Source organism: Zosterops lateralis (assembly GCF_965231275.1).
Source record: "Zosterops lateralis genome assembly, chromosome: 18".
NCBI classification, from domain to species: Eukaryota; Metazoa; Chordata; class Aves; order Passeriformes; family Zosteropidae; genus Zosterops; species Zosterops lateralis.
Window position 1 is genome coordinate 1,489,847 of NC_139778.1, and position 112,420 is coordinate 1,602,266.

At 46.6% G+C, this 112,420-nt stretch overlaps 1 protein-coding gene across 1 annotated transcript; it reads right to left on the bottom strand.

The window, feature by feature from the left end:
* Positions 1 to 8,161: 8,161 nt before the first annotated feature.
* On the bottom strand, positions 8,162 to 105,120 carry CACNA1G (calcium voltage-gated channel subunit alpha1 G). The gene is made up of 37 exons (XM_083874557.1): positions 105,013 to 105,120; positions 104,393 to 104,526; positions 94,956 to 95,053; positions 92,825 to 92,984; positions 90,798 to 91,089; positions 90,207 to 90,299; positions 87,790 to 88,600; positions 85,973 to 86,337; positions 71,705 to 71,856; positions 70,986 to 71,171; positions 69,768 to 69,882; positions 68,931 to 69,086; positions 64,693 to 64,761; positions 61,876 to 61,969; positions 61,171 to 61,343; positions 60,637 to 61,083; positions 54,361 to 54,461; positions 53,099 to 53,222; positions 50,174 to 50,242; positions 49,107 to 49,291; positions 42,723 to 42,849; positions 39,962 to 40,087; positions 39,258 to 39,347; positions 38,488 to 38,680; positions 35,950 to 36,000; positions 30,033 to 30,184; positions 27,602 to 27,711; positions 26,425 to 26,558; positions 25,194 to 25,264; positions 24,842 to 24,920; positions 24,643 to 24,764; positions 24,059 to 24,403; positions 21,674 to 21,814; positions 18,938 to 19,072; positions 15,762 to 15,945; positions 13,097 to 13,266; positions 8,162 to 9,268 (listed from the first exon to the last, which is right to left on the bottom strand). The coding sequence occupies exons 1-37, from the start codon at positions 105,103 to 105,105 to the stop codon at positions 8,414 to 8,416; spliced, it is 7,002 nt and encodes a 2,333-aa protein (XP_083730683.1). The 5' UTR covers positions 105,106 to 105,120; the 3' UTR covers positions 8,162 to 8,413.
* Positions 105,121 to 112,420: the final 7,300 nt, after the last annotated feature.

Sequence of the window (112,420 nt, forward strand, 5' to 3'; positions counted from 1 at the left end):
CCCATGATAAAAAAAGGTGAGGGAGTGGGCTGGGAATTTGCAGCCTCAATTTTTACTCACTGCACTGCTTTTGGGCACGTATCAGCTACGTGGCTTTGTAGGAGTGGAAGGTAAGATTCCCTGACAGGAAGTACAGAGGTGACAGCTCCCTGGGAAACCAGCACAGGAACCTTGGGTCCACACTCCATTTAGCCTGGAGCTGCACTGTAAGGCCATTCATGCTGCAGGGTAAGGTGGGGCCCACATAGTTCATCAAGTCTCTGTGAAAGGAGAAAATGGTGTTTGTATGACTCCTCCAGGACACTGTGTGTAATACCAACCTGCCCCATTCCATGAGTGCTCCTGCACTTCATACTGAGAGCAATGAGCAGGAGAAGAATTTAGACATGTTGAGAACTGCCAAGATCACACCAAAGTGATCCTGGAGCTGCTCCAGCTGCGAGCAGCTGAACTTTAAATGCATTGGGTGTCTCTCTCACCTGCTAGATAATCCCACAGACAGGTGCCTGTAGAGGTTGGCAGAGGCCATGGCAGGTGTAACACACTCCAGCTTGTGGGTGGCTGGGCTGCAGGTGGAGCTCACAGTGATGTACAGACACAAACAGCACATGGCACTGGGGCCTTCTGGAGCTTAGGCCCAAACTGTCCTACTGCAGCCCCTGACACAACTGTCACAGCTTATCCTCGCCCCTGCCAACTCAGCCATCCCACAAACTCCTACTTTTAATGGGCTGAAGCTGTTTGGGATGTCACCACAAAATGGGCACACAGTGTTTGCATAAATAGAAATAAATAGAAACACCTGGTCCTGCTTTGTTTGAATAAACATGGAGTTGTCACCAGCCCTTGGCTACACTGAGCTGGTGGCGTGTGGCAGAGCAGTTCTGTACTGCCTTTGCAGATGTCAGCATGGCATATGCTGTCCACTTCAGTGTATATTCTTTGCAGAATGACTCCTATGCTCACTTCTTCCTGGTTCCCCCCAAAATAGCTGGATTCTGCTTTCTGTTTCCACAAAATAACTGTTAGCAGTAAGCAATTAGGTGGTTTAACCATCCTTTCCAGTTCCCAGCTGGAGCTGCTGGGGTCTTTGGCAAATTACTTAAAGTATATTTCATGGATATGGAAATATAATCTATTCAGGACCTCTGAAAACTTGCCAATTATGGCATCCAGGGACTCAAGCAATAACAGAAAATGCCAGAAGATGCTGCAGGATTATAATAGTGTGCTTTAAACATAACTAAAGCATTGAATACAACATGTAAAAACCAACTTAAGGTCCAATCACCCTCAACTGTGAAAATGCCAGCGAGGCTTTTGCTGATGACCACACCAAAGCAAATAGGAACAGCAGGTTTCAGGGGCCTCAGGTGCAGCTTGAGCTTGTGCTCACAAATCTGCCAGGAGAACTTCCCACTTCTTGTGGTTGCCATCTAGTGAAGGGCACTCAGCAAAACCCCCAAACTCTGTGTGATGGCACTGGGTCGGATTGATCCTCCTCCTCCTCCCACATTGGGCTGAGCAGAGGTAAAACAACCCTCCAGAGCTGCTATGAGTGCACAGCCCCCAGGGCACCCTCTGCTGTTTAAAAGGATGTGAAGGGACAAGCACATTTAAAAGGATGTGAAAGGACAATCACACCTCTCGGGTGCTGCCACAGCCAGACACCCCCAGGATGGGTTGTTGACTCCCTGGGTCTTGCACAAGCAGCCGGGGAGCAGCAGTGCCAGTGGGTATGAGGGGCATGGTGGCTTTGAGCAGCTTGCACAGCTCCAAGCACACAGGGCTCTGCCACAGTGGGAGAAAGCCTTCCTCTCCTCCTCCCATAATTGGGATTTTTATAAAATTCAGTGGTTGAAAATCCCCTGAGAATTAGAAACCGTTTGGCCAAGAAGGTCAAATGTAGCTTGTGTGAGCAATAGTGTGGCCAGCAGGACCACAGCAGCAACCACACCCCTGCACTGAGTGCTGGTGAGGCCACACCTCGAATTCCAGGGTCAGTTTGGGGCCTCTCACTACATAAAAGACATTGTGGGGATGGAGGGTGTCCAGAAGAAGGGAACAGAGCTGGGAAAATATCTGGAGCACAAGTCTGATGAGCAGCTGAGAGAGCTGGGGTGGCTCAGCCTGGAGAAAAGGAGCTTCAGGAGGAACATTTTCACTCTCTACAATTCCCTGACAGGAGGGTGCAGCCAAGTGGGGGTCAGTCTCTTTTCCTGGTAACAAGCAAAAGAACAAGAGAAAATTGCCTCAACTTGTGCCAGGGAGGTTTAGATTGGATCTAAGGTAAGACATCATCACTGAAAGGTGCCAAGGCACTGGAACAGGAAAAGTGGTGGAGTCTCCATCCCTGGAGGCATCTGAAAGACACACAGATGTGGCACCTGGGGGACACGGTTTGGTGGTGGCATTGGCAGTACTGGGTTAAGCCAGTGATGTTTGAGGGCTTTTCCAACCTGAGCGGTTCTGTGGTGCCAAACACAGACACACCTGTGCTGAGGTGTTTCTGCAGCATCGAGGAGAGAACACAGCAGCTGAGGGGCGGCAGGAGGTCCTGCTGAGCCTTCTCCCCGGTAAGGGGGATGTCAGCCCCGGTAAGGGGGGTGCCAGCCCCGGTAAAGGGGGGCAGCCAGCCCGACCCCTCGCCCCACGCCCACTAGGTGGGAGCAGAACGCCACTCTTGGAGCGCCCAGCAATGTCGCCGTGCCTGTGTGACACCTAACCCTCGCCCACCTCCGGGCACTGGGGCATGATCCCCCCAAAACTTCCCTGGCTTAACCCTTTGATCTGCAGGATCCTCACTTCTGTCAGCTGGTCACCCTTACACGGTGCTGGTGGTGATAAAAGGAGCTATCTCTTTAAATTGTTTTTTTCCTGCCTTATTTAGGGGAGATTCTAGTGTAAGGTCACACTAGAATCCAGTTTGTTTCTCTGGAACCCTTTCCCATTTCTCATCTGTAAAGCTTAGCAGAGCTCTGGCTGAGGGATGTGGTGTGCACACTCTGGGGACACTGCTCTGCTGAAGCAGGACATGGTCACCTGGCTGAACCAAGAAATAAATGAAGTCCAAAGTGCTGCTTCCCTAGGTATGGTTACCATTGCACAGAAAGCATGGTTCCATTGGCATCCCAGTTACTCAAGAAATGGAATAATGAAGTTATTCCATGCCCAAGCTCAAGAAATTGAGAGCACACCCACAAGCAGCCAGCCTGGGTTGAAGCTTTTGAAAAACCACAGCAAAACTCAGCAGGAGAGCTTCATACAGGAACACTCACAGAACAGAGAAGAGAATCAAGCCCTCTCACAAGGTCCTCTGAATGCCAGTGTTGGAAAGGCAGTGATTTGTCGTTGCCCATAAGGACTGAACTCACCTGAGAGCAGAGAGGTGTGAAGTGCTTGAGCCTGTGAGAAGCTCTGCTTCCTTGGCTCAGCCCAGCTTGACTTAAAGCCCTGTGGGTCCTCCAGGCTTGGAGGGCTGGGAAGGCTTTCAGTGGTTCCAGGCTGGACAACACAGACACATCACAGAGCTCACCTGGAGTGGATTTGCACGGGATTTTGAACAGATCCACATTTTCCCTCTGTTTAAGGACTAGTATCCTTCCTGCTGTTTTCTAATGAGGGATCACTTTATCAAAACATCCTCTAGACAAGAAAACTGCTCTGGGTGTCAATTCAGGGTCCCTCCTGCTGCAGAGCAATCAAATCATTCCAGGCAGTGAACAGCAGGGCTGTGGAGTGCCCAGTGTCTGGTTCCTTCCTCCAGTGGCTGCTCCCCAGGGGAGAGGAGATTTCATGTTAGGAGCTACACAGGTCATTCACTAAAAACCCCTGAAGAGCCTTTTAACAAGGTCCTGTAGGACAGGACAAAAGGGAGAATGGCTTCAAACAGAAGGAGGGCAGGTTTAGGTTAGACAGGAGGGAGAAATTCTGGCACAGGTTGCCCAGGGAAGCTGCAGCTGCCCCATCCCTGCAGGTGTCCAAGGCCAGGTTGGGCAGGGCTTGGAATAGCCAAGGATAGTGGAAGGTGTCCCTGCCCATGGCAGGATGAGCTTTAAGGTCCCTTCCACCTCAAACTGTTCTATGAAATGTTTCTGGCAGTACCTGATCAGTACCTGAGCTCTGAGCCCCTGCTGCCCTTCAGCCCCCATGCCCTCCAGCTCCTGCTTTGCAAGGAGTTAAATGACAACAGGAAACACTGCTGGATTTCAGGCTGGAAATCCCAAAGATGTGAATGAGTGGAAAAGTCCAGCATCTTCCTCTTCACAGGCAGATCAGATCTGCCCCTTCTCCTCAGTCCTTTATCCCTGTTGGCTGCAGCTCTGTCTGTTGCAGTCCTGACACCCTGAAGCCTCACACAGGGCAGAGGGGTCCACAAGGGCACAGCCCATGATCTCACTGCTCACTCTGCACACCCTGGGCAGTGTCCAGGCTCAGAATTGCTTGTGGCCACATCATATTGCTCCACAAAGGGCTGTCATTTCCCAATCTTCCTTCTGCCTCCTGGCCACTGCTGCTGTTACCTTCTCCAACTGCTGACAATTAAAACATGACCAAAGGCTTGATTGCCTGGAGTGATATAGATTTTCATCAGCAACAATAACAAAAAAAAGGGAAACGCACTGTTGTTTTTCTTTTCAAAAGCTTTTAATAGGACACATTTGTTTTTGTCAGTTGTAAAGATTTACACTTTTTTTTTTTTGTCTTCTTTTTTTTCTTTTTTTTTTCTTTTTTTTTTTGAAAAAAAAAAGGAACATTTAAATCCAATTTTCCCCATGAGTACCACCTTTTGTTGCCCCGACCAAAAAACCTCATTTTGGCCTATATACCTGATACAGTATAACAATATATTAACTATTAAATACAAAGTTCTATCATATATACTAGGTTGTTACGGACATTGCAATGGTACTGTGCCTACTCTAGTCACCTCGTGTAATAGTGTACATGGGTTATTACAGCCAAAGGGGCAGAAAAGGGGAGACTGGGGTATAGCCTAATTTACAGTGGTAATGCTTTTCTTTTCTTAGTTTTTTTTCTTTTTTTTTTTTCTTGTTTAATATTTTCTTCTTGAACACACCTAGTGCTGAGTGCAATCCATAGAAGTCAAAAACAGTGTTTACTTTGCCCTCCTCCAAAATATCTACAGTACAATCCTCTAACCAAGTTCAGAAAAATCACTTCTATGTGCGAGGGGCTGCAAGAATGGAATTTACATTTTTCCAGACATGTCTGCAATCTCTTTTCCCCCATTGTGTCAGACTGGCAATAACAAAATATCCTCCTCCCACCTGCATACAGTAAATCCACAGTAGTAAAGTGCTGGTGTGCTTGAATGAGCTGGAGAGCCATGCAAGTACTTCACCATGGACAGGGCTGAGCTTTGGGGGAGGCGTTTTATTTGGGTACAGTTCTTGAACAGTAATAGCACTGCAATATTGTGGAACTCGAGCTTAGCTGCTGACTCCTGAACACAACCTGGATGCAGGCTATGAAACTATGTGTTGTAATAGAGCAAGCCTGGCTCCAGGTTTATGAAAAGAAACTTTTAGATAAGAGCTGCTTCTGTTGCCAAGATGCTACGCAGACTTTTAACAATTTCTCTATAGATTTCTACAAAAATATAAAAAATTCTATCAACATAACCATTCTACAGAATTCCTGTGGATTTTGTACATTTTGTTTAAAAAAGTCAAATTCTATAAAACCCCACCCCGAAGGTATTTAAAATGATTTGAGTATTATTGCATGCGCTGCAGTACATTTGTATTTGTCTTTCAAAAGGGCATCTAGAAAAAACTCATCTGGTTTAGAAAACAATCTATTTTACATGGATTTCTTTTCCTGAAAGCATCATCGTAGAGTATATTTTATTGGGTACTCTTTACTGACTATTCATGTATGATGTAAACTTTTTGTTACTCCCACAAACCTTGTCAGTAGGCAAAAACTCAAGTATTAAAATAGAAAAGCCTTTACACTTTCTGTTACATTTGGAGTTGAGCATTTAGATTAACATCACATCACTATTTTGAGCCATGATTTCAAGCTAAAATGTTCAGTGGGTTTTCTGTAAGGAAGGATCTGAAGAGTAGTATCATTCCAGCTATGTGAACACAATCCTAATCATTAAGGAACCAGGGATGGCAATTTTAGTGGCCTAGCTAGTTTCCCAAACTATTTAGCACATGTAAAAGGAAAAGCTAGGCCTCATTATGGGTGTAAAACCAAAAAGGGATTAAGAATATTTCTCAGGCTTAATGCACTGTAATTTTATTATTTCCTTAAATATGATCTGGGGGAAGAACTGATGAAAGGTTTGTTTGAAATCGTTGATTTAGACAGGCTTAACTCTGGATTTGGGCTGGCATATCAAAGGGAGCAGGCTCTGTATGGGCCTGTGATGAAGAGGGGAAAAATGTCCCAGCCAAGAATTAATTTAACTGCAGTAAATAGTACAGAGTGTTAATCCTCCTACTTCAAATACACTGATTGCCTGACTTCCTGCTGAAAGCCCTTACATTTCTTCTGGACATGTAGGGATTGTTTATGGCATAAACATCCTCCATATAAAGGAATATAAAGGAGCTTAGGACCTCACATTGGCTGTGGGGTACAAACAGCATCTTCTCCTTGTGTGTACACTCCAAGCTAATGCAGATCCACGTGGTGGAGACAGCCTAATCTCTGAATGGATAAAAGGCTCTACATCAGCATGTTGTAGTGATTTGAAAAGATCAGTAGTTCTGAAAAAGTTACAAACTCCCGGCAGACAGAATTAGCACAAATCTTCCTTCCTGTGCTGGTTCAGAGGCACGATCCATGGACTTGGTTTCAAACCTGTGAGTATTGGCACACTTCAAAGCATGCCTGCAGTCTAATTTAGCCTACATCTTAATGTGATTTGGTGGAAGTGGAGTGGAGTGAATGTCTGGTTCCCATCAGTCATGGGAGGAGAGGGAGGTGTCGAATGGGACCAGCCTCGAGTGGTTTCCAGGCTGTGCTGTCCCATTTCACAGATTGCTTTTGGCAGAGGGTGTTAGCACAGGAGAAAACAGGTAATTTTTGAGATGAGTGATGGTATAAAGTAAGGACGTGAATTCTGGGTTTATCCACTTTGTATCATCATGCTGCTGCTTAAGGCTATTGATAGATTGGAAATAAATTGCAGTCAGGATCATGTAAATTAACTCTAGCAGCGATAGCAAAATACCTGGCTATTTTACTGAAAATCAGCAGTCATTTCAGTACCTGCAGACTTTCTTCTATGTAATCTGTAAAATAACTTGCAGAAGTGCCTTGATTCAGTAGAACATAAGCATATGATTTTAATTTTCTGGAATTACTGTAATATGGTCAACCTCCAGGCATTCTAGGCGAGAGCTTAACTTTAGGCATGTGCTTAAGCCCATTGCTGTGCCATGTCTGCCCTGATTTCACCCACTGCAAGTCCTAAACTTGACCTCACTCTCCTTTCTACAGCATTCAGAGAGGAGGAGCTCCACTGAAAACAGAGGGATGAGGGAGGTGTAAAACTCAGCAAAATAAAAACTCCATCCTGAAGACACTGCGAAATCATCTCAGAAGTGACCACAGGCCTTTGTTGCCTGTTTCCTAGGAACGTATGAAAATCAACCATTGACATGATTTGGTGAGTTGTCAGTGAATGATCTATAACACCCTTGCATAATTCAGTATCTTGTACTGTTGAATGGCTCTGCCTTCACCATCCTCAGACATCAGCATGTTGGACCTTCCTGAGTCTGAGCACTTGCTTTCATACTCTTGAATATCAATTTTATGCAAGATTGGAATATTTTGTTTAAAAAATTGCCACTGCATTTCTGTACTATGCAAACAATCGTTTTCCCAAAATATCATTGAAGTCCAAGGGGGAAAATAAATTACATTAAATAAACCTTATTTACTGCTGACTGTGGGATACATTTCCTCTGTAATGCACTAATTGGCTACATTTTGTGCTTTGCAAAACAAAATGAAACCCAAACAAAACAAAAAAAAGAGAAGGGATTAAATATATATTTTTTTTAGGTTAAAATATTTGTAAAAACCAACTTTATCTCAGAAATATTCCGAGAGACATAAAATAGAAGAAAATTAAATGAGTCTTTAGTCACAAAATGTACTACATCCCGCAATACTAGATTCAATTAATTTAATAAAATATAATATACATATAGATTCTGCACATTGTATTGCTTTTACCTAAGCAGCACATATGCTTAAGTAAGCGTGATATAGGTTAACCACTCTTTTAACCAGCTGGTTCTTTAATCTTTCTTTGGAAATTTTTTACCCAGTGCCATTTTGGAGTACAGAGTTCTTTTTAATTTTTTTTTTTTTTTCTATTACATGAAAGGAAGAAGACATTTGGCACCAACAGAAAAGTAGCTCAGGGGTCCATTTCCGTTTGATCAAAGGAAAAGCTAGGAAGTGTCAACAAGTCTTTCTTTGGGGTAGGAGATGTTGACATACTGTCTGGAAGCAGTGAATCCCCTATATCCATCGAATCCTTGGACTCACAGGATGGAGCACGCCTCCTCAAGCAAACGTCTCCACTGGCAGGTGAGATGCTGTGGGGTCCCCTGGGTACCAAACTCTGCCCATCAGGTGGATCTATAGATATACAAGGAGGGCTCAGTTTCTTCTTCTGCCGCGGACCTTGCAAGCATTCCATCTCACTGACTACCTGACTTATAAAGCCAGAGGAGCTGGACGTGGAATGGTGCTGAGGGCTGTTTTCTATGGAACAAATCTCTATCGAATGTCTCCTTTGATCATCTAACCAAGAGGGTGGTTTTTTTAGCAGACCCTGGGTGTCCACACTGTGGTATTTCTTCAGGTCCTTCAGTATCACGTTGCCGGTATTGCCCGTGTTCCTCTTAGGTGTGAGAGGCTGACCCTCTGAACAGGCACTCGAGGCTGTGCAAGTTTCTGAAGTGAAAGGCTCTGTGGAGCTGTTTATTTCAGACACTTCTTGGTCCATTGAATCTTCAGGGGTCTCCTGATACGAGTCTGCACAAGCACACGATGCTGGTGCCTGCTTTGAAATATTATACTGATTGTGGGAATGCTGCTGCGTATGGACGCTCGCCCGACTCCAGGCAGCCAATTCATTTGCTTCTGAGGGCGTCAGAGCCACTGGTGACTCCTCCTTGGGCACAGTGGGAACATTTGGGTCAGAGAGTTCACTCACCTCAGTGTGGAGATTCTCCTTGCTGTCCAGAGAGTCGTTCCTTATAGCCATCTGTAGCAGAGTGCAGAGGGGTTGGGGAGGAAAGGAGTTGCCAGGTAAGAGAGACAGACCAAACAAAGATTAGTACAGCCAAGGCTCAGCATTTACAGGGCACTCAGCTCTGCTGAGATCCCTCAGCACAGACCCACTGAACTCCTATAACAATCTGTGTTGTGGCTTCTACCACTTCCCATTGTCAGGGATCTGTGGGTTTGTCCCTGTGTGACAGCCCTTCACTCTTCCTAAGTGATTGACCTTTAGCTTTCTCCTCTAAGGATGGAGGGCTGCAAAACCAGAATGCCCCCACCCAAACGTACTCATGTTCTTGTTATGCAAAGAATGAAAGTCTACAGCAAAGCCCTCAATAATTTCAGCAGCCCAGGTGTGAGCAGGAGAGAAGGATGTGCAAGTGAGGCCGTGTATTCCCTCCTCTAGCTCAGGTGATGCTGAGGGCCTGGAACAGGATCCCCAGAGCCAGCAATACCAGAGCAACCTCACTGTGTGCCAGCATCAAGCCAACAGCCTGTCCCTGGCTTTGGTCCCCAGGCTGGAGCCACGACTCTGCACCATCTTGTGGCAGGAGCTGGAAACACTGGAGTCCAAAGCTGGACTAATAACAATCTGTAATTATTTCAATTCATTCCGATGCTTAAGTTCAGGCTTCCTAAGGCACATTTTGCCTTGGCTGCCTGGAGCCTTACGCAGCATCAATGCCCACTGGCAGAGGGAACCTTGGGCATGTTTTGGAGGCTTTGCCTTTTTAATGCACTGCATTCCTTGTCAAAAGGCTTTCTAAATCAGCCATGTTAACTCGCCCTATAAGGCAGAATATCCATTTGAGAAGACTTTTAAATGATCTTAAAGATAAAAATCTTCACAGGGAAATTTGGAGGAAATGCACACAGCTGGTTCCAGTCCTTTAGAAAAGTGTAAGGAGATGAAATGATGAAATTCCTCATGCTAAGGAATATTTTTGTGACAAATCACCCCAAAATCATCATACACTTTATATAAATATTGTCCCACAAGGATCATTTGAGCCAAATGATCTCTATTCAGCAACGCTCTCATCTGCTGCAATGTGTCCATGTATGCACAGAAACACCAGAGTCTATTGCAGCAGCTGCACATTGCACTCCCTTTGTCAATGGGGACAGCTCAGAGAATATTTAATATGGCAAACAATTTCATCCGGTGCTAGTGAATCCTTTCTAGTTAAAATTTCACAGCATAACACTGGCAACTAATCAGTCAGGAGTGAAGTTATTCTGTCTCCTCAGCACCAGTAGTTTTAATGAGTATTTGGGAGAAGAAATCATGTTCATATCCTGAAAAGAGACACAGACCACACAGAAGTCGAATACAGAAGCAAAAAGTAATTGTTGCCATTACTTTTGCTTGCACACCAACCTGTGTTGCACACCACGACAGTATTAGTCACCACCAGCTCTTTCTCTGCCTATGATACAGGCATCTGTGGTTGTTGTTAGTAGTAACAGTACAAATGTTTTACTGGTTTGTTTGAAAATAAAAGGACCCTCTGCCATCCCAGAGGGGTGTGCACCTGCAGCAGCCACAGCTTGGTGTGGGCTACACCTTGGATACACAGTCCTGGAACTACAAAATCAATATAGGTTTAATTTCAGGTAGAATTCCTCTGGAGAAAAGCCTTTGTGCCATGCACTGCCGAGGAGCGCAATCCTCAGCAGGAATGTTCTCCCAAAGCATCCGATCCACTCATCTTCCTCTGCAAGTGCATCGCTAATTGTCAAACATTCCGGAGTCTAAACTGGACGTTACTGTGGGGGCTGGGCTCGCTCTCCAGCACTCTGGAGGGAAAGGGAGGTTAAACACACAGGTTTTAATGCTCAGGGAAAGTGCAAGGACCAGGTATGTGATGGACAAGGTTTATCTGTTATGGATTCAGGAGAGGGGAGGGCATGAGCAGGAAGGAAACAAAGAAAAGATAAAAAGGAAAAGGAAGGAGAAAAGGAAAAGGAAAAAAGGAAAAGAGGAAAAGGAAGAGAAAAAGAAAAATAAAAAGAAAAAGGAAGAGAAAAAGAAAAAGAAAAATAAAAAGAAAAAGGAAGAGAAAAAGAAAAAGAAAAAGAAAAAAAGAAAAAAGAGAAAAATAACCAGATCAGAATTGCATGCAGTATATGTATAATGATACGGAGAAATAGGTACTGAAAACCAAACTGCTTTGCCAGTTTGGGCTACTTGATGTGCTACTGAGAAATTAGTGGTAGCAATAAAAAGGAGTCAAGCAGAGAGCACCTGAGCAAGCAGAAGTGCTGGGTCTGTAAAGGGAATTTTGCCTCTTAAAGGACCAAGTTTCCTAGTGTTTGGCCATCTAGACTGCAATTAACAGTAACAGCAATATCACCAGAAGAACCTCTCTGCTCCCATTAGGCAGCCTGGGAGCTCCTTGCTGCTCCGGAGCCTGCCCAAGGCAACCTCTCATGGGTTTGCCCATGGACTGTATCTGCTCACTGCCACAAAGCTCTTGGCTCTCTGAACTGTCACTCCTAGAGCATGTTCATTTCACTCCATGAGCAGGGAGAGGGAGGGCAATAAATTGACTTAAATGTATGAAAAGGTCTAGAAGAAGAAGCCGTCAAAGATGCAAACAGAATTAGACTGGAGAAGATGGCTAACATGGTAATTTATTCCGGTTAGATCACTTCAAAAGGATGGGTCTGTTATTCATTAGAAAGGAAGAGAGAGTGGTTATGAACTGGAATCATGACATCAATTAGTTTCCCCATTAGAGGTGATTGGGATAGCTGGCTAACCCCATGCAAATAAATACATGCAGAGAATTTCTTATGTCAATTTAGTATTACAGACTAATGTAATTGTTAACCTTGGTACTTCTCATCCATTTTTAGAGCTTAATGAATCAACTGTCTAATTTGTCAATGTTGATTAAAAGATGAAAGAAATGGGATTATTTTCATACGGGAAAGAAATTGCTTTTGAAAAAATAGAACTGATCCCCTTTGTGTATGTAAAATCAGGCATGGAAATACTGAATAAAGCAGAATCAGATGTGCTTCTGGTCCCGGTCCAGCTGCACAATCATTGAAATATGCTTAAAAATGTGAGAGTGAGGCACAAGTTTAAGTATTTTACTAAAAAAAGATGAGTCTAAACTTATGCTTCCAATCAGCCAGACTGGAATCTTTGATTAGATCCCTGAGATCTTTGATTGAATCAGGATTTAAACCAATGCCAGGCAAAAACCAGAGATAAAACTGGTTGCAAAATAAAACATGTTCTGCTTTGCATATACTCAAAGTTCTAAAAAGCTCACAGCTGATGGAAAACTATTTTAATTTTCAATTCTCACTGTAAAACCAGTATGCTTCCCATGATGGTTTTGCATATGAGATAACCAATTTCCATGAAACACTGCTCCTCTTTTGAGAAACCAGAGGAGTCAGAGGAGGGGTGGCCTGGGATGGAGCCTGCAATCCTTGTGTCCTTTCAAGCACTGAAAAAATCACAGCATTTAAGAATTAGTTCCTCAACCCCAGCTAGCCTCTGGGGAGCATTTGGCTGCATTTATGAAGAGGATTAAAAAAAAATAAAGTGCTAACAATGTGGAGAGCATTTAGGCATGTTGCCAAAGGACATGATACTCATCACGCACATTCTTTGGAGACTCCTGGACGGCTTTCAGATCAAAAAACCACCAACCTTTTTGTTATTTCTGTAGGAGAATTACAGTTCTCTGGAGGTTTCTCTGTGAATCCCTCCTTGAATTTAAAGCAGGGTTAACCAGGAAATGCATCAATATAAAAAGCTCAGCAGGTTTACGATCATAACTCTGCTTACCTGTCTGCGGAGCAGCCTTTCAGCAGAAGGGGAATGTGCCTGCTGGGAGACCCGGGGCTTGCTCTCCCCCACCAAATGGTCGTGAGCTCTTACAGGGTGGAAATGGTCCTTTGGGATTTGCAGGAGGGAGCTGGTGTCTGCCGGCTGTGACTGCACTGACGCCTTTGAACCTTGCGAGGGGGAGAAGAGGCAGAAACGGGACATGTTCATCCAAGGATTGTGTCCCAACCTCAGTGACCTCCCAGAGAAAACTCTCTGCTGCACCTTGGATCAGACAGGCACAGCAAAACCACTGAATTCAGCAACTGGCTCTGCAGAACTGGGAAAAAGAACTCCCATCTACTAATAAATTACTTCAGCATTGTCTATTATTTCATTTTTCTTGGCATTTTCCCCTGATACAACTGGGACTAGCTCCTGTTGAGAACAGAAGACAAGGAACTACGAGTTCATCTGAACTGGCAATTCCTGCATCCCTGCTTTTGGGCCAATAACTTTGCAGGCAGCCTCACTTCTGAGCACTGCTAATATCTGACTTTGAAAGGCTCTAGAAGGTGTCTCCATGCCTGAGCCTGCTGGGATCTCCAAAGCAGAATGCACACACTGGAAATGAAGTGAAAGGGAACAGCACCTGGCAGCTCTCAAGGCTGGTTTTACAAAGCTTCCCAGAAGAAGGAAACACATACTCTCCAGCCTCTTCCTGACCCTTCGTGGTTGCTGGCTACTTCTTCTAAAAGGTTTGAAACTCTGTGTGCTCCCCTCACACACACAGGCTCAACGTTTTTCAAAACAATTCATTTAACCTGGACCGCATCCCAGAGAATTTCATTTGTCCTGGAATCTTTCCCAGAGCAACAGCCCCATTATGAAGGAGTATTCAAACAAATGCCTCCTGCAAGTGCCAGTGTTTCTGACAACAAAACCTTCTCAGCTTGAAATATTATGGCTTGGTTGTGGTGATTTATTAGAGGCGCCTGGCACCTCTTGCTGTCTTCACTGCACTCAATAATATTACAAACTGTAAACAGGTGGGGGTGGCTTCCCCCACCCTGAAAAGCACTGACATTGGAGGTGGAAGAGGACAGTGATACATCAGAATTTGAGGACCTTACCCACCTCCCAGCACTCTGGCCTGCTTAAGACGATTGGAATTTCACCAGCAGGAGAAAAACACAAAAGGTTTAATTGCTTAATGTGGTTATAAGATATCAGCTTTACCTCTCCAAAGTACTTCTGCTACACCACAATGGAACAGTTGTTCCTGTGGATTTACAAGGTGCAATGCCTGTCCCCAGAAAGCCAGGGCTGTCAGATATGGCTAACCAGGTTCTCCAAACTGAAATTGGGAAGTGGAATCTTGAAAAAGAAGGGACTCAGAAATTACCCAGTCCCTTGCTGACATAGTTTTTGTTCAGGACAGTGCAAATACATCCCAATAAAGGGTTAACAATGAAGCACTGGAAATTCCCTCTGCAGCAGACATGATTCTTTTGTGTGGTCAGGAATTTCTTTACTGTTACAGAGACCCATAAATTCTGACTCAACAGAAGGTAATGGGAGATTTGCTATTGCTTTCAATGGGATTTTAGCTGCACCATTAGCAAGCATTATGTGCAAACAGGTTCTTCAAAACACCAGTCTTGACCTTGAAAATTGTCTATTGTGGCAGAGATTTCTCACACCACCAGATTCATCTTCCTCCCTTGTGCCCACACTTTTTTTTTTTTTTATTTCTGCTCAACAGTCACTATTCATCCAAATTCATATTACTATGCAAATTTCAACATCTTATTCCTAATCTGTTCAAATCTCCTACCATTCTGAACATTGCTGAAATTATGTTCTGCTTAGAGGCTTTCAAATGGCAATGCTTGTAAAAAAACTCCCCTGTCTTATCAGTGCCAAATGTCTAAAATGATGGGATGTACAGACGAATTAAAGGTGGCTCCATTCACTTCCCAGCCTCAGGTAACCCCGGGCAGGCAGAGGAACTGGGGGCACAGGGAGAAGCTCTGGGAGGCAGCTGCAAGGACAGGGACAGAGGTGCAGGCAGGGAGAGCCCTCCTTGTAGCTAAGAATATCTCTGAATTTAGCTCCAAGATGTATATCCCAACCATGCACTCTGGGAGGAACAATTCCACACTCTCATTTTCCCATTCATCTCACACAGACATGTCTCTCAATTCAGCACATTTATGTTCATTTTACAGGCATTTAGAGACACCATCTTCCCATCTTTCATAGATGTTCCCAGACAGAGCTTCTGAGCAGGTACTGCTGCAAAAAACAGACAGGAGGAAATATTTCTGTACTGGGATTTCTCCTCTGGGGCCTGGTGGGACAGATGGAGCCCAGGCTGTAGGGATCGTAACCTTTGGGAATTAGGTAGGGGGACAAATCAGTGTTGAGCTAGGCCACTGTCACACTGCTAAAAAATTCTGAGGAAAGGAGTTATCTTAAACAGGGCTTTGTAAATTGTGGAGGGGCTTTGCAAATTGTGGAGGGGCTTTGCAAGTGGTGGAGGGTTTTTCACAGCCGTTACACAAGTCTGGACACACGACTGGAAACCAGTGGCAGTTTTCTCCCTCCTACCGAAGAGCTTGGAAAACCACAACTCCTTTTCTATTGGAAAATCCCACTCTTGTCCCAGCTGAGGGACGTGTACCTGATTGGAACTTGTGATGTGCCGGCTTCCTGTCGCCCAGGGAAGGAGGGCAGGGGCTGGAGTAGGGCGGCTGGAACATGTAGCTGTCGTTTGGCAAGGAGTGGGTGCGTCCCACCGAGGGCTTCCTCACACTCAGCAGGTCCTTGCCGGGGGACAGGGTGTCATCCTTGGAGCGGAGCTCAGCCTGAGGGGAAGGAAAACATCAGGAAGGAGGGTGTGGAAGGGTGGGAGAGAGGAGAAGTGCCCAGAAAGGCGAGCGACAGCCATTGCAACCAGGATGGCACGATGGGCATGCACAGGGTGCACGAATGGAGCTACCAGGAGTCACCCCCTCCGGCGGGGTTGGCAATAAACTCTCACACGATGGACCACAGAAACAGAGGAAGCCACACTGTAGGGATAAACCATGACTATTTCAGGGATATGCAAAGAAGGCATCATGCCTCAAGGCCAGCAAAGGTGACATGCTTGGCAGAACTTTGACCCTCTGCTCCCCAGGTGCCCTCATCAGCAAGGCAGGCTTTGGCAAAGGTGAGTAGTTTCCTCTTCTGACAGTAAAAGAAAGAAAAAACAAACAAAAGAAACCCCAACCCAAATGCAAAAAGCTGGTCTATCAAAAATATTTTCTGTTCTGGCTCACAGCACAATTTTATTGGATTTTCTTCTCACGTAATGAATAACTAAACCTATTTTATTGAAAAGGATATCTAAACCTACTGCTTCAGGGTGAAAGCCATTCTCTAATTAGAAGGGATCTAATGCAAGCAAGGGTTATTGTATATATGTTGACAGTGGAATTTTTATAGCCAAAGAGACTTTTGGAATGGGCAGCCCCAGAGGCAATATTGAGTGGATTCAGGTCTGATTTCATAAAAAAATATCTCCATCCCAGAAATGTTCTTGGGTGTTATTGTCTTGGAGAGTATTAGCAAAAATGGAAGCAATGTCATGTTCCCAGTGTATTTCTAATGAAACAATTATATAATTGTTAAAATGTCTCAAGTGAAAAACACAGGAATAGGTTTGTGCCACTGTAGTCTAATTTGGCTGATCATTTTTTGGAAAACTTTAGGTCTTATTTTCTAAAAAAAATTTCCCTTCACTCAGTGCATTACAGGCTTTCTGGAATCAACACAGATATTTTTGATCCAAATTTTATCCTTCAGTCACAAAAAACAAAATTTCACTATGGCATTTTTTTTTTGCACAAGAAACATGATGAGATTAAAAGGAATTTTCAAAAAGGAAAAAAAATGAGGAAAAAAAGAAGAAGAGACAGGGAAGAGAAAAAAAAAAAAAAAAAGAAGATTATTAAAATTTAATGAACAAAACAGGTCTGCACTGCCACGCAGCATTTGTTTCAGTCCTTGGGAAACTGATTTGGATAGAGCTTGGAGAGACTGCAATATCCTGATACAGCTCGGGGAAGGAGAGCAAAACCTGTGCTTGTAAAGCTGAGAGTTTGGATTTGGGAACCTCCCTGCCTTCCCCTTGTACCCAGTTTGTGTTTCACAGTCCCACCACTGAGCTTGAAGCAGAAAAGGTGCCCTGAAACCTGAGATCTCAAACTCAGACCCATTTGAGTCTGAACATGAGAACTTGGATTCGACACTCCCATCCAAATCCAACCTTCAGTGAACCTTTAGGTTCATTGACAGGATCCAATATGGGTCATTTCTGCTTTTGGATCATCTTGGGGGAAATCACTCAAAATGGCTGCAAAATTATCCTCCCAGGCCAGCCCACAAAGCAGGGGGAGTACATGACTTTTTGGTTCAGTGGTACTTTTGAAAAACATGTTTTGGCTTGATTGAAAATAAAATCCAAGTTTTCCTTGAACCAAAAAAGATTAATAAAAAAATAAAATCCCAATCCAAATATTTTTCAACTAAAGCCACATCTAAATGAAGTGTAAAAATATTGCATTTAGAGGAGATTGCAATGAAAGCTTGCAGTTTTTCAGGAGTTTGGGCAACTGTTGTGACCAAAGACTTTTAAAATTCACAAAATCCTTTGCTCAACACAGTTTTGCTTTTTTTTTTTTTTTTTTTTTTTTTTTTTTTTTTTTTTTGGAAAGGGGAGAAAAAACATCTTTCCTGGCTGTACCCTTAAGACTGTGCAATGCTGTCAAACAAGATTGTCTAATCTGATCCAAAACTAGGAGGGTTTCTCCTCTGTCCAACTCTCCATACTAATTTTGAAACAAAAAGCCTCGTACAGGAAGTTAAACAGAGTTTACAAAATCTTTTGCACAGAATGCCATGAAGCATGATGAGAAATATTGTCACGGTTTAAGAGAAGTTTGTCAAATTAAGTGCTAATTAGGATGACAGTCAACTAATATGGCAGAAAATTTATGAACAACACAAACATCCAAAGGCAGGTACATGAACAACAACAAAGAAAACGAGAATGATCTAAAAATGTTGGGAAAGGAATTATGTCTGTTGTGCAGCAGAAAAAAAGCACTTGACCGCTACACAGCTAAAAATGTCTAATGTTTCAAAGAGGAGATGGTTAAGGCAGGGTTCAAAATACTGGTTATGTCAGTCAAAAAGACACTGAATAGTCAATTTTTAATTTTTTTTTTCCAGCATGGTGACTGCTAGAAAGAATTTGCAAAACAAGTATCATCTTGGAGAGATCTCCATTTGATATTTGTAAAAGAAACTGTCTGGCACCAATCATGCAAAAAAAACCTTGTAGTGCCTTGTGTTCATAATGACAAAAATCCACTCCAAACCAAAGTGTTGGGGCTGACCCTCCAGCAGAGGACACGGGTCATTAGCTCACGGGTGTTCCTTCATGCATGTTTCTTCATGCATCAAATACACTGATTTGTTTCAGATGGGGAAGAAATTTCGACCTTCATGCTTTCCAAAACTTTTTTTTAATTTTTTTTTTTTACTACTTATTTTACTTGTAGAAAACACATTGTTTATACATAAGACAGCAAAAGAAAAATTGAAATAACCACTCATTCCTCACAAGGAGCCAAGATTGTAGACAAGAGTGACAAAATCCAGGATCTAATGGCATTAAGGACAGCAGAAGAAGAGGTTGGTGCTCTTTGGGAAGGGGCTGGAACTGGAAATGCCATTAGGCAGGTGCAGAGAGATGGGAGCAGTATTTCGAACCCTGTAAACATCAGACTACACAGCAACCAGTGTATGTACATTGCTTTCCAGAGCATTAAGTAAGTGTGTTTTAATGTCATCAGGAAAAGAGTCATCCATCAGAGCTAAGGACCAGGACTTTTCAGAGAGAATATCTGACGTCAGAGACAGAGCCTCCATCTCAGCTAGAGGGATCTAAAGGGAGAGATGATTAAACATAAGAAACCAGGACACAAATTTTTTTGAAAGAAAAGAAAATTTAAAAAAAGGAGAAAAAAAAAAGTATCATAATCTAAATACTTCTAGACAGTAAAGCAATATCTCTGCAGTGGGAGAAGCTACATCATACACATTGTTACCAGGGACAGAACATTAAAGAAATGAAATATAACAAAGAAATTAAAAAAGGAGTGGGACATTCATACTTTAGTGCTTACCAAGGATCTGGGAGGGAGTTTAAAACCACACACTAATGTTAGCATTATATTTTGCTGTTCTCCTGTCTACATGAAGAAGCAAATGCAACATTGCTTTCATAATAGAGATTCATACTCTTTGCTGTGATCAAATACAAGAGGTTTCAAGATCTGGTTTCTCTGAAGTTGTTCCCCCCCCAATAACCATGCTGGTTTCTAAGTCTGCAAAGATTCCCCAGGAACAAAACCATATTTTTAGGAGAGTGTAGAAGGTGCCTTTTCCTGTGCCCCAGGAAGGCTGCAGGGACCACACCACCCTCCTCTCCACCCCCAGAGGTAGATGAGACCATAATTCACTTCCTCACAGTTAAAAGGGCGCAGGGAGAAACTTAAAGCTTGATTTTGGTTAGCAAACACCTCACACCTGCTCTGGGCAAGTCCCAGGTGCTTCCTTTTCATTTCTCACTGTGCGTTTATTTTTTTTTTTTTTGCCATCCTCTGTGCTTGAAAAGTCTTTCTGCAGCAATAAATCTTCCAAGAGAAAACAGAGAGAGGCCCAGATCTCTTGCATTGAAGTTGTCAAAGGTCTGGGTTTTCTCACTCTTAGAAATGGCAGCCGAGGGATGGAACAAACCCAGCGATGAGTGAGCCTGGAGAGGCTCAAAATTCAGCTGAGATAAGTGAGAGGGTCGGGCTCCTCTCATCTAACCTCAGCTTTGATATCTCCTCTAGCCCACTCATCTGCTGGCAATGGATGAGAGATGATTTGGAGCGCCTGATTTCGTTATGAGGCTCCCCAAAAAGGCATCAGATCAAAAATGCCAGCCTGAGGACAGGAATTCCTAAGAGGGACCCAGCAACCAGAGCCAGGAAAAAGCTGTGCAGGGACATGGTGGACACCAGCAGCTCCTGCCTCCTGGAGCTGCCCTGCTGGGAGCTGCTATTAATCAAGCTGCTTTCAGCAAGTCCCAGCACTGCTCTAAATTCCTGGGTTGCCTGAGAACATGACAAACGGGTGTGAACAGAAAAGCCAAAATATAAACATAACATCACCCCACTTCAGCCTTCCCAAACCCAAAATTGAGTTTGAAGCCGTCAAAACATTTTGTTGGAAACATCCAACTGATTTAGACCAGTTTTAATTTGGGGGTGGGGGGGGGGAGGGGAAGCTGAAATTTAAAAAGAAAAAGCCATTGCAGACTGGAATGCTATATTTTTTCATTACAGAAATGTCAAAACAAAGCCCTTTTTTTGCTGCAGCAGCACTTCCTGGTGAAAAATGTTGTGACAAAAAATTTTCAGCCAGCTCTCACTGAGCTTCCTACTGACCCTCTGCCTTCCCTGCCAAAGCTACTGTTTCTATTTCTCTGGCAATTATTAAAAACAACCACTTCCTATAGCTTAATACACTCTGGGATGCAATATGGAGCAATCAGAGGAAGACATGTTATCCTGCTATATAAAGACCTGCAGTAGAATTTCATTTTACCTAAGCTTGTTCCTTTCCTCTAATGAATCATCAAAAGTTGGGTAATTTAGAGTGTCAGTGAGCTCATAAACAAGCGCACTGACTTAACAAAAAACCTGTTATTTTTAGCAAGAAATGGTGGGAAAAATAGATCAAGAAATATGGAATTTGCTCAAATCCAACTGCAGCAAATAATAGGTGTGCTTGAATTATTATTATTATGGTCATGGCTGTGTTTTAGCAAAAATATTTGCTCTAAAGAATAATGCACTTTAAAAAGTAGGTATTTTATTCTAGGAAGTAAATGAACTAATTTTAAACAAGCACTGTCTGCTTGAGAAAGCACTGGAGCACACAGTTACTTCTGTGCATCATTAAGGCCTCCCCTCTTAAATTCACTAGATCAGAGTTGAGGATCTAGTTTACAGTGACCCATTTGCAAGAAGCCTCTTTGGGAAAAACCCTTCAAAACTGGATTTTCACGCAGTACAAGTAGGCACAGAACACAGAGATCATTTGATCACCCTCAGCAGCTCTGGGAAAACCTCCTGGGGGCTGCAGGCTCTGCAGATCTGCCCTGACATTGCTGTGGAGCCCAGCTTAGGAGCAGGAAGCCAAATGTAAGAAACACGCTGAAGGATGGAGATGGAATTTTGTGCATTTCCCCTCTAACAACCATGAACTGTAAATCCCAATGAAAAACTTCTTGCTGTGTTGACAAGGCAAAGTCCAAGCGTGTTGTCTTCCTCTTGCATTGATATATAACATCATCTACTCCCACAGAAAAAGCCAAAGTGACTTATGCTTCCAAATCCCTGTGACTGCATTACATAAGGAACTTTAACTTGCTATTAAAGGTCTCAGTCAAATTGAGTTTGGATGGAGACTTTGCAGGAAATTAGGAATATTAACCTGGTTCTCAGAGTTGTAATATTCGGGAGCTGGGAGGGCATAATGATGGCACACAGAGCCTGACAGGTTGTCCATCAGCTTCAGCTCTCCTTCCAGAGATTCCTGGATCAGCAGTGATATGGTATCAAACAAGTGCCTTTCCTAGGAAGGGTGGTGTATAGCATGCAGAGAGAGAGAGATCAAGCCAGAAAGAGAGGAGGAAAAAGGAGAGGGACAGACACAGAGAGAAAAAAAAGGACAGCGTATCAAACCCAACGAACAAAATGAAGGAAAAAAAAAATATAGAAGGGAGGAAAAAAGGTGGAAACATTCAAGGAGAACAGCAGTAACAGGAACAATGGGACAGGAGAAAAGGAGAGAGAACAGTGCAGTAATATCATGGTGAGCAGAGACAGCTTTCCCAGACATTATGAGAGATGCCCTGAGACCATGGCTGCTCCCACCCGGGGCCCTCCTTGGGGACAAATCTCCCTCTCAGCGAACAGGTCATTCCTGGTGGCTGAGCAGCATCTTCCCACTGGGGCTGTCAACTTCAACAGACACCACCTGCTGCAAGGCTCCTACACACATGGCCCACGCTTTTGAGCTGCAGGACCTAATACTTGACACCTAAATCCATATCCAGAGGGCAGAGAAATTAAAATAACCTGAGTGGAGAGAAGCTGAGTCCTGTCCATGGAAGCTGCAGCTGAGCAGGATGGACACGCCTCAGGTCACTATGCCAGACATGGGCTTAGGTGCCCCCAGTGCTCTGGCCAGTGCCAAACCAGCTGGCCACAGCACTGGGGCTGTACAGAGCAGGGTCTGGCTCTTGCAGGCAGCAGGGGAGGGATTTCAGGGTGCACCTTCCATGTAGGGAATGCCCAGTGCATACAATGGGATGAGGACCAGCGCTACAGTCAAACAGCACGCAGTGCAAAAATCCCAGGAAAGAGGCAAGCAAAAGAACATGCTGTCCTTGCCAGGGTTGTGTCCTGGGAATTGTATTCCTCTGCTATCAAGCTCAAGCATCAGATTTTTTTCCTGAAGATTTTGGCTGGGAAAAGAAATAGTCAGAATAAGATCTCCTGGAGGTTTTTGAGGCTTCTGTTTGAGGAAAAGAGGAAGAAACACACTCTGAAGGTTTTAACTGGAATAAACCCTTTCCCAGGCCACCTTCAGAGAGGGCAGGTTTAACAAACTGCAGAGTGAGGGTATCATCCTGACTGATTTGTCTCACAGTTTTGCAATTTCTTTTTTTTTTTGCCAGTGTCAGTCCTGGTGCTGAGTCCAGCAGGGCTGAGGACAGTTTGCCAATACTCTGCTCAACACACCCAGCACCAGTTGGGATGTGTTGTTTCTTCCTAGAGGACGTAGTAAATCTGGATTTCCCCACAGTGCCCTGAACTCCTTTTTCCTGAGCCAAAGAGCAGCTTTGGACTCCATCTCAGACATCAGAGATTCTAATGGCACCAGAAATTTCCAGTAGTTTAGGAACTGAAACAAAGCTTAAGCAAGGATTTACTGCCTTTCACCCTTGGACTAAAGATCATAAATGAGTTTTTCATGCATTAGAATATGCATTAGTCCACCCCAGGCTGAGGCCAAAATATGCTGTTGTGCAATCATGATGTAATAAAAGTTAATGAGGCCTGTGTAGAGTTTAACCCAATTTGCAATCATCTAAGACTAAAAAAAGGCTGGACTGTATTTCCTCTGTAATTTCAGTTCAGTGACCTCCCAAAGAACTTGTCTGGGGTTTGATCTCACCTCTCATTCCTCAAACTGAATCTTCATCCAAAGATTGTGCTTTAGGGAGACGTTGTGCAGTTTGTAGCAGCTCCCACATTACAGCCATGCTCCTGCTGGTGGGAGTTCTGCCACCAGCTCTGCTGAGCTCAGGTTTGAGTCTCCTCTGGATTATTCTATTGTTAAAAGAATCTTTTTCTTACAAGCCTGACTGTGGGGATGAATTTTAAATTGAGGTTACATAAAACAAATTTATTACTGAAGCAAAGATTAGCCAAGTTTTATTCCTCTTTTATGTTGTGGTTCATGGTCTGTATTAGAAAAGCAAACACATTACGCTCATGATTTTGCTATCACAAAAGGCTCAGTCAAAACTCTGAATTAAACTAAATTTGGAGCCAGCTCTGAACTCTGTGGCTTGAGAGTAAATTGCAAAACTCTCTCCCTCCAAACAGATGCATCAAGGTGGTCTGGAGGCCTGGCTGGGGTCTCTTCCCTGCAGCACGGCTCCCAAACCACACAAAAGTCAGCAGCAGACAGCAGGGAATACAAGCCCAGGACATCTGGTACACGCCTCTTTCATTACCAACTCGTGCAAGTCTTCCCCCAACAAAAATGCAGGTCAGGCCCTCCTCACCCTCCAACAGAGATTCTCACCATATGATAAGCTAGTGAGAGCTGAGAATCCACCTTGATTTGCATGGGGTTGGTAAATCCACAGGGGCTCTCGGGTCTCTCCCCACCAGTGGTGCCTGTCCACGCAAAGATGGCTGAGGGGCTGTGCTGGCCAGGGCTGATGGTCTTCATCTCCATCTCCAGTTCTGCTTCAAGCTCTGCCTCCTCCTTTGCCTCCTTGTTGCTCTCCTCCAAGTGCTTCATGAGCACCGCAATCACCACATTGACCAGAACAAACTGGGCTGTCAGCACGAAGGAGACGAAGTAGATGGGGGAGATGACGGTGTTGTAGCAGGTGGACTCCTGGTCACAGTCACGCAGCGTGTCCTGGGAACAGCAGGGCAATGAGCACAGAATCAACCAGGCTGGGAAAGACCTTGGAGATCATCAAGTCCAACCTATCACCTAACACCAACTTATCAACTAAACCACAGCACTAAGAGATGGAGGGGCATGAAGAGATTGCAGCATGAACCTGTTCTCCTCTCATGAAGAAAAAACTGAGATCTGGCAAATTTCACGTCTAGAGCAGCAATACACTTGCTGACAAAAACCTCAACACTCACCTTCATTATCCCATTCCAGTTGTCTCCTGTGGATACTCGGAAGAGGGTCAGGAAGGCCATCCCAAAGTTCCTGAATGTGGCATGACGTCCCAGCCCCTCGCAGGGGTGTGTGTCATCACACTCTGTGAGACAAGCACAGCTGTGAGACCCCCCATTCCCACACCATTCCCACCCCTCCCACTGGCACAGGAAGACTCACCGAGGTCTCCAAACAGCTCCACTCCAAGAGCTGCAAATATGAAAAACAACAACATGAAGAGAAGGCCCAGATTCCCAACCTGAAAAGAGAAAAAGAAATGGGGGGGAAAAACACAAAAAAAGAACATTCATTGATATATTTTTTTCCAGACCTGTTTCTTGCTGTATTCTTTAATCCAAAACTTTAATTGCTTCAGGGCAAAAATGACCTCAATGTGAGGACTGTATCTCAGAGCTTCGGGAGGGAAATGTGATTCTCTAATGACAGCAAAGATAAAATGATTAGCATTCCTCTGCAATAGGAAATGAGCTGTGGGCCAGAGGAGCTCTGGTTTGACATGGCAGTGGGTTACCTGCGGCAGCGCTTGCATCACGGTGTCCAGGAGGGCCCTCATCCCCACAGCCATCTTCAGCAACTTCAGCACTGTGGAAAACACATTTGCAGGATGGTAACAGCAGCATTAGCAGAGAGTCTCCTCAAACTCAGTCCAAAACTCAGTCCCTCTCCCAGGAGCCACAGATTATAGGAAGAGAAATGTGAAATCTTGTCAAGTGTTCTCCATTAGTTGCTACAGTCCCTGGCCTTTTTGCATCACTCCTTGTTGCCTGGATACTATCAAAATCCCATGAATAGCAGCATCACCTACTCTGAGACTTGGAGAAAGCGTTATCACTCTGCCTGGCTCTTCCTTCCCCACTTTATCTGTGTTGGACTCATCTCCTTCCTCTGGTTATCATGAGCAGTTCCTTTCCCAGCCCTGGGGCTACTTTCCCACTTCCATAGGCTACCCACTTTCATACATGATTCACCGAGAAATGATTTACACATCTCTTCCAGAAGGTTGCATTTCCAGTTGGAAGGGATCCAATGCACAGAAAACCCACTTTTTCCTCCTCTTGAGACACAACAGCATTTAATTTCTCCTTCAGCTCCTTCTCTGCTTAGATGAGGGTTGTAACCGAAACAATTATTCCTCAGAGCACAATACCCTTCAGGAGGGCCTGGCAGTACTTCATTAAGGGCCTGAGCACTCACATTTTACATCTTCATCATTTGGCCCTGACACCTCCCTGTTTTGAAAAATCAAGCCCTGAAGAAGTTGGCTCCCTGACTTGGGAATGCGTCTGAGAGGACAGATGGATGCAGAGTGACGAGGCACGCTTTGTCACCAAGTGGCGTGATGTAAAGCCTCATGGGAATTTAAATGTATTAGATGTTCATCTCTTAACGCCAATGTACTCAAGCTTGTGTTCTCTAATCCCTGTTAGAGATGACTTTGATTTGACTGGAGCAATTTTCGCAGGTACATCTCTGGGAGTTACTGCCACAGCTACTTCTCCTTGATTTCTAAGCTCTCAGCCTTCAAGTCCTCTTAAGGCAGAAACACATGGCCAGTTGGCTCAGCCTTTTGGCTCCTTGCAAGTATTTTCCCCCATTGTTCTTTTATTTGTTTACGGCCTGTTGATGCCAGAACTATGCAAATCATGATAGGGATGTGCTCCAGGATTGTTTCCCAATGCTTAACTCTCCTGGTGCTGATCAGGCACCTCAAACACAAGTCAATTCTGCTTTAACCCTCTCACCTCGAGCGATCCTGAGAACCCTCATGATCCGGATAATCGTGGGGTTAATTGGTAGTGAAGCGTTCACCTCGATCTCCTCCAAAGTGATGCCCATGATAGACAGCAGCACAATTGCCAGATCTAATTGGTTCCATCTGGAGACAACACAAAGTGAAGTTTAACATGTACTAAGAAGCTGGCAATGGGAGGCAGCTTGTTTCACACGAATTCCAGTCATTTCCATGGTTTGAGCACTCAAATGAATCTGCAGTATTTTTCTGGGGTATTGTACAAAAGCAGTGATGTTATGAAATCATTATAACTAATGCATCTCATTAGAAAACCAGCCAATTCCAAAGATATCCTTGACTGAGGGGAAAGAGGAACAAAAGCTGGGCAGTTTTCTACCCAGAGGCTCCAAACCTCAGGAGAGACACTGTGTTGTCTGTCTAGCCACTTCTAGACATGACACTCGTGGACCTCAATGTGAGATCTGCCCCAGAGAGAACAGGACCCCATGTCCAGTCCTTGCAAAAAAGTTGTGTTGGGTGAAGGAAAGACCCCAAGGAATCGTGCCAGCCTGGAGAGAGTGGTAATTCCAGCTTGAACACACAAAATGTGGGGCCAGGGATGGGATCATGCACTGGATGCTGAAGGGCTCATGTGAAGGCTTGCTTAGTGCCCTGTTCTTGATAGGAACATTGAGGAAGGCAAAAATGGGAGAAAGATCCACCAAGGACATAAAATTTGTGTTTGTGAGGTAAGAGAATGAAAATCTAGATAAAGACACAATGTCATCCACTGCTCCTCATCTGCATAAAAGAGAGGTCCTTTCTTTCTTGTTCACTCAGGACTAGATTTTTTTTCTCTTGACATAAATTTTGTCACTTCAGCAGGTTCTCTTGATTACATGAACATGCAACTGGTGTGAGAAGAGAACTGGCTGCTTGGTGGAGATCTGTCCCTGCTCCATCTGCTCCCAAGAGCCAAAATGGTGCAACCCCACTTCTTGTCCTGCACAATCCATCCTCCAGCTTATATCCCAAGTCTCCACCTACCCAGCCTTCAACCAGTCACACCAAAAAGCCTTCATACATATCACACTGACAGCAGAGCATGGGAATTCAGGACATAAAACGTGGGCAGCTCTCTGCAGAGCCTGATGCTGGCCCTGTGGTCTCAACAGATCTTTTGTTACCTGTCTTGGAAGAAGCGGCGAAACCCGAAGGCAATGAGCTTGAAAACAGATTCCAGGACAAAGATAACGGTGAAGATGTAATTGCAGATCTTCAGGGCTTCGTCAAGAATCTGGGATGTAGACACAGGACTGGGTTAGATGTTAGCTCTACAGAGGGGCTTTGCTGCCTCCAAACCTCACTTTTATGTCATCACTCACCAATTACAGTTAAAAGTCTTCAAACATGGGCTCTCTCTGTTGAAAAACATCCCAGGGAAAAGTCCCAGGGATTCACAGAGTGCACTGGCTGCCTGGTGATAAAATCTGAGGAGGGGCTGACACAGACCCAAGTCACAATTCACCCCCTGAGCAGCAGCACAGCCCCAGCTGGGATCGCTGGGGTGTGCAGAAAGAACTGCTGTGTTTGCTGGTCTCAGCAGCACAAGACCTCTTGTGCTTTTGTCAGAGAGCTGAATTTCATCCCACTTGTTAATTTGTGCCAAGTGCTGGCCAAATGGCTCCTTGGTGCCAGCCTGCCATTACTCCTCACCTTGAGCTTTTGGCAAGGAGTGTGACAGAGGGTGACATGCCAGAAGAAGCAAGTGCCTTGCATTTCCCTCTGCCCCCCTTCCCTCTGCAGAAGTCAGTCTGGTCTTTAATCCAAGTCCATCCTGGCTGGGACAACTCTTGCACAGTCAGGCATTAAGCTACATCAGAAGTGATTTCATCCCCAAAAGCCTCTCTTATGAAGGAACACTGTGGTAGTGGCATCCTTCATGGCCTCTTAAGTAACGTGCATTGAATTCCTCCCTGTTGGCAAATATGGTAATAACAATGTCCAGGGCAGTGTTAGGGAACAGGGGAGATGTGACCACAGACCAAACCAAACATTTAGTGATCCCTGAGAAGGGAGAAACCGTAGCAGAAGGAGTTTAAGTCATGCACTCTGCCTTTGTCCTGCAGTTTAGCTTCAAGCATCCGCGGCCAAAATCACCACATTGACCAAGGAGCACAAGCCCAGCTGCCAAAGGAAGCCGTGGCTCTGAGCAAGCCTCCCTGCCACACTAAGGGCACTTGGGCTCTGCAGCAAATGAGCACAATTAGCTGGCAGAAGCATATTTTGCCCAGCAGCTCTTTACTCAAACCACCTCTCTGCTGCACACTGCAGCATTCCTGCCTCTCCAGGAGTTGCAGCATCTCCATCTGGGGTCTCACCCCCAGGGCATCCTGGTATATCCAAAACCAACCCCTTTCAGCACCAAGAAAGTATTGGTGCTGAAACTAGTTTGGATATAAATCTCTTTGGTACATTCAGCCTTCAAATATCTTCAGGATCCCAGCAATCCATCACTGAGACCAGAGGGATCTCCAGGCCCCAGTTCAGCAGGACTCAAGCAGGTGTATGACTCTGACCATGCTGTCAGCCCAGCACAACCCAGGCTTGGACTTACTACTCAGACACTGCATACCAGAGGCCTAGAGAAAAAATGTTATTTTTCTAAAGAAAATGATAAACAAACGCCTTCCCTTTTTTTTTTTTTGTAATACAAGAGAAAATGTAGCTGCAAAGTGACTGCAGTAAGACACATGCTCTAGAGTGACTCCAGCCCAGGCTCCTTCGCCAACAACCTTTTTCATCATCAAATGACTGAACCATGCAATGAGCCTTCCAGGGTATTTAAAGGTGACCTGGACAGAAAATATAAATTGGGCTTGTTCCCTTTCACTTTTGGCTTATGATAGACTTGAGAATATTTCCACCCCTCTGCCCTGTTGTTTTTATGTTTTAGTTGTTTGTGAGGTTTTTTATATTAAGTATTCAAGTTCTGTCTAATTTTAAAGAATGTTTCCTCCTATTGTGTGTTATATTTATTCATTCTGAAAGTCTCTAATAAAAGTAAGTACAAGTTATGTGGCAAAGACAGCTATTTCCATTTCATTCTTATGCACAAAAGACTTGACATGTCAGGACAGGCTGTTTTTATTTTCACAGTATGACAGAGACCCAGGAACTTAAGCACACTAACATATTAAAATGCATTTTAAAGCCCAGCATGGAGTCCAATTCCTATGAAAACTAGGTCCTATGGGACATTGGGGAAACTGCAAAACCCCCCCATTTTTCAAAGTCTTCTCTTTTTTTCCCCCTTTTTTTGCAAGAGGGGGGGCAGGTTGGTTGGGAGGAGAGGATGGGTGTGAAACCCAAGAAAAACGGAAGATACTGATGATGATCTAATCTAATAAAGCAAGCAAACCCATTTCCAGTCTCATTTTCAGAGCAGTCAGTTCGCACTTAACTAGAAGGGAAAGGAGCAATCGGATCCATGTACCAAAAGCCCTGGATTGAACTGGGAGCCTGTTGTAGGCTGGCTACACTCCACTGGCAAAGGGGGTCTTAACTCTGTCCACCAGCATGTCCCCCCTGCCTGTCCCCCCCAGGCTGTCCCAGTACCTTTGGCTGCTGGTAGTGCTCCATGGCCATGGTGATGACGTTGAGGCCGATGACGCCGGTGATGAACAGATCCAGGTAGTGGCTGGTGCACATCTGGTGGATCAGGAGGCGGAATCGGGAGTAATCCGAGTAGTAGGGCTTACACTGAGCTTCTGCAGCGGGGAGGAGAGCGACAGGCAAATCAAGGGATTTCTCTGCGTCTTTCTCAAGCCAAAGCACCCTCACTCTCCAACTCCAGGGATGAGAAATTCTAGACCAATCGCAGCAACATGCTGTCTTTTTTATTTCCCTTTTTTTCTTGCTGGCATGTTACCGTTTTTAATACACAGCAGGGCTCCTGTCATCTTACATCCATTAAATATCTTCAGTGGGACATGCTCTATACTCAGCCTTGTGGCATCAGGGATGAGGTGAGCTGGGACAAGTGTGCTGCTAAAAATAATTTTGTTCTGTAGGAAAATTTAAGTTAAATTTAAATGAAAACAATGGGTTTTGTTTCTGCTGATCTTAAAAGTCCCCAGAGCATCTGAAAACCCAATTAACGGTCAGATGCTGGGGACAGATTTTACTGACAATTGCCTAAAAACACAGGCCGTTGAGTTTGCGGTGGTTGTTGTAAGAGAAAGAGTGCAAGCATATTATGTTCTTTGCAATAAACACTAGAGACAACTGAATTCAACACTTTGGCTGTCAGAAAAATGGTCCATAAAACCACCAAGGAAAACTGATCGATGAGCCTTAGTGATCAGAAGATAACCATCCTCCATTTACACAAGATTATCAACATGCAGATTTCACTGTCCAACTAAGTCCCATGTTCAGGTGCCTTGGGGATGACCCATGGACTTTAGACCCCAAAAGTTCCTAAAGATAAACTCATTTACTCACCTAATCTCTAATGAGGAATTGCCAAGGCTGAGTATATAATTCAGTACAATTTTCAAGAAGGCATTATAATGCAGATTGAAGTGGAAAGGGCCATCTTGAAGATGTCAGAGTATAATATTATCCTCATAATTAAATGATCAACTGGTTATGAAAATTATTGAGCTGTAAGAATTGCACGGTTGATATTTAGTGCTCCGGAGCAAATGTACAGTTTGACACATTAGTCTAAGAAAAAACCTTGGGCAAGAAGGATGCCAGGAAGCACAGGTTTGGATTGCTCTAGGTGAAAACTAATTTTAGAAGATTATATTTTGCCTGGAAATAGAGTTCACTTTGTCAATAGCCAATGACATTGCAATCAAATCCATAGATTTAATGGTTTCATGTGCTCCCTGCTTCATGGCAGGATCCTGAAAAATCAGTTTTGCTTTTTTCCATAGAGACAGACCTTTCCCTTCCAGCCCAGGGACCAAAGGGAAAAAACACTCAGCAGTTTTATTCTGTAGGGGTTTGGAAGGCCCAAAATTCTGTTGCAGTGTCATCAAAAGAAAGGCAGTATTAATACTCACTTTCTGAGCTGCAGTAGGCTTTAGGTGATCTGCACCCAAGTGCTAAAGCACAGTATTGATGAAAAGGTCTATAAAATTAATTTTCATGCTGAATCTATTGAGTGCTTATGAAAAAAGCACTACTAGTTGCTGACTCACTCATAAGACTTTGTCAGATATCTTAGAATCTGCATAAATCTCCATAAAGTCAAGATATCTCGATCACATTATGCTAAATTATGAGTAGCAAATTAACTAAAATGTTTGAATACAATTAGGTTAGGAATAGGCCCTATTTTAATGAACCAACTTATCATCTCAGAAAGAAACACCATCGTAATTGGATCACTTACTTATTCGACATTTATGTATAATTCACATTCAAAAAGAAAAATGTCAACGTTTCTACCTTTTCCTACAATGGATTTACTTATGAATAATTACACTGGAATTCAGTTTTATTGCTCAGCTTTGACTGACAGGTAATTCCAAATCCTACAGAATAGCATCAATGCTGTTAGAACAGAGAGAGGATTTAGAGACAGGTTAAAAATGTTCCCTGTGCAGGGCTCCTGCACCTGGATTAGCCAGTGCATGACCTTATAAGCAGGGTTGCTGATTGTTCAGATATCTGCAAAGGCTTTTCCTCTCTGCACCCCTCTCCCAAATCTCCTGTTCACCTTTCCCAGCATGCAGGTTTCCACAGCCAAACCTCTCTGGATGCTGCTCTCACAGATACCCTTTGAAAATTCCCAATGATAAATGTTCCATCCTTCCCTGTTAACTTTTTTAGGAGGGGAATTGGCAACCCGTGCTTACAAATCATGTCACCACTCAGTTCCCCAGTGTCCCCATGCCAGCCATGCATCTTGGTGCCATACTATGCTCCCATGGGATGACCCCACACACAGGCTAACATGCTGCCTGAGGGCCAGGGATAAATCCCCACTGTGTCTAGGTGGGCAGGGAACTTTCTGAACAGATAAACCAGTTTTTACCGTTGTGAAAATACCATTTCTTTAACTTGACCCTGCAGAGTTCTGCAGAAAATTAGAGGATAGATCCAGTATAATTCTCCCTGTGCAAAGCCCATGCCCCCTATGACACAGTGCCATTTGTAATTATTGCAATAAAGAACTTAACAATACCAACATCTTGGGAAATACAGACATCTGTTAAAGTCCGGGTGGTGAACTTCACAACTAACACAACACCACATTACTGTACTGTTACAATACACTGTGTCAAGAACAACAAGAGCTCTGGGTTAGTCTTGGTTATTGCTGGATAGGTTAATGTGGCTTCCAGGCACACATGGTGTTAAAGAAAGGAGGAGAGCAAACTAATAAAGAGGAATTGGCAGAATGAGAAAAGATGAGGAAATACAGCAAAAGCCCACTATGTGACATCAGGCTGGTAAACAGGGTGTAAATCAAGCTGCTTCACCAGGGCTGGGGGCCAAGACAGAGGGAGAAGTGGGTCAAATACGGAGATCATTACACAGGATAAACTTGGCTCAGACAGTGGATCCTGAGAAATGTCCTCCTAACCCATGTAGGAAGGGGATGTTGCAGCCAGCTGGGAGGTGGTCTGAGCAAATCCCACCCACCCCTTCATCCTGGCTGATGGTGGTCCAAGGGGACCAGCTGTACTGGCAAGGGGAGCAGTGCCTGGACCAGGGTGCACTTGGCTTAGCTCATCATTTCCTATGGGCTCTCAAGTCAGGTTGTATCCCAAGCTTGAGTACTCAACTCTTGGCATCAAACTGTAGGATCATAATTGATCCCCTTGACAAGGGCTGGGAACTCAACACTGTTCTCTTCTGTTTGGCTGGAAGAGAGAGGACCATTGCTGTTGCAGGATAAACATTTCCCATTCCTAATCCCTGTCTAACTTTTCCCAGGCCAGGTGCCCTTGGGGTTCAGTGATCCCAGACTGGGTTTGGGGCACTAAACCCTGTACTGTGTTTGTCTGATGGCTGTGGGATGCCACCTGTGAAGTACCACCAGTGCCCAGCAGAGCAGCACTGGGACACCTCTTTTTGCTGGGCAGTGCCACTCCCAGCTCCCAGAGTCTCCCAGGGCTCTTCTGGTCTCTGCCAGTGCAACAGGGAATGGGACTGGGGCCACTTTCTTCCCTTTAACTGCATTTTTTGGGGGGGGGGGGAATCAAGCTGTGCATGCAGCTCCAAAATATCTCCGAGAAGCATCTGCCTCCAAATATAGCCCTGTCAAGAGAGAAATTGCCACTTTCCCCGAGGTGACTTCGAGCCAGAGGTGCGTGGGCACGGGAAATTGGAATTCACAAGAGTGGGACAATTCCATTACTGTCTCCTTCAGCTTCTTCCTTCTCCTATAATAAGGGAATTAACTCCTTTGCAAGTTTGAGTATCTGGAGGACACCGGCAAACCAGTGAGCAATGAGCCCATGATGCAGCTGGATTTACAAAATGTATCAAGAATATTATTAGGTTAAAAAAATAGTTTGCACTGAAGGAACTTGTTTTATTTAAACACAGAGTTTTTCTTGGCTTTTATTGTACTGAATGGATTTATTTAAAAAAAAAAAAAGTGAAATGGAAAATGATAAATTATTTCCACCGTGAAGATTCCAGTTGTGATAGAATGTAGACTTGAAGAAAAAAAAAAAAAGAAATTATAAAATATCTCACTAAGCACCTGGCAGCAGCACACACACACACACACACACACACACAGAGTTCCATCTTGTCTTCACAGAAAAAGAAAAGAAGCCCTTTGAAAGTGCAGAGATGGGGGCAAGCTTTGGGTCACAACTCCAGATTCCTCACTGAGCCACAGAAGTTCATCTACTGCACCCAGGGACTGATTCCTCAAATTTCCAACGGTCAGGTTCAGAAATAAAACCTTTCTATTTCCTCATCTTGGTGCCTGAAGAGCAGCATGGCACATTCACTACCACTGGATCCAAAGAAAAGACAAGAAAAGGAAACACAAAGCACAGACCTGACAATTGTACACATTTTAAGGGCAAATGCTAAGAGACTTTCTGAGCCTGCATGGGATAACAGAGGAGTTTGGAATGAGTTCAGTGCCTTAAAAATAACATAAAATAAGACAGTCTTGATGCAACTCTGTAGGGCCAGGAGAGAAGTCACAATCAAGCAAAAAGAAGAAAAAATAACCAGATCACCCAACCCAGTGAGAGCCCCTCCCTCGCACTACCCCACTTTCACAGGAGAGGCCAGAAGGCCCAGCAAGAGCAGCAAGAAAGACAGCAAAGAAATATAAATATCAGGAATGGCAGTGGGAAGGAGATTCAGGATTTATTAAAGCATGTTGGGATAACTTCCAACAAGGCCTTAGAAATACACGGTAGAACCTCTGTCTCCTTGAGTTATCTCTGCAGTGAAAGCCAATTTTTATTTAATCAAAGCTCCCTGCAATCTAAGAGAGATGGATGGAGCCCTGCTCCCATCTCAAGCAGTGGGAGCCTGTGCACAGGTTGGAATTTTAATAGTACAATTTTCGTAGTGTATTATTTTTGTTGAAAATTACAGCTATATTTATTTCCGTGTTGGTGCCTCTTTAAATATTCAAGCTAATATTCTTAAGTTATGAATCAAACAAAATGCTTGCCAGATCAAAGCTTCTCCTAAAAATAAAAAGAGCAAGGGATGGATTTGCAGCCCTGAGCATCATCCTGAGAAGGGGGGCTGGGAAAGGGAGATATGAGTTTGCTGTGGGTCAAAAGGGACAGCTCAGACCCCCATTAGTGCCCAGTCCAGCTGGTCCATCTCCACCAGGACCTGGAAAGCCTTTGAGGTGGTATCTTTATTTATTTTCATTTACAAGATGCTTCATGGATTGAGAAACTCTTAATCAACACACAGAATTTACACACTGGGCAGCATAATGACTAAATCCCATGTCCACAGTGGGGTTGAGCTCCCTGTTGAAACACTGAGGCTCTGCCCTATATTGAATTCTACCCCACTGAAAAAATACTCCCTGGAGCACAGTGTTTGTGGAGCAATAAGCAAGGACTGAAGAAATTATGAAATATCCTCCCTAAGCCTTCCAAAGACACACACCTACAAATTATTCAGACTCCTAAGCTGGTGGTTGGAAAGCTAAAGTCAACAGTAGAGGACCCATTTCACAGTCCAATCATTATTCTCTTCAGAAAAAAAAAAAAGCTAAAAGAACCAAAAAAAAGGAGAAAAAAAAAGAGACATGAAAAGTCTGACAGTGTCTTAATGAAAACCAGAGGAAAAAAAAAAAAACCAAACTGAATAACGTAAAGTGATTGAGGAATAAATTAAGAGTTTGCAAGTGTCAGTGCTGAGGCAGGTCTGCAGACCTGCAGCTCAGGATGAGATGCGTGTGCCATGGAGAAGCAAACGAGCTTTGCACCACACACATGGTTTAGTGGGATGCCTCAGGCGCCGTTAGTGACACAGCACTGCCATTCAGGGACGAGACGTGCCGGCTTCCCAGTACCTTGCACTGCACTGGCTGAGCTCTCCATTAATACATCATCCAGCATTAGATCTAAAAGAACAAACGGCATTAATCACCCGGCAGGACACGCGGCAAGACTACCCAGCCCCGTCCGAGGTTCCTGTGGCTCTCGGGCTCTCCGTTGCCTCTACCAGGAGTGTTTTCTTGTGGGATCCTTGTGCCTCGTGGAGGGTGGGCTCAGGCATACGTGAAAAACGAAGGGCTCTTTGTGCTTCTCCCACGGGCACATGTGGAAGCCCAAGACATCCCCAAGAATCCCCTGTCGATGATGAGGAAGACACTGCTGAAGGACAATCTGGGACACTTCCTGCTGGGACAGCAATACCTCGCAGTGACCACTCCTGCACCTGCCCACATCTCAGATCTCACACGCTTCCTTGGTTTTCAGATACCTGATCGGATAAATGCATTGGAAGAGTCTACAACCAAAAATGACCGTGCCACCAGTCAGGTGTCCATGTCTGTCTGTATCCGACACCCCTAAGCTGGTTTGGGCATCTGGGGTCACTCAGGATGCCCAGCTGAAAGAAACCCTCATGCAGTTGCTGGCACAATTCCAGCCCTAGTCTTGGTTTCATCTGCAAGTTCCCACTGTGCAGAACAAAGTTAAACAATGACATCTGTTGCCTCCGAGGGCAAAGCTGGACACGGTCAATTAAAACCAATTCCGCTGAGCACGGATTGGGAAAACTGTTCTGAAACGTTTTGGAGGACTTCATACTTTGCTCTTTAAGGGTTTTTATGGCAATTGAATACTCAGCAATATTTGATCCTCAGTAAAATAGCTGTTTATTGCCTCTTTAATTAGGCATTTCATAGCACTGAATGAATAACTGTATCTCCAAGGATGGTTTGTGATTCCTACCCACTGGGAAATTGCCCAGACTTACATCTTTTCTTCATCTAGTTCCTCTAGCATTATAAATACAGTAATTAATAATAACTAAACATCTATTTTTCTTCTACAGAAATGTCTGCATTCCAAACCTGCAACTTTAAATAGCAATCATTCTATCCAGCCTTTAACATCCTTTTCTAACTCATCAGTCTGAAACCGTGCTTGGGAACTTGGACTAAGCAAAAGAGCTTTCTAGGCATTTTCTTGAGGGGAAAAAGAAAAAAAACCAATCCAACAAAAAACCCCAGCAACAAAAAAAACTCTTCCCATCTGTATCCCACTTAGCTGAGAATAGCCTAATGTGTTCTCCAGTGCTCTTGAGGGAAGCCTCCTACTTTACACTGGCCAGTGAAAGAACCAGGCTCTCGGCAAAAATCCAAGTTTGATGGCCAGAGGTTGGTGTGACACATCCTAGTGGTTACAAAATCTGTGAAGCTCATGGGACTGAAAGATGTGACCAAAGGAAATGGTTGGGTAAATGCTGAACTGAGAGAGGCAGAGGCAGCACTGTGGTAACGTGGCTCCGTGATTAAGCCTGTAACAGCTATTAAACACCTCTTAGGCTATTAAAAAATAAAACAGACTTATTATCACCAGCTTCGGGAGCAAGCACCTGATCAGACAGCCTCCTAAACAGTCCTGAAGTCTGTCAAAGATAGAGAAGTGAAAGAGGACAGGGAGAGAGCAGGAGGAGACCAGGGAGAGAAAGTGCAAGGCCATGGACAGGAAGGGCAGTGGAGAAAGTTCAGTCAGAAGAGAGAGCATGCAAGAAGAAGAGCACCTCCAACTTGTGGCCTCTGGCTAACTTATTTCTGACTTATTCAACTACATTAAAATGAAACGAGACTAAGAGACAAATGTCAGGTTGGAGACTTGGCAAAGTGGGGTCTTTCCTTGTTTCACCTGTGAGCCTCCTCTAGGCAGGGCTGCACACTTGCACATCTAGTTGGGATTTGGGTTCAATTTGCACCAGCACTATTTTGTCTAGTTAGTGACTCTCCTTGTCTGGTTGGGTTTTTTTCTTCTAATCTGTATTTCTCAAGCAAATGCATTTGTATGTTTCTCTATGGAGTTTTAAAGCATTACTAGAATGAGATGGCTCCATTATTTTATTACATTCTTGAATAGCAGTGGTGCTACTGTGCCAATAAATAAACCTGCTTGATAAATGGGACAGGTAACATCACTGTGGCATTACAAGACTGTAATAAACCAAATAGTGAATCCAGTTATCAGCAGCAGCGCTCATGACTGAGATTTATGATGCCATCCAGCGCTACTGATCTTTGCAGTTGTCACTATTTGTGTAACACTGAACTCTGCTATCCAAGAAGCTCCAGGCCTGATTATTATTATTATTATTATTTAATTTAAATAACCCCCAATAGAAAGGTCATTGCAAATCATGCAGCCATTAAAAAAGGCTTTCTTGGCTCCTTGTTCAGCCTAAAATGACACTATTTCCTTCATGCAAATTCTACAGCTGGACATGCTTTTGGGAGAAGAATTATCACCAGACAGGAGGCAGGGAGGGGAGGAAGGAGGGGATTGTGTGGAAGGTCAAGCAGGACTCAGAAAGATGTGGAAAGACTACCGACCAGCCATCTGTTTCTCCTTACTCCTTCTCTTTTTCTCCAGCCGGCGGAGCCTCTTCTCCTCCCGCCTCTTGGCTTCTTCCTCCTCCTGGTGCTGCCGACACTTGTGGAAATTCTCCACCACCACCCCCACAAACATGTTGAGGACGAAGAAGGCCACAATCAGCAAGAAGGAAATGAAGTAGAGGAGCATCCATGGATTGTAGTTCATGACTGGCTGCAAAGTGGAGGAAGGCAAATTTCAACTGAACCTCAAAAAGAAGAATGGGAACAAATTGATACAGCTGTGCCATCCACAGAACTCACGGCGCTTTCAGGCAGCTCAGGCTGCTCTGCTCTTCCTGAAATTTAGAGCTTTCTGAGACATTTTAACTGAATACTCCTAAAATGTGTGTTGAGGACAGAGAAGCACCACCTCTCTTCTGCAAAAAGGACAGTAGCATCCTTTGCAGCTATTGCAAGTCCCTCACTGCAAACCTCTGCCTACACAAAGCACTTCTTTTCTCCTGAAATGACCAAGCTGCTTAAAAAGTCAAACCATCCTTTGATAGGTGCACTTCCAACAAGCGTTACACCAGTCATGTTGCAAAAAAAAAAAATTGTAGGAAAAGTGTTGAGTACAAATACAGACTTTTACTGAACTCATCACATCCTACAACTTGGATTAAGCTCCACCCTGGATCCTAATCCCATAACCCCATTTGACTATGGAGGCCCATAGTATTTGGAAAAACAAGAGCTCAAACGTGTAACCTTTCACAAGTCATTTTTTACAGCTCTGCTGCAGCTTGTACCTGCTGGTCGACTCCCACAGCATCTAGGCCATCGTACATGATATCCACCCACCCGTCCTTGGAGGCCAGGACAAAGAGAGACATCAGCGCCTGGAAGTGCATGGAAAAAAAAGTTAGGCAAAGTTGCACTATAAACCTCTTTTACTTGTAACATCTTACTCCTCTTTGCCCTTTTCAGCCTGAGGAATGTCATTACCGGTCTGATAATGGGACACTTTGATGACCAAGATTTCTCTTGGCACTAAAACCTATCAATGCCAATGCCTGGTTCAGCAATGAGCACTAATTCAGAAACCACAGTGCTGAAGACAAAAGCGGTTTCATTTCCACCCTCCGGGTCTCTACTGCTCCCAACTAATTAGTTCTTACCACACTGCTAAAAAAAGGCTGCGTTGCAGAGATGGCTGAAAATGTCCAGCTCTATTAGACAAGCCCTTCTGCAAGATATATTTGGTTTGTTATGTAGCAGTGAAGCAATTAAGTGCTCCACGAAGCCACATGTGCTTGTTCTGTTCTGAAAAGAGGTGTATGCCTGCTTGGAAACACTGCCCTTGGGATTTACAGAGACAGAATGCTGTGTATGTGAACTGAATATTTACTGTGGCTGGCAGTGCCCTGTAAGAAAATCCCATGGGATAATAAGCCACAGGTTTCAAGTCAAGGAGGTAAAGGAGCAAAGAAGAAGATTACCATTCTAGTAATACCTGGCCGAGATTATCAAAATTATACTTGTGCCGGACCCATTTGTAGCTTGCTTCTGTACAATCCGATTTATTTGTGATGTTTCTGGTGTCCTCCCCCTGGCAGATGAAAAACTTGCCTTTGAAAAGCTGCAAAACACGTAAAGAGAGGAAGTGTCCACAGGATTTCTACGCAGGTGATGGGCATTTCTCTGAGGTTCTCTGCACAGCTCACGCCAACCAGAGCTGTTGAGGGAACTGACCTCATTCAAGCAGTTTATTAAGAGTGAGTAGCCTGTATAATACACACCTAATGAGCAAATGCATGATTTCACATCATTTAGGACACCCACCTCATGCATTAAGCTGTCTGGTTCAGTGATCTGAGACTCGCCCAAAGGCCTTTGCTCCTGAGTTGTCAGCTCAAGAGTAGCCCCAACCAATAGCCCAGACCAGCTAATGGCTTTTTACCACATGTGGAACAACTCTGGTGACTCTCAGACCGGTTAACAACAAATGAAGTTAACGGGGGCCCTCTGTCAGCAGAGAAAAGGTGGCAGTGAAGAGGCCCAGTGATGGACTAATCTCTGCTCATAGAGGTCACAAAGGGACACTTCAGAAGGGAGACAAGCCCCTCCTGTCAGTCCTGCTCTGCTCTCTGATCCTGGGTGCTGTGCCCCAGCTGTCATAAAGCTCTGTAGTCTTCAGGTCACCGAAATACTCCCTGTGCACAGCTTAAGGAGCCAAGCCCAGCCAGTGCTGGGTACCTGATCCTGAGCTTATTTTCTTTAGTTTAAGCCTGGGGAGATGCAATTCCTGGAGAGTCAGCTCTGATTTTTACCTGCATGAGGAACAGGAGCCTCCATGTGCTTAATTCTAGACCTGGTGCTTCCCACGCATGGAACAGAAAGTGGCAGGGGATGATTACTGCTTCAGAGAGGGTGATTGATGCTAGCAGGATGGATGGTTTCAAAGCCCAGGAGACAGCCAACAAATCTACTTTTATTTGCTGACAGAAGCTATTGACATTACTGTTGGGAAGGGGGGAAAATGCCAACCTGCTCTCTAGGCTCCTTAAAACACTACCTGGGTATACCAAGAAGAGACACTGATGGGGTTTGATCTGTTGTTCTAGACAAATAACAGTAGAAATAATAGTGAACAAGATAAACCCACACATTACTCCATGGGTTTCCTTCAGAAACCAACAGCAGGAAGATGGTCTCTAGGCATGCAAAATTAATCACTGCACAACGCAATCATAGAATTTTTGGATGCAAGAAGTATTCCCTGATCTTTCCGTGGAGAAACACTATCTGTGGTAAGGCAGACTGGGGAGATATAGTCTTCACAGAGAAAAGCTTTAATTAAACAGGAAGGTAAATAACTGGTTTTAGTATATTGTGTAAATATAACTTCTCCAGAAGCTGGACTGTAATGCCACTGAGGTGGGAGCAGTAGCAGTGCTCCTGACAGGGTTTGGAAATACAAAACCCAATTTGCAAAAACACCGATCCCTGTCAGTACTTGACAGTTTGGCACTTCTGAAAGGTAAAGATCCAATGTTTCCTACTGGACTTGCTTTATCCACCTTTCTCTCATATCTTATTAATGACAATTCACACATGGGCAGCTCTACAACCAAAACAGTTTCACAAAGAGGACATGCTGTTAGAAACTTCAGCGTCTGGATTTTAACAGCATTAAAAATCTCCAGTTTGATCCCCAGCTTATATTTAAATGGAAAAGCTAACTGTAACTGAGAGATCATCTTTTTATAGAAAATAGCTCTGGCCTCATCTTACACCTAATTAGACATAAATATTAACTGAGAGTTTTGCATCCTGAATACAGGATCAGTCTTGCTTGTATCTACCACTGAATCACATCAATAGTCATGACAATTTAAAGCAAAGCTGCAAGTCACCAGGGAAAGCATTGCAATTAGCAGGGATGAAATTCAAAGAGCATACTGCAAAGTTTTGTTGTCTGGCATAAATATTCTCACGTCTGATTGTTTTACGGGATATACTTAGTTTTATGAATCTGTTTAATATAATGGATGGGTGTTGTTATGCTGTAATGCTAAACCAATCTGGCTGCTGAGGTGGTTATGGATGGCATGATTTTCTTCCTTGTTTATTTCCAATGCTGTATTTATTATTTAGGCAGTATGTTAGTGCAAAGTATTATATAGGACACCCTTCTAAAACGAAGCCAAATAGAGTTGCTTTCCACAAGATCTGTCTGGCTGTGACAGATCAGATAAACTTCAGAAAGAGTAAGTGTTATGTCAGAATATTTATATGAAGCAATCTCTTCTTCCCAGGTAATGAGAAACCAATTGCATTGGAAACTGCCTTTTCCCTTGGGTTCCTGCACTCCTGGGACTGAGGATATTGCCAGCAGAGCTGGCAGGAAACAGGCTCAGAAATCTTTGTTTCTGCAAGCTTTCAGTTACACAAACTGTCAGAATCTGAATGAATCTCCAGTTCAAGGTCTCTCTGGAGTTTACAAGCCAATGATTTCAGCTTCGAGTTTCTATTTCCCCATCAGTTTGTAGCTAGAAAAAAGGTGGAGGGGAGATCATAGAATCACGGAATGGTTGGATTGAAAGGGACCTTTATAGGTCACCTAGTCCAGCTCCCTGCAGTGAGCACAGACACCCCACCCATCCTGACATCAGCTCAAGTTCAGAAAGGCTTACACTGTGCCATGAGTACATGGGGCAATGTGGGGCTTGTTACACTTTCAAGAAAAGTGCTGAGGCTTACAGAGGACTCACCTGGACTCCCAAGATCCCAAAGATTATGAAAAAGGCACAGCAGATGACCACAATGTTCCCAATGGGTTTCAAGGATGACATGAGAGTCTCTACCACCAGCTTCAGTCCTTGGGCTCGACTAATGACTCTGTAGGGGCAAGTAATTACAAAAGCTGTTAGTCCTCTTCCTGCCCAGTTTTGTCTCCTATCAAGATAGAAGACATGAAGAACATAGCATTAGAAAAAATTTTAGAATGACAAGTTACTCAAAATTCATGATGGAAAAAGCACTTCTGGAAGATTAACCTGTAAAGTTATGAAGGTCTTGGAGAGAAGGGTCTCTGCCTAATACAGAGAAGGGTCTCTGCAGCTTTGCATAAATATAGAGCAGGAGGATAAAACATACAAGGAGCCAAGGCAGAAAATTCAGCTGTTTTGCTTGGGCCATCCACAGACACATGCCTGTAGCCTGTCTAGGACTACAAAGAGTCCCTTCCTATAGAGATTTAGGCAAGACACCTGATTTCCCTGTCTCGGTCCATGGAATGGAACTGCCACTCTTATACATCTCCCTGCACATCTGTAGCAATTACAGAATCACAGAATGGTTTGGGTTGAAAGGGACCTTTAAAGGTCATCTATTCCAACCTGCTGCAATGAGCAGAGACACATCCTACTAGATCAGGTTGCTCAGTAGCCCTTGATATTTCCAAGGATGGGGCATCTGTCACCTCTCTGGGCAACCTGTACCAGTGTTTTCACCACTCTCATCTTAAAAAAATAATCCTGTTAGTGATTATAGTGCTGCTGTGTACAGAGAGCTGAGCTACCCCTCAGACCATCACAATTTCTGCTCTATACCCACTGAACAGCCTCAGCTCTAAAACATTGCTTTCCTACAGGTGAAACTTCACTGGCAGGACCAGAAGCATCTAACCTAATTTCTGTAGCTCCTCTCTGTCTGGTATCACACAGAATTTTATAACAGAAGATTACATCATATCAGAAAGTCGAAGAAGAATAATGGGGACTTCATGATTGAAGAAATAAAAAAAAGAAAAGAAAAACTGTACTATACTCTCAAGGTTAATGTTGCAAAGAAAGGACAAGTCTTGTGTGATTTAGAGAAACTATCTCACCATGCTGGGAAAGATGAACGAGCTATTCAGCCTCACTGACCTGAAGGTGGGGACCAAGAAAGGCATTTGAAGAGGTTACATGCCTCCCTCCTCCTGATGCCAGCTGGAATTAAGCATTTCACCAGTTTTGTAAATCAGTTTGTACTGATGCCATAGAAACTGCTTTCACGAGTCAGAAGCAGTTTAATGCTGTGAAAGTCAGAGGAGGGAAGTGCCTGTGTGTTTCTGGGTGCTGCTGGTGACTGCTTTGAACACTTGGCTCTCAAATGTACCCCAAACCTCTCCATGGTCTTTCTTTTGCCATGGGAGTCCTCTCACCACCACTCCCATTTCTCCCCAAGTCTGGCTCCAGCACCTGAAGCACTGTTGGAGTTTTGCTGCCTGGACAGGGTCCAAGTTCTCCTCTACTCCTTCTCCCTGGCATGGTGTTCACAGCAGAGATCCCCATGGACACATTCACACTGGTCATGTGTGGCCTCATCTGGGGCCACAGCCAACCTCCACCATCCCTCTCCTGCCCCAGGGCCTGCAAGTTGAGTAACCTGTAGTGCTCAATGCATGGCCACCAGCTCTTACCAAAACTGTGGGGTTTAAACCATATCCTGAAAAGCTAAAGCTTATTTCCTTTTTTTTCCAGTTAAATATTTACTCAAAATGTCAAGGGTAACTCATCAGTTATCGCTTTCAGAAAGAAACAGATGGTGGTATTTTTATCTGCTCTCTTACCAGTGAAACACAAAGAGCAGATGCTGCTATTCCTCACACTGGGCATCTCTGCCAGGTGGGTGCTGTGATTCCCTATTTCAGACACCTCAGTTTTCATGACACTCAGATCTGGATATTTTAGGGAAGGAGCTGGAGGGTGAGATGGCTGAAGGAGCAGAAGGCTGCACAGCCCATGAGCAGTGTGGGGACTGGTCAGTGTGGGCTGCCAAAGCTGCCCACAGGGATTAACTCAGCCTGGAGACCTTGCTGGGGCTGAGAGCTGAGCCCAGCCCAGCAAACAGGCTGAAGAGCAGCTCAGTGTGCCCAACCCAATGAGCCAGGTAATGATGCAGCCTAACAGGCCACGTCTGAGTGCACAAAGCGAGCCTTGGGCTGGACAGGCTGAGGCTGAACATCTCTTCCAGCCCCTCAGATGCACCAAAGACCTCCATACCCCTCATATTCCTCACACAGTCCTGGGTGAAACACACCTGCCAAACTACAGGTGGGAAACTGAGGCATGGGAGGAGGGCAAGCCACGTTCTCAGAGGTAGGGAGGCAACTCAATTCCAGTTATTTCAATGTAAATTAGGTCCTTTGGTGCCTTTAGAGATCCTGACTTTAGGGATCATGGACTTCTGTCCACTGTCATGCAGGATGGAACCAAAGTCTTCAGTCTTTTAAACTGAAGTTCTATGGTCTGAACTACTGGAGCATCCTTAAGTTTGGGGGAACAAGGAAGGAATTTGGTCTCCAGAGTTTAAAGTTGATAATTTTCTCCAACAGTTATTATGAAATGCTGTTCTAGAAATAATAAAGTGATTTCCCCTGTGAGTGAGGTACTATTTCATATCCAGCTGAGAGGGAAAATAGGAGGTTACTTGTCTGACTTTGCAAAATCATGTGCATGTTGAGGAAAAAAAGGGCTAAAAAACATCAGCATTTGGCTGCTTTAAGCATTTTGATCAACCAGAGAATTCCTCAAATTAGAATGCATTAGGGTAAAAAGCTGCCACCAGTTTAGCTCCATGCCAGTGCTGTTTTCAGCACTACAGGGAGAAAAGAATCCGAAAAGATTTTGAAAAATAATAGTTCTTACTAATGGAAACCTTTAGACCTTGGAGCTGCCTCAGACTAAGGGCATGATCCAGCACTCAGGCGAAGATCCCTGATATTCTCCTAAGAGTCTGACAATTCTTTAAGAGGTGTCAGTGAAATTCTCACCTTTTCCAGATTATTAGTACCACCTCCAACATGTCAACATACAGCACCCCCACATCTCATCAGTATTGCCAAGGCCCTGCTGCTCCCAGGCTTGTAAAATCTTATTATCTGACCCACACCCCGGCAATTTATGGCTGAAGGATGCTGCCAATTTGGAGCTCTGCAGTTATGCTGGAAAAGGAGACCTGACGAGGTTCCATTCAGCACAATTCCAGTCTGAATTACACATAAAGCAAACAGGGAAATTGAAATGAGACATTCTTTCTTCTTTATTTTGATGTGAAGAAATGTTAATCTCTCTAATTCCTCCTGGTTCTTCTGGTCTGAGGATTCCCAGCGCTGTTGAACCCCTGGTGTGAGATGCTCCAAACTCACTGCCAGCATCATCCCAGCTGGATCCATTTCCAACATTAAGCCTTCCTGATGAGAACTCTCAGAAGAAGTAGCAGCACTTAGATGAAGCAAGAGATCAACATTAATGAAGACCTTCCTCCACAGATTAAAAGAAAATTACCAAAGGTGATAATATGATAGATAGGAGAGAGTTATAAAATGACTATTAGACCACGATAGTATAAAATTGAATAATTTATCTGTGTGCTTTAGAAGTCAAATCCCAGGCTCTGTAGAGAGTAAAGCAGCCCAGAAGTCCACCCATATTAAATCTGAATACATTTTCAATTTTGATTTCTCTTGTATCTTAAGCTATAACACTTGATCCCAACAACAGCAGGTTGAATGCGTTAGGAAGGAATGTTATTGTATAAGCAATGCCTTTACAGGCTGAAACACCACAGGGTCATGGAAACATCTTTAAATGTCATTCCACCGTGAATTTATTTTTGGAATTCTGGTCATAAAGCTGGGCATGAATCTTCATGGATTCAGTGGGAGGCTGATAATCAAAAATGCAATCAAAACCCTGTGATTTGCATACAGGTTTTTTTAATGCCTAGGCAGAAGGCAGAAGTGTGTGGGGTTTTGTGTGCTGCATAAAGCAATGGGGTGAGAAAATCAGAGACAGAATGAGGGAGATCTTTTGCAAGAATCCCCCTTCCAGGCCATCCAGTGGGAAAACCAACACAGAGATGATGAGAACTGTCTCTGCCCCTGAGCTGAGTGTAACACACACATCTGTGGCTTGGCTTCTCACTGAGGGTGTCCTCCTACACCCCTGTCCTGGAGTGTCCCCAGAAAGGGAGGACAGAAGGAGCCAAGTTTGCTCTTCTGTGGTGAATGGAGCATTTGCTTTGGTCTCTGCCTTACACCTTCCTGAAGAAGAAAAACTGGCTCAGCCTCCAAGAGAGACTTGGTGACTGAAGCCACTGTGTGCAAAGACCTCGGGTCACCTGTCCCAGCTGTCACCCCCTGTTGATGCAGCTGCACATGCCAGGCTGTGCAGTGAGGATGTGATCCCTGAGCCACAGGCTGAGCCTGCAGCAAGGGCAGCTGTGGGCAGCTGTGGGCAGCTGTGGCAGAGGCTGCTCAGGGCAGCCCAGATGTGCGGCACCGAGGCAGATGGGCTTCCACAGGCAGAGATTTATGACTTACTGAAAAGCCCTCAGTCTGACGGCTGCTTTTTCATTTCCTACAAATCTAATAATGGGAGAACAGAAGTGATTCTGAACATATTTAGGGGATGGGCTTGTTGCTGTCTTTTTTTTACATTTCCTTTGTAGTAGAAAACAGCATGTTGGCTGAAAAAATGCTCTTACTCTCTTGAGAAAACAAATCAAATACCAACAGAAATGCAATAGCAGTGGAAGAGCCTAATCCCACACATGGTTCAGATTGCAGGTCTTCCTTCAGCCTGCAGTTACTGAGTGGATTATTCCCCATAACTGCAGATTATTCACGCACATAGGTGAGGAAGGCTCCAGTTAAAAAAGACCCAAGTCCTGGCCAGACAGCTCTATAGACCTACAAAGAAGAATTTGTAGGGCTTTGACCAGGTCAGACTGGTGACTCCATCAGAGATCAGCACAACCCAAATGTCTCTCTTTAAATGTGATTTAACCATGGAACATCAAAAGAGAAACTTCCATTCCACAGTTCAGAGAAGAGAAATTAATCCTTCTTTTACCCTGAGCCATCTAGATTATTTTATAGGTTTTCTTAACATAGGTCAAAAATCAGCAGAAACAGAGGAGCAGAGCAAATCTACCCAACCAACAACTGGGCAGAAACTACCCCAAAAACTGCAGGAGATACCAGGGGACACACAAAGAGAGAAGAGCCTGAATTGGAGTCACATAGAAATACAGTCTACTTACATGGTGAGGGAGCTGAACTACCCCAATGGTACCAGCTGTCCAGATAAAAATGATTAAAAGCAGTTTACATCCTAAAACTCACCAGGCACAACACACATGTATGAACCAATTGAACAGAATGTCCCTAATAGCTGTTGAGAATATTTGAAAGATATGTATAGGCATAGCCATTGTTATTTAGACTTATTATTCACACAGGGGTAGTAAAACAACATCTTCTATCAGAAGTAGGGTCCTGTTTTTCTGTTCTGAAAGAAAAAAATCCTGACTCAAAGCGAACCTTTTTATGGAGGAAGCAGCAGTGAGATTTGACAGGCACACAAAGATGCTTTGAGGAGGAAGGTTTATTAGCTGCTGCATAACAGGAGCAGCAACAATGGTATTAAAGAGGAACTGCATTTAGCATGAAGAGAAACCTTCATGCCTTGGGGTAGAGGTCACAAACGGATGCCTGTTTAGAAGAAGTTGGTCCTTGGGCAGGTTCTTTTCAGAGTGGAGCCTGTCCCTGGAGCATGGGATACTGCCTGCTAGCAGAGTTGGGGGGCCAAATTAGTGGAACAATTGCTTTCATCTTGTCTGGGTCATTTTCAAAGTAAATGTTTCTCTAAAATTAATGGGGAGCTGGGGAAAAAATCTTCTTTGCATTCTATGTTAAGCAACAGTTGAGTCTCTGCTTCCTTAAAATGATCTACCACCTGCTACTAATTTCCTTCTTTGTTATGAAAGCCATTGACTGCCTGAAGGAAAGGGGGTGAAGAAGCTGTTAAGCTGCACTTTATACAGAGCAAATGAGAACACAAATAGCAGGGGATGTGTGTTTTAATGAGCAAAAGAGGCATTGATCAGTTTCCTATTGCACTTGGGGCCGGTCCCAAAACACAGCAAGGGCCCAGAGCTCTTGCAGTTCAGCAGGACCTGCAGACTGTCATTGTCTGTGGAGCTGCAGGAGGCTGGGATGACACCGGTGCCCTTGTCTCATCTGCCCCTTCCCCTGCATGAACGCTCAGCCCTAATTTTGACACACACATCCTACATCCCTCAGATCTTCCCCTGCCTCTACTCACCTCAAGGGCCGCAGTGTCCTCAGCAGCCTCAGAACACGCAGCATCCCCAGGATTTTCGTGCCGCTGTCCGACACCATCGAGACCAGGATGTCGATGACAGAGATGAGCACCAGAACCCCATCCAGCACATTCCAGCTGCTCTTCAAGTAGGCTTTCTCCCCAAAACACAAGCCTAGTGCCACCACCTGCCCAGACACCAAGTTACAACAAATCATGACTGTAGCATCCAACGTGTTTGCTGCAGTTAGCAACCTGCTGAGAAGGTGTTATTTACAGACACCAGTCTGTGAGTCTACTTGCTTCCCAGTACAGAACACTAATTAGACAAACCAGCAAAGTGTTCTATTGAAAGAATTATGAAAATACTGCTGCAGAAACATCCCAGGTTGTCCCTTACAGCTGACGTACTTTTAATGCAGATAAACCTACCTCACAAAACTGTTCCTAACATTTTTAGCTCTGCCATTAAAAAAAGAAATAAAAATTGACCATATTTTATTCCTATAAAGTGCAGGAGAGAAGATGAAGAGCGGCTGACCCAAGCAATCATGTAAAAGCTTTGCAAATAAATAAACTAGAAAAACTTTCCAAAGAAAGAGCAACTATTCAGTGAGATGATTATGAATTACACAAGAGAGATTTACAGCCATGGGTTTCTGAGCCTCCTGCCTCAAATCCAGCAAAGTGTTTCAATGTGCTTAAGTCTCTCTGTCCTCAGGAAAGCACACAGCAGCTTAGGTTGTTGAGGACAACTGGTTGTTGAAGACAATGGGACTTACATGCATGGTCGAAGTTAAGCATGTGCTCAAGAGCTTTGCTGAATAGGGCAGGATTGCTGAATTCAAGGATCCCATTGCTCCTATAATGGTGTAAATCAAGAGCAACTTCAGTGAAATTGTTCTGATGTAAAACATGCTCAGAATAAGGCATGTGGTGGGCATCTCAGTATGATTCAGAAGAGGAAAATATTCACCGCACTCGCAGCTGGTAGACCTAAGGGTTTTGTGAGTCCACCATAATAAAAAAAACAACAAATACAGGCAAGCTTATCCTCCACCTGCATTTACCTTAACTGTCATCTCGGTCAGGAAGATGACTGTAAAGATGTAGTTGGAGAGTGTCAGGAAAATCCGTTCCTACGAGAAAGAAAATGAGAGACAATGTTTTATCGCCTGCTCTGTGCAGCTGTGCATCCCCCTGTGCATATTTGGGTGGTTGAAAAAACTGTTCTCCCGATTCTGTGCTGAAACAAGCCTTGGACTGTTTGCTTGCAAAGAGGACAAAAATCCAAATATTTACATAACAACACTCTGTGGTTCAGCCCTGCCAGCACCCGGCTCTGTGTCAGCACCATGGACAGGGACAGCCGCCAGCACCTCCCTCCAAACCCTCCAGTTTGTCTCCAAATCCTCCCTAATTTCCCCCAAATCACCCTCCCCCCACAGCGGAAACAGGGATCTGTGCCTCCTTGAGACGTGCTTGACAAATCTCTACCTGCCTCTCACCTGCAGACATCACTGCATCGTGTAAATATCACTGAGCTCCCAATTCTCCTAGAAATTCAATATTAGAGTGACAGAGCTGGGAGGCAGCGGGACCCGTGGGATGCTGAAGTGCAGCTGGCGTGAGTTGTCACAGCTCCAGCAAAGCCAGAAAAGCTCTGGGGCTTTATGCCAGATGAGAGCTGCCCCCAAAAGGTCGATTCTGTTCCCCAAAGCCACGGGCTACACCTGGCGTGAAGCCCAACAGCCTCATTTCCCAGTCCCCTGCACTACCCACCAGACCGTGTCCTCCTCAGTGCCACCACTCAGCAAGAGCAGCTAGTGATTACAGATGAGCCCATGGACTGGTTCCCTATCTACAGTCAGCAGAAACCTTGCTTTTTAATGATGATTATTAAATAAATTACACTTTTCCCTAATCCCTAGACAGCTTCTGATTCCCTGCACTGAGAAATGGACAACAGAAGGCAGAGGCTGGAGGAACAGTGATGCGTGTGCACGTATGTATGAGCACATATAATTGGCCCCAGTCCTGCTTTTAACAATTTTGGATTTATTTCTGCCTCTCCCTACAGAGAAGTCCCATAAGAGATGCAGATCTCTCACTCAAAATGAGATGCAATTTAAACAAGACAAAACACCTTGGCAACTCTCTCGCTTGCCAGATCATGATTTACTGGAAGTGACTCAGGAACTACAAAGTAGCTTGTTTCCATACAGGGTCCATAATTAATTAGGTCCTAGACCTGTACTGTGATTGCATGAGCTGTGATAGGAAACATCTCCATTGTTAGCTGACTGCCACACAAAAGGCTGCTGTAGGGGGGCAGGGAGTGGGCAGGAGGGAGAGGAAAGGGACCTGCTTGTGCAGCTGGAGATAAAGCACCAATAGCACGGAGGTGAGACTGAGGATATTGCATTCCTGCCTGGCAAGCATGTGGCTGTTTTGAAGGATAATCTCCCTGGTCCGTGTCGTGCACTCTGCAGTGGGGAGTGCATTCTGGCTCACAACAGTGGGCCCTGTTCTGATAAGCCAGCTGAAACTGGGACAGGGACAGAGAACTCACTTGAAAATCCACAGCTCAGGGAAGCAAAGAAGAATTATTTTAAACAACTCAACCTAAGCTAACTCTCTTGGTTTCCAGATGAGAGCTCCACCTGCACAGGCAGGGCCCATGTACTCCTCCTGGACCCCCTGCCCCACTGCTCAGCATTCCCCTTCTCTGCACTCCCAGTTCATGGTCCAGCTCCCTTGTTATAACCTAATGGTGATGAACCTCACACCAGTCCCTGTCTCATTTCTTCTTAGCACTCTACCAATGCCAGGGGACACCACAGCTCCTCCTCTCCTGTATGAAATACTGGGTTTGTGTGCTACAGCTCTTTGCTGTGGGCTCCTCCAGCTTACACATGTCACCCATTTCCCTTCTCTGTGTACCTGCAGCTCCTTTTGGAGCCAGTTTTGGGGAATGGTAACTCTCTGAGGACAGAGCAAGGGGCTCAAAGGAAGCAGTTAGGATTCTAAGGGAGGTTCTCAGAGTGCCCCATTTAGGGATAAGCAGGGTGATCTCCTGCTACATCAGCTGGCAGGGAGCCCTGCTCACTTCTTGTAGCTGTGAGTTGGTGCATGACTGCATGGGAGCTGAAAAAAAAAAGGATTTAGGGAAAGGACTGCTGGGCAAACTGTTACAGTAAGAAGGACTACTAGGAAATGCTTAAAATAGGCAGAGAGCAGTCTAGACTCCAGTTTTAAGGTCTTACATTGAAAATCCACAAAAATGAACAGCCTGACACGCCTACATCAACAAAACAGGATTCTATATGATTGTGATATGAGCAGTCTTGGGCGATAAATCAGCAAGAGCCCAGCACATCTCAGCCCCAGTCTATGCTAAAATAAAGAGCAATAAAATGATTCCACCCCTCTGATTGCTGGATGCTGATGGTGTGAGGGTCTGGTTTGAGGAATCCTTATATTGAGTATTAGAACAAAGAAGTTCCAAGAACTGGCATTGCAGTGCCTGCATCAATTCAGTTTTTCTGGTGTCACAACAAAGCTGATACACAAAGGGGAGAGAAGAGTATGAAATGAACAGTTTCCCCATTCCATTCGCACCACACATACTTGCCTGTGGGGAACAGATGGAAGAAGTGAACATTGTGTTGAGAGAGGAAAAGTGTTTGAAGGTTTCTCAGGGAAGGAAACTGAGACAGATGTCATGCTATGTCATGTGTTAAAACCTTGATCGTGCTTCCAAAAATGAGATATTGGATATATATTGCAAGCCACGATCTGTGCTCTTGTGGTTTGAAAGAAGACTGGGTAGGGGCCAGGAGAGTTGCTGCACCTAATTCAAAGGATACTCAGGGGGTGTTGATACCTTCCCATTTTAAAAAGAGAAAGAAAAAACAAGACTGAGTGCACAGCAGTGGGGTCCAAGCCACAGGTGCTCGCTCCACAAGGAGCACAAGAAAAGCTCAGAAACTCACAGCGCTGTGAGGCTCAATTTTGGGTCGTTCCATGGCAATGGTAATGCAGTTCAGGAAAATGATCACCAAGACGACGTGATCAAACATCTTGTGAGTGATGATTTTATTGCACATCAGACGGAATCTGTCGAGAGAGGAAAAAAATAAAAAAGAGAGTAGGCACAGACTAGCTATTAATGCTCATCTGGCTGGGGAGACACACAGCAGCTCAAGGCATAGCAGGGGAATTGAACACTGCTTGCAAAGCAGATGAGCTCCAATCTCCCAATCCCCTCCCTGGCAGAGCTGCACACTGAGGGCAGATTGGGTTATGAACAGAAAGGGATCTGAGCTACAGACCTGAGCCACAAATTTCATGCCCTGGGAATGTTCATAGGGGGCTTTGGTCATTTGGAACGGGGCAGCTGCTTCCATGACTCGGATGCACAGCCAGGTTTGGATCTGCCCCCCTACCTGGTTCCTGGTGCTCAGGTTTAGTTTAAATAAAGGAAGAAATACTCCCAGTGAGCCCGTAAGGGTTGGGCACACACAAAACAAAGGGACAGAAGCTATTTATTGTGACAGATGGCTGTACACTGACTCAGGATTTATAATACCGTATTACATTTCCCAAAGTCTGTTTCTGAAAATCTCTCTAATCTTGGTATGAATGAACCTGAACGCTGTCCAGGGCCCTCAGCTCCAAGAGGGAAACCCTCGGGTGCATGTCCAGAGGAACACACTGAGCACCACAGAGCTCAGCTGGCCCCACATGGCCAGGCTTTGGGAAGGGCAGAACCCTTTGAGAAAGCAGAGGGTGTTCTCTGAGAGAAAGGGAAGGGGGAGGACAGAGAAGTTCAGTTGAGAGGCAGGCTGAGGAGGTCAGGGAGTCCTTTGCTGTGCCCTAAGAGTGCAGTGGGGCAAATTCAGATTTTTCTGCTTGAAGCTGCACCTCTCCCCCGTGCTCCAAGCTCATCACACTCCACCAAGTGAAAAACTTGCAGAGCACTGGCATCCCTGCCAAAGGAAATGAGGAACCTGATGAAGCTGCAGCCATGCCCTGGGCTATGGGTCTTGACTGGACACTCCTGTGCTCTCTGCAGCCAGCAACTGTTTGCTATTCAACCCTGATGTCGTGCTGGGCAGGGGAAGGGCTGGGAGTTTTGTGGACTGACATAGAGAGACCCATCTGGGATAAACAGGCTGATGAGCCACTGTAATGGGGGCACACATCATTCCCATCCATCCCACCACACCACCACTGCCCCAGTGCCCTGCCTTACCTGGAGTGAGGGGCAAAGATGTAGATGGACCAGGAGTCCCTCTCTTTGCAGCAGGTGGGGAGCCGTGCCCGGAGCCAGGCCTTCATGCGGTCCCGTTTGCTCTGCAGGGGAAATGTACAGAGCAGGAGGAAAACACAGAACCATTAAAACAACAACCCCCCAAAACTTCCACATGAAGGACTTGGTGCAGCTTTTCACTAAAAAAACTTATCTTCAAGTGCTCAGTGAAGCTGAAATCAAATGATGTCCCTAAACAAGACCCTTCTGGGCAGGGGAAGGAGCTCTGACAGCCAGAGGAGGGCTGTGCCAGCCCTGTGAGCTCACAGTGCTTGGTCTTGCTTCTTTCTCTGCACATTAACTGCAGCTGGTACATAGTTATCAAAGAGGACAAACATGATAAATAAAACCCTTGCCCACAGGAATGATAACCCACTCACTCCCTCCAAATACTCATCAGGTGCTTGCCTGAATCTTCTAAGGTATTTTGGGGAATTTTTGTGGGGTATTTTTGTTTGGGTTTTTAAAAACAATATAGAACGCCTATGTCAGAGGTTATAAAGGGAGCAGAGGGAGGGATTCCTGCTGCTTGCTGGGCCAAGCCCTGTGTCCATGCACCACTGGAAAGCTGAGGAAGTCACTCGAGGCCCAAGTTTTGGTCCAGGAACACAAGGGTGATCATATGCTTCTCATTCAGCATGAACAGATTAGATGGGAGATTATAAAGCCAGAAGGGAACGCCATGCAGCCTGACCTGCATGAACATGGGCCATCCAATTCCTGCAAATTAATTCTTACTTGAAACCACAGCACATCCTCAGCCATGCATATTTATGTTATAGACTGTCTGCAAGGTCATCTCAGGTCAGGAGGACAGCCTGCAAAAGCCTCAGCCAGCTAGTCAACCAAAGACATCAAAAGTTGGATGCTGAGGGGAAGCCTCATCCTGGCTGCTACAACTTCTGACTTGAGTTTATCACCTTCTCATCCACAGACTTTGAAAGGAAAATCAAGATCTTTAATCTTACTGGCAAAGCAGTGCACCCTGTGCATGGACAACCATTAAAAGCCAGGCAAACATCTTGCCCACCACACCAGGGCTTCCCCAGCCCTTCCACATCAAAGCACTAGAAGATAAATGCACAGACTGGTGTGTGCACTGTCACTGCTTTGCAGATAAATAAAAACTAATTCTTGCTCTTTCATAAGCCTTGTTTCTCTGCTGCCACCTGGGCTTTGATGGCCAGACCTGGAAATATGACTTTGTGAGCTCTTTGAAGCTTCTTCTAGAGATTTCAGGGCCTTGAGGACACACAGAAGTGTGAAGGACAGTGCAGAAACCACCCTCACACCCCAGGAGCACCTGTGCTCCAGGACTAAGGCACTTCTATTTATTTCATCTTGGGAACAGGGAGGGAGGATTCATTCTGAGGCAAACTCTTAGCACTTGAAGTACTCTGGACTGTAAAAATGGGATTTGTTAGGATAATTGAGTGGAGTGGAGGAAGTGCTTTCTCTTCCTACAGACACCCAGCCTGGGGTCTCATTAGTGATGGGGAATAATTGGTGTAGTGCCTGTTTTAGTGAAAGCCCTCGGTGACAACCTGAACCTTTCAGAAAATGAAAATCACCTTGGGCAAGTAAGAAGAAAAGTTTGAATAACAAAAAGAAAAGTTAGAGCTTTCTACCCTGCTCCTTCTGCCATCCATCCTTCCCTCAATTTCTACACACACAGACCGTGCACTGCACACCAGGGGGGTTTTGGTTGTCTTGGATGTTCTCACATCCCTTTTCCAGCTTCAGGCAAGGAGTCAGAACTGCTCCCTTCTCTCTAAACTCTATTTAATAGAGCATAGATCCTTGGGGTTGTGTTATCCCTTTAAGCAGTCTGGTTAGTCTAATTATCCATAGATTTAACAAAGGTAAATAAATGGATAAAAATCGGGTGCCTGCTCAAAGTCTGTGGTGAGAGCAACGATTGCTACCCTTGCCTCTGGACATGGAGTAATAGCTACGACTCAGTCCAGTTCATTTTGTCAGCTGGAAGGTTTCCAGAAGTATCTATAATTCAAAGCAGTTCTGGTATTTATCAAGGGGATTTGTAGTGAATGGGAATGCGTCAGCAGCACAGAATGCTTCTTTATATTCCTTTTGTCCAATTTTAATGCCAAAGATATTTTGGAGTTTGGCTAATTGTTGCAGCTTGCAGTTCATGGGCTAAATCAGATAACAAAGGCAAAAAGTGATCTTCCATCATGTCTCTGTGTTCAGTGGGTTACAGTACAGGTGAGCACCAGGGCTCAGCCTGGCTGCCCTAAGCAGGGTGAAGTACACCCCCAGAAACCCAAACTCAGAGGAATTACTCCATATTTCCACCAGTGGAACAGCCCAGTTCAGTTAATTTGAGCCAACTGTAAGGTATTTGTGAAATAAACCCCGAGTGTTTCCAGCCTCAGCCCCATCCAAGGCTTTCCCAGCGAGGTCCAGGCAGGCTCCAAGTGCTGACAATGGGGCTGATTGCTGTTCAAGCCTGCATTATGTTCAAAGTGAGAGATCAATTATGTGGCTTAAATCACATCTATTTCTTCATAAACCACACCTGGAGAGGATGAATAAAGATGTGGGGGGAGAAGAGAACAAATCTTTAATTCAGTTGCCAGTGACTTGGACAAAATCTCCCTGGGTGAGCCCCTCCAAACCCCTCAGCAGAGCCAGGACGTGGGAAGATGCTGGGTGCTAACAGGCAAAACTGGGAATGGAGCCCCTCAATCCCACTGCAATGAGAGCTGCTGATAAATAGCTGCTTTTTAAAATATCATTATTTTCAGGAATTTCAGACATTAATGCATTTTAGAGGATGAAGGCAGTTGGCAATAAAAGATGACTGATGCACTCCTCAGAGTAAGGGAGAGGCTTAGATTTATGAAATATTTATTATAAGGATGGGGAACTGCTGAAAAATGCTCTGTGAGTGGCAGAGGACCTCCAGGCGAGCTGGAAGCTGCACAGAGGTGCTCGAGACCTGATTATTTAATTTTAACCTGCAACAGGGACAGGCTGAGAGGGTTTGTGAATGGCTGGACCATACACCACAGAGAAAAAGTGGAATATGCAAAGGGAAAGGGGTTGCAATAGTAAAATACAGTGAGGTTTTCGGGAGGAGGGAACACATTTATTGCATAATCAATATTTCCCTTATTTCTGCTTCGAGCACTGAGCAATTTGGGTAGAAAGTGCCCAAAAACGTCTAAAATGAAGCAGTTGGAAACAACAAAGACCTGGCAGCAGATCCTTGATCCCGGTCATGGCTGTGGATCACTCTCTCTGTGAGAGACTCCTTGTCTGCAGTGATGCAATAAAGAACAGATTTCAGCCCCCTGGTTTCCTAATTCTGGGGAGAGAAGCTGTCAGGGGCCTGATTGTGGCCCCTCGGAGGGATGGAAATTCAGAATAAACTCATGGAAGGCAGCAGAGCTGCACTAATATAGGGGTAGCCTGGGAAATCCAGATGAAGCCTTTGCTCTTCCTTTAATTTCTGCATAGAGACAATCAAATTCAGGCAGCAAGGAGCTTTGATGCAGAAGGGCATATTTAGGATTACTTTGATCTGAGTAATAGTCAAGTTCTTCTCTTCTTTTGTTGATGGGGAGTTTTGTATTTCATTTTTTCCATTTTAAATGCAATTCTTTCTCCCCCCCCCGCTGACTTTGTCAAGGCTGATTTAGGAGCAAAGTTTCCCCCCAGATGTCAGGAGTGAAGCCCTGCAACCTGAGGGCTCCTTTTGCTAATCTAAGCAATATTTTCTTATCTGTCTGGTTTAGTGATTGGCATTAAAGACATATTTCAGAGCCATTTGCTTCTGACCATCCCATGGGAGGGTATTGAGGTGATTACACCCTCCATGGCCAGACCTCACTAAACAGAGGATGATGATTGGTTTATGCTAAAAGCAGATGATAAAAATTAAAAATCTTATTCAATAGTTCATTGTCAGCACTGGCTGGGAGAGGAGGGACACATCTCATCACTCCATGCCCAGTACTAGAGGAACTGCTGGCTTTTTTTTTTCGATCCTGGGGGGGAAATGGAAGGGACTGGTGGAATGATTGGACCAGGTGAGCTGGAAAAGTAGCAGATGTTGGAGCATGAGAAAAAAAAAAAATCCCTAGCCAGCAATAAAGAGAATGGTCTCTTTGACACTTTTAATAGTGGGGATTTTTTCCAAAAATAATTATTGCTCCTTTTCTTAAAAATTCAATTTATTTTATGGAAGTTAAAAAGCAGGTGAAGACAATGAGTGAAAATCCCAGGCTGAGGATCCATTCTGGAGATGTAATGGGATAATGGCTTTTTGCAAAGGCTGAGTGCATTCTGCCAGCACTAACTCTCCTCCTCCTCCTGTAAGGAACAGAGGACTCTGGAGTCAACGTTGCCTTTTGCATCCCTTCACATGATCCCAATCCCATTTTCATTCAATAAACTCAGTGAAAAAGAGTAAAATCATGTCCATAATCTGCAGCTCTCCTGTTCTGAGAACAGCCCCTGCTACCATCACACGTCTCTACCCCAACCCCACCTGCTCTGCCAAGAGAAACAGTCACCCCTGGGATGACACATCAGACCATCACACTTTTAAATCTGGGAATGAGGTATAATCAAACCAAGAGATAACCTGGGAATGGCAGGAAACACTCCAAAACTGGCCCCAATGCACGAGTGACAGCTGGAACTGTGACACCCTCGTGCCCAACTCAAGCCTCACTCTGCCAGTCATACAAACAACTTTGGGAAATCAGCCAGAGTCCCTTTTTTTCCCATTAAGATACAAACATCCATGTGAAACAAGGACCAGGAACCCTCATCCCTTCCCTGCACTTGCAGCCTTTTCAGCTTATATTTCCTAAATGACACTTTTCAGGCCTGTGAGAGAGGCACTTATCAGTGAAATGCCTCTTCAGATGGAAATTAATGCAGAGGCTCTGAAATTACCACCATCTCCATGGGACTAGTGCTCCCATGGGAATGGGGGACCAAGCCGTGCTCTTTCTTTGCCTGTAGGAGTTTTCTGCTGCTGGTGTGGAGGGCAGAAAACTGACTGCTAATTGGAAAACAGGGAGACTGACTTGTCTTGCTTAAAAAAAAAAACAAAAACCAAAAAAAACCCCCAAAAAAACCCAAAAAAAACCCAAAAAACCCCCCCAAAACAACAACAACAGCAACCCCCCCAAAAAACCAAACCAAAACAAACAAAAAACCCCAAAAAACCCAAAAAAACCCCCAAAAAACCCCCAATAAAAACCCAAAAAAACCCACAAAAAAAACCCACAAAAAAAACCCACAAAAAAAACCCACAAAAAAAACCCCACAAAAAACCCCACCAAACCAAACCAAAACAAAAAAAAAAAAACCCAAAAACCCCCCCAAAAAACACCAAACAAACAAAAACAAAAAAAAACCCACAAAAAATTTAAAAAAAATTAAAAAAATACAAAAAAACCCAAACCAAAACAAACAAAAAACCCAAAAAAACCCAAAAAAACCCCACAAAAAAAAACCACAAAAAAACACAAAAAACCCCACAAAAACAAAACAAAAAAAACCAAAAAAACCCCCAAAAAACCCCCCAAAAAAACCAACCAAACAAAAACAAACAAAAAAACCCACAAAAAATTAAAAAAATTAAAAAATACAAAAAAACCCAAACCAAAACAAACAAAAAACCCAAAAAAACCCAAAAAAACCCCAATAAAAACCCAAAAAACCCACAAAAAAAAAACCCACGAAAAAACCACAAAAAAAACCCAAAAAACCCCACAAAAACAAAACAAAACAAAACAAACCCCCCAAAAAAAACAAAAACAAAAAACCAAAGAAATAACCAAAAACAAACAAACAAACAAACAAAAAAACCCCACAAAAATTTAAAAAAAAAAAAAAAAAAAAAAAAAAAAAAAAAAAAAAAAACCCAAAACAAAAAAAATCACCAAGAACCCAGAAAAGCGTCTATTTCCAACAGCCTTCACTCTGCATGGTTTAGTGGAACCTGGGCAGTTTTGCCCTGACATCTCCATCATGAGCCACCTGATGCTGCACTGTAATATTTACTTGGGTACCAATCCCATCTCTGAGAGCATCCACTGCCTGGAGACCTCCTGGGTGACTCTGCTCTGCTCTGCTGGTGATGGTGACACCTCATCCCTTTTGAACACTCCAGAGATGGTGACAAGCTTTGTTTTGACAAGTCATAAAGCCCCAAACGAACACCTGGCACTGCCTTACCATGTTGCCTTCATCATCTCCATCATCCCCCTCCTGGTGGGGCTCATCCAGGTGGAGCTGGTGCAGCAGCAGCCCCGGGGAGGTCCTGCCATTGCAGTCCTGGTGCTCGGAGACAGAAGTCCTGGTGCTGTTCATGCTGCCGGTGCGGTACAGGGAAGGCACCTGCAGAGTATCCTGGAGGTCAAAGGAGCCTTTTGTTTCCAGCGACTCCATGCGGTGAGGCAAAGAGCCATTGAAGCTGCCGGCGCGGCTGGAGCGCTCCTCATCCGAGCTGTCCCCTTCCTCAGAGCTCTCCTTGCCCTCCCCGGACAGGAGGGACCTGCGCTCGCCGCTCTGGCCCCGCCGCTTGAGGCTGGGGGCGCGGCCGATGCTGTTCCAGCTGGAGCGGCGGCTGTTCCAGGCGCTGCCGGCCCGCCAGGGGCTGTGCGGGGAGCTGCGGGCGCTGGGCTGCGGGGAGGACAGCGACAGGGAGCGGGTCACAGCCGTGCCGGACGGACAGACAGCCCCCCGAACATCCGCACAAGGATGAAATACCGGGGATTTGAGCTCGGGGTCCGCCGAGGCGCCGCTGGCCCGGCGGGACTCGCAGCCCTGAGCCGCCTCCCCGAACACCGCACGGGGCAGGGGCATGGGAGTGGCGGCCGTGTGGATGATCAGCGGCGGGGTCAGGCTCTTCTTCAGCTCCGGGGGCTCGCTCAGGGCCATCACTGCAAGACACGAGCGGGTTTTAGGGGAAAGACCTACAGCCTGGTCGTGGGCAGGAGAAGATGCTGAGCTGGGAGGGTTCTGCTCTGAGAGCAGGGAGGTGTGGGCCCAAAAATCCTTCTGGAGAATTATTGGGGGGTGTCAAACAAGAATGGGGCCAGGGGTCAATGGGATCGAGGTATCAAACCCAAAATGTCACCTGGTGCCCTTCAACCTCCAATGACACCCACCAGATCCAGCCCTGGGAATTTCCTGCCCACTCCCTCCATCCTCCTCCTCCAAACCCCTCCAGCAGAGACACCCTACAATCCCAGACCTGGGGCTTGATGGGGAAATTAACAGTTCAAACGCAATCGTGTCTCTCCCTGCCTGCATCCCACAGTCCCACCCCACGCCTGCTGCAAAGTCAAGCTTGACACAACTGGGACTACAGCGTTCCCTCTAGGAGGGTTTTTTTTCCCTTTTGGACACACTGTTTTCACAGCAAAGCAAGGTTTCTGTGGAAGGGCCTGTCCTCCCAGGGTTATTACTCACAGGCTGGATTTGACAAGTTTTTCTTAAGTTCTCCTTCCTCTTCCAGGCTGTGGGGGAAGAGATCCCCCTCGGAATCAGACTTGGAAGCATCACCCTGGAGCAAAAGAAAAGGCTTCAGCAAGGAGGCTGAGGGGCCACACAGTGCACGGACAGCCCTCTGCAAAAATGGATTCCCCTGTCCAACAGCACACCTTACAGATCCACTGAACTTGGGACCACGATGCAACATCACCTTCCACAAAATGATGCATGCACAGGTTTATACCACAGACTAATTAACCTCCTACCAGGAAGATGGATTGCTTCTGGCTCCAAACACGGTCCCAGAAAGGGATCAGGAGAAAAATCAAACTATTGCTGAATTTTTGCTGCTGGAATTGCATATGTGGCAGATGTTAGAGAAGAAGTGATAAATTGATGAGCAATTTGAGGACAAAAGATGATCCTACCAATCTCTCTGGATTTATACACCTGAAACTCCCTGGGTGTGGCTCTTTCTGGTGATGCTTTGACAGAACAATCCAGGGTTCAGAAAGGGCACAACAGACCCCGAATTTCCAGTGTGACAAATGTCCATGGCCGCCCCATCAGCACAGAGAGGATCCAGGTGGCAGAACCCAACATCAATTGCCACGAGGGACCCTTTCCCTCCCAGCTGCCACACACAGGAGGAGCAGGAGTTTTGGGATTTTGCAGTGGTTGAGCAAGTCCTAGCTGCTCTGACAGGTGCCCATCCTCAGGGAGAGGAAGATGATGTTGATCATTGTTCTCTTTGTGATTCCTGGGTTCTTGCTTGGTCTTGTGGCACAGACCCTGATTCTGTCTACTGGCACTGCAGAAAGGTGCTTAGGGTGTGGTATAGTCAGGATACACCTAAGAGGGGCAGAGGTGCTCGCCAGAATGATCGATACCCATCCAAAAAGAGGAGGATTCATGGCTGAAACCACTGCTCTGGCAAAGGGCACCAAGCCCTGTCACAATGGAGAAGAGGTGGGAATGGGGGAAAGATGCTGGGATGGGAAAAGCCAAGCAGATCCTCACTTTAGCAGTGAGAGCCCAGGAGCCCCAAAAAACCCCACCAAGGCTAAGCTGCGTCCACAGGAGCCCTGGCCAGCACTGCTGAGGTTTGGTGCTAGGGTACCCATTGACTGTAAAATCTTGGAAGGACCCCAGCATGAGACAGGAGGAAGAGATGAATCCAAGACAGGTCAGTGCCCCACACTTCATTTATTAAGCAAAACCCCAGAGGGATGAGCCCCAATACTCCCCCACTATTTAGTGTAGGGTCACTAAACTATAAAAGGTATTTTTTTCCAGGCAGGCTGGACACTCAGAGATATTTTTAAGGCAAAAGAGAGTGTGATGTGAAGTGTTGACTCAAAATTTCCCCTCCTGAGGATCCAGGACTTCTGTGCTTTTCAGGGAAGCTCCTCCTGCAGGACACAGTCTGAGAAGGTCAGGAATGCACCTTTCAAGGGGGAGCAGTAAAAGTCAGGCTGGCCTGAGCTTTGCTGGATTCAGATCCAGTCTCTGTGTGAACAGGGGCTCCAGCTGGCTCCAGGTATGCTCCCCATAGAGGCTCCCAGCTCAGCCTGTCAGCAGGCCTGCCAGGAATTACTCATTCTCCCTAATGGGTTATTAAAAAGAAATAAATACTGGGAAGAATTTTACATGATTTGTATTCCTGGAGTGCTCTTCAACAGCCTTAAGGAAACTTTAAAGGGGCACAATGAGACGTGTGCCAGGAGGGAAAAGCAGAGCTATGTGGGGACTTCCCACCCCCTTCCCCAGCACCAAACCCCATGTCTGGAGGGCAGTGAGCATCCCCTCCCAAACACCACGAGCCAGACTCAGGACGGTGCAGGCAAACATCTCGCAGCCAGTGCTGCTGCCCGTTACCTGTTCTTGCACTCCCAGTTTGCCTTTCTGGATAGAAAAGGGGTTATGAGAGAACAGGGAGTTAAAATCCTTTTGGGAAACAAGGGTATGTCAAGCTGGACCAGGCAGTACAACAACTTAACCAACCTGTATCAAAAGGGACTGACACACTGGGATACAGGGGAAAGGGCTTTTGGGCTGAAGGAAAAGCCAGGCTTCTTGGAAAGGACGGAAAGGGAAGTGAGTGGTAAAGAGAGAGATGAGTTTGGTAGAAAGGTGAGGTTTGTGGTGTGTTGTGCTTCAGAGATCCACGGCTTCCTCAGACCTGAACGGGACAATTTCACATCCTGTAGTGTGGCATTGCTCCGGCATTTCCACCAGCCTTTCAGGGACACACCACCTGCAGCTGCTGCTGTCCTACCCTGTCCTGCAGAGCACAGGACTCCCACACACATCAACACACACACACACACACACCTGTCAAAACAGGTTTGATTCCAGGTCCCTTCACTCCTGGGCATCCTCCCCCTCCTGCATGAGGGAGCCTTGGCAGGCGTGCCCTGCAATCAGCATCACCACCCACAAGCCCAGGGAGGTCCCTGGGATGTGACTGTGCCTTGGAGAGGCTGTCACAGCACCTTGGGGAGCCTTCCCCAGGGCAGGCATCCAGAACAGCTGTTGGCTGGACTCACTTCAGCCACTTCAAAGCACCCACCTTAATTTACCTGGGTCCCTCAAAGAAGGAAGGGACTTAAAATCAGGGCTAACTCAACAATGAGGGTGACAAAAAGGAAAGAAAAACAAAAAAAAAAACCACTTCCAAAACACCCAAGTAAGAGCCCATAAGAATGACAACTGTTACAATGAGAACAGCAGCACAGTGTGTGACCAGGCACCATGAGAGAGACAAGCACGGTGGGTGGGATGTGCTGTACGTACCCCCGACGAGTTGACAGGCAGCTGAATACAGCTTAACTGCCCACTCGCTTCTTCTCGCTTGGAGATCTCCTGAAGGAGAAACGGGGGGAGGGAACAGGGAGGAAGGGGAAGGTGGGGTTCAGTTTTCAGTTTCAACAGCAGGACTGAGTGGGGAATCCAAAAACACAGGAGAAGAGGCAGGGAAGAGCAGAGAGGAAGGGGAAGGAGGGCAGTGTGTGGCCACAGTGGAGAGCCAGGCACTGGATCCATTCCACTCAGCACAGGGAGAGGGTGGGAGAGCTCAGGCAGAAAGAAAGTAGCCCTTTGAAGGCACCAGCTTTATACCCTTTAAGTGTTTCAAACAGAGCTTGCTTCAGCTTCTAAGTGATAATTGTGCTAATGAAACACCAGCTAATTATTGAAAACATGATTTTTTTTTTTTTTTTTGCAGCTGTATAATAGCATCTTTATTTATTGCATCTTCATTAAGCAGCAATGGAGTCTTTTAATGAATGTTTGATTAACACAATATCAGTGCTCTGGCAGGTGAAATACCTAATTTAAGGAGAAACACAGTCTGCTGTGAGTTCAGATCCCTGCTCAGCCCTCTTAGTGGAGACACACATTTAAATCAGCAGTTTAAATCAGCTAGGGGGGCACAGTCCCATCCTGGGAAATTTTGCCACACCCATGACCCCAACATTTTACAGCACCAGAAGCCAGCCTGTCCCTGCCTGGTTGGAAAACAGACATAATTTTTCTACCTTGTTGTGTTTCCCCTTGTTCAGGGGTGGCTCTCCCAATATTTCTCAGCATTTTTCAGCAGTGTGGCAGTGCCTGGTCTGTCCCATGGGGCAGCAGGAGGTTCCATGCTGCAGCAGTAGAGCACAGATTATCCCACCAGCTGAATTTCTTGCCTACAGGGCAATGGATCTTGCCTCTGGTTGCTAAATGGTTACAAAACTCATCCCAGCCCAGGCTGGGATGAAGAGTTTAAGGACTTGCCAGCAATGTGATGGACACTTAACTTAGAGTCTTTACTTGTAACAGAGAGAGACATGGAAAAGCCATTGAAAGGGAAAGGATGGAAACTTTTCCTTTGACAAGGAAAATCCCACTGAAGCTGATAGGAATGCAATAGGCAAGGAATGCAAGAAAAACACCATCCAAAATCTCCCCTGCAGGAGGGACTGTTCCCTCTGGCGAAAGCCCAGAAGTTGAACATCCATATTTCCCCAAGGATGCTGCCTTTAGAGAGCAGGTAGTGTCCTGCAGAGAAAAGGATGGAGAGGCTGGAGGACCTGGGGTGCCAGGGAGGGAGCAGGGCACAAAGGAGGGAAAGGATCAAACCCAGGAGTGAGGATAGATGGGGACAACAGGACACAAACTGGGAGGATTACCAATGGAAGAATACACCTCAGAGATAACACTATTAGGAATTCCCTCTGGAGAGGAGCTTTATGCCTGACTAAGAGGAGTCATTCCTTGCTTCAGAGAGAAGTCTCCAAGGCAGGCACCTGAGTGGTCAGGCAGCAATTTCCAGTTAGCATCTCAATCAAACAGAGTCCCCTGCTCACCTTCCCCAACACCAGGGTCCAATTCAATCAGGGAATGTGCAGTCAAAAATAACCACATGATAACAAGTCCTGTCTGTGCCTTTTGCATGAGAGAAGCTGGTTACCAAATTAAAGGAAAAAATGGGAAAAAAGCCTCCACCTCAACCCTGCAAAATATATTGCTCTGCACTTAAAGTTTGGAAGAGGCTCTTTTAGTTTTTCAGCTGCTTATAGTCATCTGCTACCTGGCAACTGGGGCTGCAAAGCCATGCATGCACTAAAATTAACGAGATGTTTGTGGATTGAAGAAAGGCACTCAAGGACCAGAGAGATAAAGGCAGCAGCCCTGGGATTGTGTTTCAACCCAGAAATCTGAAGGAGAATGGAAAAAAAAAAAAACAAAACCAACAAACTCAACTCAGAGAGTCAAATGCAGACACAGGCAGTAGACGCCGGGATTTGTTTACAGCGAGAGTTGATCTCTCTATTAATTCTGCTTAGGAGAGGATCCTCTCTGTGCTGGCTTGCAAAAACCAGAACGTGATCTGTTCACAAAGCTACACACCAGCAAAGCTGAATAAACATAAACCAGCAAGGCCAGACCTGGGGCCTGACCTCCAGAGACCTTTGCTCCCTGTCTGCTGCAGGAAACCTGGGCTGAGCCAAGGGATCTCTTGGTGCCATTGCACCTTACTGGAAGACAGTAGAGAATTCAGAATAACGAGGATGTGGAAGGAAGATTATTATGAAAAAGCTATCATCAAAGCCTGAGATATAAAATAGCAGTGTAATCAGAGTCACAAATTATAGAAATATGGTGTGAGTTTGTTAAAATTTTCATGGCTGTGCAGGACTGGCAACCTGGGTTTGGTCTTTGGGGGCTGCACTGATTCCTGATCCCTGTGGTCACCTCAGTGCTGGCATGAGCATCACTGGCTTCAGGCTGTCCCAGTGCCGTCCCAAATCCAAGGTTCCTCCCTGATTTACACAGCACTTAAAGCACATTTCAGCTTACACAGATATCATGGAGCTGACCTGGACCAGCCCAGAGCTGACCTGGCCGAGGAGGCGTGGGGGCAGTTGATGGGGCAGTCCTGCTGCAGAAGACAGGCAAGAGCAAATCTGAGGAGTGCTGCTGGCACTCCCCTGACTCCAGGGGAGACAAACCCTCCAGGACATCATTACTGGGATAAAACCACAACACACAAAGCCAGGACATGACTTTACAGGAAGTTGCACCATGGCACAGCTGGCCACAAGGCAAAGAAGAGACATACTGCAGTGGTGGAGCAGTACACCAGGTAAACCAGGCTGAGCCGAGGAGCAGAGGAGTCAGCCTCCCTTAAGGGCTGGCAAATGGGCTGCTGCATGTAAAGGCTGTATCCTTTTCTCTGCATAGTGGGTGCCCCAGGTGATCTCCTATGCTGGTGACCTTCAAAGATCAATTTGCCAGATTTGAACAAAGGTTGGGTTTCGAAGCTGTCACCAGGAAGAACAGACAAGGAGCTTTGTACTTCTTCTCACTCGGGCAAGAGAACATTTTTGCTATTTGAGAGAACTGGGCAAAGGAACATTCTACTCTTCAAGACAACCCAGCAGTGATTGTTCATTTGGCTGAATGGTGGGGAGCATTTACAGACAGAAACAGCTACAACATTAACAATTAAAAAAGAAAAGCACCAACATGGAGAGAGAGACGGTACCAAAAAAATATTTCTTCTTGCTATGTCCTGGTATGACTCCTTTAATTTAACCCCAAACTTCAAAAATAGCAATGATAATAAAAACAGTTCTGTTCATAGGGTGGCAGGATATTATAATACACATGCAACAAATCTAAAATAATATTTATTCACCCCAGAATGCTTTAAAAAATCAGAGATAGTGTGTAGAAGCACAGCCCATACAAGCAGACCCCAGTGAGGAGTTTTAGATTGTATTTACCTCTCCTACCAAACTCCCGGGCAGAGTGTAAGGGCCCCCTCCCCTTATGGATGTTCTTTAACAGCTGGAAAACTTTTGCAAGGAGCAGGTGAGGTCACAGATCCCCCACTCTGAGAGGGACTAGGTGACATCCACACCCACTCCAAGTTGGACAGCTGGATTGGCAGGAGGATGGGAAAAAAGGTTGAGCTCAAGCCCATGTGCCATCTCAAAGCCTCCAGCAATGCAGGATGTCTCATGGAAGTCCCATTACAAGGAAGCAGATGGCAGAGACCAGAAATCATGTCCTTTAAAATACGCAGAGCATTGCAGGGCTGGAAACTGGAGGAGCTCCATGAATGCATACCATGAAAAAGATAATCGTGTCACTAATCTCTTACCAGCCTGTGTAAATTTTCAGGAGGGGCCTTTAATCTGGATGACAAACGCGGTGAGAACTGCTTCAAAGGGACTGTCATAGCAGCGATCCCATCCGCAGTGCCTGACTCACCCCTCAATTCCCACTCCTGCATTAATGCTAACAATGCTTTTCATTTGAGCCCTTCATTTAGAGGGTTTGTGGTATTAAATTGCACCATGGCTATAGAAACAAAAAAAAAAGAAGGAAAAAAAAATAAGAAGAAGACCTAATATTTTACCCCACTTTTTTCCCATACCACTTCTATCAAGGTATTGCTGTCCATCTCAGAAATCAGATTCCAGGATCTGGAGGCCCTAAAACTTGAGAAGAAAGCAAAGGCACAAGCATAAGGACATTACCTCTGTCTGGAAACCCTCTACCAGGATGGCCACCAGCAGGTTAAAGAGAACGTAATTCCCAAAGGTCATGAGAGCGATGAAGTAGAGAGCAGCCCAGGATGAGGTGGAGGCCATGCCGTTGTAAAGGACCTTGTTCCAGTCTTCCTGGGTCAAAATCTGCAGAGGAAGGGAATCAGGATATGGAGATACTGGGGAATAGAATGCTGGGTATCTACACTCTGGATAGGCCAGACAAGCATCCCGCTTTTAGGGTATCCACTGCAGCTGTAACCACAAGAGGATAAATCCCTTCTGAGCCAGAGGAGAGAGAGGACCAGAGTGACTGTGATTCCCAGCAAAGACTTTGTGCAAACTGCGCTGTCCCCCACATCCAGGGACAGCCATTAGGGAGGGTAACATCACACGGGTCAGAGCTTTCCTTTGGTCAGCCAGAATGACTTAAAGTCCTTTACAGATCTCAGGGTTACAGGGCCCAGAGCTGCTAGAACAAAAAACTGCACATATCAGCTCTAAACCAGATTCCATTATTTGTTGAAATACCACTGCAAGTGGTCCTGATCTCCTCCTTTCCATCCCTTCCCTCTACATTTACTTTCACCTACCAGTCCATACCCTGCAAACACAAGAGTCTCCTGCCTTGGCAGCCCCTCCTCATCAGGGTTCTGATTTAGTCTGGAAAACAGTCTGAAAGCCCCCAAAAACCTGCACTTGTGGTTCTGAGTCATCTTCTTTCCATGGCATGGAGCTTCACTAAGCTCTGTCGGATGCATTGGAAACCAACCCCAGCCTTTGCAGCCTGAAAACACCCATCAGTTGTGGCATTTTTCCATTTTGTACCTGGAAAACAGTGACGATGGCCCAGAGCAAGGAGTCAAAGTTCTTCCTGTCAGGCAGAGTGTCACCATCCCGCTCTGAAGCGAACTTACAGCCAAAGAGGTGCATGCCCAGGATGCTGCAAATGACAGGAAGCAGGGGCTCAACAATGGGACCACCACACAAATCTGTAATCGTACAGCAGGGTGACTGTCTCCTTATTTCACCTGGCAATTCCTTCTTTAAAAAGATGGATCCTTTGTTCGCTGAAAAACATGCCTTGAGATCATGAAGATCAGTTGTGAATTTAGGTCAAATCTGTCAAGGAGTTTCAACCAAAAAGTATGTCTTCTTCTTATTTTTCTTCTGCTTCATTTTTTATAAGTCAAAACATTGTCTTTCAACGTTTTCTAAACAAAATGTTTTGACTTTGTGTTTTGCAATGACACATTTTCTGCAAAATATGCTTCAACTGAATTAAGAAGACAAAAAGGGTTTCTGTGAAATGCCTGAATAAGACATATCAGAGGACTCGAAACAGCTTTTTCAATTCTGACAGAAGAACAGAATACCTTTCATTATGGATAGATACTAAAAGAATAATCTGCTTTTCCCTGCTCTCTGTTAGTAACCTGAATAATCAAATTATTTACAGCTCTACTGAGCACCACAGCTGCAAATGCCAGTTTTGGAGACTCACTGGAAGAAGAGACATTATTCCCTGGAAGACACTGTCTCTCTTCAGCCATCCCAGTGCCTGCATGACTCAAACACCACAGTTGGCTGTAGAAGGAGAAAGGCTCTACTCAAAATCTAGACCAAAATCTAAAAATACAGGGCTACACCAACCCTGTTTCTAAGATTTCTACTTGTCTAAAGATGAGGCCATGAAAAAGGACAGGCACCACCAGGTCTGACATTTCTTTAGGAATGTCATCCTCTTCTTGGCAATATTTTTAGCACCAGCCTTTCTGATGGTTGGTAAGTAATGAGATTGCTGCCTTGGGGTGATGTCAAGGAATCATCCAGCCTGAAAGATCTTCTTTGTAAACCATTTTGCAAAGACAAACATCACATTTGGCTAACTGAGAGAATTTAGGGCAGCAGACCCCAGCCAGAAATGGTGTTCCTGGGATCAGCTCAGCTGTGTCTGCTATGGACTCTGACACCTCCTCATCCCACCACGGCATCCCATCTAAAAAACCCAGAGCAAGCTCAGGACAGGGAATTGGGAACACTCACCTGAAGATGAAGATGAAGAGCATCAGCAACATGCAGAAGGTGGCCACGTTGTCCATGGTCTTCATGAGGACGACGAGCTGGCGTTGCAGGGCTGGCATGAAGCGCACCAGCTTCAGCACCCGCATGAGACGGAAGGTGCGCAGCACCGAGAGGCCCCCGCCCTGCTGGCCCACGATCTCCCACACGCTGAGGAGGACAAGAAATGTCAGTGCAAGATGACAGGACAAAGCCTAATTGCAAAGGCCTGGAGGAGACGCAGGGAAGGGAAGGTGAAATTCAGAGAGAAGAGAGATGGAAAGTGGGCAGAGATGTGCTGCCGGTGCCCGTGGTGATCTGGACTCTGTCCAGGCTTGCAAAGAGCAGAGCCCCACTTGACTGTCAAAAATACGCCTGGAAATCAGTGACTGCAGCTGCAGGGGCAATTATAGCCTTTGCGTGTGCCAAAAAAACAGAGATACTCAATCGGGCACTGGTTGTGCCATTTGGATCCCAGACTGTCCCAGGACATCGGGGCTGATAGCTTTCTGCTCAGGCCTCTCTCCAAAATGACCGTAAAATAATCCCAAGATATGTATTAGCAATCATGCCTAAATGCATTAATTACAGAGAGAAGTGTAAAGTGTCACAGGAAGGTATTTATGCCAACTCTCCATTACTTTCTGTTTAATTAAACAGCCAAATGAGGAGAAACACACATAAAGAAAGCTCAAGGTTTGTACCTAATCACCACAATGATCCCATCAAAGATGTTGTATGGATTCTTAATGTAGCCAAAAGGACCGTAAACAAGGACTTTCAACAGCATCTCCAGGGCAAAGAGGCTTGTGAAGACGATGTTGCTGATCTCCAGGGCATTGGTAAGTTCCTCTGGCTGGGGAAAGAAGAGGAGGAAATTGAGAAAACAACTAGCCAGCTCCATAGTCAAAATTCACGCGTGTAAGCACAAGCCCCAGTACTGCAAGTGTGAGAATACCGATGCTGCTGGTGGGGTGAGAAAGTGGCAATAGCTCACTCAAAGCCCAGGAGATGGAAGGAAAATACTATCGGAGTGTTTAAGGTTTAGAAGTCCATTATAAATTCCATAGGTAAATCTGGACATGGACGTCACATTAATCAGAGCTTTAGTACCATCTCGGGAGGTTTAGGCAGAAGTGGCATGTGCTGAGGCTTGATGCTTTCACATCCCCAACACCGATTCTCCTTATGCAGAAGGGAAAGTCAGGCCATTTTCTCACATAAATATCCCTTTAGGGCCTGTCTTTTTATTTAGTAGCTCATCAAAAGATTTGAGCTAAGATTTTTTCAAAAGCAGTTATCTGAGGTGATATAACCAGAATGGCTCAAAAAAAAATCTCATTACTTAAAAAAAAAAAAAAAAAAATCTCATTATCAGGCAGCCTTAAATCTGCAACTGAGGAAGGGCCCGATCTTGGCATTCCAGACAGGCAATCTGAAAATAGAGGTATGAAAAAGCCCCCAAAAACTTAACAAACAGACTCCTGGTAGTTTTAGACCTAAATTAATACCTTTTATGGTTTTTTTAGCATGTTTCACAGAGGGTTCCCAACAATGCCTGCAGATGCCCAGGGCTCCGCTTCCCTACAGGTGGGTGGGCATTATCAGAAAACATATGGCAGAAGACAAAACCCGGAGGTGGCTCAGCTGCGTGTGGACCAACTGTGTGGGATCAGTCAGTGGCAAAGACAGACTCCACACATCATATCCTTTCTCCCCGTTTAACCCCAGCGCACGGCCGTGGCTGCTTCTGCTGAAAGGCTTCATTAAAACCAGGAGCTGGCACCGGGGTCACATCGGCAGTGCTGAGGTGGCACAGGGCAGTGGGCTGGCACAGCTCACCCAGCACCTCACACACAGTAGCTTCTAAGTTTCCCTGGAGTAGTTTGGCAGTGGCTGATCCAAATCCCCACTTGTAACCACCCATGTGGCTTTAGATGCCCGGACCATAACCATGGTGGGCTATGGCAAGGTGTGCACACTCACAGCAGGGAGCAGAAGACAATGTGCAACGCTGCAGTGTTGACTGCGCCTTCCACTGATGTGAAACACGTTCATGACTGGCCAAAAAACTTCCTGTGACACACCACATCACAGGCTGTAGGGTTTGACTTGAGGTGACCCAACCCCAACACCATGGCAATCACGAGAGTGGAGACCTCAGGGGCAGGGTCAGCACTTTCTCATCCATACTTCAAAAAACTACAGTGACCAAGGGGTTCATAGATACGTGCAGGCAAAACCCCAGATAAATCCATGTAAGCATTCAAATATTTGTTTTCAAGGGTTAAACAACTGATGCCCAGCCTTTGCAGCTCAAGTTCCTCCAACTCAGCTAGAGGGTAGATGGAGACCCAAATTGGTGTGATGTTATCTCAGCATGGAAGTGAGTCCCTGAGGATTTGCACAAATATTGGCAGGAGCTTGTGACGACACAGGATAGCAAAGGAGGAAACAGCAGAGTTTAAAAGAAAATGTAAAAAAAAAAAAAAAAGTAAAAAAAAGAGGGTGTTGAACAACTTATATCTCAAACATTCTTGCTGAGTAACAGATCCCCTGGCTAGAGCTTGCCAAACACACCATGCACACAGCCCAAATCACCTGTTCACTGATCTACAGCTAAAATACAAATGCTGCAGCTCCCAATATTAAATTCAGACAGGGTTTAATGCCATAATACCTATGGGAACACTCAGACACAGGGTAATAAATAGGCCAAGAACTTATATGTCAAGCTGCACCTCAGGACAATTTGAAATAGCTACAACTCCACATTACTCACACAAAAATGCCAACTCATTCATGAGTGCCCCAGTGCCGAGGCAGACTGTGCTGTTATCAGTACCACAGTGATACGGCTGGAAAGGAGATGTGTTCCTGGAAGTTTTCCTTCTCATCCATCAGCACCACTAACCTGGAGCCTGAAGGCTGTTTTCCCCCCTCTGCAGTGGTACTGTCAAATCAAACTGGCCCTGCAGGCACAACCCAGTTAAACCCCTCATCCAACATCTCCCCCACTCACAACATCCCTTCCATGGCAAATCCAGCAGCCCTGGATGGGATGACATGTTAATAGCATGGATTAATGAAACTTTGGACTTCATGGGCATTTTTTGGTCAGAGATGTTGTTGGAATGTGCAAATCTGGATGGGATGTGCTGACAGGGCATAGCTGGGTGATGTGGGGAGACAGAGGGGGAGCAGCACTTACAACCCCCCCAGGATCCTCAGCACACACTGGAAGGGCTGTGACCCCTCTGGCCCTTGATATTTCCCTCCCAGACCACCCAATTCAGGAGATATCCAACACCCAAAATAGCCCTGGTACTGGATTGTGAGGGCTATGGGTCAGCCTGTGCTGACAGCAGCAACAAATCCACCTGCCTTCCACTGCTTCACACAAAAAAAGCTGCTTTCTCCCCCCACTCCTCCTCCAAACACTCTTTTCCACTTCTCTTACAGGAAACAGTTTTTAATATCTGAGGCACTGGGCAGACATAATAAAAATGAAGAGTGGGAACTCCTGAATCGAGGTGAGAATATCCAAAAATCTAAGATAATTGGCCAAATTGGATTGAAAGAGAAAGGGAAAATTTTCATTTCATCTATCTAGGAGAAGAGAAGATCCAGAGAAGCCTGGAGCTGTGCTGGGGTGGGCAAGCTGAGCATCTACTGGAAGCACACCCCACTCTGACCTGGCTGAAATGGGCTGAGTTGTTTTGCTTTGGGAAACTACATTTCCCTAAAGAGTTGAGATGGAGTGATGCAAATTACTTGGGGGATTTCACAGCCATCTGTGAAGCAGGGCATCCCCCCAAGACCCTCAGTCTCACTCAGGGGTCCCCAGGGCAGCTCATGAGTCCTCTGAATCATCCCTTTCAAGGGACACAGGGCTGCAGGCTGGTCCATGGGGCACCCCTGCCATGGGCACCACTGGGATTTATTTGTACCAAGAGAGGGGAGCTGTGATCATGATCCTGCCCTGGGGAATCTCATCCAGGCCATGGGGATTCAAACTCTTCTAAGAATGCCAGCTATGGGATTTTCAGTCAGCCACAGATGTATATAGATAATAAGATTTTTTTATAAGATGCTTCTACTCTAGAGAAATCACAAATATGTCTGAGACCTCTTTCCTGAGACATCATTACAGTACAGCAAGAATGTGATTTTCTCTCCAATGGGAATTGAAATTATCATCCCATCCCAAACAAGAATTCAGAATTTCAGACATGGGAAACTCTAAAACAATGCACAAAATCTTGGAGGTTCTTCTCTCTATTTCAGTCCCCATTCCTTCATCCCTTTGCTCTGGACAGTAAATCAACCAAAAATAAAAAAACATTTTAAAAGTCAGCTTGAAAAAGAAAATGGAACTTTTTGTTCCCTAACTGTCCAAATGGACATTTCAAACACCTCAGACAATATATTCCAATAAAGTTGGGGGGTATTTTGAGGCGAGTTCAGTGCAACAGCTCCTCTCCCCTAAACAGCTTCAAATGTGATAAACTGCCATTTTCTGACAATAACTGTCTAATCAAAACACTATCGACCAGTTCTAGACATGATGTACCTGAGAGAGTCACTGACTCCTGGCACAAAACCAGCTCTATGGATCTTCACTGCACTAGGAGGAAAAGAGCTGGCAAAATCACTCAGATTTTCTCTCTGAGGGCCACAACACAACAGCTGGGGGAAGTAACATCCTTCGACTAAATGATATATTGTGAGGAAAAAAACCCAAACCTCAGGATCACCCTAAAAAGGACATTTTTCAGGAAGCAGAAACTGAGGTGCAGAGCCTGGGGTTTCTATGCAGCACAAAGCCTCTGCCCACCACCCCCATTACAGCACAGCTGCCACAGCCTCAGCTTCTCCATTAAAAGAAGAATCTGCTAATTCTCTCATCAGTAGCAGCAGTGCCTAATTAAAAAGAAAGCATCCTATGATTAAACGAGCAACACCCAAGAAAGAGCGAGATCCAACTGTAATTCAACTGTGCTACAAAACACCAGCTCTGCCCATGAGCCCTCAGTAAATACTGAATTTTGTTGCCAGGACATCTTGCCTTGCTGGACACACAGATGTGTTGTCCTGGATAAATCATTCCCTGTTAACCTTCTGCTCGTGTAGTGTTGATTTGTTGATATACCAAACAGCACATTGACGAGTTGTGGCAGCACAAGAAATCAGAGCAGACGGGGTAGTGCTGCTCAGAAAACATTGAGTGCCACTGGGGCAGGAGGAGAAAAAAAGCCCCAGGCACCCACCCAGACCTGACCCTGCCTGGCAAGGGGCAAATATTGCAGCCAGAAGGGAGGATTCAGGCAGGGCTGTCTGGCACCAAGCAGGGCAGGATGGGAGGGGAGCAAAGGAAGATGTTCCCTTCTCAAAGCTGGACCAGCACATTGCCCTTTTTTAGCGCTCAGAAATAGGCTGTAATGCATTTGTTTCTTTTTTCCCCCCTATTTTTAAAGCTGAGTGGAAGCTCATGAGTGCTCTTTCCTATGGCAGAAGGAGCACACTCCATTTCTATGTGGGGACGTGACATATCTCCCTGCACAAGGGGCTCCAAGGTGTCTGCTGGGCAAGAAAGGCTGTGGGCACTGAGTAGGGAAGAAGGTGAGGACAGGGACAGGAGCTGGGGCCATGCAAACCCCAGGCTCTGTGTTCCCCAATTTCTGAAAAACAAGCCCTGCTGCTGGATGAAGTACAACCAAGTGCCCCAGAGCTTACAAGGCTTCCAATTCCTGCCTTCCTCCAGCTGTGACCCATTTAGTGCACAAGGCTTTCATCATCATCATCAGACCTTCACCCAGTGCTGTGGGTATGGCTGGCACAGATCCATCCATCTCACACCCCCCTTGCCCAGACAAGCAGCTCCAGGCTGCAGCCAAGCCTAGTCTCGTCCAGCCCCTGCTCCTGGGATGCCAACACAAAAGAATAGAAGCACCCCAGGGTCTTTCCTCTCTATCTTGCTAACAATAAAACAGAAAAACCCCTCTGTCTTGCCACAGCACAGAGCGAGGAATGGAACGACCAGCCAGGAGGCAGATCCCTCCTGATCCCAAGGGGAATCTTTGGGATATTGCTCTGCTTCTGTGAGCGGATCCAGAAGACCGTGAAAACTTCTAACCCATTCAAACTGCTGCAAGAATAAGACCTTTCTGAAATCATTACCATGGCAACTAGGAGAAATAATTCAGAAAGAAAATAGCGACTTCAGCTATTTCACAGGAAACACCAACAACGTTTTACTGACTCATCACTTGCAGATTTCTAATATATATACATAAGAAAAAAAAAAATCAAATGGGTCACACGAAGATAGGATTTTCAACTTGACATTGCTCTGTTAAGACCCTCTCCATCCTCCACATAGGTGCAGAAACACACCAGGCCTATCCTAAAACAGGAGCCAGACCACGAGTCCTGGGGCAAAACGCAAGAAATTCTGATGAACATAAGTAGCTTTTAATTAACAAAATGAGGTGTCCTGTCTTTGCCCTGTCCCAAGCTCAGTTCCCCGTGGCTGATAGCTCACAGCTGTGTCCTCACTCAACCCACAAGCCTTCTCCAGGCACTGCCCCCATTACATCCAGGTTAATCCCCCTGTATCAGTGCACCCACTGAGCCACGACCATCCAAAATACCCGTTTGGTTCCCTTCAGTAAATACAGCTCCTATTGACTCCAGAACTGCTTGTGAGTCTATAAATAGAAACTCAATCCACACAATTTTCAGAAGTGACATTCATTGTCTTTGGGGCTCCTTAAAAGGTACCAGGCTTTAACTATTGTCCTGTGTCTAGCAGAGCAAAGCTGAGCCATGCTTAATCAGAATCTGATAGGCTTCCTCTGCTTGTCCTTTGCTAAACTGGTTAAAGAAAACACTGCAGAAAGTCTCAGGATTGCAGCAGGTTTTGCTCTGCTCCTCCTGGGGCTGGAGACATGGAAAAGAGCATTGTGCTCGCTGCTCAGTGGGCTGGAGGAAGACTGCTGGGATGTTCAGGATTTATAGGCATTTATTATAAGGAAATGACTTTGACACACAAGTAAAGAAGTCCAGTTACATTCCTTCACTGCACGGGAAAGAAGGATTTTCTTACAGGCTGAATTGAGGCTGACTATTTCATGCCACAGCAAGTAATGCTGTAAGAAAAGGAGGAAAGCAGCTTTCATTTAGGAGAAATCAGAGCTGTCTGCACAGGAGGGATTCCCCTTCCACCACCTCTGCTTAATCTCCTTGTCTTCCACTCCGCCTTCCCCATTCCAATCAACAAGTGTCCCTTCCCACCCCACATCTGCAGAGAGAGAAGGAACATGGAACTTCCTGGTGCAAGACATTCCTCTCCAGCACATCTTTGTTGAGGAACTATGGCAAAAACCTGAACTCCCTGGCCCCAACTGCCCACACAGGGCTGAGTCCCAGCCACCTCCTGTCTACCTTGAGAGTGGGGTACAAAGGAGGGGATGAGGCCCAAATTTGATGAATAATTTCATCAACCCACCCTGAAGGGACCTGTCACAAACCATGGCTGCCTAGACCCATAAACAGGGCCTACAGACCCCACTCTCCTCCACCAAGTCCTGCAGCTGGGTTCTCTTTATCACTCTCAGGAGGCACAGCAGATATTCTTGCCTGAACTCCTTATCTCTCTCTGCTTGAGATTTCTGGATGAATATTATCCCAGAAAATGCAAGAAAAACATGAACCAGCTCATCCCTCTGCCCAGGTTTCGAAGGAGCTTAAGTTGAACAAAAGCTGCATTTCCACTTGGTCACACCTTGTAAGTACTTGAGATTTAAAGCCCTCTATTTCTGGTTAATCTAAACCAAGTTTGAAACTTATCTCCCCATTAGTACTTGAGAAGGGACCAGGGGGAGGGAGGAAATAAAAAGAGAGAAAGAAAAACACTGTCACTGTAGAGCTCCTGCACAGTTCTGCTGAACCTGGGTTTCTGATGCTGGTAACGCTATCTCTAATGCTGACAGACATCCATGGGGGAAAAGCCGCTCGTTTCATAACATCAGCAAAAAAGCAATTATAACAAAGAGCTGAAATCCAGCAGAGATGAGGGAAAAAAGCACTTGGCTCCTGCCCCTGCTCCTGCTGGAGGCTGAGCAGGGTAGAAATTAGGCTCTGTGAGGACACGAGTGGCAGCAGGGCAGAGTCATGGGTGCCAACAGCACTGGGACAAACCTCTACCAGGAGAACCAGAGAAAAATATGGACTGATCCCTGGGAAAACACCAACAACCAAAAGTGCTTACAGATTAAAGCATTTGTGGTGCAAGCGAAGGGTGCTCCAGATGCTCTAGCTGAATTTCCTGGCTCCCAGCCAAGGGGAACAACCACAATAATCAAAGAAGGAACAGAAAGAAATGCCTGGCTATCTGCAGAGAGCAGCGATTTTTTCCTTCACACGGGGATGAAGCAAGTTTTGAAAGCACACATCATTTTCCCATTTCACCAAGCTGGAGTCTTTTCTCAACGCTGCCTGAGCAGAGATAACACGAGGGTATGGATGGCAGCTGAAACAACAGCTGTAATGATAGGATCTAAGGCAGCCCGAGTATTTCCAGCCTCTGAACTAAATTAACAGGAAAGGATTGACACTTATGGTTCCCCAAGCAGGGAGCTGAAGAAAACTTTAACAGGTGTCAAGGAATCTATATAGTCTCATCCCTAAAGCATGCAGAGAACTGATTTATCTGATAAAAAAATAACCTTTCCACTTGCATGAAATCTCATTTAGTTTTCAAATAATTCAGTTTCCAGAACCAGGATAAAGTCTGCTTTGTAGGCACAGCCCATTTTTTAATAACTAAGAGGACCATGGCATTTTTTACCCCTGGAAGAGCTTCACAAGTGAGTCGATTAAAACATGCGAATTCTTACAAGACCTCATAAACCCTTCAAATCCCTGAGAAGAAGAAAAACTCCCAAGGTCCATAAAAAGAATTACCCCCAATAACAAATAGAGAGCTAGTTTTGAAGTTGGTGATCCTAGCGATTAACAGCTCCGATGACTTCCATTAGCGTTGACTCCTCCAGTCTCCAACAACAAGCCATTAATAAGAGTAATTTCTGCACAAGCAGGAGCTAATTGAATACAGCCTGTGCAAGCCCATAGGGCACCTCATTTTCCTGCCCTGGGAGTGCCCCTTGCACCTGGAGTGTCGAGGAATTAAGCTGACAGTAGCTCCAAGCCCTACATCGGGCAAAGCCAGCAGGCGCTGAGGGAGGGAAAAGCCTCACTGAGCTGCCAAGGCTTTGATTGCTTGGCTAAGAGCAGCTGGCACAAGGCTGGGGAGATGTGTAATGAAGTTAAATAGAGATGTGGGATGTGCACCCGAGTGGAAGTGGAGATACCTCTAGGAAGAGAATACATTGGATGAATGTGAGGCCTTGGGAAGAGCCCAGGGCAGATGAAGGTTTTCCAAGGAAAGGCTGTTTCATTGACTCAGGGATGCACAGGCTTGTGTAAGTGCCCTTCTAAAACAAAGCCTAATGAATCAGAGTCACATGGGGAAGCATCAAATGAGAAATTTCTCCACAAAGCTGGTCTGTACCATTCAGTTGGAGTGAGACAGCTGGGGTACAGAGTTAAGGGGTACAGCACCAGTTTGCACTGGTGTGTGATGCAGAGAGCCCCTGGTGCAGCAGCAATAGCTGCCTGGACGTGGGACAGGTCTCTGAGTTCCTGCATTCACAGGAAACAACTTAGAAGAAATGCAAGATATACCAAAAATATTTTACAAAACAAAAGGATTCCCTTCCTTCCTGACCTGGAGACCTGACACAAATCCATGCACATCAAAGAAGCCAAAATATGTGTGCCCTGGATTGACCCAGCATGGAGCCACAGAGGCTGGAAGGGGCACAGGGTGCTGTCCATGGCTGCCCTATGCAGCCAGACAAGGATGAGCTGCAACTAATCCCTGGATCTCTCACAGCCTCCTCAGAGGGTGAACGAGCACTGGGCAAGATCTCATTTTATGACATAGAGATGGTCAAAGGAGCAGCCTCCAGACACATGAAAATTCTGCAGCTGCCATCCACCAGCAGCAAAACATTTTAGCTGGGCTTGAAACTGGTGGAGATAGGGATGCTCTTGACCACCAAGTCCTGGGAGCAAAGTACTTCTCATCCCAAAGATGCCCTTATCTTCTGAGGCAGTGCTCATATGGGGATCCAGACCTGCTGCTCTCAGTCTGCCCCGAACTTGGGACACCAGGCACCCTGAGATCTGAGCACCAACTTGTCACATCCCCACTGCCCAGTTCCCTTACACCATTTCTCCAAAGAACAATCCAATTTTCCTCCCACATGGAGAAATCAATCAGTGGGTGTCATGACAGCTAATAATTTCCAGTTACCTTCTTTCCCGCACATTGAATTCAGGCAGAAGTACATAAATACCACTTGGGTGACTATTATTAATGCTTGAACCTGCAGCCTAATGGTTGCTTGATTCTGGCAGGTTTTCTAATCCTTCACCTCCCCTCTCCATCATCCTGGATACCTAAAAATTTCATGTTCTGTGGTGCTGATTAAGACAACCCTTCTGTTCTCAAGCCTTGAATGTTTGCATAAATAGACACTTTAATGCATTTTGCCAGCAAGGTTTCCTTTGACTCCTTGGCAGATGGTTGATATTTCCACGCTGCAGCAGCTATTAGATCGTAATGTTACCAGTGACAACTCTACATCATCTGTACCCTGCTCTCTCCCCTGCAGCAGGAAGTACCAGGAATTCAGTTTGAGATACTGCCATGGGTTTAGGCTGCTCCTGTCTCCTGCAGAAGGAGTTTGCCCACCTTGGCTTGGGGCACTGTGGCTTTGTGGATCCCTACAAGATGCTGCTGTAGCTGGGGGCTCTCCACTGGCTGCAGTTGTGCTGGGGGGATGTCAGGCATTGCCTTATCCCACTACCTTGAAAAACTGCTTCCCATGGATAATGAGCTTTTCTCCTTGGGTGCTGTCCCAGAGAGTCATTCACCCTTGTCACCTCTCCAGTTTGCTCTTAAAAATTAACAAAAGGCTCCCCACAGGTCTGAACCAATTCTTTCTTCCTTCTTTCAGAGACACCAGGGTTTTGGATCAATCTAGATCCAAGTCCACACAAGACCCAGGCAGGGATTTGAACCCACTGCAGCTTTGGGGAGGCCAGTGAAGGACTCTCCAGTCTCTTTCTTGTTATGTTAACAATGGCAAAACACCGCAGAGACGGCGGCTGAAATTCAAGTGCTATTTAAACAAATGAAAATGTAAGATATAGTTCATACAATGCGAGTTCAGACGAGGAAACTCGGAACAGCCAGGAAGCTCAATATGAACCAGATTTTAAAAACAAAAACAAAACCCCAAAGCCCTTCCTCAAGGAAGCCCTTGCCGAATTCTTTCCCCTGCTGAGGAGTCCAGCATCACGCCTCATACTAAAGCCTTTGCTTTTCACTCCAAGAAAGGACTTGGAGGGAAAAAAGGAAAATAAAAGCAGCACATTATGGAACAGAGCCTGGCTTATGGCCAAGGCTGGGGGGAAACCAGCACAGAAACCCTCTGGTTTAGCAGCACATTTTACTCCTGCTCTATGGCAGAACAATCTATTGCAAAGCCCCAGCTGTTTGAACCCGCAGTGCTGCAGAGGCTCAGCTTCCCCAGGGCGAATCAGTCAATTGGTTCAACAGTGTATTTAAAATCCCCCCGAGTCTACCTTTAAATCACATTTATATTCCTCTACCCAAAGCTAATAGTTTCTACCTGCATTTTGCTTCATCTCTGTAGAAAAACAAGCTACTTAGCAGCCACATTAATAATACGTGGCAATCTGGTTGTCATTTCCCTGATGGAAAATTTCACACTGCTGCCCAGCAGCCGTGACGTGGCGAGTGCTGTGAGCACCTCACACTGTGCTGCCTCCCTCCCAATGCACCTCGAGTCAGGAGAACAGCAGGAGTTGGGTCTGGATGGGTGGGGTGGGGAGGAAACACAGAATTACACCCACTCAGGTGTACCTACAGCTCAGGCATGTGCAGGAGCCACGTGGAAACAACCTGGTGCTGAGTGAGAAAGTCAGTCAGCTCATGCCATTAGGAGCTTAGAGGAGGAGACCCAGCTCTGGAAGCCCAAGCCATGTGAGGGTAAAATGTGTGTTGACAATTTACTGTGGAAAGTGGCCGATGGAAAAGAGCTTTGAGTGGAAGAGGAGCTTCATCCAGCACCCCTGGCCATGGGTGCTCAGTCTGGCCAGGCTGACTGATGGGTGAACACAAATAAACAGCAGGAGGTGGGGCCAGTGTTTTCAACACACTCCCAATTGCCACTCATTTGTATGTGCCTTCAGAGAACCACTGTCATCTTAAATATCCCAACCTGGCCTACTCAGGTTGCCACAAGGGACTGAAAGGTTGTTTCAGGTCCCTCCAGGCTGCCTGAACCCAGGGTGAGATGTCAAACCTCCAGAGGAGCAAACTTTTCCCCCTGGCTATTATGAGGATCTCAGCTCACCAGCTCCTGTCTTGAACCTGGTGGTCCCAGAGCTGCTGAATCCCACCCAGCATTGCTGGGGGCAGATGGGTGGGCAGAAGCCTCTTCCTTCTTGAGTTACCTCCAGCCTGTCCTTCCTCTCAGAGAGGAGCAGCCCCTCTGCCAAGGGGCCGCTAAACAACACAAGGTTTTGACATGACCCTAAAATAGGCCCTTAAAATATTTACCCTAATATAGCCCACTGTGCCCAGGGCTGGATGTGGAAAGCCCAAGAGGTAAATACTGTCTAAATAAGCAGAGAGCTTAATATAGAAAGTCATGGAGTCAAGTACTCTTCAAGCACCCTAACGTCTTTGCAAACATCAGTCAGTAAAGATAAATTTGACATGGTTGATCACTCACGCTTTTAGGAAAAGCTCTTCTAAAAGAAAAAAAAAAAAAAAATCACGTTTCAGTGTTTATAATCTCCGTAGGAAGGCCTGGTCCAGCATTTTTCCCCTCTAATTCCTGCTCTCATAACTGTCAGATTATGAAATTGCCAACTCTAAGCCTTCCGAGGTTACAAAGAAACACCTCTCTGTTCTCTGCCGCCACTTGGAGCGGATGAACTAATAAAAACAAGCTCTGCTATTCCCTCCAAATGCCTGGGAGAAAGGAATCTGGAACAGTAGTAGCTTCAAAATACCATTAAAGAAAGCAACCACCTACAGTGTCTGGAGTCCCCCCACGCTTATCAGCTCCCTTCACCCTTGTTACCCAAAAAACCACGCAAAAAATCTGCCTCTTGTCATCCAGATGTTTGCTGGGAGTCACCACTGGCCAGGGCAAAAACCGGAAACCTCCTGCCCCACTTTTCCCAAGGCAGAAAATTAAGGAGTTGTGTTGCACTTAGGGTGTTTGATGATGGGAGCTTGCTCAGCCACTCATCCCCAGATGGTCCCCTGGGTGGGAGCCCACACCAGCATCTCCCAAAGATGCTCCTGGTAAAGGGCAACAAGCTTTGACAATCTGCTCCTTGGGCAGACACAGCAAAGACACCGTGGATCTGCTTTCGCCCTTCAGCTAAGGGAGAAATAAGTGTTTATTGGTTTCTGTGAACCACCTCCTCCCAGCTTCTTTTGGAGATGATCTTCCTGAGATTATTAAATAAAGGTGGAATCACTCAAGCTTCCCTGCAGAGCTCCTACCAAGGGCAGCAAATGAAGGTGAAGCCAACAGGATTCTGGAGGGCACCACTGTTTAATGTGTGCTGAAAACAACACTTAGCCAGCCAGACTGCATCAGGGCATCAGGGGGAAGGTGCTGGCTGGAAGGGACACATTGGGCACAGCCACGTCTCCCTGGCACTCGGTCACTGAGGCATTAATGCCACAGGATGACAGGGGAATTGGGAGTTGATCTGCAGCCACCACCGCTTCCACTGGGAACTAAGGGAGAAACAGCTCTGCGTGCAATCACGAGCAACTCAGCAAACATGAAACATGCCAGGAGGGGAGAAAAGTGGAATCTCGACTTGAGATGCAATGAGCTCCCAGCCTGCTGGGACTGCTGCTGGCACAGGAGTGGCTGTGTCTTTCTGGGGGCACAGAGCTCTGACATCTCAGGAGAAGCAACATGCTGAGAGCTCTCAAGACTAGGAGAGGTCTATAACAAGGTTTTGCAGCATCTCTGCATCCCCACTCATGAACTTTTCACCCCAAAGGAAGCATGCACCTGCACCCCCAAGACACGTTGTGCTGGAGGCAGGATCAAGGACACCATGCCAGGCAGGCCCCAGCAGCAGCCACAAAACCCATGTGAGGCCACAGCATGCAAAGACTCTGAAAGCAGAGTTCTTGTCATCCTCATGGAGATGTTTCAAGAGAAACATGGCAACTCCTTTTCTTAAATGACTATATATAGGGAAAGCTCTGCTAGGTGACAAGCGGTGAGAGGCTGGAGCAGAGGCAGTCTCTTGCCTACAAGGACTTAGATAATTGAACGAAGGAATAGCCAGTGATGAGTCTATTTTGAACTCATCATGCTGGAGTGATCACTGAGGAGGCAAAGCTGTTTGGTACCTCCTCTCCAAGGAGTTCAAATTCAATAGAATTCCCTGCCTGCAGTTGCACTGACCCCAGAGCCCACAGCTGCTGCCAGGCCACACTGACCTGGTGGCAAAGAGCTGCTTCCTCTCCTTGGTCCCCTCACCACAGACCGCAGCACTACCTGGAGCTGCCCAGGGGACAGTGGTCTCAGCAGGGTGCTGATCATCCCTGGCAGGGCTAGGATGCAGGAGCTCACATAGCCAGGTACCAGTCAAGGTGATTGCTGCAGCCTGGAAGCAGGCTCTGAGGAAAAATCCTGCCTTATCCCATTCTGTGACCCTTCCCAGAGCATTCCAATGTCTCACACCCCAAACCATCCTGCCAGCAGCTGGATTGGGACTCACAACCCCACCCACAACCCCTCTGCACCAGGAGCTGCCAGGACAGCACTCACCTGCTCGTGGTACTCGATCCCCATGCTGAGCGTGTTAATGAGAATGGCCACCATAATCCCACGGCCGAAATATTTGCTGTCCACAATCTTCCGGAAGGTCTCACACACCACACGCCAGAAGGCCAGCACCAGGTGGGCTCTCCTGGCCCGGGCTCTGCCCCTCTGTGGGTCCCGCTGGTCGCTGTAGTGAGCATCCTGTGTGAACTCATAGACCCCCTCGCTGTCGGAGTCTGCTGTCTCATTGTCCGACAGCTCAGCCTCGCCTGCCAGAGCTGTCAGGCAGTAAGGGCAGCTCTCAGGGCTGCAGGAGCCACCGTCCAGCTTGGTGCAGGGGCTGGAGATCTTGCAAGAGCTTTGGCAGGGACCTGAAATGCCAGCAGAGCAGGGAAAGAGCAGCTCGTCAGCTGGGGCAGGGGGCTGCAGGAGGCGACCTCCACTCCCTGTTAGCACCCAGCCCTTGCCCCTGAGATGACATTTTCTAATGGGAAAAGAGCTTCTGCTGGGTTAAAACCTGAGCTCCCTCAGGTGCCTTCTCTCTCTTTGCTGCCCCCAGACAGATAGCACCCCAGCTGTGGACCCTGAGCACACCTCATTACATCTCCAGCCATTACAGGAGGGAGGAAGCAATGGGTTCCCTGAGTCCTGGTGTGCTCCAGGCTGTATTAGCAGGACTGTTAACAGCCTTCTTTCCCATTCCCTCTGCTGATGCTCCACTAGCTTCCCTCTCCACACACTGACCTCAGTGGCATCTGCCAGGTGTGTCCTGGGTGAAATACCAGTGGGATATTCCCCAAAATTCCCGCTAGGTGACTGTAAGGAGAGAGGCAATATGTGTGCCTGACTCCTGCACAGCAGCACCCAGCAGTGAGAATGTAAACCCTGTGCTAAACCAACTCAGAACCCAGTTCTGTGTGTTCAGTCTCTGGGCAGGATTTGGTCTCTTCCCTGCACAGCTCCTGGCTGGAAAGGTCAATGTCATTGTAGTGGGGTGGAAAAGGCACTGACTGCCTGAGAAAGCTTGGACAGAAACCTCTTGGAGGCTGAGAGTGTTTGGACTAGACTGGCCTGAACTCCCAAATTTCAAGATGTGGAGGGGATAAGAGCATCTTGCAGTGAAGATAGGAAACCCCTGATCCAAGAAAGATGCATTCAGTGTCTGACTCTTACAGGCTTCCTGAGCAAATCACAGATTTTTAATACTCAGCATCTGTGATTGCCCTTGAGCACTCATACAGAGCAGACACTCAATCTCCCTGAGCCTTGTGTCCCACAGGAGCAGAGCTACACAGTGCTCAGGGGTGTGATAGGACTCAGATCTGGAAGGTGTCCATCTGCAAGCTCTAGCTGATTTTGGGAATACAGGATTTGGGAAGTGTTCCCTATAAATGGTTTGGGAGTAGAGTGAAATAATGGAATTTTGTCTTAACATTTAATTTAAACCCACTCTCTGCAAAGTTTAAAGCCATTCCCTCCTTCCTGTCACTACATGTCCTTGTCAAAGTCCTTCTCCAGCTCTCTTGTACTTGTCTAATCTACAAGAGGGGGATTGGAAAGAAAAGGGATTCACTAAAAACCCTCATATCCCTTGGATTACTGCAGGTATGAAGTCTGGGAGGTTGAAAACTCTCTCCTAAATTTGGCTATAAGAGGCATTAGGTAGGTCAGAAGATTCCTGTTCATCTCACCTGGAAAGCCATCGCCTTTCTCTGTAACGTGGACTGAAAAGAACCCTGCAAAAATTCAGAGAGAGAAAAAAATTGGGACAAAAGTTGTATTTCTGGAAAGCAGCCCCAGATGTAGATCCAACCCCAGCTCACCCGTGCTCTGTGTCTCCAGCAGCTTGTGCATGGTGCTGTACGGCCCGGGAGGGATGTTGAGGCTTGTCAAGGTGCTGCTCCCAGCACCCACTGCTGCCTCCCCCAGGTTCTTTTCTTTCAGCATCTCATGGGAGGTGCTGGAGTGCACTGTGGGGTACACCTTGCTGCCCACCACGTTCTTGGGGATCCCTTCTGGGCTCGGCAAGCCGAGGCTTGGCTGTGTCAGGGACGAGCGGTAGCGCACTGGCTCGAAGTGACAGTCAGCGTGGTAGATGGTGTGCACGGACTCGGTGTTGCTGGGAGAGGCACTGGGGGTCCCCAGGGAGTTGGGGGCTGAGGGAGGGAGCATCAGCCGGTTGGTCCCGTTGTGGAGTGAGCTGGTCTCCACATCGCTGATCTCCGGGCTGGCGCGGGGCGCTCGCAGGTTCCCGTTGCCCAGGTGGTAGTGGTGGTGGTGGTGGTGGTGGTGGTGGATGAGGTGGTGCACGGAGGATCTCTTCCTGCTCCGGCGCTTCCTGGCGCGACGCTCAGCCCCTGCCTTGCTCGTGGGGCTGCTGAGGAAGCCCATCTTCACACCTGCTGCCCTGTAGGCCTTCACCAGCTGCTTGCTGCCCTTCCGGGCAATGTAAACCAGGTACTTGAGGAGCTCATCGTAGCAGCTGCCTGGCTCTGAGAAACTGGCCAGGGTGCTGGCGTTGGACAGGTAGCGCACGCGCTGCTCCTTCATCAGCTGGCTCTCGCGCTGCTTTGTCTCGGAGAACTGCGTCGCTATAACCACCAGGCACAGGTTGATCATGAAGAAGGAGCCCACCTAAGGGGACAGGACATCAGCCACCTCAGTGTGGCCGTGGAACTCCACAGATCCGCAGGGCACAAAGAGTGGGGGCCAACCCCAGCCAACCCCACCACCTGTGTCACCCAGTGGGACCACTGGCCAGGCTGACTCACCCCCAGGGCTCCCACCCCGGGGACTCCCACGCCAGCCCTCCGTGGAGGACGTCAGAGATCAAAGACGAGAGAAGATTATTGTGACAAAAATTCCTTGCTCTTTTAAGATGGTGTTTTTCTCTCTCCACAGACAGCGGTTGTAATTATCACAATTAGTGGCATTACGATGAATGCACTGAGCCTTCCTGATAGGAGCGGGGTTTTTTTCTGCCAGTGTGTGGGCAGCTTGCGAGCAGATCCCTTTCCTCTGCTAACGGGATTTGCGGGTGACTGTTACGCAAGGGCATCAGCAGCCTGTACCCACAGCTTGGAGATTTTCTTTCCAACCAGGGTTTCATGAGGTTCTGCCTTCTGCAGAGCCCAGCCTGGATCACAGGGAATTACTGACGTGCTAACGGGCTATCACACACTGCTAACGTTACGACCACGGCATCTGGAAAACTACTGCTTGCTCTTCCTCTTCATCATCTTGGGGAGGCTGAGAGCAAGGGTTTGTTTCTCTCTTGGGGAAGCTAATAGAAAAAAACAGCATAATGGACTAAACAACCATCTACTTTCTCATCAGGGTTTCAGTCCTGGTTTGATGAGGAGCAGAAATCCCCACAATGACCTAACTGAAAAGGTGCAGCTATTTTTCCGGACTTAGACCAATTGTGTAGCAAGACAAGGACTCATCTCACTTAGCTACATCTGAGTGAGGCACCTAATGATCCTTTGGAGTCAAGAGAGAAACAGGCGCATCAAGTCTGCAATGCATCTAATTTATTTTGGATGTCTACCTTCAGAGGAGATGAATCACCCCCTTAAAGCACCTATTTTTCTCCCTTGACGATAAAGGGAGTCTAGACAACGGGCTCAGCCAGTCACTGTAGACAATTCTGCTTGCATAGATGAAGCCCATCATGGAGCCCACCCCACAGAAACCCTTTGTTGGCTCCTTTGTGGGTGGTCTCAGATGATGTTATGAAGTGTGGGTGGGCTGTGGGCAGTAATCTCTTCCCTCCTTTCTAAACGTGATCTCTGAAGTTTGGGACTGTTTTCCCAAAGCATCCCCACTGCACTAAGGACCCAGCCAGATGGGTTCTTCCATGTGGAGGAATTCTTGGGCAGCCTTGACCCTTTCTGGCACTCAGAAAATGACCAGGTGAAATTTGCCTGCTTTAAAACTTAAATTCAAGGTGGCAAGCAATAGAGAGAAGCTTGGAGCACAAGGAGAGAAGTAGGTGAAGCAACAGCAACAACAGAAATGTATCTACGATTGCTTGAGTACATCTTTCGTTCCTTCCTCATGTTTGGAGCAAAATGCAGCTGCATCACAATTCCACAGAGAAGCTGTGCTTCTCTCAACTGGCTGGTTGCTACTTCAGCTTTTCTATTCACTGCATCCTCTGCCCTGTTCCTCTAGGTGACTCCACTCTGCTCTCTCCAAATGCCAGGACGACCCCCCCTGCTCCCCTAAGGCCACTCACAATGATCAGGAGAATGAAGTAGATGAAGTTGTAGAAGGAGTGGGCATCCATGACAAAGTACATGATGTCCACCCAGCCTTCCAGCGTGATGACCTGGTGGAGACAGGAAGGGGAGAAAAAACTCCTCAAGGCTCAGTTACAACAAAGTGCACAGGCAATGCTTTTTCTGGCTGGGTCATGTCTGACCCCCCATAGTAGGTCTTGGTGCAGTACAAGATGCTGAGAAGCCAACTTCTCCTCCTCCCAATGCCAACAGCCACATTAACAACTGCCCAGGCTGAATCCAACCCCTTTCCAGCTGGACTTAAGGGCCACTAGTGCATTTTGCAGAGAGAAGAGCAGTCTCTAGGCTCTCCCTCACACAAGGATCATCAGACTGCACAACCACAGGGTTTTGTCCATGCAGGTGAGGTGGAGAGGTTCTCAAAACAGGCATCATATTGTATCCTTAACACTTTGATCACCTGTGCACTACTATGTAAGTACTCACTAGTGCAAAACAGCCCCCAGGAGTGCAATTACACAGCCCCTGGGAACATGCTGGGAGGAGGACCTGCTGTCACCTTGTGACAGTTGGCAGACAGGGCTCACCTGAAATATTGCAATCCAGGCGTAGCCAATATTATCAAAGTTGATGGCTCCCTTGAAAGGGTTGTGCTCCCCGGCAGAGCAGTTGGTGTAGTACTGGTTCCAGTTCACACAAGATGTGTTGGTGGTGTCATTATAGGAATAATAATCCAGGGTGCACTCCAGCCCCTCTTCCCTCCGTGTCGGGATACTCCGGCAGTAGCGCATCCCGTTCTCCCGGGGCTGGGAGCAGATGAAGGGATTTTCATCTTCGTTCTCTGTCTGGTAGTACCGCTCCAAATCCACCGTGTAGGGGCTGAAAGAGTCCAGACAGAGCTGGGGTTTGCACACTGACTGCAGGCAATCTGGCAAGGAGACATCTGTAATAGCACGGTCTGATTTCTGCTTTTCTGGATCTTAAAGCTATTTTTTGAAGAAGGAATCCCCTTGGAGTTACTGCAGCCCCACAGGGTGAGCTGATGTCCTTAACTGGGTTTTGAGAAACTGAGGTAGTGCACTCAGCAATCCCTCTGATGGCATGATGAAAAGTTACTTCCTCTGGAAGCACTCTGGCTTTGACGTTAGGAGACTAAGAGAAAGATTCAGCATGACAGGGCTTCTCTAAAATGTCTTTGCTGCAGTAAGATTGAAATCAGTCACTTTAAGCTCCTGTATGTCCTGTCCTGGAAATGCTGAGAATTGTTCAGGGAGACTCTATGTACAAGGACCTCCCAAGATTCCTAAAAATCAGAGGCAGGGCCTTCATCTGCATTTCACCGTGTCAATTCAGCCCACAGAAAAGCTCTAAATTCCCTCTGAGGGTGGCCTTACCACAGCAAACCAGGCAAAAATACTCTTCAGGGAGATGAAACAACCCATGGCCAGTCAGAAACTGGCTCCTTGCTCTGCACACACTATCTCCTTAATGCTGCCAGGACTCCCACTAAAGCTTGCAAAGATATTTTTAAGCCTAGTTCAGCCTGGTTAATTCCTGCAGAATTGCCTGTAATACCCTTCAAAGCCTATCTAAACCCCTGGAATTCTGGCTCAATTAAACAGCACCCAAACCTGTGGCTCTATTGGATTTACTCGGTGGTGAAGCTATGCCCCTGCTCTGCTGACATTTACTTAACAGGGACGTGTCCTGGTAAAATGACACTTCCAGCCACCCTTCGAGGGCATGACCTGCAAAAGAGGGGTGGGAGTTCATTAGGAGGTGGGTGGGAGAGGTTGGAAGGTGCTTTGTGCCAGCCTGGCCACAGCAGCAATATGGTCCTGCTGTGTACAGGAAAGAGGATTTGGGCTTGTAGGATTCCTCCATCCAGGTGTGAACCCAGCCAGATCCACCCTGGTGAATCAGCAATCCACTGAAAGGTGACAGGCGTGGCAGGATTTGGCAGAGCCATCAAGGACTTGCAGCCACCTGATTTTCTTCAAGCATTTGAAGGGATGGAGGAAAAAAGCAGGTAGGTAGAACAGGCATGGAAAGAAGTATTTCAACAACTGTCCAAACAGTGCTATATCACTGATCACAACAGTTGTTTTGGCCTTAAAAATCAGAGATCTGTGAAAATTAACACTTTGGGATAGGGACTATCTCTTGCTCTGAGGCTGAAAAGTATCCAGCATCAAAAATGCACAGTAGTTCCATTAGCTTTTCCTGGGGTTTAGGTGGGACCACAAAAGTTGTGGCAATAAACACCTCCAGGTGCTGGAGGGGATTCAGACCTGGGTATCTCCACATAGAAAAAGTGACACATTAATGATATGCTGAATTTAGAAAGCCTGAACTCCCATTCTCAGAGGGGTTTTTTTTGGGAGGCTTGTAGCAATCAGAGAGGTTCCCAAGTGCCAGCTGAGAGTTAAGGACAGCCTAAAAATGCAAAATGACAAATTGTTACAGCTTGGTCTGTTCCCACCCAGTGCACCCAAGCAGGACTGATGGTGGCATTTAGGAGCAGGGAGCATTCACAGAAGAGAAGGGCTTTTTTATGGAGGAGATCCTGGAGGGACAGCCTGGGGAGACACTGGTGCTGCTCACACAGACTCACATGCTGAAGTTCTCAGGGAGGAAGCAGCGGTTCCTGAGCAAACCTGCCCACAGCTGGACTCCCACAATGCCAAAGATGAAGAAGACGAAGAAGCAGAGGAGGAGGACATTCCCCAGCATGGGCAGCGTGTCCAAAAGCAGCGTCACCAGGATTCGCATACCTGAGGCAAAGGGGAAAAGTTCACATTGAATTTTCTCATTCCATCTACGTCCTCCTGACCTTTTCCTTTCCACTGATACTTTTCCACCTATATTTTCTTCTATTCTTTTCCTTCTATCCTCATCACCCACACATGGCTTGTGAAGAGTCACAGCTCCCCATACCCTTTGGTTTCCCCCCAAAGCCCCTTGAACACCCCCCTTCATTCGTGCCTTGCCCCTGGACACCCAACCTACCTCCCCTGCTCCACAAGTCCTCTTCTCCCAAGTTTTCTAGCAATTATGTTTCCTTTCTTCCCTCAGATTAAATTCTGACGTTCTCCTTTGCTCAGTCATATTTCTTTCTCCACTCAGTGTATTTCAAAATTCCCTTCCCTTCCTATTTCCCCTCATCTACCCTAAATGCCCTCTCTTCCTTAAAATACAGGACTCTCTCTGGCAGTTATTTCTCACAAGTTTGGGAACAGCCAGTTCTGTAACAAAGACAAATTGATGGTGACTTCAACTTGACATTTACACACAAAAAAATTGATTTCATCTGACATCTGTGTAATATTCTGCTCATCTCTCACTCTCCTTCTTTCCCCGTGTTCTTCATTCTCTCACTTGCTTATATTGACTGCTATCTAAAGAAAGCTTTACTGTTGCACCCTTTACTTTGATACTTCAGGAAGACTTTTTTCTCTTATCCTGATGCTGTCACCTCCTCTCTCAGGGTTTCTCTTCTACTCCTTTCCTGAGGAACAACCACCTTGTGTCAACTCCTAATTAACTAAAATTACTTGCTGTGGTTATTGCATTGATCATCATACAAAGCTCATTTTTTATTTTTCCCACCTTGCATTTCTATCCTACTGTAACTACGTTGCAGAGAAGACAAGATAAATTACCCAGGATTTCAAAACACATTAAGTGAATTACATCTCTAGTTAGACAGTGGTGGATAAATTCAGCTGTCCACCAGACCAGCAGTGGGGATAAAAAAAAAAAAAAAAAACCCAACATTGCAAACAGGATTCTGAAGCTTTTGTAATGATTGAAACATCAGCAGCAAAGCCAGATTAAGTTCAAGAGTCAGGAGCAGGAAAATAAATAAATCCCAGGCACTTCCAGCATCAGCAGAGAGAACTGAAGCTGATTAGTTCTCATCAAGGCATTGGGCCAGTTCAGAGAGGGGAGTGCAGACTTGGATTTAATTTGGCTAAAACAGTACTGGATTTGATGACCAGGATTGTAGGACCAGGAAAAGGATGCTCCTGGTGCAGGTGTAGTTACACTTTACATACCTGGTCCATACAGCACCTGAGAGGGACGGTGCTCAGTGCCTCTCACGGAGCACTGGGGTTTGCCCAGCATGGGGCAGTGGGAGGGTTTGTGATGGGCAGTGCCACCTGGGGCTGGGCTGCCATGCAACAGCAAGGCAATGCCATCCACTGCTCCTTAAAACAGCACTGAGACCCCTGTCCATGACCTGATACACCAGGGCTGAAGAGCCACTGCCCATCCCACCCAGGTCTGCTTTGGAGATGCTGGGGGTTTGGGCTGTATGGACCAGCTCTGGGGCCCTCAGCACCTTCCAGAGGACAATCTCCAGGCACAACAAGATTTCCTCACCCCAATTTCTCCAGGGAAGGATGGAGTATCCCAGGAAGGATGGGAGCAGCATGGCTCAGACCCCACTGCCTGGCAAAGGCTGTTGGCTCAGTCAGTGCCTATCACCTGCAGCCCCTTAGCAGCCTCCTCACACTCTCTTCAAATGGTGTCTGAAGACAGTCCTGGATAACTTATTGACTCATCTCTGATGCCAGGTGTCAGAAGGAACCCAGACAGTGGTGGTAGGCCCCAGCTCTGCCAGGCTTGGGCAAATGTTTGAGCTGTGATGTAAGATCAAAGCATCTGGGTTTGGCCTTCCATCTTTGGGGCATGGATGCAGACAGCTGGCCCCAATAGGGAGGAATAAGGATCTGACTTACTGGGGACCCTGTTGATGGCCCTGAGTGGCCGCAGGACTCGCACGGTGCGGACGGCTGAGAAACTGACATTCTGCAGGTCCAGGGAATACTCCAGCATCCTGAGAAACACACAAAACCACAGAGGAGAGTCATGGATCCAGTGGAGAAATGTTAGATTATCAAACATTATAAAGCAAACATCAAATGCCAACCACTCACAGAGGGACTTGTTACTGCATCTCTCCCATCAGGAAAGTTTGCCAGAAGAATTAATTAAGGCTTGTTTGCGTGTCAGGATAAAGTCAATGAGGGGGAATGCGATACACCAGCTCACACAGCCACAGATCTCTCTGTCTCTGTCTCTCTCTCTCTCTTCTGCTTTGGTTACTGTTTTTGCACAGGGCCAGGCAGAAGCTTCTGAAAGTCCCTGCACACTCCAGAGAGGAAATTTCCAGGCATAGCCCTGTTTTTATCAGTGTTACTGATACTGCAATGAATCTGAGTTTGTTGTGCTGAGCACCACCACAGTCCTGAAAGGAAGAACATCTCCTGGTGCAGACCCCTCTGTGGGCCACAGGACACTGAGCTCTGCTGCCTCTGCCCAGCAGAGACCCTTGGCAGGTAGGACCAAAACTGATGACACTTGCAGATAAAAAATGGGGCCAACATGGACTGAGGAACCTCCCAGTGTTCCCACTGTTTGGCAGGGTCATTTCCCAGCTCAGGACATAGAGGAGCAACATCCATAGGACTTGGTCTAGGATGCACCTGGATGGCTGCAAGTCCCCAGGGTGCCCCAGCACCTCTCATTCTTCTCATGGCACCTTTGCTCAAGCACAACAGAGTCATCAGTCACAACACCTCCAGGACTTTGCTCTCTGGCTGTGGGAAGATCCAAGAGCTCTGTGTAGATTATTCTTGAAGAGGCAGAGCCAGGCAAAGGTAAGGAAGACAACCCTGAGGCTCCCTGAACAGTCGGGCTCTCACTGCCACAGGCAACCATAGCATATTAATCTCTTTCAAAAATTACCAAATTCCATCTCCAAACAAGCTGGGTAGTTCCCTCCCTCCGACTCTGATGGCTAGAATCCTAACTTCCAACCTGAATTTATTCAGGACAAGCTCATAGCCATTTGTTCTTATGGCAGCACTGTCTTTAAAGTAGCTTCTCTAGCTGTTATTTGTCCCTGATGTTTACCCACCCATGTATTTACAGAGGACAAAACACATCTTCTCTCAGCCTTGATTTTGCAAAGTCAAACAAACCAAATTCTTCCAGCCCCATCTCTTTGCTTCTCAGTCACAACCTTCTTCCACGCTTGCCCCAGTCTGAATTAATCTCACCCAACTGGGTTTCTGGAAGAGGTTTTGGTCACTCCCTGCACCAAGGCATCAGTGCTGTCCCTTTCCTCCCTGCTGCAAATCCCACAGGATCCATCAGTGCTGGGTTGGGTTTGCCATGGCTGGAACACGCTGAAGGCTTCTCTTCTTGCTGTGATCAGCCAAACCCACCCTCCTTCCTCCTGCCCCCCAGCAGGTGAGGGGTGCCTGAGGGTGGAGAAAGCTCCCTTTCCAGCCCCCAAATAAACAACTCCATGTTCAATGCAGTGAGGCTTTACTTGATAGGCTCTAATGAGAATAATGATGATGACCAAACCATATCTAAGATTAAAATACCTTCAACATATTCCTCTCTGCTTAGCTGACCCTCACAGCAAAGGGACAGCCCCAGCAGATGGAGGTTGGACAGGCACACATGGATACACCAGAAAGGAAGGCAGTGTGTTCATAAATCCCACCTGACCTGGGGGTAGAAAACCAGCCCCTTCCTCAGTGCACAGACCTCCCTGCATTGGGCAAGCTTTGCCTAAGGTGAGGAAAGGGACAGTGGTTTCCCTGGCTTTCACTGGGTCAAGTTTCACTCACTGTTCAAAAAGATTTCTGTGTGGTTGGAAATATTCAGGTAAAAAGCCCATATCAAACACACAGCTTTTCTTTCATCCATTATTAAAACAGAGGCTGCCAGCAAAATTCAGAGCAGCATGTGGTTACATGCACCAAGACAAACCATTTTCTGATTAATGACAGCTCCAGATGCATTTCCAGAGATGTGAGTGCTTGTAAGCTGCAAAGTGCATTTTGATTTAGCTTATTAAAGAACAATTATAATACCAAATTTAAATGAACAAGCTGAACAGCAACCCAGAGGCTTGAACAAACACTTAAACACCAAGAGCAAGAAGGTGATCTCCAGCCTGTGCTGCTGGACACTGCTACCAGAATTGATGTTACAGCACTGCCAAGCTCAGCCCCAGACAGACTACAGGGTCCTTGCTGGTAACCAGCAGCTCAAATGCCTTGAGAGAACTCAGAGAAAAAAAAAATAATCAGTAAAGCTCAGTCACTAAAGAGCAAGTCCAGTGAGAACACCACCAGTCCCCAGCTCTAAGGTCACAGGAGGAATCAATCCACATCCTTGGCAAGGGAAGATACTCAGGGAGAGCAAATGTCAGGATGTCACCAGCTGGTGAGGTGACAGGTACATTTACCAGCATATATAGCATTTATGCATTGGAAAGCTGCAGTGTAAAAGGCTCCTGATGAAGCTTCAATTCAAATGTCATCTCTGCTCCGAGGGGAAGGCACGATGCCTGTCAGCGCCGCTGCCACCAACCTGGTGCCCAGCCAAGTTAAAGGCTCAGAGAGAAACTCAGCATTAAATAGGACGGATTCACAGCTCGTCAGGGTGATCAGCAACCCCCGATCACTGGAGTTATTCAGAAGGAAAGCGGAAATATTTAGGACTTTCTAAGAATAAAAGTGGAGCATCTGCCAAGCCAGACGTACAACGGGCTGCTGGTGGGAGGCAGAGAGGGAGCTGATGCAAACCTTTGGCAAACGCTTCTCCAAGCAGGAAAACTCCCAGAGCTCAGCTGACAGGCAACAGAGATGCCTGAGGATGGACCAGGCAGGTGAAGCTCATTCCTAGTCCACCTGGAGACATTCTCTCATGTAAAACCCAACACACCAGGAAGGATTGCCTGAGTGCAATACCAGGCAGCAACCTTGAGGCAAAGGGGCTTTCAGAAGTGATGCTCAGGGCATCACAGGAAGGGTTCAAGGGGCTCTTCTTACCCAGAGAGCCTCTAACAGGGCACAGAAATTCCAGTGAAGTCCTTTCCACACATAGCCAGCATTGCCTCTCTGTAGCACCCTGCTCTCAGCCCTAACTCTGCTCCCGTCACCAGGAGCACTCCTGCTCAGGACAGAGAAGATGTTGTGAAAACCCAGGAGAGTCACACAGAGAGTTTCTGCTGAGGAAAGCCTGAACTCTTCCCTTTCACAGCTGTGTGCTGGTGATGCTGCACAAGCAGGGGATGTGACCAAGGTCACGGTAGCAAAGCAGCAGTGGCTGCAGGCAGGGCCACCCCCGGGATCTGCACACCCCCTGCACACTCAGAGCCCTGCACTGCTAGGGAGAGATAGGCTGAGATTTATTCAGCGTTAAAAAACGATTCCAAAACTGGGTATATAGACACCCTTTATCTACAAAGCACAGCCATCAGCGGGTGATATTAAGCCATGGTGCTGGAAAAGACAAGGGGAAATTATTTAGGTGGCGTTGTATCTTCAGAGAGCTGGAATGAAATTTCCCCCGGCTCCCACCAGCTTGGCTGTGCTCTGCTTTCCCTCGGCGGTTGTGTTCGGAGCCTTGCGAGTCTCACCGCGCTCGTGGGTGTTGCTTAATTTTAAAAATACTCATTTCAATCAAGCTGAACAGAAGAAAAAGAATAGCACACAGAGAGCGTGAACCCTACAGCCTGCTGGATCTGGCTGCGTCGTGTGTCCCAACCAGGACACTTGACTAATGAGGCTTTTGAAGCAGCAGCAAGTTCAGCTGCAGAACTGAAAGAAACTAAAGAATTACCTTTTAAAAAGTCCTAAAAACTTAAAAAAAAAAAAGCTCCAAGCTTTTCACAGGTGGATTTGAGTCAGCTCAGCTGCGAGGGAGACTGCTGAGGGCTTTCTTTTCACCCAGCAGGTTTCTGTGAGTCAGGGATGCAGCTTGTTCGGGATGCTCTGCTCCAAAGGCTGTGGGAAGGCAGCATGGAGCACAGAGCATCCACAGCCACGGACTTCATCTGTGCCCAGGTTTTGGAGACCCTTTATCCACCCAAAAGTAACTTAAAACATTAAATTGCAGAGCTCAGCTCCAGATATTGAATTCCTGGAGGTTCATGATGACGAGCATTGGCTTGATGTTGTTCTGGCGCTTCTGCGCAGAGCACAAAGCACCTAATTTGGGATTAGTCAGGACACAGTGGGGCCACAGAGGAAGCTCTCAGTTTCCAGGACACTCATATCCATCCTGGAAAGCCCAGGAGAGGGCCAGGCTCCTGGGAGCAGGTTTGGTGCAGCTTTCCCTGCGGCCCAGAGGGGCCGTGGCTGTGGCAGTGGCTGCACATTGGGTAATTGCATGTGCAAATCAGCCTCTTACACGGGCAATTACACCCCAGGGCTCGCTTGGACTGCCCAGGCAGCACAGAGGGCACTGCTGCCATGTCCTCACGTGCTGCTCCTTGGGTCAGGCAGCTCAACAGAGGCAGAAAGGATGAAAAAAGCAACATTCATCCTGCCTCCCTGTTAGTTTTGTTCTTAAGGGATGAAGAGACTAATATATGGGGGAAGAACAGCCTTTGCAGCGGGATTCTGCAGCAGGGGCTCCTGTAGGCAGTCCCACACCAGCTCTTTCTTCCCTGCGGCTGAAGCAGGGAGCTGAAACAGCCCCTTGATCAGCCTTGTACAGCTAAAATGCCCTTCAGAGGAGCCCTGCCTGGCTCTGTGGGGTGAAGGCCACATGCTGGGAGCTTCACCCAGAGCACCCAGCAGGCATCTTGCTCTGGCTGCTGCAGCCCCAGGATCACAGCTCCCTGCAGAGACCCGTCTGGCACCATGGCCCTCCTTCCCATTTCTGAGCTAAACAGCTTTTCAGACCCCATCCAGATTTAGATTGGAGTGGGGGCTGTGGCATCCCCTTCTCTCCTGTCACCTATGAACACAACAGGGTTTCCTGCAGCCTATTTCATCCCTGAAATTCACTGCTCAAAACCGGGAGGGAGAAAGACATCCTTAAGGTTATTTATGAAGGCTTAAGTGGAGCTCACTGTTTAATACAGCCTTCAACAGAGAGAGAAAAAAAATCATAACAAACATTAGAAATATTCAGGAAGCAAAGAGAGAAAGAAGTGGTGTCTGTTCCTGAATTAAGTAGCCTGCCAACCACCTCCAGCCCCAGCTCCTTTTCAATCATAAGCAAAATATTCCAGAAGTGTTTAACTTTCCTACAAAGTCTTTGAAGAGTCTCGTTACCATTACAGTGAGCAAAGCACAAACAGGGCTCCTCAGTCTTGGCCAAACAACTGACTGAGCCTGGAGTAACCACAGACCCACAGAGCTCAAAGAGGGGATGATGCACAGCCCTGCTTGGTGGGGAGCAGAACGTGGGCACAGGAAGGCAGGGAGGAACCCCATGAGCTCTTACAGCTCCAAATTATCCCCTGGCGTAAAGCTCTCTCACAGGAAAACAATAAACCATTAGGGATTTTTGTTGTTTTGGGGTTAGAATCATAGAATAAAATCATAAAATCTCCTGAGCTGGAAGGAAACCACAAAGATCAAAGCTTAGCTCCTGGCCCTGCACAGGATAACTCCAAAATCACACCATGGGTTTTTTTTTTTCCATGAGGATGGCTTAAAGCCCATTTCAATCTACACGGATGCAGAGGTTCATAGAAGTCCTTGTCTGAACAAAGCCAGAACAAACTGTATTCCTGCAAGCTGCTGGGACTGCAGCAAAGTGTGGGGCTAGGGCTGGCTCCACCTGAGCAGGGGGGAGATCTCAGTCTGTGGCCACCCTCTTCACACAGACTGAGCAGAGAAGGTGTTCTGTGCCCTGCTGGGAAGACAGTGGATGCTGGGTCCTGCAATGGCCAGGGAGACACAAATCAGGGCACATCTCCATCCCACAGCTCTGGCTCACCAGCCCAAGCCCCAGTCAGCATTAAACCGAAACCACTTCTACATATTTTGGGATGCAAACAAGCATCCATCCTCAGTACATCTGTGTCTTATGCTGGGAGATGTCAAAATTACATTGAATCATCTTTAAAGGGCAAGAGCTGCTTGCAGTGCCTGTTAACCTTCAAAGTGTTCTCCCACAAGCAAACTCCCCAAAAACCCTCCTCTAAAAATAATGCAACATAATTGTGCCATTCATCACCTTTTTTCCCTCCCCTTTTTGCCCATGCAATTCTGTAACCTACAGCCAAAGGCGTGTTTCCCTAAGCAGAGTTTTGATAATACAGCATTATTCTCATCTCCGGCAAGTTTTACTGTAATTACAGAGATGTGTTGCAGACATTACACACTCTACAATTAGCACTAATTGCATTACATTGTCACAAAGAAGTCATTTACTCTCCATGAGTTCATGAGATTGGTCTGGACAGTTTAACAGAGATGAGAAACACTTAATGGCATCCCATGGAAGTGGGCAGCAAGAGCAAGAACAGCATCCAAGAGGCTCTCCCAGACCTCCAAAAGGCAGATTTGGGGCAAAAATACACAAAAAGGCTTCTCCACAATGATAATTTCTGTCAGGTCTAGAAAGTTCTCAGAGAATGAGGAAGATGAAATGCTACAAGTTGTGGCTTTTGTGGGGGATGGAGGAAGTGTGGGTTGAAGCCCGTTCTAAACTGGCGCTGGCTGGGAAGGATTTCTATGGATGCTGTGGGAGTGTACAGCCCCAATATGACATGCTTCCTCCACCTGATGCCCCACAGATATAATTTGCTGCTTCTCCTCTCCCCTGACATCACTTTCTGCAGCCCAGGAGAAGGGAAGTGTCAGGAAAAGCAGGAGAGCTGGAGCTCAGGGTCCTGCTCAGGGTCCTCCCTGTGTGGGGAGCTCACACTCCGCTGCTGCTTCCCTCCTCCCATGTCTTGGACATAAAGGGCAAAGAAAAAATGTGAAGGCAGAAACAGAGTTGCTTCATTGTGGTCACCAGGACCACATGGAAACCTCAGTCTTCTCCCCTGGCATTTCACTGGGGAAGCTGGTTGAGGCCATTATGTGAGACCTCTGTGTAAACGTGGCTTTATCTGGTATCTAAGCAAACCCAGCTGGGTTTTGAGGATTGCCCTGGCACACACACTCCTGGGCCCCAGTTTGGCTCTGGCCTCTTTCCTGACACCTGCTCAGATGCAGGATTCCTCAGCTTATCCCTTGCTCCTGTGCTCTGCTGGGAGCACCATGGGCTGGGTGTTCATTGGGGTAGTTTGCCCCATCTGGGAACCAAAGAGCAGCACTAAAGGCTACCTGAGGAATTTCCCTCTGTCTGGTTGAGATTTCACCCTGCAGTACTTTTCTCCCTTCTTAGGTCTGCTAAGGGCTTGAGTCCTTTATTATTTTCTCTGCTACAGCAGTGGCCCATTCCTGCAGCCCCTTTGGCTTTCCCTGGCACTCAGCAGGCCCTCCAGGATTGCAGCAATGCTCTGAGTAGGATGCAGCACTCCAGGATGGATGGGCTAGGATTGGAGGAGAGCACGAGGGCACAAAAGGGAGGAGAGAAAGCCAGTGCTGGAGGAGGAGAGGCTCTGCTTTGTATTTAAATCCAGTTCGATCCTTTGCCAGCTGAATTGGTTTTGACGGGCCCCAGATGGGAACAGTTCATGCACATGAAGGAAAGAGCCATCACTTAGTGAGAGGCAAAGCCGACCTGGCAGAAGGCACGAGAGGGTCAGGCTGCCATGCTGCAAAAAAGATTTGCAGCAAAAAAATGTCTCTGCATGTCGGGGATGGGGGAGCAGCTGCATCTGTGCCGTGATGTGGCTCTGCCCAGGAAGGAGAGAGCTCTACATATCCAAACACCTGGCCAGGTGCAGTAGGTATGCAGGGATTTCTTTGCTTAAGCAAAGAGAAGTGTGATATTTTGGCATAGGAATAAGGATGGTCCCTGCTGCTGTCCCTTTAGAGTGAGGTCCTATCATGGTGGGGTCCCCACAGAAGGACATCAGGGATAAGTCTGGCTCCAAAGGCTTTGCAAGATCAACAGGCAAAGGCAGGACCAGGCTGGGAGGGCAAGGTGGCAGCACCTTGGCACAGGGGAGGTCGGAACAGCCCAGAATCCATGACCATGCTTCCCCATGTCTGGCCTTGCTTGGGTTGGGCTCTGCATCACAATTATTTCCAGTATAAGACATGATAGATAGGAAGAAATTAAGGTAGCTTAGCAAGCTCCAGCCCTTGAGACCTGACTAGACCTGTGATTCCCTCTTGTCCAGCATCCCATCACTGCTGTCCCTAACATTGCTCCAACATTTCAGGAGGAAACCCTGAGCCTTCTCCTAAACTGAGGAGCCAGAGGCTGGTGGGGCTGGAAACTAGAAGGTTGTGGCTTCTTGCCACAGAAAGACAGGTTTATGGAAACAATTAGAGCTCCTGGGTCTGAAGCTCACTGCATCTTTTCACCTCTGCAGCAATGTATTTTTCAAGCCAAGGATGCACTGGGAGACTTGGCAGCTCTGTTTTACTTCTCCCAGCTGACTAGCAGAGGCATGGGCCAGGTCCCTGTGAGGCCAGCAGTGGACCATAAGTAAAACTCATTAAGGTGTTGCCTCTTCTTGGGCAACAGTAAATCCATGCCAGGCAAACAAGCTGGGAGGGGCCTCTGCTTCTTTCCAAGAAAATCTAGTAAATTTGATCCCCAGCTCTATCAAAATAGGCAAAACCCCACTGTTTTCCCAAAAGTCTTGGGGCAGGGAAGGGAGGCGAGGGCCAGCAAGAGATTTGTGTGTCAAAGAAATTCAGCTTGCTGGCCAGTGGCCAAGGACTTTTCATGTGGCTTTCCAGCCTCCACCAGGAGACTCTCAGATGCTTGAAGAGCCTTTAATTCAAACCAGGTGCCTCTGAAAGGAAAACACTCAGAAAGGCAAACTTGATCACTCAAATAAAAAAAAAAAAAAAAGATTTAATAATGAGGGCAATCATGCACATTTCAGATCCTTTCTGGCACAGCCATCCACGCTCCCAACTGCCCACTCCAGCCATGGAAAATGAAACCTCTGGTGGGCTGGAGGGAGGAGAGCCAAGTCCAGTGCCCAGCAAAAGAGCCCCAAGGCATGGGCTCGTCAAAATCCAGCACAAACAACTTTTGTCACCCTGCCCTGCCCTGTCTGTGAGCTGAGCATCAGCTCTCCCTCAGACTACTGAGAACACCAGAGGGGCAGCAGCAGCTCGGGAGTGATCCCTGCTGGGAATCTGGGATGGAAACACCAATGGCAACGACACCAGCCAGCCCTCAGCCTCCACTGCTCCCCCAAACCCATTGCTTGCTGAGCAGAGCCACAAATAACAACAGAGAGATTCAGGAAGAAGGGGACCTGCCTCCCCAGACCTACCCTGCAATGACGATGAAGAAGTCCAGGCGGTTCCATGTGTCTCCCAGGTAGCATTTCTTCCCAAAAATCCCCAGCGCGATCATTTTGACGATCATTTCCACAGCAAAGAAGGCAAAGATGAAGTCATCAAAGCTCTGCAAAAGAAAGGAAGGGAGGAGGGATGCTCCTGCAGTTTGCACCAAGGGAGGGAATTGAAAACCTGAGTCCAGCAAGGTCTCCTCTTGCATCTCTAAAATTCCTGGGAAGAAGCTGTGCGGAGAGCAGCCCTGTGTCTTCCCCAGCCCAGATGGTCTAACAGCACCCACAGCCAGGATAATGGGACAAATGCATTTTGGGCTTTGCTTTCACTGACCACTAGATGGTTGGCCTCCCCAAGCACTCCAAGAAAGGCTTGTCTAGGCTGGGGCTGGCACAGCCTGGCAGGGGCTTTGCCTGATGGCACTGCGTGTTCTCATCCAAGCACCAAAACCAGCATTTTCCAAGTGCTGAAGGGACAGACAGTGCAGGCAGGACCTGCCATCCTGGGACACAACACCACCATGGCTGGAGTCAGCTCAGTCTTTCCCTCTCCACATCAGCCTGAGGCTGCTGTTGAGGTTCCAGCAGCGCTGGGGCCATACCTGGAGGATCCTGCAGCGTGGCGAGTCGCAGGCGATGTCCTCGCAGGGGTGGAACATGCCCAGTGTCACACAGTTGAGCAGGATCACCAGCATGCTGACCCTCTCAAACCACCTGCACACAGCTGTCAAGGAGGCAACAGACCCAGAGGTGCATCCACAAGAAAGCACAAGTGAACTGGAATGGTTTTCCTGGTCTTTAAGACCAGGAGCAGAGCAGCTTCTCTACGTTAGGCGCTATCTGGGTTTACACGTTTAGACACCTGCACATGTTCTCCCCGTGCTGCCATCAGTGGCTACAGCTGATGTGAAAACCACTTTAAAATGGAAGTTGCATGGCAAGAGTGCTGAGTGCTGATGTGATGGATTAAAACATTTAATTAAATGAGCAATATCAACTTCTAAAAAAACTAAAAAAACCCCACACCATTAATTTCCTCTCCTAGCATTCTACAGAAAAGCACTTTAACAACATTACAATTTCTATTAAACATGTCACACCTTATCCCAGGGGTGTTTCCCTGAAGCCACTGCTTGAACTTCCATTCCCAATCCAAATTAAAATCACCAAAACCATTTATGAACTGCCTAAAAGCCTTTAAGTGAAGTCTACCAGAGCCCATTTCCTACCCTGCCTCCTGCCTCTAGGAGCAATTTTTAAAGAGCTGAGCTGCTGGGACAGATATTGGATGCACTTTTGGGGCAGAATAAAGTGTGCTGCTGCAGCACATCCCCATAAAGATGGTTCAAACCTGGTACCCAATTCCTGCATCCTTTTGGGGGCATTTCCAGGAGAATAGAGATGTGAAATCCAGGCTCGGGTTCAGTGTGGTGCTGGGGTTGTCTTCTGGCCCAGCATGAAAAACACCCTCTCAACTGCCAGAACCCACAGGCAGCAAGGCCATGCTCCTGCCTGGGTGCCAGCAGCAGCTTCTATGCTCCAGGAAAATAAGCATGGCCCTTGTCAGACAAGAGTTTTCACTGCAACACAACAGCGGGTGGTGTTGAGGAGCCCGTGCTGTAGCGTTATCTGCCTGGGGAAGGGGAAGGTGAGGATGAATCAGCAGGTGCCTCCCCACTGAGCACACGAGGCTGGGGCTGGCGGCTCCCACCACCCATCCTGGGAGAATTCCTGGAAAACCACACGGGGCTGAGTCACGGTTTGGTTGTCGGCAATCTGGATCTTTTAATCGGGAGAAGTGTTTACAGGATATCGGGACAGACATTCCAACTGTCAGGTTGGGGCTATGGGCTGGGATATTCAGCCTAAATATAGTCCTGTGGGGGCAGGCGTGGAGGGCAGCCAGAAGAGGGGGCAGCTACTGAAGGGAATCCCCAGCTTGGGGGGCTGGGAAGATCCTCCAGCAGAACCAGCTGTGTCCACGGCTCTGCCAGCAAGAAACTGCAAAGCCCTTGGGAACATAAAGAATTAGAAAACACCCTGTATGATCCCAAAGGGGTTACAGAAGGAATGTCACCTGCATGAGCTGTGCAAGATACACAGAAGGGAAGTGAGGAGATCCCAGGACAGCCAGGTTGGTTTGGTAGAGACACATGGACACATCCCCAAAGATCCATTCAAATTCTTCTGTGGCAGTGGACAAGAGCCTTCACTGGGTGTGGATGTCCTCCACACACTCCATCCCAGCTGGGAGTGCTTCTGCCCCAGTGGAGAGCTGCTGATGCTGGCATGGCCCTGCAAACTCCTGGGCAAGCAGAGGTGGGCACACAACCATGGTGGGCATCAGCTTGGAGCCACTCTGATCTCACCTGCTCCCTGTCCAAGCCCTAACGCTCACCCAGGACAGGTGAGCAGGGCCAAGCCCACCACGGCCCCATGTCCAGCACTGATGGATGAACAAGGGCTGAAATGGAAGAGCACAGGATGGCATCAAAGACACCCTCCCTGTCCTTCCCTGGCATGCCACAGTCTGCAAGGCCTCAGATGCCCCTCAATACTCATTACACTGGTATCAGTGATTGATTGCAAGTGGAGGGAAACCAGGAGAGTGCATCCCCTAAGATGCCACAACCTGCCTCAAATAGGGCACCAGCTGTGACCAGCAGGGAGTTTTGGGGACCAGGACCACATCTGTACCCCCAAGAGGGTCCCCGTGGTACAGCCAGCAGCCCCTACCTGCCCAAAGACACACTGCCCCAGGCCAGCACCTGGAATGTGGGCACAGCCCTGTGCTGCCCAACCTGGCTGTGGTACAGGACCCTCATCCTATCCTATCCTATCCTATCCTATCCTATCCTATCCTATCCCATCCCATCCCATCCCATCCCATCCCATCCTATCCTATCCTATCCTATCCTACCCTATCCCATCCTATCCTATCCTATCCTATCCTATCCTATCCTATCCTATCCTATCCTACCCTATCCTGTCCCTCCCTCTCAGGGCTGCCCTCCCCACATCCCAATTTATCTTGCAGGAACAAACATCTGCAGGCACCAAAAGAGCCTGGAGAGGGAGGGGGACCCAGGGAGAGGGAGGGGTGTTTATTTGCTGACGGCAGAGGTTTTTTACCCCAAATTTAACTGCAGACCACTTATCAGCACATTGCTCCCTGAAGCACATTCATTTCAGTCCAATATAACACTTCACCCTGATTAAATATTCCCGGGACAGGCACCCCAGCAGTGCCGAGGGCAGTATGTTAATGTGCAGCTGACACATCAGAAGGTTGGGGTTTTTTGTTGGGGTGTGTTTTTTTTTTCTTTCCCTCTATATTTTTTTTTTCCTAGCTGAATGAAAATTCAAGCTCTTTCTTCTGCTAATGGGATTTTCAGAGGCACACAAAGTGCTGCTGGCTATGGCTTTGTACCGACCCTCCTTTGAGCTTAGAGGCTGACAAAGGGAAACTCTTCAATTAGCAAAAGCAGAAGGTGCATTTTTGAATGCCTCTCACTGCTGCAGTGCAGGCAGGGAAGGGGCAAAGGGGCTTTGGGGAAGCACCGGAGACAGTGTTGCTCCCTGGGCAGCACTTCAGATGAGGAGGAGAATACTTGAAAGGAGGGGCAGAGGTGGCATTGCTCCCACCCCAGTGTCGAGCTGAGCCCACAGCCCTCACTGCATCAGATAAATATTTGCTGGCCTGTAGCATCCTGCCTCCTCCTCACACCAAGCAGGGCTGATATTTAAAAGAAAAAGGATCCATAATGAGGTTCATGCCCACACAACAGGTGATCGTGCCATCCACCCCATGGGTGTCAGAAAGTCACCACTTTTAAGGGTCACCTGCTCATCCCAGCGTATTCTAAAAAATCCACATTTTTACCATCAACGTGCTCAAGGCAGGCAGCCAAAATCCTCACAGATTCTCCTCCACTAAAAAAAAAAAAAAAAAAAAAAAAACAAACTGTTTCTGCCACACAGAAATTCACAGTAGCACGTCTGTTGTAATGTGACTCTTAAAATCCATAAGATAGAGAGAACAAAAGAAAAAAAGAAGGAAAATGTCCAGAAGTCCCTCACTTGTTACAAAAGGAGCCCTTTCACAGAGCAAGAGCCCCCAGCCCCTTCCCACCACCCAGCTCCCAGTGCCACCTGCCTGCACTCCACAGCATCTGACCTTTTGTAATTAAGAGGCAAGAGTCCCAGATTCAATTAGCCAGCACTACCCAGCCTAATATGATTAAAAGAGAAAGATATTGCATTAAGCTTGCTATGATTTGGTTGCAGAAGTTTGGATCAAATTCACCAGTGAGGGAATTAAATTGGGATCTGTTGCCTGATGGCAGCAGTAACCAGGTGAGATGCTCTGTCCCGCTGCATCCTGAGGAGCTGGAGCACTTGCACTGTTCCTGGTGGGCTCTTTGGCTTGGGGGTGAGGAGAGCAGGCACCTCTGTGCCCCAGGGATGGGGATCCCTTTCGCTGGGGAAATGCCACTGCCGGAGCCAAGTACGGAGGGGAGCGTTTGGTGATGCTCTACAGGCACACACACTCTCCTATGGGATTAATATATATTTCTTCCCTTGATGCTTTGCTATTAACAAGTAGCTCCCACCCTTCCCCCTCTCCTCCTTCCATGCATCCCTCTCTCTCCCTCCCTGACCCCTCTTTCCACTCTCCAGTGGAGCAGCAGCTCCAAGGACACTCCATGGGCAAGGCGGGGAAGCCCTGCAGTACCTGAGGCTGCAGGTTGGTACCGTGCAATGAAACTCAACCACAGGAATATAAAACCCCCTGGATCCAGACAGGTGACACTGGGCTCTCTCTACTGCCTGTTTTTTAGGGCAAGGAGTCGTTGTTTGGACCCAGGGATCATATCCAGGACCAAGTCCCCCATCAGCACCCACAGCCATCACTGCTGTGCCAGGAGAAGCCTTCACTCACTGGGACACTGCCTGGGATTTCACAAATGTGTGGAAAGCGCTGGCAAGGCCTGGAAATTTTTTGTGCAAATGTGATGTGAAAATTGGGTTGAAATGACAGCCTTCCCCTGCAGTGTCACCAAGTCCCACCAGCTTAGGAGTGACACTGGGATAAGCTGCAGACATTAATGAGAGTAGAGTTTTAGGCTTCATTCATATGATCAATTCCAGAAATAGCCCCTTTGACAGGAGCATAATGGCACTTCCAGGGCTTGGCTTTTGGGGGGGTGGGAGAAGGCAGGGACTAAAATCCTAAAACATTAATTTAGGCCATTTGCAAAGGAAGTTAAAAGTCCTCAGAATTAATCTGCCTCACAGATGGAAATAATAACCCCTTCCCAGATTTGCCTCTGACTGCACCAAACCAACAGGAAAAGGCTCTTCATGTCATGCCCAGTTAAATGTTATAGGATTCCCATCACAATTCTGGACATTTAATTAGATTTATTTTTTTTTTTCCTACCACATTCTTTCGAAAGCAAGACTGGCCTCTGTATTTTGCTTTTAGCTTTTGCAGGAAGCATTTCCACCTCCATGGATGCAGCAATGCCAGAGGTGCTCTCTAAGTATCTCTACCCAGTGAATCAATCCACTCCCCTGACCTGCAGCCAAGCACTGGCAGGGATCTGCCCCCAGTGTCATTATTAACGTGGTCTCTACCCTACAGCTTTGCCCACTCAGGTGCTTTTCCAGGCCTGCTCCCACCTGTCCTTCTGCAGATCACAAGCACAGGATGAAGCAGGGAAGATGCTGCAGATTTACAGCCCTTCCTGCTGCACCACAGCAGCAGCAGCAGACGTGCTTTTCCCTGGCAGGATGGAAAAGCCACTGCAGGCACGGCAGCCCCAGCAGGCTCATGGCACACGTGGGATGGAGCACTTGCCTCCTGCCCTGCAGCCCACAGGGATCTGTGCCAGCCCAGTCCCATCGCCAGGGCATTCCTGGAAAGCAAAGCTGAGAGGCTCCTCCAGTGGGGCTGCACAAAGGGGTTTAAAAATTCAAGCACTGCTCAGAGGATGTTTCCATTTCCACGGCGTGGCCGTCTGCCCCATCCTAGGTCACTGCAGCTGGCAGGCTGAGGACACCCTGCCAGGAGCTGGCATGACCCCACTGAGACTGGCATATACCCATCCACAGCATCTGAGCCAGGAAAAAGCCATCCCTGCCTCCTCACTGCTCTGCAGCTCTTTGAAACTGCTTCCCTCTCAGTGCAGACAGACCCAGGAGGTTCTTTTAATTCATGCAGCTTCACAATTAAACCTGGAAACCAAAACAGGGCGATTATTCATGGCGGTGTTTTTGGAAATGTCATCTCTAATTCATTTTGGCTTGCAGATGTTCAAAAGGATGCACTGCTGGCTGCTTCACTCTGCCATGAAAGGCATCACTCTGCTCCCATCCTGGTGAGACCACGGAGTCCCCAGTGGCCCCATAACACATTAAAAGCCCCAAAGTGGAGGAAAAGGCGGATTTCAGGGAGCAATCATCTTATCATTCTCCTCTCAAAGACTTAGAATCAGGACTGTCAGCTGCAGGCAGAATTGCTCTCCTCTGCCTATGAGATGCAGCCACCTCTGAAGGGAGAGGTAGGATTTGCTCAGCAGTGTGGTGGAGCCCTGTTCAGCCACCCAGGTGATGAGGCAAGGAATGATGCAGTATTTAGAGGAAATGAAGAGTGACAAAAAAGGTTGTTCAATTAAAAAAAAAAAAAAAAGAAAAAAAGAAACCTTGATGAGGTTCTTATTTGTCTTACAGTTTTGGAATTGTTTCCTGGTAACCTTTTAGATTTCTACTTTGAGGGCTTTTTTCCAGCAACCAAAAGGGTTTAAAATCTTATTGCTTAAAGAGAGAGAGAAAAAAAATGAAGATAAAAAAATCCTGCAAGCTGAGTGACTTGCATAATCTCCAAACTTCAAGAGCTGAAGCTTTTAAGAAAAGCCCTACATATCGTTTGCAATTAACTCCTGAGCTGGGAGGGCTCAGCTGCTGGCAACCTGACCCTGGGACCAGCATCTGCAAGGATGGGTGCTTTAATAAAATAAATATAATATAATGTAAAGTAATAAAATGTCAGGCAAGAGCACTTTAGGCTAAATTTATTTTGGCTTCTCATCCCAGTTCTTCCCTCCTCCTCGTGCCTGTCTCAGGACCAAGAGCAGTGACCAAAAGAACAGCCCAAAATGAACTGGTGCAAAGGGTCAGGGCATGGCCCCAGCCCTGGTCCAGAAGGATGGGTCAGGTGGAGCCTCATGGAGTTCACCAGCTCTTTTACCAGCCCAAGCCATGTGCTGGGAGCCCATCTGCTACTGCCCTGCATCTCCTGGAGAGAAAAGCAGAAGAGAAGAAGGTGAAGCCTTGCTCACCCACACCAAGCTCTGCAGAAGCTTCAACTCCCTCCAAACTCCCTCTCCCAACAGTTTGGCACCTTCACCTAACACTTGGGTGGCTCAGGGACAGGCACTCCTCCCATTGGCCCCACCAGAGCAGGGCTGCAGAGGTGGGAGCATGTCCTCATCCTCTTCCCAGAGCTGTCCCTCCCAGCTCCCAGCTGAGCCTCCACACCATCCAGCACTTCCCGTGAGCCAGGGGATGGGCTCTTCTCTCCCAGCAACTCACACATGGCATTAACAGAGATGTTGCCATGAACAGTAAAATCCTTCCATTGGCCAGGTCTTCCACAGGGAGGCTGCAGCAACCAGTTAAAATACTCTCAATATGCTAAAGCCATTACCGAGGCTCAATAACTTATTTAAGACCTTTTCCCTCACCATGCCTTATAAAGTGTACAGTGGATGGACACTAAACCCCCAAATATTTAAACTCACTCACTGTAAACATCCCTTAATAGCACCTGTCCCTAAAACTCAGCAGTGCCAGTTGCTCTCCAGGACACATCCACAACACCCTCACAATGCACAGCCCCAGGCACACTCCAGGATGGAGGAAAACCCATGGAAACCCAGGGATATGCTGCAGCACAGGCAGAGTGGCACCTCGTGCAGAGCTGCCAGAGGCATCTCTTCCTTGCTA

Coding starts and splice junctions, on each gene's coding strand:
- CACNA1G (XM_083874557.1), bottom strand. CDS start 105,105: ATGCTGGTGATCCTGCTCAACTGTGTGACACTGGGCATGTTCCACCCC. Junction 40,088..42,722: donor TTGGGATCTTGGGAGTCCAG/GTGAGTCCTCTG, acceptor CGTGTTTTGCAG/CTTTTCAAAGGCAAGTTTTT. Junction 21,815..24,058: donor TCTCACTAGCTTATCATATG/GTGAGAATCTCT, acceptor CACCCTTCCTAG/GAAAGGCACTTGTTTGATAC.